Source organism: Vipera ursinii, assembly GCF_947247035.1.
Source record: "Vipera ursinii genome assembly, chromosome: 1".
Taxonomy (NCBI): domain Eukaryota; kingdom Metazoa; phylum Chordata; class Lepidosauria; order Squamata; family Viperidae; genus Vipera; species Vipera ursinii.
In genome coordinates, this window is record NC_139512.1 from 6,438,108 (window position 1) to 6,582,286 (window position 144,179).

Sequence of the window (144,179 nt, forward strand, 5' to 3'; positions counted from 1 at the left end):
CATCTGGAATCTAGTATGTATTAACGTGCAACTCATTGGAATCAACATTATCAAAATTTCTTCAATCTGTACTGTATTTCCCTAATTTGGGCACAGTCCCGTGAACTCCCTTTATTCTGTATGAATACTCTAAGCAATAGGTGACCATATTAACTTTTAAGCCATGCACCCTATCAGTATTCTATTCTCTGATTGGTAATATGTTCTATTCTCTGATTGGTAATATGTTCTTAAAATAACAGACTATTATAAAAGAAGCAGTCGTTAGAAAATCAGCTTTTTCTTTAAAATGCTTTTTACAAGATGTCAAGAAAACAAGTATTTTATTTTTTATTTTAATCTTCTCCGAAGACTCAGGGCGGCTTACAATTTAAGCACAAACCAATGTGCTTAGCAATAGCCTTCATTCTATGTATATGCCTGCTTATTAGGGCTTTCGCCCCCCCCCCCAGCGGCATTATTACAAAGTCAGCTTATTGCCCCCAACAATCTGGGTCCTCATTTTACCTACCTGGGAAGGATGGAAGGCTGAGTCAACCTTGAGCCTGGTGGGATGCAAACCTGCAATAATTGCAGGTAGCTGGTGTTACTTAAGGAGGCATTAGCCCACTGCTCCACCAAGGCTCCTTAACAAGTACTGTTTAAATACTATAATTATTAAAACTTGTCTCAAGTCCCTCCGGACTGAGGTGGGGATTGCATCAATAAAATTCCACCAATATTCATTTTTTCTTTCACAAGACTTTAACATCAAGCTGAATAGTTATTTCTCAACATATCAATTATAGTATACAACATAGTATACTTCTCTCTTTGAAGAGGTCAGGAAGTTTAGTTGCACACAGCATCTTTGTGCAACTAAAACCTCCCAACAGAAAATCCTAAAAAAAAAAAAGTACAAACCAGGCATGGTCAAACAAGCAGCAACTCAAGAAACCTCTGGCATCTTAACCGTAATTCTCCTCCAGCCACCACTGGTGATCAGGTAAGAATCACAGCACCTATCTGAAACAGATAGGTATTTAAGAAGGGGAAAAAAAAGTTTCAAGTCAAGCTTGACACTCTTGTTGACTTCACTGAGCCTCCATGTAGTTTTCTTGTCAACAATATGGAAGTAGTTCGGCACCGCCTTCCTTCTTCCACGACGGGTTTTTTTTTTTCCTTTTCAATTTTCCAAGCCAGCCCGAGCATTTCCTGATGCTCGCTCATCCAAGCACTAATTATGTCAACTCAGGGTTTGTTTTTTTTTTAGATCGGCCGAGGGTCAAATACGCGCCGGGCTTTAATTAGTGTCGTCACCGAAATGTTTTCCCCCTCACAAAAAGTATGTGTTTTTCCCCCCCACCCCCCCACCCCCAGGTCTCTTCCTCCCAGAGGGGACCGCCAACCCAGCCAATCACACAGCTTTCTTTCCCAGACGTGGGACGGGAGGGGGGAATCTCTCCCACCCGCGCCCTCCATCTTCTACACCAGCGTTTCCCAACCTTAGGAACTTGAAGATGCGTGGACTTCAACTCCCAGAATTCCCCAGCCAGCGTAGCTGGCTGGGGAATTCTGGGAGTTGAAGTCCACGCATCTTCAAGTTCCTAAGGTTGGGAAACGCTGTTCTACACACCCGAGGGAAGACTCTTCCCCCCCCTCTTGACGACATTAAGAAAAACAAACCCATTCTTCTCCCTACCCCCTCCCCACCGGCCCAATTCGGCGCTCCCCTTCTCCCGCACTACCTCAAGTCGTCGACGCCGCCACCTCCTTCTTCTTCTCCAACTCACAGGGCCGGGCCGGGCCTGGCTGGGGTGGGGGAGGAGAGAGCGGCTCCCTCAGGTGGCCACTGACAGGAGGAGGAGGAGGAGGAGGAGGAGGAGGAGGAGGACGACGCCGCGGACGACTACGGGGGATGCCTTGTAGGGGAGGGGTCACGAGTGGAGTACGCACGCGCGAAGCCAGGCCGCGAGAAGGGGAGCGTTCAAGACGGGAGGGAAAAGGCGGGCGAGCAACTTTTGTCTCGCGCCGAGCGACGCCCCGCCCCCCTTCGGCGATCTCCTCAGGCGCTTCTTCCCTTCGTTGACTGCCAACAACTGCGCACGCGCGGAGGCAGCGGACCGCCGGCACCTCTTTCTTCTTTTTCTTCTTCATCCTCCTCCTCGTCATCGTCTTCCGCGCTCCCATTTTGAAGCCACGCCTCCTCAGAGGCTCGCGGCCCTCTTTGGTGCCACGCCCCTTCCTCCGCTGTGAATTGTGCCAGACGCCTCTCCTCACGTCTCCCGAGGGCGCTCCGTCCGTCAAAACGCCTCGTTTCCTCCTAAACTCTCCTCCTACGTCAGCCTTCCGCCGACCAAGCCACGCCCCCTGTGTCAAGAGTTCTCCCTTTCCTGAGCCACGCCCGTCCTCTTTTCTCGCGACGCCTCCGCAACCGAGCGCCTCCATTTTCTCGCGCCTGGTACAAGCAACGCCCGCTTGAGTTGCCTTCACTTTGATTCGCCAACTTTGGTTGGCGACCAAAGTTATTCCACCAATGAAAAGTTCCGGACGGTGACGACAAACCAATGAAAGATAATAGGGGCGGGATATGAACGATCAGAGTCTCGCCACAGATTACTATGGTGTGGTAGGATGGGGGGGTTGTCACTGTGTGTTGGGGGGAAGGCTCAGCTAATCTCAATGTACACATGTTGTACTTTGACAATAAAGGTTTATTATAATCCGAAATCATACTTTATTCCATCTGCCCACCACCCTTTACCTTGTCATTCATTTCCATTAAAATTACTGTAGATGGTCCGAAATTATCTTCGACCTTAAATAATAACAAAAAGAACCCCAAATAAACTTTTCAAATGGGGAGGAATATGATTCCCTCAGGTATAATACTCTTAAACCGAAGTGTTAAAGTGACATTTTATTTTATTTTTTTTCACCAAAGAGCCTTGGTGGAGCAGTGGGCTAATGCCTCCTTAAGTAACACCAGCTGCCTGCAATTATTGCAGGTTTGCATCCCACCAGGCTCAAGGTTTATTTACTTATTTATTTTATTTCCATTTATATCCCGCCCTTCTCCGAAGACTCAGGGCGGCTTACAATCTAAGCACAAATCAGGTGTGCTTAGCAATAGCCTTCATTCTATGTATATGCCTGCTTGTTAGGGTTTTCATACACCCCCCAAGCGGCATTATTACAAAGTCAGCTTATTGCACCCAACAATCTGGGTCCTCATTTTACCTACCTCGGAAGGATGGAAGGCTGAGTCAACCTTCCGAGGTAGGTAAAATGAGGACCCAGATTGTTGGGGGCAATAAGCTGACTTTGTAATAATGCTGCTTGGGGGTGTGTGAAAGCCCTAATAAGCAGGCATATACATAGAATGAAGGCTATTGCTAAGCACACTTGATTTGTGCTTAGATTGTAAGCCGCCCTGAGTCTTCAGAGAAGGGCGGGATATAAATGGGATTTTAAAAAAAGTGACATATTGTTCTTGTTGTTAGTTGTGAAGTTGTGTCCGACCCATCGCGACACTACCCTATGGACAACGTTCCTCCAGGCCTTCCTGTCCTCTACCATCTTCTGGAGTCCATTTAAGCTCACGCCTACTGCTTCAGTGACTCCATCCAGCCACCTCATTCTCTGTCGTCCCATTCTTCTCTTGCCCTCAATCTTTCCCAGCATTAGGCTCTTCTCCAGTGAGTCCTTCCTTCTCATTAGGTGGCCAAAGGATTTGAGTTTCCGCTTCAGGATTTGGCCTTCTAAAGAGCAGTCAGGGTTGATCTCCTCTAGGACTGACCGGTTTGATCGCCTTGCAGTCCAAGGGACTTGCAGGAGTCTTCTCCAGCACCAGAGTTCAAAGGCTTCAATTCTTTGGCGCTCAGCCTTTCTTATGGTCCAACTTTCACTGCCATACATTGCAACTGGGAAGACCATAGCCTTGACTATACGCGCTTTTGTTGACAGGGTGATGTCTCTGCTTTTTAGTGTGCTGTCTAGATTTGCCATGACTTTCCTCCCAAGGAGCAAGCGTCTTTTAATTTCTTGGCTACAGTCCCCATCTGCAGTGATCTTGGAGCCCAGGAAAATAAAATCTGTCACTACCTCCATTTCTTCCCCATCTATTTGCCAGGAATTGAGAGGGCCGGATGCCATGATCTTGGTTTTCTTAATGTTTAGTTTCAACCCAAGTTTTGCACTCCTTCTTTACTCGCAACAAGAGGCTCTTTAGTTCTTCACTTTCTGCCATTAGAGTGGTATCATCTGCATATCTTAGGTTGTTGATGTTTCTTCCGGCAATCTTAATTCCAACTTTTGATTCATCTAGCCCTGCCTTTCTCATGATGTGCTCTGCATATAAGTTAAATAGGCAAGGCGACAGTATACAGCCTTGCCGGACTCCTTTCCCAATTTTGAACCAATCAGTGTTTCCGTGTCCAGTTCTCACTGTTGCTTCTTGGTCCGCATATAGGTTTCTCAAAAGACAAATAAGATGGTCTGGTACGCCCATCTCTTTAAGAACTTGCCACAGTTTGTTATGATCCACACAATCAAAGGCTTTAGCATAGTCAATGAAGCAGAAGTAGATGTTTTTCTGGAACTCTCTAGCTTTCTCCATGATCCAGCGTATGTTAGCAATTTGATCTCTAGTTCCTCTGCCTCTTCGAAATCCTGCCTGTACTTCTGCTAGTTCTCGATCCACATACTGCTGGAGTCTAGCTTGTAGGATTTTAAGCATAACTTTACTAGCGTGAGAAATGAGTGCAATGGTGCGATAGTTTGAACATTCTTTGGCACTGCCAAAGTGACATATTGGGGGGTTCTAAACTCATTTAATCATGCTGGGATTGTGAGATCTCTTGTGCTGAGCGTAGCTGGTTTACCAAGAAGCATGCAATACCAGCAGTGTGCAAAAATAATCATTACTAAAATCATCTTATATTCTCTCAAAATCCAAAGAAACTGATGAGAATTTGAAATAAAGGACTTTCCTGCTGAATTGTGGTAAGAGGTGTTTGGTCATAAAAAGGGATTAAACCACTATGGCTTTGTACCATGGTTACTACAAAATTGTGCTCTGATGAAAGTACCCAACTTCTCCATGCATTTCTGGAAAAAGAGCAGTCAGCTGGCCATAATTCTACAAAAAAAAATAATAATGAGTATCAACACTGCAGTGGTTGGTGAATTCTTGACAGAGAAGTCCAAAGTCACAAGTTCCCTGTGCATCTTGCATTCTTTAAGTTCCCAACTGAAAGTGGAAATAAGATTTTAAGGAAAATCCAAAGGTGCTTTTTCAAAAGGCAACTGGACTTTTGTTTTTGCTTGAAGACATTTTGCTTCTCATCAATGAGACAACCATGCTCTGGATGACTGAGAATCTCCATATACGGTACATTTTAAGGAAAACATAAACTTACTCAACTGAAAAGCTGCCGCTGTTCTCCATAAAAGATTGGATAACAAAAGCCAAAAATCCTATTATTGTATTCTCAGGCAATTTAAATTGACCTATAAAGGGAAATTATTTGAAGAAATAAAACTAGTCCTCCTTTCAGACATAGTAACCATTACAGGTGGGCCACACTTAATGACTGCTTGCTTAGTAACTGAAGTTATGACAGACCCCCAAAAAGGTACGTGACCTAGATTTGAATTTCTGAATTCTGCTCTCCACAGTTACATGATTGCTTTTGGGCATTTGGCAACCAAATCCACATTTACAGCTGCTTGCAGCATGCCAAAGTCACATGACTGCAATTTATGACTTTTTTTTTCCTGGAATCCAGTGTTTACTTTGTTTCCAGCAAAAAAACACCCATTGCAAACAATGGATTTCTTTAATGACTATGGCGTTCCCCTAATGACTGTAGTGTTCCCTTAACAACTACAGCACAAACATGTAAAATTGGGTCAGTTGTGCCAAGCAAGATTTGAAATTGTAATTGCAGGATAAATTGTGCTTATAAGTTGAGGACTACCTGTAGCCATGTAATGAAATCCATCATGTTAATAATAATTTAGAGGGCAAAAGAGTGAATTGGCTCCACTTGGACATGTGCTGGCATGAGATAATGGGAGTTGCACATCTGGAAGTACAAGGTTAGGTAAGCCCAATCAAAGTCATCTCCCACTGCAAGCTGTCACGTGATACAATACAGACTGTCCAAACAAGCATTACTTTTTCACACTTATTAAGATTTAGATCAGGGTTGTCCAACTTGGCAACTTTAAGACCCATGGACTTCCAACTCCATGAATTCCTCAGCTAAACAGTCATGCCGGCTGAGGAATTCTTACAGCTGAAGTCCACAAGTCTTAAACCCCAAACTTGATTTTTTCCCAATGATGGTACAGGTAGTCTTTGACTTACAACAGTTCACTTAGTGACCAAAGTTACAATGCACTGAAAAAAATGACTTATGACCATTTTTCACACTTAATGACCTTTGCAGCATTTCCACGGACACATGATCAAAATTCAGAAGCTTGGCAACTAACTCATATTTATGATTGTTGCATTGTCCCGGGGTCATATGATCACCTTTTGTGACCTTTTGACGAGCAACGTCAACGGAAAAGCCAGATTCACTTAACCATGTTATTAACTTTTGATTCGCTTAACACCTCTGGCAAGAAAGGTAATAAAAAGGGGCAAAACTCATTTAACAAATGTTTCACTTAGCAACAGAAATTTTGGGTTCAGCTGTGGCCATAAGTCGAGGACTACCTCTACTTGCTTCGGATTTTTTTTTAACTGCTGTCAAGTTCATATCATTAGATTCAAAGAAGTAATGATGGCATCTTGAGGCTATTTTATTTCCACCCTCCCCTACACAATTTGGCAATACTTTTTTTAACCACTAAAATATCACAAAAAGTATGTAAGCAAATCCTGATCAGGCCAAGTGATAGTGGGGGAAAAATCCAAAGCAAACTATGGGCACAAGATTAGCATTTTAGATCTATTCTAATTGGGAGTACATTTTTCTTTCTTTCTCCTCTTTTGCATACCTGTACAACCACATTGTAAAAATATTTTAAATATGAAGTTTTACATAGCTCTTGCCTTTCGTGGCTCATATACAATTCTGTGTAGAATTAAAGATATGCTTCCCACAGATATTTTCTCACCCGGGATGTACTTCCCCTGTACATTTTTATGTTTACATATTATTAAGAAAGATTAAACACTTTTTGGAAAAAAGGCTAAAAGACAAAACTGTACAAATTTACTAAAACACATTTTAAGTACATAAAAAGAACTGTTTCATAAAGAGTGTTAATGAACAGCTGCAGGTGTTTCAGAAGTGTGAACAGCAAGAACTCACACACGAGTTGGCAGACTCCACATTTCAACTGTGCAAAATCACAAGTTCAGTGATCTAATTGCCCACCCTCTATGAGCCAAAATGCAGATTTCTAAGATGATGGGACAGTGTATATCAAGGGGTATATATTCTTTGGGAAGGGGCTGAGAAAGAAATGAGATGTGTATTTGAACAAGGACAGCCTGCTAGCATCCTGAAAGCTAATCTATTGGGGCTATTTCAGATCAGGCCTCTTAGGTCTGTCCAGGTTAGTTTGTAAGGATGCGCGTCTTGCGTCTTTGTGGTAAGAAATATTTTTTTTTAATTTTTTTTGGTTTTATATAGGAAAGAAAGTCTTTTCTAAATATGAATCTTGATTGCGTATGCACTAGCAATTCTTTTCTGGAGGCTGAACACTGCTTAGGAAGAGGGGAAAAAGAATCTGTTAATTGGAAAATATATAGCTTTCTGTCCCTCAACTATACATGGAGAAGCAAGCCTAGGAATATGGACAACAGACATCCCTGAATTACGGACTGGAAAAATAAATCCATTTTCATCCAAAATCTGTCAAAAAAAATTAAGCTTCTAGCCTTCTGACTCAAGATTTATTTATATCTAGTTTAAAGATGCAGTGAGGAAATTGGGGGGAATTAACTCGTCCAAAAGGGTAAATAGTTGTACAGATCCAAATGCTTCTCGACACCTTCCCTACCAACCCCAACCCTACATTTTTGGCACTCCAGAGGTTTTTTTTTTTTTTAAAAAAATCCTAAATAGATTTTTTTTTAAAGATCCAAATCACACACAATGTATTTCTTCAGGAGTAAGTAAATGTTAAGTCTGTGCTGGTATGAAACAACAAGCATTTGTTGCTATTCTCTGAAGGAAAAGGAAAAAGAGGGGTGGGAAATGCCTTTTGCCAGGATCTGTTAAGGAATGCTATAAACAGACCTACATTCCAAATAATAGACAAAATTAAAAGTTTAAGAATACCAGCTCCTCCTCTTTTAGTTACTACTTATCCTGTACTTTCCTTCCCCTATTTCTCTCCCACTACATTACAAACAATGTTTCTTTTTACACATCAACCTATATCAGAAAGGAACTGGGTTGCATTGTTCTTGAAAGCAGCAAGAGCACATGATTAGGGGGATATTGGTTATAGCTTCTGGATGATAAATAGTGCTAAAAAAATCCATAAGAACTCACTGAGCTAGTAACAAGATAAACTATTTCATTTAAAAACTCACACACCACACTAGAAGCAGGGTTGTGTCCCTGCCTTAAAGTAAAATAATAAAAAAAAGTAGTTGGGAAAGCTGGATTCTAGTGTAACATGATTTATGCAGTCATTTGCATAATTGTTTTGCATAATCATTCCAAATTAGGTACTTTGCATAATTCATGATCATTTTGCTAGCCACGGGAAGGCTAAGGGCGCAGAATTTCTACCCCAATCATTGGAAAACTTCTAAGTTTCCCATTTTGAGTCCATGATGTTGGAAGTTATGTCCCATATCCTTTCAAGTGTATCTTTGCAGCTACTACGGCAGGGGTAGGCAACCTTGGCTCTTTTATGACTCGTGGACTTCAACTCCCAGAATTCCTGAGCCAGCTTGGCTCAGCTTGGAAACCTCTCCCTTTCCCCTCAGCATGGCTGGCTCAGGAATTCTGGGAGTTGAAGTCCACGAGTCATAAAACAGCCATGGTTGCTCACCCCAGTACTAAGGGGCTAAAAGCTTTCTCCTTAAAAGATTCACAAGCTGAATTCTGCACCTGATACAACTTTCTACATTCTAATTAAGAGCCTTGGAAGACCAGAATGTAGGCCTATCTCAAACAAATCACACAAATCCACATCAGGCCGGCTGTTTTTCCAAGCCGCCATTTGTCCTCATTTCCAAGACCTTCATGACCCAAGAGTTGAAGAGAGACGTGAAGTCGCCTTCCCAAAAGGTAAAATAATAATAATAATAATAATAAAATCATGATTTTACCCAGATAGACAATGTGTCTTGAGGAAAAACCAAAGGATTATCCTGGAGAAAAAAACATGCACCTTTTACGTGACTGAACAGGCACTTAAAACACTGACAGAGGCTGGTTAGCATAAGCTTTGCTCCAATATGAATTCTCATAATTCTGAAGAATGCAGGGCCCAAGTTCCCTAAAGTGACGTAAGGAAGGTAACACCTGAAAGTTTACTTAGCCAGTTTGCTGTGTTCTTTCCATATGGTAAGCAAATGGGGCAACGTTTGCCAATCTTAGTAATTTTATGATGTGTGGACTTCAATTCCCAGAATTCCCCGGCCAGCTATGCCAGGGCAATAGAGCCTTCGTAAAAATATAGGCACATGGCATTTTCAGGGGCAGTTTTAATTAGCAAGGAAGCAGGCCTGGCTTTCTCTCTTCCATCCCAACCTCCCTTGTTTTATCCATGTCATATAAATCCAAATTCTGAGAAATAGGAAGGGCTGCCTCTTAAATAACCCTGTGTGTTTACTTACATAGACATCCCTGCGGTCTAGGTGATACACACGCGCACACACACATACACACCCACACACCAACCTTAAAAAAGAGCTCAGAAAGGCCATGCCAAATTGTGGGTCTAAGAAAGGTAACCTCAATGCCATCTCCTAGAGGGCTTGGAGAAGTGTTCGCTGCCCATCCTTTTTTGTTAAAAAAAAGCTGAGTGTACAAAATGATTTCCATCTTCTTCCCAAGTGAAGACAGTAGGTTCACAATAGACTGGCCAGGCTGGTGGTAGGTCCATTTTGTGCCTGGAACTGTACTGGTGGGGGCCCATCTGTCCACTGCAGGCAGGGAAAAAAAACAAAGAAGTAGTTGGCATTTATTGACTGGTGTGTGGTGATTCAGCTGATAATGTGATGTTGCTTTTAAAACAAACAACAAGTTTTAAACAATTTATATTACAGAAATATTTGTGCACAGCTTTGAAGCAGCAAAGGGCAACATGAAAATTACTGCAATTTCCATGATTTCTTGTTATCGTTGTGCTTGCTAGGACTAACCATATAAGCAGAGATTAACACCCAGGTCAATAATCAAACAATAAACAATACCCCAATCAAGAAACCATCAGGAACACTCCCATCAACACTGAAAGGGCAAATCATTTGTATGTAAACAGAGAGCAAACCTCACTCCCTACTCACACTGATGATGTTTCCTAGTTGGATAATGTCTGCAAGCAAACAACTATGCTCAGAGAGCATAAAGTTCAGTTAAACCCTAAGCTACGAATACCTTCTACTGAACAAGGTTAGATTTACTTATTTACTTATTACATTTATATGTCATCCATCTCACTAACAAGCAACTCTGGACAGCTTACAAACAGCATAGATACCTAGGCGACCGTGCTGCCCGATCCTACTTTACTCTGCTACTACCCTACCCTACTCAGCTGCTTAATAAACCCTAAGGAAGTTAAGGTCTCTTATTTACTCAATTTGTGTACTACCTTTCAACTATAGGCAGAGATTTCAGTCAACACTCCTCAAAAAACAGGAACCAGAATTCCAAAATAATTCTGTGATTTTTAAGCTTTCTCCCAACTACTCCTAAAACTTTCACATTTTGTGAAGTTTAGAACTTTGCAACATTTTGCTGCTGTGAGCTATATATTAATTGACTCTGTTACAATTATTATAAAACTGGATCTCATTATAGTATTTACTCATTTTTTATATGGGTCTGCCCAGTTGAATAATTTTTGGAGGACAGCAGATAAATGTTGTTAAATAAGCCTGTAGTCAAGAGCTTTCAATTAATCACACTTTGGCTTTGGCTTGTTTTCTTAACAACAACAAAATCCCAGGAGACACTGATTTCCATCCAAAGACCAAAAATGTGCTGTTTTAATTATAGCCCACCCACTACTTTCTGTATTCTTTAAGCCTATTACTGTCCTAAAACAAGGCCAGTGGAAAAATTGGGAAAAGAATGCCCACAATGTCCCACCTTAATATTTATAGGATTAATATTTATATGTTACTTATAAGTAAGGGTGTAGGTCTATACATATGTTGTATATAGTATGTTTAAATGTGTGTTATGTATGTGTACACTTCGAGAGGAAGCAACTAAATTTCATTTTTAATGTGTGCTGTTGTGCCCACAGGAAAAATGACAATAAAGGCAATCTAATCTAATCTAATCTAATCTAATCTAATCTAATCTAATCTAATCTAATCTACAGATTTCAGAACACTTAGTCCTCGAGTTATGACTGTAATGGAGTCTGCCCATCACAGTCATAAGTTGTAGTGATCATCAAATGGGTCATCCATGTGACTGACTCAATTTTATGACCTTTTTCATGGCAGTTGTTAGTGACATAATGGTTTGCTATAATTCAATTTTGCTGAAAATCAGAAATAAATGCTGGATTTCAGCAAAAACGCTGTAAAACATGGTCATGTGACTATGAGATGCTATAAATGGATATCAATGAGGGTCAATTGTTGAGTGGCCGAAGTGCGGTCACTTAACTGTGGGTGAAGGGCAGCCCCTGGAACTTTGGAAACAGGCAGTAAGTACCCTCAGAGAAGTCTGTCATAACTCTGAACGATTGCTAAGCGGCCGGTCATAAGTCGAGAACAACCTACCACATTAAACTTGAGCAGCTAAGGAACAGAGGATCTTTCTCCTGGAATCTTTTGCTTTTCCCACCCCCTTCCCCATGGCACCCACTCAGGTTGGCATACAGCAGGGGTGAGGAACGATGACTCATGCTGGCTCAGGAATTCCGGGAGTTGAAGTCCACAAGTCATAAAAGGGCCATCATTCCTCGCCCGTGGCATACAGAAAGCAAGGGCCACAAAGAAAAAAAATATGTGGCTAACATACGGTGATAAGGTTGTGCTCTGGGAGGCTACAGGCCTCAATGTGGTCCTGGAGCAGCTGCTGGGAAAAGTTCTGATGCATTTGCGCTGCTTCATGGGCATCGATGGCGTTCCCACAGGCTTTGTTTAAGTCTTCATTGGAAATGAGGGAGAGAGAAACAGAGACACAGGATTGCAACTCCTTTGAGGAACCCATCCTCCCTCTTTATGGAGCAAATTACCCACAAACAGTACTCTGCATTAAATAATATTAAGGATAAATATTATTGTTGTTGTTATTGTTATTTTATTGGGGTTTTAAGATGTATTATTGTTTTTAGTATATGGGCATGTATTTAATTATTTTTTAACTTTTGTAATCCTGTATTTTTATTCTTGCCCTGTTCACCGCCCTGAGTCCTTCGGGAGAAGGGCGGTATAGAAATATTATTAAATTAAATTAAATTAAATTAAATTAAAATCATACCTTTTAAAAATGTAGCTCTTGGGTCAACTCAAGCATACCTAATGCTACCACCTCCTGTTTTCCCCTCAACAATAACCCTGGGAGTTTGGCTGGGCTGAGAGAGGGGAACTGGCCCAAGGTCACCCAGTTGGCTTTCATACAGCATGTGAGGAAAACTTAAGACCTCATTACTGGTTTCTAGGCCAGGTATATAACATCACTACACCAAACTGGCTCTAATAAGAAGTAAATGGGATTAAAATCATTCAGGAATTAGAAAACTCAATATATAACTTTTTTTTTAAAAGAAAGAAGTAGTACTTTAGGATCTAAATCCATTTTTATTTAACTAATTCTCTACACTTTCAATTTCCTCAGAAATGATTCATGGCTTTCTAAAATGTACGTGATAAAAAGAAGAGCAAGCATCACAATCAAAGACTTTCATACTAAGCTATTATCTCCTGGGTTACGTTGAGATGGCAGTGCAAGTTATGATTAATATTCTGAGTAGCCAAGTTGACGTGGGTGAGAAGGCTGAGTAAGTGCATGAAACAAAAATGATATTTAATGGAAAACAAACTACAGGTGCTCCTTGCTTAAAGACCACTTATTCAGTGACCACGGAAAGTTACAGTGGTGCTGAATGAGTGGTACTTACAACTGGCCTTCAGTGTTCCCGCAGTCATGTGATCATGATCTTGGGACTTGGCAACTGGCTCACAATTATGATGTCACACCACTGTGGTCATGTGATAAGCCATTTACAATCTTCACTGCCAGCTTCTGACAAGCAAAATCAGTGATCTTGCTTAATGTAAGACTACTTAGCCAATCTGGTTTGCAAACTATGGTTCATGTCTTAGCATGTTGTGCAACCCAAATCCCTGTGGTTTATTCAATAGCCCATCATTAAAGAAACAGTAGTTTATCACAGTGTGCAAATGCAGCCATTGAATTATGGTCCACTGCATTAACTGACCTCTCAGGAGGGCCGATGACCACAGCTGCACAGACATGTCAGGGATCTTGCTGGCCAGCTGCATGGCTGGGACTACCATGTTGTTACTCTCCTAGAGATAAAAGGGTCTTGATCAAACAAAGAAGGCAATCGGATGTGGTTATTTTTCCTTGAATTTACTGACTGGGACAACCACATACAAATCAAACATGGGTTTGCAAGACACCGTCCATCAGCATTCAGCCAAACCTCTTGGTAATCATATTATATACTTAGTAAATTTCCAAAAGGTCAGGCCCATGTAACTCCTTCATTACGTGAGCTGCACCGGCTTCCAGTTTCTTTCCAGGTGCAATTCAAGGTGTTGGTTATTACCTATAAAGCCCTGCTATATGGCACAGGGCCAGGTTAGAAATAGCAACAGCACTTAAGACTTATATACAGCTCTAAGCAGTTTACATTGTCCCCCCCACCCCACAACAATCTGGGTCCTCACTTTACCAACCTTTGAAGGATGGAAGGCTCCATCCATTGACCAACCTCGACCCTGTGAGAATCAAACTCCTGGCAGTGAGCAGTGAGTTAGCCTGCAATGCTGCACTCTAACCACTGTGCCACCACAGCTCATTTGTTTATCCGTGGGACCGCCTTTTCCCCAAGGCCATCTACTCATCCCGCCAGGTCAGCTAGGCTGGGCACGTTCCAAGTCCCTTCCCCTAAATATTGCCAAAGCAGAGTTGCCTTACAATGAGATGGGTAGCAAACAAATTTAATAAATAACTAAATAAATAAATAAATAAATTTAATAAATAACCATAATAATCTGATGGGAGCTAGGAAGCATGCTTTTTCTGTGGCAGCCCCTGCCCTACGAAACATTTTGACCCCTGACTCTACCTGCCTAGCCTTCCATAAAGGTTGGAAGACCTGGCTTCCCCCACCCCCAAGTCCTGAAATAATATTAGATTCCTGCACGTTAGAAGTTTGACTTGGCACGCGATTTTTGTTATTTGTAATGTTTTAATATATTTAGTTTTAAAGTGTATATGTTCTTTTAACTTTTGATTGGGAGAGGTCAAGAGTTGCTTATACGTTGAGTGACTATATAAATGTTTTAAATAAAATAAATTGACATACCTAGACAGTTGCCTTCATTTCCCTCCCCCTCACCCCCGCAAAAAAATGCATTTTTCCTTTCAATAAAGTTTTATCTAAATACACAAATGAGTTAAGAAACAGCCTCTTTCAGAAAAGTTTGCCTGGTGTGAATCAATCGAGTCTGTTTCAAACATTTGTCTACTATCTGAAAGAAAATCTGAAAGAAACAAGACGGACATGATGAATAATCTCTTATTGAGTTTTCAACTATGCATTAGTTCTTCCGTCACCATCACCGCATTCAAAGATGCAGCAAAAATCATTAGTCTTGCCGAAAGAGGCAAGGCTAACATCCCGAGTCCTACAGGCCAGGCATGGGGATAACAACCGCAACAAGACTTAAATTAATCTCATTACAGGTACTCCCTGCTTAACAACTGCACTGTTTAGGGACCATGTGAAGTCACAATGGTGCTGAAAAAGTAACTTCATTACTGCTCCTCAAACTTACAATGGCTGCAGCATCCCTGCAGTTTCGTTAAGTGCCATTTATTCATAGCTTACATCTAACAAGCAAAGTAAATGAAGGAGCTGGGAGCAACATCGCAAAATCACGCAATGTCCCACTTAACCACCATGGGTGATTTGCTTAATGAATAAAGGCAAATATAGGTGTCCCAGGATAATACTGCAGGATCCAGTCTGGGTTGGTCAGAGGCACCAGAGGTTTAGTCTTCGGCCCCTGAAGGTGGGCTCCAGCACGACTCTAAAAACTCTGGTGCCCACTGACCAACCCTGATTGGATTTGCTTAATGGCCACAGTGGAACTGACGTAAATTCGGTGCAATTATGTGATATTTCTCTTAGTGACTATGTCTGGCTTAGTAATGGGAGCTGCTGGTCTTAACTCTGGTCATTAAATGAGGATTACTTGTAATTTAATTTCTCACTGCAATTTTGCACTTCTTCCAGAACACCGATTTGACTATTTGCAATAAGTAGATAAATGGCAGTGTTTGTGGGATAATTTAGTGTACAGCAGAGAAATACAGAAATTATCAATCTTTCACATTTTATAAGGGGGGAAAAAGCAGGAAGATGTATAGCTACAAGTGTTTTCTCAGAAAGCTTTTGGGTTTTTGGCATGTATATGCATGTGATTGCCCCACATTGCTTCAAATCAATCACAATTTGAAGGTTCAATTACTACAGAGGCCACAAATTTCCCAGCAAACCATATGAATTTCCCCACCACCCTTCAGCCCAATGATATGCACATTAGCAAAACTTTGCATTAAAATTAATTTCACATTCTTATTTCATTGGCAAAAGAAAAAGTGAATTATCAACAACATCACTGGAAAAGATGCATGACTTACCCTGTGATTCCCTAACACATAGAAGATGTGACCCAGAAGAACAAGAGAGCATGCTGTTAATCGGTTTAGATCTTCTGCATTTGACATTTTTAGAGTCTCTCGTAAAAAACGTCTACCGAAACAAAAGATTAAAAGAAAAAAAACATTTTGGGCAATGTAAGAGGTTTAACTAAAAACTGGCCTCTTCCAGCAACTATCTCAGCACCTCATTTGCAATCTATAACTATATCTATAACTCTGCTTTTTAAAGAAGCTTTAAGTTGCTTGTAGTCCTGTAATTTTATTACAAGTCTTCAGACTCTGCACTAATAACGAAGTAGTGGCCTGGAGGCATTTTATCCATTCAATAATGAATATCTCAACAGAATTCAGACAGTTTTACTAATGTTTAATTTTTATACTTGTTCAGTTACATGCAATTAAGTGAGCTGTCTGCTAACTACAGCGATTACAGGTGGTCCTTGACTTACAACACTTCATTTAGTGACTGTTTGAAGTTACAACGGCACTCAAAAAAATGACTTTTCACCATTTTTCATGCATGTGACCATCACAGCATCCTCATGGTCAAAATTCAGACACCTGGCAACTGACTCATATTTATGACGGTTGCAGTGTCCCGGGCTCATGTGATCAGCTTTTGCCACCTTCTGATAAGCAAAGTCAGTGGGGAAGCCGGATTCACTTAACAACCGTGTTACTAACTTAACAACTGCAATGATTCACTTAACAACTGTGGCCAGAAAGGTCATAAAATGGGACAAAACACACTTAACAACTGTCTGGCTTAGCAACAGAAATTTTGGGCTCAGTTGTGATCGTAAGTCGAGGACTACCTGTACAGTAGTAGCCAAAATTGTAGAAACCTTTTGGGAAAAGTGTATTTTTGAGGTTTGATGGCTAATAACACCACTTTTTTTTTGGTGTAGCACCATAAAATTGTATATCAATGGGAAGATAATTTAATCAAGAATGTAATGTAACGTGGTTTGTTCAGTTACCTGTGCTGTATTCTATGAAAAGTTATAGCCAAATAACCAGAAAAAAGGAAGCACAACTTGCTTAGGTTGGTATCAGGTAGCTTTCCTTCATCTGATTGTAGCCAATGAGCATGAGTGTTTAGACAGCCAATCAGGTGTCATCTTGTTTTAGCAATGAGCCAATCAGATCACAGTAGGATTCACTTATTGGTGTCATGTACTGAAGCTGAGAAGGGACACGGTGGCTCAGTGGGTTAGGACGCTGAGCTTGTTGATCAGAAGGTCGGCAGTTTGGCGGGTCGAATCCCGAGTGCCGCGTAGCAGAGTGAGCGCCTGTTACTCATCCCAGCTTCTGCCAACCTAGCAGTTTGAAAGCACGTAAAAATGCAAGTAAAAATAGGGACCACTACGGTGGGAAGGTAACAGCGTTCCTTGCGCCTTTGGCATCTAGTCATGCTGGCCACATGACCACGGAGACGTCCTCGGACAAGCGCTGGCTCTTCGGCTTTGAAACGGAGATGAGCACCGGCCCCTAGAGTTGGAAACGACTAGCACGCATGTGCGGGGGAACCTTTACCTTTACCTTACTGAAGCTGAGAGGAGGACATTTGTCAGTGTGTCATGTGATCGCTATCAAGTTGGTTGGGGTTTTTTTGTGTTCTTTCATTGAGTGAGCTTGTAAAACGTAATAAAATTAAAGTAATGGTGCAAAGAGTTGACTGGTTGCCCAGAAAGTGATGTAAAATAGTATTATAAAGTGAACAAGGCTTCAGTTATAAAGAAATTAAAAAGAAAAAATGGTGGAAAGTTAACCAAAGGTGGCATTTCTACTGTATGCTTTTCCCAAAAGGTTTTCACAATTTTGGCCACTGCCGTATGCTGAGACTGCAGAAGCTCTCAAGATCAGGGCTTTTCAACCTTTTCACCAATTGTACCACTTTTAGGATATGGCAACATCCAAGTACCACGTCGCCTAGCGAGGTGCCAAAAAATTGATGACCAAAAAAAAAAAAGGAAAAAAGTGATGAAGTACAGGTAGTCCTTGACTTACAACAGTTTGCTTAGTGAATGTTCAAAGTTACAATGGCACTGTAAAAAGTGCCCCCCGAGCCACAGCCGAGCAAGACACCTGCCTGCCCGCCCGGTCGCGCTCTTCCTCCTGTCCGAGGTTTTCATTGTTGTGAGCATTTCTGTTGAGGATTGGCAGCAGGGGTGGGGTGGGGGGGTGTTTGGTTTTTATTTCCCCCCCCCCTTGCTGGGTGGTTGCAGCAGATTTTGTTCACTTCACATGACCCTGGGACACTGTGACTGTCAGAAATATGAATCAGTTGCCAAGCATCTGAATGTAAATCATAAAACCCTGGAGATGCTGCAACATTCTAGCTGATTGGCGCTTCTTCTGGGCTCTGAAGCGCCAGGATCAACGCCGAGCTCCAGCTGGAGCCTGGCATTGATCCTGGCGCTTCCGCTGAGCCCTGACAGCCCCGAAGAAGCGCTGATCCTGGTGCTTCCGCTGAGCCGACAGCCCTGCAGCTCCAGCCGTCTCTCGCTTAGGCTTGTGCGGTGCTGCCACCGGTTCAGCTCATTCCCCTCCCCCGCTACCACTTTTCTAGGATGGCCGCGTACCACCTGCCAGGTGCCAATCTACCACAGGTGGTACCCGTACCACTGGTTGAAAAGCCCTGCTCAAGATGACAGAGTAGGGAAAGGGGGGAACTTGCTGGCAACCATACACATAACCTGACACGGGGAGAGCGCTCATTCAGATGATTCAGTACAAAAAGGCAGCTTCCTGCTTAGGTAAAGCAGAGCCTTAACAGAGTATTTAGGTCTTATCAAATAGCAGCGCAACTGAGCAGAATCCCGCTTTTGACCTGTCTTTTCACTAAAAAGAGGAAATGCTTTGCGACTCACTTGGCTTCATTGTACCTTCCTTGAAAGAAGGAGAAGAGCCCTCGGATGTAGAAAGCGGCAGCTCGAAGGCAGTGCGAGCTGGAGACAGAGCAGACAACGAGGCAAGTAAGCAAGCGTCAACAGCCCAGGTGGGGAAATCACGCATTCCAACTGGCCAATTGTATGTTACCAATGAACCCCTATCAACTGATCTGTTATTCAAAATATTTAGACTTTACTTTCAAACATTATTGTCAAGACTTGCCCACAAGAGTTGTGCCATCATTCTACAAAATATCTATAAAGTGCTGGATTTAGGAATATGGATTCCTAGTCAATTGACACCTGTAAAGAGAAGGCCAGGCAAAAATTAGCCATATTTGTTGCTTCAATGAGATCATCTTTACTGAATCTCTCTTATCAACACATAGATTACCTATCACAACCTGCTATCAACATTACATCAAATCCTGCATGAAACTAAACTGGCTGAGTCTTCATACAGCATCAGCCTAGACAAGGCAGGCTGCGGCCCATTAGCAGCTGATGGCGCTAAAGGAAATGTCTCTAGAGCAGGGGTCCCCGACCTGTGCACCACGGCCCACTGCCGGGCCACGGCCTGCTGTCCAGCGGGCCGTGGAACAGGCTGGCCAGTGCGCACACAAATGTGCATGTGCTCACCCGCACTCGAGCTAGTGCCGCTGCCGCTATGCAAATGGGGCGTTGCAGGGTGAAAACGGGGTGCCGCGCGGCAAAAACAGGGCACTGCATGGTAAAAATGGGGTGCCATGTGGTGAAAATGGGGCACCGTGCGGCAAAAATGGGGAGGTGCTAGGGCTTGCGCGGCAAAAACAGGGCAGTGCTAGTGTCACGTGGACACTAGAACTGCCCCATTTGCGTTGCTCATGCTCGCAGCCCCGTTTGTGTATGCATGCGCATAAAATGCTTTCCCCCTCCCTGCCCCTTCAGTCCACCCACCGGAAAAGGCTGGACACCTCTGCTCTAGAGCAGACATGTCAAACACAAGGCCCGGGGGCTGGATCTGGCCTGCGAAGTGGTTTCATGCGGCCCGCGAAGCCATCCTGGAAACAGTGAGGGAACGGCCCCCACTGCCTTGGCCCTGGCCCAGAGACCCTGCTTCTGCCAGAGACCCTCAGATCTGTCCCACTCCTGCCCCCATAGGCACCCTTGATGCCAACGATGTAGAGCTGGCCACGCCCACCCAGGCCATACGCACTCTAGCCACGCCCACCCAGTAGGCCACGACCACCCTGGCCATACCCACCCGGCCCCCTGAGGGCAACCGCAATGCTGATGCAGCCCTCAATGAAATTGAGTTTGACACCCCTGCTCTAGAGTGTCCCTTGGCCTCACAGCCTATTTCTAAAAGAGGCAACTGGCCCACTCTTGCTCCTGTCATCTATTTCCCTTCCTAATGTCCACCGCTTCTTTGCCCCTTGTGCCACTGGCATTGCTCTTCTCAATCTGAATGGGAACAGTAGCTGAAACCCAATTTCTGTGCTTCTCTGCCTGTCCAGAGGCATTAGCCTCCACGTCTATATGCACATATGGAACAAATAGAATAAAACATTCTACGTGAAACCTTTCAATCTCCAAGCAAATAATTTCAAGGGATGTGCTGTGCTGGAAGCCGAAGGGTTTTTTTTTTAAAAAAAAAATATGTTTATTGTTTTATCATTTTACTAAATGCCTCCCACACTCATTTTTTTATGAGATGGACAGCAACAAAAATTGGAATATGTATGTATGTATGTATTAAGAGGAATAGTTGTAGCTCGGGATTGACATGAGTGGTCCTTGGTGCCCTCTGAGCTTGTTTGTCTTCTTGTAGATGTTTCTTTATCCAAACTAGGTAACACCATCAGTGCTGATGATCTTACCTAGTTTGGGTAATGAAACGTCTGCAAGACAAGCTCAGAGTGCACCAAGGTCCCCTTACATATGTGTATACATACATACGTACCACGTATGTTCTGGGGGCTGCTAAACTAGTTCAACCTTAAATAGAACTATCCAGCAAATTGGAACAGGCTTGTTTTGAGGCCAGAAAAGTTTTGAAAAACTTGGGATGGAGGCAAAAATTGGTGGGTTTCAAGCTCTGCAGCCTGACTGATGATGTATCATTTAACAGTCTGCCTCTATTACTTTTCTCTTTAAAGAGCAGAGGACGTGTAGAGAGATGAGAAAAATGAACTGCAATTGTCACACGACCTTCCTGTTAAATTACTCATCTCTCTTTCGCTTTAGCTTTAACCTGAGGTCAGTTTCAAAGGCCTAGTCAGAAAGTCTTCCACCAAGGAGAACAGTCTCTCAATTTTGACTATGAAGCACCATATTTGAACACCATCTTTCAGATTACGCGCTCCTTTTTCTTGTTTTCTTGTCTCAGGTTATTCAGGTTCCGGTTTTATTCTTTCCTTATTCATACCAGACTGTGTACGTCACTTCTGTTTTTTTAAAAAAACAGGATGTAAATGTAACTAATAAACTAAAAGGAAGGCACAGGGATGGAAGTGCAGACTGACAAGGCGTACTCTATTGTTTTAAATGTCCACTGGGGCCGCTGTCGGTTACTGTTGTTGGTGATCAAATTTCAGGCATATAAGAAATGTTGTCGTGAAATAAGAGAGTCCTACACCAGAGCCCTACAACAGTTAAAAGCACTGCTGATTTTTTATTTTTTTATTTTAATTCCATTTATATCCCGCCCTTCTCCGAAGACTCAGGGCAGCTTACAAGCTTAGCAGTAGCCTTCATTCTATGTATATGCCTGCTTATTAGGGCTTTCGGGGGGCCCCCAAGCGGCATTATTACAAAGTCAGCTTATTGCCCCCAACAATCTGGGTCCTCATTTTACCTACCTGGGAAGGATGGAAGGCTGAGTCAACCTTGAGCCTGGTGGGATGCGAACCTGCACTAATTGCAGGCAGCTGGTGTTACTTAAGGAGGCATTAGCCCACTGCTCCACCAAGGCTCTTTATATGCTGATGCCAAAGAATCATTTTAAGCCATCCAATATAATGGTTTTATATGGCTTATATAATATTATATTGTAATGGGAATTACTGATTCACTTACCTCACCGGAAAATTGTGGTCTGGGTTTATTCTTTCCAACAAGCTATAAAGCTGGAGAGGAGGAAAGACATCAGAAGGTTAGTTGGTTTTAAAAATCATGTTTACAGTTATACAGGACAAAAGGCAGTTTGGCCCAAGCAGTTTATCGTGTGAACGTTCTCCAAGGCTTCCTGGGCTTAGATGTTGTCTGAGGAAGCCAAAAAATTCTCTCTCTGATACAGTTCAGCATATTTTTACAAACTGAAAGGATTTCCACATTTACAAGCCACCCCGCCTGCCTGCCTGCCTGCCTGCGGGCTTCTGATGATTTCACACGATTCATATCCTGTTCAAAGAAAATAAAAACATTCTATTCACGACTAAATAATGTACTAAATTCTAAGCCGCACTAATGCAAATCTGGAAGTGTTCTATGAGCTGTAGTTTTAGAAGAAGGCAAAAGACGTAAGAACACCCAAGTGTAGAAAAAGACGTTTAAAGCATAAGGTGCTGTTTACAGGAAACCTTGAAATGACTACTTTTTAAAAACGACATGGATAAAGAAAAACCCTCTGTTGTGCTCTGTACGATGCAGCCAAATGTTCACATTTCACTTACAGCCCAATACTGCAGCCAGGACATTTACCTCTTGATGCCGGTTTCCTTCCCTGATGTAGACACTTGCCAGGTTTGTCACGATAAAAGCCCACAGTTCCTGATGGGTGGTGAGCTACAGCACAGAAAACACATATATAACAACAACAACAACAACAACAAAAAAGGGTTAAAGCACTTTCCCCTTCTTACAGGTAGTCCTCAACTTATGCCTGGTCGTTTAACCACCATTTGGAGTTACAACATCCCTGGGAAAGGTGATTTATAGCCTGTAAAACACCTCCAGCCATTGTAAAAGGTTGTGCTGCTCCCTTACGGTTACAAAAGGACATTTTAAGGACTTGGCAACCAGCTTGGCATTTATAACCAGTGGCAGCTTGCTTCCCAGGTCACGTGATTGAGATTGGCTATTTTCTCCCCCTCCCCATTTCTGGTAAACAATGCCCATTCGGAATGTATTTGCTTAACAATTGCAACCTTCAACTTACATCCATGTCATTCACTTAAATGCCATAAAAACAGCTGAGAAATCAGGTCCGATTACATGGATGCTTCCACTTAACAACCACTGTGACTTACAACCAAAATTCCAGTCTGAGTTATGGCTCTAAGCCAAGGACTGCCTGTATAGCTGACAGCAATATGAGCCTTCCGAGTTGCTTAATTAACTGTATTATTTGAAAAGGACACTTATACCCACAAGCACGAAACAAAAGAAGAAAGCCATACTGCACGGGTGTCAAACTCGATCACGTCATGTGACGCATTGCGACGTTTTGGGGGTTTTTTTTGCCTTAGCGGAGCTGGGGTGGGTGTGGCTTGCGCGTGACGCATCCGGTCCAGGGGCCACCAGTTTGACACCCCCGCCATACTGAATGCAATCTTACCCGAAGTGCTGTGGTAAACTGCGCTTCTGCGTTGTCCATGCAGTTCACAGAAATGCAGTACAGCCCCTTCAATGGAAAACAGCAGGGATATTTCAAGAAAACAGATTTTGGTAATTAAGAAAATGTGGGGGAAGGAGGGTGGAAAGTGTACATGGTGTGTAGATTTTTGTTCCCAGTATAGATGCACAGCAGGGGTCTTCAAACTTGGCCCTTTTATGACTTGTGGACTTCAACTCCCAGAATTCCTCAGCCAGGAGTTGAAGTCCACAAGTCATAAAAGGGCCAAGTCTGAAGACCCCTGATCTACAGTATATTCACAGTTCAGTACAGGTAATCCTCAACTTACCACAGTTCATTTACTGATTGTTCAATGTTACAACGGCAATGAAAAAAGCGAGTTATGACTGCTGTTCACGCTTAACAACCATTGCAGCACCCCCCCCATGGTCACATGATCAAAATTCATGTCAACTGACTCCTATTTATGACGGTTGCAGTGTCCCAGGATCCTGTGGTCACCTTTTGTGACTTTCTAATAGGCAAAGTCAATGGAGAAGTCAGATTCGCTTAACAATCAGGTTACTAACTTATCAGCTGCAGTGATTCGCTTAACAACTGTGGCAAGAAAGGTCGTAAAATGGGGCAAAACTCACTTAACAAATGTTTCACTTAAGAATAGACATTTTGGTCGTAAGTCGAGGACTACCTGTATGCTTTATCAGGTATGAATCTAACTTCTCTTCCCACCTGAGGATGCAGCAGAAATTCCAGAAGAGAAATAAACCCATTCCTTCTCCTTGTAACATGGCATTGAGCTTCAGAATGATATTGCCCTACTTTTTTCTCCACATAAATATTTCGTTTAAATCCTTCTGTTGTCGTTGTTGGTCTTCCAATAGAGTTCATTACAGCAATTCATATCTGTTTCTTCTTCTTTATGTAACTTCAATGAACATTCATGATATTAATCTGAATTTTCCCGGCCTTTTAACCTTATCCTCAACTTCATCTCAAGCTCATCCTCTTGACTTGAGGGGAAACTCAAGCATTTTCGAAGTAATCTCAGTAGAAATGTGGCTTCTGCGTGTACACACAGCACAGGTAGCCGGGGGAAATTGTCCACCTAAATCCCTGCTCACACGGATTAAGGAGGATTTATTGAAGGCCCTCTTCGTCTATAGTAGGAGTGGGGAACCATGCTGGCTCAGGAATTCTGGGAGTTGGAAGTCCACAAGTCATAAAAGAGCCATGGTTGCCCACCCGATCTATAAAAACAAAGAATTTCAACAAATTCACAGCAAGGACAAACCCTTAGCAAACTGGAGGAATAGTCAAGGAGCTCTTTCTCTCCTGTTTATGCTGGGACAACTGAATTGCTCAATGTAGGTACAGGTAGCCTTTGACTTACAAGCACTTGTTTAGTGACTGTTCGAAGTTACAATGGCACTGAAAAGACCTACAACCTGTCTTGCACTTACAATCGTTGTAGCACACACACGGTCACATGGTCAAAATTCAGGCGCTGGGCAACCAGCAAGTATTTACCATACTGTACCATCCCAGCCTCATGGGATTGCCATCTGGGACCTTCAGACAAGCCAAGCCAATGAGGAAAGCTGCATTTGCTTAAGGATGGCACCATTCACTTAATTGCAGTGATTTGGTTAACAACCGTGGCAAAAAAAAAAAAGTTCGTAAAATCGGGTGCGACTCACTTAACAGTTGCCTTTGGTTAGCAATAGAAATTCTGGTCCCAGTTGTGATCGTAAGTCAAGGGTCTTCAAACCTGGACCTTTTATGACTGGTGGACTTCAACTCCCAGAATTCCTCAGCCAGGCACACGTGCCTGGCTGAGGAATTCTGGGAATTGAAGTCCACCAGTCATAAAAGGGCCAGGCTTGAAGACTCCTGTCGTAAGTCAAGGACTGCCTGTACTTGTTTCTAAAGCCTTGTGGGGCTCCATTTGTTTGAAAACAGGCAGCTTTACAATGAAGGGAACTCCAGTTTCTCACACTGAATAAAATTCTACAGGTCCACGAAAACCTAGATTTACACGGGTCGTGGTATACTTCGGGAACTGGGAAGTTATACTCACCAGAAGAGCATGTAACTGAGCAGCATGATTAGAAAACAGCCTGGGAGATTGCTGACAGAGCTGGCATACCTGTGAAATCTTGGCGTAAACAGAAGAGAACATGACTTAATATCCTAGGTGATTCTCAAGGATGCTTCTGGCTTACCCAGCCGAGGAGGCTTCACTTGCTCTCTTTGCCTTCCTCTTTTCTGACACAACTGATGGCTCCAGCTGCACTTTGGGGATTGCTTAATTATTTGGTAAAATTGCTTTCATGATGCTGCAACATCCCTCCTCCTCCTCAAGCAGAAAACGTTATCGGGTAAAGTGTCACTGCGGGACTTTGGCCAGCTTTCATTTCATTTCATTTCACCATGCTTTTACAAAAGCTACTTATAATTTGCAATGATGAAAATGGCCAGAATAAGCCCATTCGCGACTCTTGGATGCTCTCAGAATAAGTGGGAAGTTGGAAGGGACCTTGGAGGTCTTCTAGTCGAACCCTCTGCTCAAGCAGGAGACCCTCTACCATTTCAGACAAATGGCTGTCCGATCTCTTCTTACAAATTGCCAGTCTTGAAGCACCCACAACTTCTGGAGGCAGCTTTTTCCACTGATTAATTGTTCTCACTGTCAGGAAATCTCTCCTTAATTCTAGGTTGCTACTCTCCTTGACTAGTTTCCATCCGTTGCTTCTTGTCCTGCCTTCAGGTGCTTTGTAGAGTAAGTTGGCCCTCTCTTCTTTGTGGCAGCCCCTTAGATATTGGAACACCACTATCATGTCAACCCTAGTCCTGATAGCAGTCTTCCAATATCTCGGGGGCTGCCCCAAAGAAGAGGGAGTCAAGCTATTCTCCAAAGCCGCCTGAAGGCAGGACAAGAAGCAACGGATGGAAACTAATCAAGGAGAGAAGCAACCTAGAACTAAGGAGAAATTGCCTGACAGGATAATTGTGGCAGTGGCAGTTCAAGGTCTTCCAAGACTATCTCCTTTTCAACAACCACAAAGAATGGTGATTTCAGCCGAGCCTCCATCCATGTTTCCCACCCCCACCCCCACCCCCCCCCGGTTCCAAAGGACACCAAATGCCCTAAAGCAGTGTTTCCCAACTATCGCTGGCTGGGGAATTCTGGGAGTTGAAGTCCACAGGCCTTAAAATGGCTAAGGTGTAGAAACCCTGCCCTAAAAGCAATGTAAGTCTTTACCTCTTGCAGGGCTGTAGCTTTGTGCCCTGTGACCAGCCGGCACATGATGATATGTTCCAACAAGATGACTTGGAAAGATGATAAGATGGGGCTGCAGTCGAGCACTGGAAGGAAACAAATGATGCAGTCCAGGGGGGGGAAAAGGAGAAAGGGAACAGCTCAACCAAGCTGAATGTTGTCGACTTAAAACCAGTTGCTTAGGGACTGTTCAAAGTTATGATGGACACCCCTCAAAAAGCTATTTACAACCTGGTTCGGAAGTTCTGACATCCAGTCTCCCCCTTCTCACACAATTATGTGACCAATTTTGGGTACTCAGCAACCGGCCTAAATCTGTGGCCATTCGCAGTGTCCCGTGGTTGCGTGACCGCAATTTACGACTTTTTTTAAACACCAAACCAGCCTTTACTTCTGGTGTTTGCTTGAGAAGCACCACACAAAGGGTTTGTGAAATCAGATCGGTGAATGTGATGACCCGCTTTATAACTGTTGTGACTTATGACCATAATGGGCAGGCTCTCCATTCCGGATGTAAGTCAAAAACTACCTTTGTTTTTCTGAAGCAGGCAGTAATATTTTAGCTTATAAAAGCAACTGCTCAAAAATCTTGGAAACATGCAGCATTTTGCTATAGCTCAGGCTGGCAAAAACATCCTCTGTCCTATTCTTCCCTCAGTGCAAGGTAGAAGAAATATGCCAAAAAGATCCTGCCACAAGAATCAGGTGATTCATTCTGGCATTGCTAAACTGAAAAGCAAAGTGACATTGGTTCCTTTCCTTAAGTTCAGAAAAGAACTTGGCTAACTATGCAACTCTGCATGAGCCAAAACCAAGAACAGTGTTTTGGAGGTGACCTATCACTGGTCCTGAAAAAGTACTCTGAAAAAGCAACAATAAATGTAAAAGGGAAAATAGAGAGAGAAATGGAACATGCAAGTCGGGGCATTCAAGAACAGAATCTCTGCGAAAACACACACCAAAGAAGTTTACTCTGCTCACTTTTGAGTTTTTCTAGCTGCATCAGGGCTTTGTCGGTGTATTTCTGGGCCTTCTCCAAGTATCCAGCCTGCATCGAATGCATCACAGTCACCTGGCAAAAAAAACACCACCACATTTGTTTTGCAGATCATTTTGCAATCCTGAAACAAATTGCTTCAATGTTCTCCCTGCTCTCTCTCTCCAAATTAACATTACTAGTTCTACATGAAAAACAAAGATAGGACAGAGTTCTAAATGATATAACATGCAACACCGTGAATGCCCATGCTGACACACCACCTGTGCAATTAAAACAGGCACATTCATCTTCCTTATAACAGGGCACATGGCACTGCCAAATGGTCCTCATTGAAAAAGCCTTTTTGCCAATGATACAATTAATGTACAAAAAACCAGAAAGCTATGCCTTTACTAATATTACAGGGTGATTTTTGTTAATAAAACAAAACTATCGAATTTCAAAAGAAGAGGAGGAGGAGGAGGAGGAGATGGTTTAAATCAGACATGTCAAACACAAGGCCCAGGGGCCAGATCTGGCCCGCAAAGTGGTTTCATGTGGCCCGCAAAGCCATCCTGGAAACAGTGAGGGAACGGTCCCTGCTGCCTTGGCCTTGGCCCAGGCCGGCCAGGAGCCAATGTACAATTTTTGTGGTGGTCATCTATGCTGAAATACATTCAGTCTTAGCTCAAGGCCATCTGGAAACAGGGACCAGCTACTGCCGTGTTGGCATTGCCCTCTGGGTGCACACTGGGGAGTTATCACCCTTTGTGAGAAATGAAGAAATGCACCATCGCCTGGAAGTGGCCAGCTCATGGCCCTGCCTACTTTGGGCAGGCTAGGCACCCTTGACGAGAACAATGTAGAGCTGACCATGCCCTCCCAGTAGGCCACACGCACTCCAGCCATGCCCAGCCAGTGGGCCACGCCCACCCTGGCCACACCCGCCTGCCCCCCCAAGGGCAACCACAATGCTGATGCGGCCCTCAATGAAATTGAGTTTGACACCCCTGGTTTAAATGGTTTAAAAAGAAAAAGGGGAAAGCAGGAAAAACAAAATTAGGTGGGGCAAAGAGAAAAGGACACAAGGTAACTTCCAACTTTCACAAGCGTGAAATGCAAGTAGACTAAACCATATCGCAAAATATTTCTGAAGTTAAAAACAGTTCTACTCATCAAATCCCAAGGTTACATTTTCATTTCTTTCCGTTTCAAGCTAAAGTCCGAAAACTTGTTTCCAAACCGCTATTTCAGAATTCCTGATATCTAAAGGTTACACCAGGGGTCCCCAACCCCCAGTCCATGGGCCAGTACCGGGCCGCGGCGTGCCAGCAACCGGGCCATACAAACAAGCAAAGCCCCATCTGTGGGATGCAGGCAGCACACGAAACCATGCCCCTTCCAGTCCACGGAAAAACCTCTCTCCACGTAACTGGTCCCTGGTGCCCAAAAGGTTGGGGATCTCTGGGCTAGACCACTAGACCATCTCTAGTCCAGGTGTATCCAACCTTGGCCACTTTAAGACTTACGAACTTCGACTTCCAGAATGGCCCAGCTAGCCATACTGGCTGGAGAATTGTGAGATTTGCAGTCCACAAGTCTTAAAAGTTGCCAGAGTTGGACATCCCCAATCTAGCCAATGCTGACAATACCTGATGATAACACCTCCCCAAAGTCTCCAAAAAAAACCCCCCACTGCTACTAGACATTCTGTTAGCTGAAAGTCCAGGGACTAAAACTGGGACATTTCTGCAAGGAAAGAAAGGACTCTAATCAATTAGTTATGATGCTCTTGGGAAACCTTGCCGTCTTGTGAGCCCCATTCAGCTCAGTATTGTCTATTAACATGAGTGGTGGCTTTCCCAAAGCCACACACTAGGGTCTTTCTCACCACATGCTGCCTAGAAATGTTGGTAATTAAAAAAGAAGGCATTAATTATTTGGAATAAGTTCTAAACAAAAACCAAAATCACCGAGAGGCAATTTAAAGGAAAGCCAGCAACGCGCCCCCACACTGCTAGCTACTGAAATTATAATTAGGATATTAGAGGAGCACTCTGGGTCCTGGGGTTAGGATGCTGGGTTGGAAGTTAGCAAGCCTGCGTCCGAGACCCGAGGGCTGACGTGGGACAGGGTGAGCTCCCGTCCTTTGCTCCAGCTCCTGCTGGGGACATGAACGAAGCCCCCAACAGGCAACGGTAATGCCGCCGGCTCATCCTTTCAACCCGGAAGCACCTCGGTGCTTCTGACATGAGCGCGATGCGATTGGGATATTGCCATGAGGAGGTTAAAAGGAGAAATAGTGCACTCCTTCTGTATGTGGAAAGGACTAGTTCCTCAGTCCGATCCTGAAAAGCCCCTACTGGATGGATCGGGGCATAAACTTATTATTTTGGCAAGATCAGAGGCAGCATCTCACCAGGTAAACCAGCACACACATGTGCTCCTTGGGTAGCCAGTGGAAGAGGTCTGCAGGGTTGCTGGGCAGGATCTCATCATCGTGAAGCGTTGAGATGGTCTGGATGCACTGCTGCAGCTGCTTTAGACACGGCTTGACACTCTTCACCTGCGGAAAGGAGACGCAGCCCCAACAAAGTCAAAACCAGACGTCACGCCCAAATCAAAGGCGCCATACTTCCTAGGGTCAACCACACATTTTGAGGGCTGTTGTCTTCTTTTCCATTCATCTTCTCTAATGATGGGACATTAAAGATCACTGAAGATTCCTGTCAAGCTTACATTCCTTTTTTATCATCTTCTCCCGCCCATTGTTCCTTCATAGATTTGCTCTGCAACTCTATTCTTGACTTAGTTGTCGTTTTACAACCGTTCGGCACTACAACGGCCTCATAGCAGGTGCTCTGTGGCCCATTAAAGTACCTCCAGCCATCGTAAAATGTGCCCCCGTAGCGATCAAGGGATGGCATTTTGAGTGCTTGGCAACCTGCTTACCTTGATGATCGGTTGCAGCATCCTGCGGCCGCATGGCACCAATTTCCAACGTTTTTGCTGGTTTCCGGCAAAAAAAACAACACCCACTAGGAATCATGGGTTCACTTAACAACCATACCTTTCATTTGTTTAACGGCTGCCATGAAAAATGTCAAAAACAGAAAAAAGGTCCAGACACACGGGTGCCTCGATTTGCAATTACAACAAGCTACCACCAGATTTTCCAGGCCAGATAAGTCATTTCCTTCACGACTACAGTGGCCACTTTACAACCGCCACACACACAAAAAAAGAAAGAGCGCATAAAATTGGACCGGTTACGTGGGTGATCCGCTTTACACCCACCGCAGACTTAGGGCTGTAAAGGGGAGGCTCCATTGCGACCGTAAGTCGAGGACTACCTGTTCTTAGGTTGTGAGCAAGAATCTTTTATCATGGAAGATCACCTGAACTGTTTCCACTGACCTGACCAGCATCCAGGTAATGCGTCACCTGCAGGACCAAGAAGAAGACCCGCAGTGACTCTTTCTGGATGGGATTCCCTTGCCAGTTCTCGACGATCTGCCCGCACAGCGTAAGCAGCGGATGCACCTCTTGCAGTTTCCTCTCCATGAGGAGCAGCTATAGAGGAGAAAGGAACGAGGAAAGAAATGACTTGGGAAGTTTCAGAAGACTTGGTAAGCGCGTCTTCTCCAGCTTCAGGCTTCCTTAAGTCTTGGATTTATCTTCTCAAATAAAGAAGAAAAACAAAAAGCACGGCTAGTCCTCGACATACAACCACAACTGAGCCCCAGATTTCTCTTGCTAAGCGAGAGTGCCGTTAAGTGAGTTTTGCCCCATTTTACAACAACGATAAAGTTGGAAGGGACCTTGGAGGTCATCTAGTCCAACCCCCTGCTCAAGCAGGAGAACCTATACCAGTGATGGCGAACCTTCCGAGTGCCCAAACTGCAACCCAAAACCCACTTATGTATCGTCAGGTGCCGGGTGGGCGTGGCTGCAGTGGTAACGGCAAACTGGATGGGACTAAAAAGTTCAATCAATCCCAACTTTGCGAGATCTTTTTTTCCCGCGAGAAGTTGAAACTGATTGACTGATTGAACCTTTTTTTCTTTTGCACACGGCGGCACAGGCCTAAAGCAAAAAGGTTTTATAAAACCCGACTGAAGGCCTAGGACTGGAGCAATGGCGCACGTGCCCACAGAGAGGGCTCTGTGTGCCACCTGTGGCACGTGTGCCATAAGTTCGCCACCACGGACATATACCATTTCAGACAAATGGCTGTCCAGTCTCTTCTTAAAAACTTCCAGTGTTGGAGCATTCACAGCTTTTGGAGGCAGGTTGTTCCGCTGGTTAACTATTCTAACTGTCAGGAAGTTTCTCCTTAGTTCTAGGTTGCTTCTCTCCTTCCTCGCCACAAACTTGTGAAGCAAATATTGGAGCTATTAGGTTAGTAACACAGGGTTGTTAATGGATCTGGCTTCCTTCCTCACCGATTCTGCTTGTCAGAAGGTCACAAATGGGGAATCGCATGAGCCTGGGACACTAGCAATTGTCATAAATATGAGCCAGATGCCTAGTGGTTGAATTTTGATCATGTGACCGTGGGGGATGCTGCCACAGTTGTCAGTGTGAGAAATGGTCATTGGTCACTTTTTTCAGTGCCGTTGTAACTCTGAATGGTCACTAAACGAATGGCTGTAAGTTGAGGACTACCTGTTTTACGTGTGGGAAGAAACGTTATTTCTAAGTCCTCAGTTCAGTGCTTAATTTTTCTTCTCATCATTTCAAGATAATCCCAGAAAACATACCAAAAATAACAACATCAAAAATAAGGTAGCCCAATTAGAACGGAAATAGGTAAAAAAATTCAAGTATAAGTTCAAAGATGGCTTTTTCTCAGCGGTTCTCTTGTATGAGCAACGCCAAACTTGGCATTACAATTTATACCTTCCATGCCAATCGCTTGCAACTGATTTATACACACTATACTAGGTATTATACTCATTTTAGAGTTTAAATGACACTTTCTAACACTGATTCAGTCCCTGGGGGTCCATCTCTGTTATTCTCAGGATCATCTAAGAAATGAGAAGACAATCTACACCAGGCATCTCCAAACTTGTCAACTTTCAGACTTGTGGACTTCAACTCCCAGAATTCCTCAACCAGCCAGGCTGGCTGAGGAATTCTGGGACTTGAAGTCCACAAGTCTGAAAGTTGACAAGTTTGGAGACCCGAGATCTACACATTGTTGTGGCTTCCAGGGACCTTTCTGTTTGCACTATTAAAAACTCACAGCACAGTTGTTCCAAACCAGCAGTGTGACTTCCTATCATTCTCAAGCAGAATGTATATGAGCTGTAACTTAAGTCTTCAAGTAGTCTAGAAAATTTTAAAGATGACCTAAAAAAAACCAAATGTCCAAAAAACCCCAAGAAAAATATTTTCAAAATTATATGCAAGGTAGAGTCCCATTTTATCCCATTACTCAACCTATAAGTCACCTGTTCTCTGAAGCAGTTAAATGCAGCCTCTAGCCATTCCAAAACTAGCCTCCCTTTAACAGATGCAAGCCTAATTAACCCACACAATATAAAATGTATTTGCTAAATTAATCTGAGATTTGCTTAGTCCAGCACTATGGGTAAAAATGGCAGCAACAAGCAGGAGTGTAATTATAACCTTCCCAAATCCTACTATCTTCATGGAATCTTAATTACTCCAAACCAACAAAGTTACTTTTTCATGTTTGCCTCTCTAAAACTCTCCATAGCATTTTAAAAGTTCTCAAGAAGTTTCCACATAGATATGAATTACACTAAATATAAAACATAGGTAGGGTAGTCACACGTTTGAAATGATGTGTGGGTTAACAAAATGTTGTTACTCATGTCAGCAGATGTCTATCAATGGTCTAGATCAGTAATTCTCAACCTTAGCAACTTGAAGATGTGTAGACTTCAACTCCCAGAATTCCCCAGCCAGCATGCCAACTAGAGGATTCTGGGAGTTGAAGTTGCCAAGTTTGAGAAATACTGGTCTGCGAGATCAGAATCTATTTATTATTCATTGCTTTTATAAGGAAAACAAACCAAGACTGCAGATTTTAAAGTAATATAAAGTAAAATATTCTTTTGTCTAAGCCCCAGAAAACTTACCATGCCTTTGCTTAGTAGAAACAGTGCTCTGAAAAAGAAAGGAAAGTTATTAAGATTCTAGCACTGTAGAGATCTCCCAGAAATACAATGTATTCTCATTTTGTCTCGAATTCTCATATCTAAAACTGCATCAAACATATTTCAGGGGGAAAAAACGAAACTGTAACTTTTCATGTTTACTTTGCTGTTATGATAGAAATGACTGTTACTAATTATATGAAACTAAAAAGTTGAGGCTGTAATTTGAATTTGCAATTACTGCACCAAAAAAGTGGAAGTCACTGCTTTTTTTTCTTTTCCCTTCCCTTCCCATCTTTTCCCCCTTCTTTTTCGCATTTTTCCTATTGTCTTTACTTTCGTTTGTATTTTACATTAAGATAAACTTTAATAAAATCTTTTAAAAAATATTTCAGTTTGCAAAAGACTACGGAACATATTTCCTTACTCTGTTCACTTTTTCCCTTTCCCTGTTTCCCCCTTTTCAAAAATCCACCCACCTTGTATATTCTGATCCTACCACGCGGGCGTATTCTGCTCCAACTCCCAAAAGGTCGCAGGCGGACACCAAATCTTTCTCAAGCGTGTGAAGTTGCTAATGGGGAATACACAGAGGGACACACATGAAGCTTGAAATGGCTCTGAAATGGTCCAGAGTCCAGACAGCCAAAAATTTTGATTTTGAGTTTGGTCTACTGGTGGTGAAGGCACCAGGCTAGAAGCCGGGAGACTGTGAGTTCAAATCCTGCCTTAGTCATGAAAGGCGGCTGGATAAACTTGGGCTAGGCCAGGGGTAGGCAACCTCGGCTCTTTTATGACTCGTGGACTTCAACTCCCAGAATTCCTGAGCCAGCTGGGCTAGTCACTCTCTCTCAATCTAGCTCACCTCGCAGGTGAGGAGGATGAAGGTGTGCTGCATATGTTGAACGCCTTTATTTTTAAAACCAATAAAGGTGGGATTCAAATAAATAAATTTTCAACAAGACTTTCCAATCTCAAAATGTTTCAAGGTTTTGCAAACCTCGAAGGCAGGGGTGTCAAACTGCCGGCCCGCGGGCCGGATGCGTCATGCCGAAACCGCGCCCACGCCGTTGCCGGCAATGGGGAAAAAGTCGCGATATGTCGCGGCACATCACGTGACGTTGCGAGTTTGACACTCCTGCTCTGTGGATGCTGATGGCCCAAACCCGTTTATTTTCCATTAAGCACTGGTACCCCAAAGCAAAAAGTTCCAGTCACAACACTGGAATAAAACTTCCTCCCCTTTTGTCTGTGTGCAGACACTATGTACCTGGACAAAGGGGTAGGGGTTGGGTTGCAATGCTGCAACCGCCATTTTGTTTATTTTGACCCACTACGAGGGTGCCGTTACTGCTTCGATACTTAGAACTGAGCTTATAAGCCACCACTCACTTGCTCACTTGATGAAACTTTACACCAAAGGACAAGGTATCCCAGTTACAGAACATTTTCCTAAGATCAATTCAGAAGGTCTCCATACTGCAATTCTTCCGGAAATTAAAAGACAACTTGGCTTCTTTCTAGGCATTTGTGGAATAACTACTTCAGAAGCAAGCTCTCTTTTAAATTCTCTGATACTGCTTTTCTTCCATTCTATTCATAGCCCCGCCACTGAATCTTGTTTCACTTTTTGTATCTACTATTTATTAACAGTGCTGGATTTTTTTGCACCTTTCCTGAAGGCTTTCTTTATTGCTGTCTCATAAACAGCTTTGGGCATCCCCTGTAAGGCTACAGATTTTTTTTTAAAGAAGTAGTAACACTAATTTACAGAGCTGAGCGCAGCCTTGCTTGCTTTATCTTCTGCTGTTCAATGGTCAGATACTCAGGCTTGTTTTGTCTCTTCCCCAAGGACACTCCGTCTCAATGGTAACTTCAACCTTGCAGCTTTTAACACCGTAGAATCTCTCTTACGTGTTTCCCTCTCGTATCTATAAATACTGCAGAATTCCCTCCCCCCGAAACTCTATGCTGTTTTTCATACAGGTAGTCCTCGCTTAACAACCCTGGGTTCAGCGACCAAGTTAGAACCGTACTGAACAAATGGTAGTTACATCCAGTCCTCAAGAGTTACAGCCGCGGCAGCGTCTGCATGGTCCTATCACCAAAGTTTGGATGCCTGGCAATCTGTCCACATTTACAACCACAGCACGCACAGCAGTTGCCTTGGCAGGGTGCATCTCGTCACCCATGGGAAGAGGAAGGCAGTAAGATCAGCTGAGGGCGGTGGAGGACAACAGGGGCAGAAGGCAGCGTAGAGCAGGGTGGATCAAAAGAGCAGCAATGAGGAAGGAGATAGGTGGGTGAGGGGAGTTGAAGCAGAGGCTAGCACAGCAGGGCAGAAGTGTGAGGTCCTCACCTGAAGCCTGCAATCGGGACTACCATTAATTGCTGTCGCTAAGCAGTGGAATCACACAATGTTTCACCTAATAAACTCTTCACTTAGTGATGGAAATTCCAGTCTTGTTAAGCGAGGACTAGCTATGATTTAAACCACTTGAGAAGAGTGAAATTGAGCTTACCGCAAGCTGAAAAAGAAGACGACAATGCCAGTAAGGAGTCTGTTGTGAAATTTGGATGGCTTTACGCAGCAGTGGCTTTGCTGTGTCAACAGAATTCTGAAAAGCATGGACAATAAAAATCAAATTATCACGCAGAGATGGGGGAGGAGGAGGAGGACTCAAACACAAAGTCAATTGGAAAAAGTCATGCCTTGTAAAGCAAATGGAACACCATTCTATTAATGGGAGGGTGCACAATTTTGCAGAAATGACACGCTTTTCCCCAAAACACATTCTAGCAAATACATGTCTGTAAAACCTGTGTGAAGAGGTTTAAAGATCGGGAGCAAAGCACTTATTAGTCAGCAAAGAGATTCAGTCCATGGTATCTACAATTAAATGCCTTCCAGACAGATGCACTGGGTGGACTGTTTTGCCTTTCTAGAGGACAGTCAGTACAGATGATGACTGGAAACTCTATGAGAGTTATTGTGCGTTCACACAAACTTACATCTGCTTCTGAACTCCTAACACTATTCTAGAAGCTCCTCAAAAGGGGCACCAAGATGTTAATTCTACTTGTTAGAAGTTAGGAGCTGTGGTGGCACAGTAGTTAGAATGCAGTATTGCAGGCTAACTCTGCCCACACTCAGGATTTTGATCCTGACGGCTCAAGGTTGACTCAGCCTTTCATCTTTCCAAGGTCGGTAAAATGAGGAGTTAGATTGTTGGGGGCAAGAGGCCGACATTGTAAACCACCCAGTGTGCGCTGTAAAAACACTGTAGGGCGATATATAAATTGCTATTGGTTGCATCAACTGAAATATCAAAATAATAAAACGCAAATCAAAGCTCAGTTCCTTTTAACGGAAGTGCTACTGACATGCAAATAAGTCAGGGAACAAAGATTGATAAAACGTCTTAGCTCTTACTTTGTATGGAAGAAAGTTTTGTATGTTCTTTGTGTATCAAACCCGTTCAATATTAGCATTTAAAGAAATGCATCAAAAAGATGCTCTTCTCACCTCTTGACAGTACAACTCAGACAGGAGGCTGGCAGCTTCAAATTTGACATCCTCAAACTGCGGAATCTGGTAGTGTCCATGTTAAGCTAATAACACTTTCTGTTAAAAGTTAAAACAGTAAGACATTTTTAATTGGAAAAGATCCAATGCTGTGTTTAATGTAGGATGTGCCAAGTACTGAAACTATACTCTCTCTAACTGCTCAGTGCTCCCGTCTGTAATGCCACCCACCCCGCTTTCCAGCCTGCTTGAGTAATTTCAGCAAACGTGGGCCCTAAAATGTTTAAATCCACGGGCCGTGGTATCTACCAGGTCTTGAGCCCTCTGGAACCAAGCCGCAGAAGTGGTCGGGAAGCGCGTGCATCCCCTTGCACGAGCAGTAGGCAAGCAGCAGGCCGAGTTGGTGTTAACTTTCCAAACAGGTTTAATTGATAATTGATCGTCCCAGTTTTCATGAGTCCAGAAAAAAAGGATACTTGTTGTGATATCAGCCACTGTAAAAAGAAGAGATAGAGAAATTAGCAATTCCTGAAATCCCCTTCCCACAGAATTTATAGCAATCTCTAAAGGGAAACAGTTAATAATGTATTTCTGAAATACAAGAAATGAACAAATAATTTTTATTCTGGTTTATGGCCAATCAAGACACAGCGAAGTGTCAGTGCTGCACTGTCCTTTCCCTTCCTGCCAAACTGAACTCTTCCCGCAGTCTCAAAACGTAGAAAAAAATCAATTCTTGTTTATCCGAACTTTACCCTCACAATACCTGTTCTTTTATTCCTTGAAATAATCATTTTTCATTTTTCCTATGCCTCCTGAAGTTCACTGTTAAAATGTTGTATCTGTTTAAGGGACTATAAGTTCAGCAGAAGCCTCAATATATTCAAATTCTGGAAACTCCCAAGCTGGGTGGACAGGCTCGATTCAGAAAAATCATTGCTCATCAGTGTAAACTATGAATGGGAAATTAGCAGGACACAATAAGGTGTCACTCCGCAGGCCAACACACACATATTCACCTGGATTTTCTCCTTTTTTCTCTTCCACCTGACTGCTGGAAAACAACTGAGAGAGTGGAAGGCAAGAATGCTGCCACAAACTGCTCTTGGAGGAGAGGCTATCAGCTTTCTCTGATGTTTCTGAGACTGTGAACACTGATTCTGCCCACTGCTGCCATATGCCACCTTGGGTGATTATCCAGGAGGAAATGCAGCCCTGAGGCTGAAATGGGATCCCTTTCCATTGTTACCTTACAATGCAAGATGGATGTCTGATTTCAGTACAGGCAGTCCTCGACCTATGACCATGATTGAGCCCAACATTTCTGCTGTTAAGTGAGACATTTGTTAAGTGAGTTTTGCCCCATTTTACGACCTAAGTGAATCACTACAGTTGATTAGTTGGGAACACGGTTGTTAAGTGAATCTGGTTTCCCCCATTGATGTTGCTTAGCAAAAGGTTGCAAAAGATGACCACTTGATCTTGGGACACAGCAACAGTCATAAATATGAACCAGTTGCCAAGCATTGGAATTCTGATCACACGATCATGGAGATGCTAGAAAAGTCATGTAAAAAATGGTCATAAGTCACTTTTTTCAGTGCCATCGTAACTTTGAAGGGTTACTAAATGAACTGTTGTAAGTTGAGGACTACCTGTACAAAGTTCCTGTGTTCCTACTTATTTTCCCTCTTTTATTCCTAGATCTAGACAGCACACTAAAAAGCAGAGACATCACCCTATCAACAAAAGTTTGTATAGTCAAGGCTATGGTCTTCCCAGTTGCAATGTATGGCAGTGAAAGTTGGACCATAAAAAAGGCCAAGGGCCAAAGAATTGAGGCCTTTGAACTATGGTGCTGGAGAAGACTCCTGCGAGTTCCTTGGACTGCAAGGCGACCAAACCGGTCAGTCCTAGAGGAGATCAACCCTGACTGCTCTTTAGAAGGCCAGATCCTGAAGCTAAAACTCAAATTCTTTGGCCACCTAATGAGAAGGAAGGACTCACTGGAGAAGAGCCTAATGCTGGGAAAGATCAGGGGCAATAGAAGAAGGGGACGACAGAGAATGACGTGGCTGGATGGAGTCACTGAAGCAGTAGGCATGAGCCTAAACGGACTCCAGAAGATGGTAGAGGACAGGAAGGCCTGGAGGAACGTTGTCCATGGGGTTGCGATGGGTCGGACACAAGTTCGCAGCTAACAACAACAACATTCCTAGAAAAGTTATTTTCTTTTCAACTCCATTCTTGTCTTATTTCAAATGTCTGAATTTAAGAGCTGTGCATTCTCCTCCACCAGACTTTTTGGAGAAGCTCCTGCCTTCTTTGGTAATACCTAGAAATAATTTTTTAGCTATAACCTCTTTGCTTACTGTACAGCTGCCTTAAAAATCTATCCAGTTATGCATACAGGCAAAAAAAAATGAAAAAAATGATATACCTCAAACTCATCTGTTTATAACAATGTAGCAATATGTGGCACAGTAGAGAAACTGTACAATCTTCCTTAGGCTTTTCTTTTTCTATGCAGCAATCAACACTAAGCCAGATTCATTCTGAACTGTCTTGCCCAACCTAATATCTTCCAGATGTGCTGCTCTACAATCAACATCACTCCCCAGTTAAAATAGGTCACTTTTGTTACTCGAATTCTCAAAGCCCCTTAAAAATAACTCAAATGCAGCAGGAGCAAAAGTTTAGTAGTAGTCCACAACAGTAACATGTTTGCCATTCAATGGAAAACCAGGAGAAAGGAATGCTAAATATAAAACCTTGCACTCCTGATCAAAAGGGGAGATAAAAAATCTAACGAGAAAAGAAATATTTTTAAAGTCAGGGACAGGAATGAAAAGAAAAACAGAATTAAAAACGTGAACAGAACTAATATCTTCACCTGCTGGGTGGAGGACCCAGGGGAAGAGGGTAAGAAATGCTATAACAGGCAGTCAATGAGCTTCAGGAGAAACTACTGCACACTCTGAGGCCACGACTGAGAAGGTCCAGCACATCTGGACAGCAGCAGTTTCAGCTCTGAGATGGCCTGCACAGAATAACAGAGTTGGAAGAGAGCTCACAGGAGACCCTATACCATTTCAGACAAATGGCTGTCCAGTCTCTTCTTAAAAGCCTCCAGTGATGGAGCACCCACAACTTCTGGAGGCAAGTTGTCCCGCTTGTTAAGTTTTCTCACCATCAGGAAATTGTACAAATCTGGCTATACAAATGCAGGTAGTCCTTGACTTACAACCATTCATTAGCGACTGTTCAAAGTTAGAACAGCATTGAAAAAAAGTGACTTATGACCAGGGCAGCATTCCCATGGCCACCTGATGCAAAATTCAGATGCTTGCCAACTGAATGAGAGCTTATGACGGCTGCGGCGTCCTGTGGTCACTCATCAACTTCTGCCACCTTCTGACAAGCCAAGTCAATGGGGGAACGCCAGATTCGCTTAACAACCGTGTCGCTAACTTAACAACTGAAGTGGTTCACTTAACAAACGTAGCAAAGAAAGCTGGTAAAATGGGGGCAGAGTTCACTTAAGAAATGTCTCACTCAGCAACAGGAATCTGGGGCTCACTCGGGGTCGTACGTCGAGGACTACCCGTGCTTCCCTCTCTGGGGCCGCATGCCTGCATGCACTCAAGACACGTGTAGACAAGAGCGGCAGCCCTCCCTCCCTCCCTCCGGCCACCCCGCTTCCCTTCCCAGTCCCCGGGACGCACCGCTTTCTCGAGGTGCCCGCGGGCCTGCTCTCCGTTGCGCGTGTGGTGGTAGAGGACGGAGCCGAGCTGGAGGTGGGTGCGGGCTTCGACCCGAGCGGGGGGCTTGCGGGGCAGCACGGCCTGGAGGCAGTGGACGCAGAGCCGCACCTTGGGCGGGCTAGAGGTGCGGAAGTGCTCGGCCAAGCCCAGCAGCGCCACGTACCACGACTCGGACGCCCCCGACGACACCGGAGCGCCGCCGGCCCCGGACGCGGAGGACGCCGACGACGAGGAAGCAGCGGAACCGCCGCCGCCGCCTCCTCCTCCTGCCGTGGCCTCAGCCCCGCCGGGCACCACCGCCTGTTGCGCCCCCCCCGAGCCGGGCCCGGCGCTTCCTCCCACCGCCGGCTGGGGTCCTGCTACGGACGAGGCGGCTGAAGCTGCCGCTGCCGCTGCTCCCCCGGCTGCGGAGGAGGACGAAGGAGCGGAGGAAGAGGCCGGAGCCGTCGTGGTGGTCGCAGCGGAGGCGGAGGATGATGCCTGCACTCCGCCCCCGTTGCCCGCCGTCGCCGTCGAGCCGCCCGACGTCCCGACGGCGGCCATCTTGCCTTGGCCTCCGTAAGGACCGGGAGGTCGCTGCGAGGCGGAATTGAGAGACTCGCTGCGCCTGCGCAGCCTTCGCAACGCTTGACGGGAAAGCGAGTCCTGGAAACAGTGGTGGCTTATTTCACCTCCACCCCCCCCATCCCCCCATCCCGTTTGGAGAGACCGAGTTGGGAGACAAAGAGACAAAGAATCCTTCTCTCCGGGGAAATCTTTATCCCCATTTCTCCTTCCCAGGTCAGGAAACAGATCCTCCCCTTTCTAGATCTCTGTTTTTCCGTTGGAAAAATAATGCGTATAAAACAAAAGTACACCTTGCACCCCCATGGGATTGCCTGTCCATTTCCATCCACTTCACCGGTACAAAAGCGTGTTGCAGATTTAAGGCTGTTAATAAAAAAAAAGTGCATAGCTTACTTTTACAACCTTAGCAAATAATGAAGAGAGCGTTCACTCATTCGCTTTATAATGCTTAAAGTCTTGGATCTTTGATTCTCATGGTTATGAAGAGTGATGTTTTTGATCGTAGAAGTCATTTCGAAAGCGGCCAGCTGAAGGGTGTGACATAGAAGTCATTACTGCTAAGCTTGTAAGCCGCCCTGAGTCTTCGGAGAAGGGCGGGATATAAATGTAATAAAAATAAAAAATAAAATAAATAAATTTAATAATAATGGCCTGTAACCCCTTTTGTATCATGAGAAATATAGTTCATCAAGCTCAGAACAGCCGAAGTGAAGTTTTGCGGCCGGTTATCAAGTCTCGTGAGAATTACTCGATTTTTTTCCCCTCTTGCCGGTGCCACAGAGCGCCTGACGGGTATTTGACAGAATAGAGCTGGCAGGGACCTGGGAGGTCTTCTAGTCCAGCCCCCAGCTCAAGCAGGGGACCCTGGCCAATACCAATTCAGACAAGTGGCTGTTCAGTATCTTCTTAAAAGCCTCCATTGATGGAGCGCCCACAACGTCTGAAGGCAAGCCACTGATTAATTGTCCTCACTGTTACCGGTGGGAAGCCTCTCCTCAATTCCAGGTTGCTTCCCTCTTTGATTAGTTTCCATCCATTCTTTCTTTTTCTTGCCCTCTGGTGCAGGATAGACACCTGGACAAGACAAAACTCGAAATTTGGATGTAACGGTAGCATTATATAGGAGCCTTGGTGGAGCAGTGGGCTAATGCCTCCTTAAGTAACACCAGCTGCCTGCAATTAGTGCAGGTTCGAGTCCCACCAGGCTCAAGGTTGACTCAGCCTTCCATCCTTCCCAGGTAGGTAAAATGAGGACCCAGATTGTTGGGGGCAATAAGCTGACTTTGTAATAATGCCGCTTGGGGGGCCCCCCAAAAGCCCTAATAAGCAGGCGCATATACATAGAATGAAGGCTATTGCTAAGCACATTGGTTTGTGCTTAAATTGTAAGCCGCCCTGAGTCTTCGGAGAAGGGCGGGATATAAATGGGATTAAAATTAAATTAAATTAATAGTCTCCCCAGAGACTCTCAAAAACTCCCCCCCCCCTCGGGAAATCGTTTTCCAGCCTCTGCAGGTCTACGAAACTACAATACCCGGCATGCTTTTTTCCTCGCGTGACTGTCGCGTGTCGACTCCTCCTCCTCCTCTCCCACAATGCAGCGCGCCGCCCTGCCTCTCGGCCCATCCGGGTGAGTGCCCGCCCGCAGTGCATTGTGGGAGAAGCGACAGGAGGGCCGCCTGCAGCCATGGAGAGCAGCAAGGATGCGCCAGGTGAGTTTCGCCCCTCAGGCGGAGCGCCGCTTCCCCTCCCCCCTCCCGTCGCCGGGAAGCGTTTCCGCTCCCCGCTCTTTCAAAATGCGTGCAGACGACGCCGGTTGTGGTTTCCCTGCTACGCTTTGTAGGCCTTTGGCCTGCTTAGGAACGGTTGCGAGGGAGCATCATCCCCGTCTGAATGCTTCCCAGGTGTGTGCCGGACTACAGTTCCCATCGGGCAGGCAGGCAGGCTCGCGATGACCGGTGGCGGGGTGTTCTCGTCTTCCTTTGTCCGTTTTCCGCCGTGTGCTCGTTTTCTGCCCTTCCGTTTTTGTGTGTGCTAATATGCTGGTTTCTCTCCCCCCCCTCCCCGCCCGGATATCATTGTCAGGTTGGAGGAGCTGCTGAAGAGAGCAAATGAAAAAGACCTAGGAATTGGAGCAGCTTCACTGTGGGAATTATTTATAGCGTTTTGGTTCGAGAGGGCAGGGGAGAAAGTCAGGGAGGAGGACATGATGGTTAATGTATCAGGTGGTCAATGTGGTGGGTAACCATGGCTATTGTATAGGGAACGGTTGCTGGAATTGGGTATGTGTAGTTTAATGAAGAGAAGGGTGAGGGGTGACATGATAGCAGTGTTCCAGTATCTCAGGGGCTGCCTCAAAGAAGAGGGAGTCAAGCTATTCTCCAAAGCACCTGAAAGCAGGACAAGAAGCAACGGATGGAAACTAGTCAAGGAGAGAAGCAACCTAGAACTAAGGAGAAACTTCCTGACAGTGAGAACAATTAACCAGTGGAACAACCTGCCTCCAGAGGTGGTGAATGCTCCAACACTGGAGGTTTTTAAGAAGAGACTGGACAGCCATTTGCCTGAAATGGTATAAGGTTTCCTGCCTGAGCAGGGGGTTGGACTAGATGACCTCCAAGGTCCCTTCCAACTACTACTTCTTCTTCTTCTTCTTCTTCTTCTTCTTCTTCTTCTTCTTCTTCTTCTTCTTCTTCTTATTATTATTATTATTATTATTATTATTATTATTATTATTGTATTCAAACAGTACAATTCCATAACAGCGTCTTGTTGGCCAGAGCTGGAACAGATCATTAATGAAATGATGCCAAAAAAAAAAGACTAGGAATTCCCCGGTGGAGAATGAATTAATTTAAAAAAATTTGATACATGCAGAGATGGATAGACTAACCTTGGAAATTAAAGACAAGGATGAAATAGAGTATTACGAAGTTTGGGATAAGATGTATTATTCGTTAGACTCGAGAAGAAAAACTCAGAACAAAGAAAGGTGGTCTAGAAGAGAGAAAGTGTAGATTTTCAACCCCAAAGTGAGTGTAAGATAGAGATCAGAAAGAATACGAAATGGAAATGGAAGTTATGTTGTATATAGATGTAAATATGTATGTAAATATATAAATAAACAGTATAAAATGCAATATGTAAATGGTATAAAAGATCAGTGACTAGGGAGATATATGGTATAGTATGTATGGCAAAATAACAGCCAGAAAAGTCACATTGTGTTCAACCTTTTTAATGAATAAACATTTAAAAACAGGTTTCAGGGGGGCCCCCACGCGGCATTATTACAAAGTCAGCTTATTGCCCCCAACAATCTGGGTCCTTATTTTACCTACCTCGGAAGGATGGAAGGCTGAGTCAACCTTGAGCCTGGTGGGATGCGAACCTGCACTAATTGCAGGCAGCTGGTGTTACTTAAGGAGGCATTAGCCCACTGCTCCACCAAGGCTCTTGATGAAAGAGGGGTATTAGTGGTACAAGCCACCTACTAAATAATTGTTCATATAGTTGCTGCAGCACAGTGCATGTGAATATAGAAAAGGAATATTCAAATCTTTAGTTGATGGAAAGCTCCTAGTTGACTTGTAACAAATCAAATGAATGCCCCATTTTTCAACAATTGTAAGAATAACATGGCATCTCTGTCATGTTCCACCTATGTTCATTATACTGCTAAGATAAAGTATGCAGGATCAAGAACAGTTTTTCCCCTGTGAAGAATAGGAAACTTGGTCATTTCTGGCACAAAATAAATTTCTGTCGAAATACTCTGATCAGATCTCAGTTTCTTAGATTTTTAAAAAGACATAAAATATATTTTATTTAGCCTGAAATCCAGTTATTCTTGATTTACCTAAGGGATTTTACATTGACTTTCAGGTTCAGTTGTTCTATAGCAATTTACAATATCGGTATATATGATTGGATGCAGTAAGATTAAAATGCTAATGTAATTGCTGCACAAAAATAACACAATCCAGTAAAAAGCAGCAGATAAAATAAGAACATTATTAGAACATTATTGGCAGATGCAACAACTTAAAGCAGGGAGGTGCTACATTCACACTACAGCACTTTTGGGAGACGGAATCCAAAGTGCTTATTAATCCTTAAATTTTGTGCTCATTACATTTGTAGAAGGTAAGGGAAACTTGTCATTTAGGATCTCTCTTCCTTTGCAGTTATATCTTAGCAAATCCTCAACTGCCAGCCTTGTCTTGCAAAGTGATTCTCTGCTCCCTTCTCTTGCTAACCAGGGAAAGCCAGCCGGTGGTTTGGAGTTGCAATGCCCAAATCGGTGAAGACCAACGTCAACATCCTCCATCAGGAGAAGCTGATTGCTCAGAAGAAGCGGGAAATCGAAGCCAAGTTGGAACGGCAAGCCAAACAGAACCACCTGCCAGCCCAGCAGGCTTCACAGGGGAGCGAGTATGTAGAATTGACTCTTAATTATCATTCTGATATAATTGTAATAGACAGGTGATGGTGCGGTCAGCGACAGAAAAGAATGTGAATTGGTGGAGTTAGGATTGGGATTGGAGTAGGCATGGGGTTGGGAACAACATTGGGGTTGTCCCCCAATTACATTTTCAAGCTTTAGCAAACAGATTATTGTCTGGGTGCATATCTTCAGTTAACGCTAATTAATATATTAGTAAACGGATGTAATGTATATGCTAAACGATAAACATAAACGGTATCAGTCGATCAATACATATCATTCTCCTTACTAATATATATTCAAAATAACATATCACATTCATTTCTTGCTAGTTTGTTTTCCTAGCCATTGGTAAAATTTATCCCATGTTTTAAAATAAATCTTTCTCTTTAATCTCTAATGTTAATCTATCCATTTCTGCACACGCTAAAATTTTCTTCATTAAAATCTCTCCAGTTGGTAGGTTTTCATTTTCCCAGTATTGGGTAAATGCTATTCTCGCTGCTATCAATACTTGCAATATTAGATATTATAACCTTATAAAATTCAATAAAAACTTTTATATATATATATATATATATATATATAAAGAATGTGAATTGGTGATGGAAGAGTTGTGTATTGGTAATTGCTTAGCCTTGGTAGGATTAGTAAAAGGGCCCGAGAGGATAAGGTGGTGAGAAAGAAACTTTTCTATAACATTGGAGAATTTTTATTGAAAAGTTTTAACATACAATTTTTTCTTTAAAAAATCCCCCCTCCCCCCTCCCTTCTCCCTCCCCCCCTACCTCTCCCCCCTCCCCCCCTCCCCCCCCCCCGACTTCCCAGAGCTAAATACAAGGTATATATAAAAAAAACAATCATAAACAACCATATACTAACAACCATAAACTCTAAAATCCAACACTCTCTAGCTTATATAGGATAAAACAAACCTTAGTAATATTAAATATATATAGAAAAACCAAAATAAAAAAAGAGAAAAAGAAAGAAGACTTATTCAAATGCTACATGAAATTTCTTAACCCTATACTTGTTCTGGATAAACTCGATCCATTTTCTCCATTTCATAATATAGCGTTCTTGCGAGTGATCTTTCAAATAGGCCGAAATCTTCGCCATCTCAGCCAGGTCGGAAACCTTTAAAGTCCATTCTTCTATGGTCGGCAGTTCATCTTTCTTCCAGTACTGACCTATCAAAAGTCTTGCTGCCGTAATTAAATTCAACATCAGCTTGGTATCCACAACTGTAGCATCTGTAATTATTCCCAACAAAAAAAGTTGCGGACAAAACTTTATCCTCTGTTTAAAAATCTTCTGCATGTTCCACCAGACTTTTATCCAAAAGGCTTTAACCTTTTTACAAGTCCACCATATGTGAAAATATGTTGCATCTTCGTCACCGCACCTCCAACATTTAGGCTGATAATTCGGATACATACTTGCAAGCTTTTTAGGATCTAAATGCCATCCATAAAACATTTTGTAAAAATTTTCTCTTAGATTTTGAGCTTGTGTAAATTTTACGTTCCTCACCCAAATCCTTTCCCACGTATCCATTGTAATAACTTCTTGGATATTTTGGGCCCATTTAATCATACAATCTTTAACAAGCTCTGTTTCTGAGTCAATTTCTATCAATGCAAGATATATCCGTTTGATATGTGCTGGTCCCTGATTTCTGATTTGCTTTATCAAATTTTCATCAGTCATTGTAAAACCATTTTTCTGGTCTTCTTTCCACCTGGCCCGTAACTGAGTATATTGAAACCAATTTTGAACAACCTTCTCTTCTCGCAAGAGGCTATATGATTTCAAACACCAAACATTTCTTTCCAAGCTTAGGATCTCCTTGTACGTAGTCACATCATGTTTGAATCCAGCATGTATATTTTCTATTGCGTGTTTTGGAATTGCCCACAGTGGTATCTTACAATCTAGCTTATGTCTATACTTCTTCCAAACTCTCAACAATGCCTGTCTTAAAATATGCACTCTAAACACGTTGTCTACCTTCTTGTCATACAACAAATATGCATGCCAGCCAAACAACAAGTCGTGGCCCTCAAGATTTAATAATCTCTCTTGTGTCAAATTAATCCAATCACTTATTCCTACTAACGCAGCAGCTTCATAATATAGTTTAAGATTGGGCATTTTAAGACCACCTCTCTCACGAGTATCCTGCATAATCTTAAGTTTAACTCGTGGCCTTTTCCCTGCCCAAACAAATTTATTGATACCTCGCTGCCATTCCTCCAAATTAGAATCTTTCTTAAGAATCGGTATCATTTGAAATAAAAATAAAAATTTAGGCAGGACATTCATTTTCACTGCTGCGATCCGTCCCAACAAAGACAATTGCAATTTTTCCCAACTCTCCAATTCTTTTTGAATTTTCCCCCATAATTTTTCATAATTATTTTTATATAACTTTGTATTAGAGGGCGACAAAAGCACCCCCAAATATTTAACCCTTTTAACAATCTCAAATCCAGTTAATCCTTCTAAGAGAGCCTTTTGCGAAACTGTCATATTTTTGGCCAAAATTTTGGTTTTCTGTATATTAACTTTAAATCCAGAAACCTTCCCGTATTGTGTTATTATCTCCATCAGGTCCACAACAGAGTTCTCTGGCTGGGTCACTGTAACAACCAGATCATCTGCAAATGCTCTCAATCTATAATCCTGATCTCTAATTTGTATCTCCTTAATTTTTTCCGAATTCCGTATTTTAACCAATAATATCTCTAATGTTAACACAAATAACAAGGGCGATAACGGACACCCTTGCCTTGTGCCCTTCTCAATATTACATGCTTCTGTCAGACTATTATTAACTATAATTCGGGCAGTTTGTTTTTGATATAATGCCCTAATCGGTTGTAAAAATTTTTCCCCAAAATCCATTTTGTCTAAAACTTTCATCAAGAATTGCCAATTCAATTGATCAAAAGCTTTTTCAGCATCTAGAAAAATTAGCGCCGCAGGGATCTGGTTGTTCCTTTCCAAAAACTCTAACACATCAACTATATGCCTCACATTATTTTTCATTTGCCTACCACTAATAAACCCCGTTTGGTCCCCATGAATCACCTGTTGCAGAACCCTCATTAGTCTATTAGCCAAAACCTTAGCAAATATCTTGTAATCTGTATTTAAAAGCGATATCGATCTATAATTTTTAACTTGAGTAGCATCTTGGTCTTCCTTCGGAATCAAAGAAATAAAAGCTGTTCTCCAAGACGGTGGCACCTTTCCCCCCCTCTGGATTGTCTGGAACAGTTCCTTTAACGGTTTCATCATCTCTAATTGTAGATTTTTATAGTAAGCCGCAGACAAACCATCCGTACCTGGTGCTTTATCCACCTTCAATTCCTTAATTGCTGTAAAAATTTCTTTTTTTTATTGAAAAGTTTTAACATACAATTTTCCTTTAAAACCCCCTCCCCCTCCCTTCTCCCCCCCCTACCTCTCCCCCCTCCCCCCCCGACTTCCCAGAGCTAAATACAAGGTGTATATATATAAAAAGCAATCATAAACAATCATATACTAACAACTATAAACTCTAAAATCCATCACTCTCTAGCTTATATAGAATAAAACAAGCCTTAGTAATATTAAATATATATAAAGAAACTAAAATAAAAAAAGAAGAAAAAGAAAGAAGACTTATTCAAATGCTACATAAAACTTCTTAACCCTATACTTGTTCTGGATAAACTCAATCCATTTTCTCCATTCCATAATATAGCGTTCTTGCGAGTGATCTTTCAAATAGGCCGAAATCTTCGCCATCTCAGCCAGGTCGGAAACCTTTAAAGTCCACTCTTCTATGGTCGGCAGTTCCTCTTTCTTCCAATACTGACCTATCAAAAGTCTTGCTGCCGTAATTAAATGCAACATCAGCTTGGTGTCCACAACTGTAGCATCTGTAATTATTCCCAACAAAAAAAGTTGCGGACAAAACTTTATCCTCTGTTTAAAGATCTTCTGCATGTTCCACCAGACTTTTATCCAAAAAGCCTTAACCTTTTTACATGTCCACCATATGTGAAAATATGTTGCATCTTCATCACCGCACCTCCAACATTTAGGCTGATAATTTGGATACATACTTGCAAGCTTTTTAGGATCTAAATGCCATCTGTAAAACATTTTGTAAAAATTCTCTCTTAGATTTTGAGCTTGTGTAAATTTTACGTTCCTCACCCAAATCTTTTCCCACGTATCCATTGTGATAACTTCCTGGATGTTTTGGGCCCATTTTATCATACAATCCTTAACAAGCTCTGTTTCTGAGTCAATCTCTATCAATGCAAGATATATCCGTTTGATATGTGCTGGACCCTGATTTCTAATTTGCTTTATCAAATTTTCATCAGTCATTGTAAAACCATTTTTCTGGTCTTCTTTCCACCTGGCCCGTAACTGAGTATATTGAAACCAGTTTTGAACAACCTTCTCTTCTCGCAAGAGGCTATATGATTTCAAACACCAGACATTTCTTTCCAAACTTAGGATCTCCTTGTACGTAGTCACATCATGTTTGAAACCAGCATGTATATTTTCTATTGCATGTTTTGGAATTGCCCACAGTGGTATCTTGCAATCTAACCTATGTCTATACTTCTTCCAAACTCTCAGCAATGCCTGTCTTAAAATATGCACTCTAAACACATTGTCTACCTTCTTATCATACAACAAATATGCATGCCAGCCAAACAACAAATCATGACCCTCAAGATTTAATAATCTCTCTTGTGTCAAATTAATCCAATCACTTATTCCTACTAATGCAGCAGCTTCATAATATAGTTTAAAATTAGGCATTTTAAGGCCACCTCTCCCACGAGTATCCTGCATAATCTTAAGTTTAACTCGTGGCTTTTTCCCTGCCCACACAAATTTATTGATACCTCGCTGCCATTCCTCCAAATTAGAGTCTTTCTTAAGAATAGGTATCATTTGAAATAAAAATAAAAATTTAGGCAGGACATTCATTTTCACTGCTGCAATCCGTCCCAACAAAGACAATTGCAATTTTTCCCAACTCTCCAGTTCTTTTTGAATTTCCCCCCATAGTTTTTCATAATTATTTTTATATAACTTTGTATTAGAGGGCGACAAAAGCACCCCCAAATATTTAACCCTTTTAACAATCTCAAATCCAGTTAATCCTTCTAAGAGAGCCTTTTGCAAAACTGTCATATTTCTAGCCAAAATTTTGGTTTTCTGTATATTAACTTTGAATCCAGAAACCTTCCCATATTGTGTTATTATCTCCATCAGGTCCACAACAGAGTTCTCTGGCTGGGTGACTGTAACAACCAGATCATCTGCGAATGCTCTCAATCTATAATCCTGATCTCTAATTTGTATCCCCTTAATTTTTTCCGAATTCCGTATTTTAACCAATAATATCTCTAATGTTAACACAAATAACAAGGGCGATAACGGACACCCTTGCCTTGTGCCCTTCTCGATATTACATGCCTCTGTCAGGCTATTATTAACTATAATTCGGGCAGTTTGTTTTTGATATAATGCCCTAATCGGTTGCAAAATTTTTTCCCCAAAATCCATTTTGTCTAAAACTTTCAACAAAAATTGCCAATTCAATTGATCAAAAGCTTTTTCAGCATCTAGAAAAATTAGCGCCGCAGAGATCTGGTTGTTCCTTTCCAAAAACTCTAACACATCAACTATATGCCTCACATTATTTTTCATTTGCCTACCACTAATAAACCCCGTTTGGTCCCCATGAATCACCTGTTGCAGAACCCTCATCAGTCTATTAGCCAAAACCTTAGCATATATCTTGTAATCTGTATTTAAAAGCGATATTGGTCTGTAATTTTTAACTTGAGTAGCATCTTGGTCTTCCTTCGGAATCAGGGAAATAAAAGCTGTTCTCCAAGACGGTGGCACCTTTCCCCCCCTCTGGATTGTCTGGAACAGTTCCTTTAACGGTTTTATCATCTCTAATTGCAAATTTTTATAATAGGCCGCAGTCAAACCATCCGTACCTGGTGCTTTATCCACCTTCAGTTCCTTAATTGCTGTAAAAATTTCTTCTTCTGTAATCAATTGGTAAAAATTTCTTCTTCTGTAATTAATTGATTAATCTCCTCTTTTTGTACTTGCGTAAGAACCGGGATGCTAGCATTCTCCAAATATATATCAATATCTTTTTCATTAATCTTCTCCTTAGCATATAATTTAGAATAAAAATCCACAAAAGCATCCTTAATAAGATCCTGTTGAAACACAACCCTTCCTTTATACTCAATTTTGTCTATATTAGAAGCCCTTTGTTTTTTCCTCAATCTATAAGCTAACCATCTACCTGGTTTGTTAGCATTGCAAAAAGTACTATGCCTAGCAAACCGCAAATTGGTTGCCACTTGGTCAGCCATTAATTTATCAAATTGTCCTCTTAACAGTTTAATAGCCTCCTTAGTCTTCACATCCTCTGAATTCAAAATCAAAGCCTTTTCTTTTTCCTTTATTTCATTCTCCAGTTCTTTCCTCCTAGCTTCCACAGCACGTCTATGTTTATTGTTCATATATATCAACACCCCTCTCATATAGGCCTTGCTAGCATCCCAAACCATGTCCATAGAGGTGCCCTTATTCATATTAATTTCAAAAAAATCCTTCATCCGCTGTTTGCATTCTTCCACATTTCTCTGATTTCTAAACAAATTCTCATTTACGCGCCACGAGCGCCTGTCTCTATTCTCCTTATCAATCTCTAGCCAAACTGGACTATGATCAGAAATAGTTCTTGCACAAATCTTCACCTTTTTAGTCCTTAAAAAAATCATTAGTCAACAAAATAAAATCGATCCTGGAGAAAGATTGATGTCTAGCGGAATAAAAAGTATAATCCTTTTCCTGCAAATGTCTCTCGCGCCAAATATCTTGCAATTCCAAGTCATCCTTCATTTCAAAAAAAGATTTAGGCAGTCTAGCATGACTTGGAATGCGCTTAAAAGCTCCAGCCTTGTCCATCTGTACATCCAAAACACCATTCCAGTCCCCCATAAAAATAAGAGATTTATAATCCAACTGGGCAAGCTTTGTATGAAGTAAACTAAAAAAGTCAGCTTGTTGTTGATTAGGAGCATATAATCCAACTAAAAGTGTCTTTTTACCTTCTAGCAACAACTCTATCAAAACGTATCTTCCATGCTTATCTGTTTCGATTAAGTTTGCTGTTAGAGCACTTTTAACATAAACAACCACTCCATTTTTCTTATTCATTGCAGAAGCAACAAATTGCGTACCCAACCTTGAGTTCGATAAATACTTTTGATCCACAACCCTAATATGCGTTTCTTGCAAACATATAACATCTATCTTGAATTGTTTTAAATATTGAAAAACTTTCTTCCTCTTCTGTGGTGAATTTAGTCCATTAACGTTCCAAGTTAAGAATTTAGTTGCCATGCATATCCTCCCAAAGCTCTTGGAGCACTGCTTTGATAGGACTATCTTTTTTAGGCCGTGCTCCTCCCACTGCTTGGCTGTAAGTACGTTGTGGAGTTTCCATAGACTTCTGCTGATCTTGTTCTTTTATCTTTTTTGATCGTTTTAAAGCAGCACGCGTCACCCTCTGCTCTCTAGGATCATCCAAGGAAGTTGTAGCTTGATCTCCTCCAGCACCATTCTCCTCTGCCTTTCCATCTTCAGCCTCTTGTTGTTCTCCTTCTCCAGATCCCTTTGCAGCTTCCAAAAGTGATAATGGGGTTGCTTTTAAAACATCATTGTAAAAATCACGCGCTTGCCTCACAGTAACCAGACGGTACCTTTTACCTTCATGCATCACCATCAACCCAACTGGGATCTCCCATCTGAACCTTATATCTCGTTGCTTGAGCTCTTGCACAAGAAATGTAAAATCCTTCCTTCTCCTTAAAATCTTTGGAGGAATTTCTTTTAGAACCAAAACTTCTTGATCAGCAATCACAACTTTAGTATCATAGGCAGCTTGTATAACTTCATCTCTAGTTTCCCTTTTTGCAAAATAAACCACCACATCTCTAGGCAGCTTTCTCTGTCTGGCAATCCATGAATTCACACGAAACACTTTGTCCAAGCCTCCTTTTATTTCAGATGCTGGCTGATTCAATACCACTTCGAGAGCCTCAGAGACCAGCTGCTTTAGATCTTCCTTAATATTCTCTTTCAAACCTCTGATTCTAACAGCAAACTGCATCTGGTAATATTGAGCAAGACTCAATTCTCTATCCATTTTGTCTCTTAAATCCTCATTCTCCAAAACTTTTGCTTCTAATATGGCATTCTTTTGAGTCAAATCTTCCACTTTTTCATCCAAATCTTCCACACATTCAGCCACTTTATGCACTGAAGACAAAATGTCTACCTTCATCACACTGAACTTCTGTTCCATCCTCTCTTCCATTCTCTCCTCCAATTTCTCCAATTTCTCCTCCATCTGTGCAAATTTATCACCCATTGATTCCAGAATTACCTGGGCATGTTTTTCAAGAGCATCTTGTAAATCCTTCGGTGTCAATACATCAGGAGGATGCAACGCCTGCAATGATGATTGTTGCACCGGAGAAGTTCCAGCACTCCGAAGAGTTTTAGGGGGAGGTTTAGCCGCCATCTTTTACTTTCAATTGTGACGCACTTTCACTTTAAGTTTAAAAAAGTTCATCAAGCTCGAGAGTAAAATAAAATAATCCTCTTCACCTTTTCCTCTTGTACCGCTCTGCCTGCTCCCTTTATTCCATAGTCCTTCCTTCAGGCAGGGGTGGTCGCAGACGCCTGGCTCTGCTCCAAGAAATCCGGAGCAGAGACGCTGACCATCTGGGAGCGACCCAGGATACGGGGGAGTTCAATCCTTCAACCGCCCAAGCTACAAGCTCAGGCGGCCCCGGAGAACTCGACCCCTACCTGGGGCCTCACCCCCTCCTCTTCTCCCGAGGAGGGGGCTTCAAATTCGCCCGAACAGCTGATCGGCGCTGTTTCGGGCGAAAATTACACAGCTGAGCCGCGGGCAGCCCGGGAAGGCTGTCTCCGGCGCCGCGCAGCCACCGGAAGTCCCTAACATTGGAGAATTTTTGCGAGGCAGAACAATAACTAGCCTATGCGGATGAGCCCTCAGATTATATAGAGACTGTCTCCTGTTTCCCATAGGCTGAGTTTGCACAACGTGCCAAATGGTGGTTTATTGATTTAACTCAATTGCAAGAGCCATAAACCAATCAGCCACATTTTGGCTTAGCATGTTATGCTAATCTAGTAACTAACAAGTCAGCCCTTTCCTCAGGTGAGAGTGACTGAACTATTAGCTGGGAAAGAAAAGATATCAGTGACACATTCCATCCATCCATCCATCCATCCATCCAAGAAACTGCCCATCTCCCTCACTGTGCAACTCTGAGCAGTGTGACAAAGATGTTTATAATATTAACAAGTTTATTTATTACATGTTTATGCCACCCATCTCCCCTGTAAGGTGACTCTGGGCAGCTTACAAGTTATCAAACAGGGAGATAAATAATTAAAACCTTAAGACATTAAAATTACACAGATTAAGATTTTAAAAACGATACTGGAAAAGTTAAAAGGTGTGGGGAGGGCCTGCAACACACTAACCAGCCCTATAGCTGCTTGCTGTTTGTCTGCCAACTCCCTGGGGAGAGAATGTTCCATAGGGTGGAGGAACAGCAGAGAAGGAGACTGGACAGCCATTTGCTGGAAATGGTGTAGGATTTCCTGCCTGAGCAGGGGGTTGGATTAGATGACCTCCAAGGTCCCTTCCAACATGATGATGATGACAGCCCCACCAGCCAAAATTCTTTAGCTGATGGGTCCCGCAACATATCTTCGATGGCTGTCCATGTAGGATAGGCTGAAGTCATGGGGTAAAGAGTTCCATAGGTAACCTATAGGAGCATGGTATCCTGAGCTCATGCCACATAGGCCTTTAAAAGTCATAACCAACACCTCCAACACTTTCCCAATACTGGAAGATGGAGTGGATGGGCTTATAGAGAAACATAAATAAATCTCAATACTGTGTTGCAACTTTTGATATCCTTTCTCACTTTCTCTTTAAGTGACGATAGCGGTGATGGCGAAAGTGGTGTTTCCAACAAATTTGCTAATGATGGCAGCTTCCTCCAGCAGTTCCTGAAGCTACAGAAGGAGAAACAAGGTAGTGGCAGGGGTTTTTCTTTTGTTCTGCCACACTAACACTTGTCGATCTAGAATCGGGGGTTTCCAAAGAGGTTCTTCACAACATGGAACCTTTAAAAAAAAACACGCCCTGATTATGAGGCAAGCAGTTATGATGGGCAACTAAACAAAAGTACACTGTTGAAGATGGGCTCCAGCACAAATCCGAAAGCTCGGAAGACTGAACTTTTGGTCCCAGTGACCGGCCCAGATTGGATCCGGTATCACTATCCTGGGACACGTATATTGACCTTCATTCGAAAAAGTAAACTTGTAAATGAAAAATTAATATTTCCAATTTTCTTTGGCATCCTTCAGTCTCGAGAGACTATGGCAGGGGTAGGCAACCTCAGCTCTTTTATGACTCATGGACTTCAACTCCCAGAATTCCTGAGCCAGCCAAGCTGGCTCAGGAATTCTGGGAGTTGAAGTCCATGAGTCATAAAAGCCGAGGTTGCCTACCCCTGGACTATGGTATCGTGCTGTGGAAAGAGGTCCTAAAGCATCATCTGTGTGTGTGGCTAAAAAGGCCAATTCGAGAGTGGCAGTCCCTTCCACATATTCCACATATTTCCAATATACCTAAAATAAAACTTAAGTTTCACACTTATTTGGGAAGTTAACCGTTGGGGAGATGGATATGCGTACTCATGACTGCTGTCTCCAGTGTGGAAAATGAAGAGGGAAAGATTTGCTGCTAATGCTTTCCTGCTGCTAAGCAAGTTGGAAGTAAGAGTGCAGGCAGAGAGGTAGGTGGGTATGTATTAAATTTCTACACTGCCCATCTCACCCAAGCGACTCTGGGCAGCTACCAAACTGTGATGGCATCGAATGAGGGGGATTTACAACTGGTCCTCAAAAGTTCCAGCTGTCGCAGCATCCCTTCAGTCAACGTTATTGTGATTTCCACTGTTCCCTGTTGGTTTCCCACCAGCAAAGTCAATGGGAAAGCCAGCAGGAAGTCAGAAATGGTGGTCACATGACATCCTTGCTCAAAGACCCACGCAGGCCTTGCACAACAGCAACCGGGATTGTAGGAACTGTGGTTGCTGAGCAGTGTGGTCACATGGCGCTGCACTTTACAAACGCATCCCTTCACAACAGCAATTCCAGTCCTGATCGCCATTGTACAATGCTGTTTTATGCCACCTTTTATTTATTCAGAGCCCTTTGTGTGTTTCTTTCAAGCAAAAAAAAGGAACAGATTGATACGGCCCTATCAGAGGTGATGATAACCACCAATCCATTTAGATTTAGAAGTGGATTGGACAAAGTAGCAGAGAAAGAGGATGAATCTTGTCCACATTGGTAAATTTGAGGAATACCTTTCGTTGAGCACTACTACATGACTCCAGATTTTGAGCTTGACAGGGTTTTTTGGGGGGGGCCTGATCCAGCAGGGTCATCTTGTTCTCTAAGGAATGCCCCAATCTTTCCATCTTGTAAATGTGTGGGATGGAAGGTGACTAAAATTACTTGGCTATGGCATCCTTGAGAGATCTGAGCAGGGATCTGAAGTAGCTTTTTCTCCTAATGCTGTACCACATCAATCTTTCCATCTCTTCTCCTTCCCTTCCCCCCCCCACCCCCGGGGCCAACCCTTCAATTGTACAGGTGCTTCTTCCAGTTCCACAGAAACATCCCGTCCTCCCCCTGCAAGTACAGTGAAGAAACCCACCTTGACTAGCAAGCGTCCCAATCTTAGCGTGAGCAGCATGTTGAATCAAGTCAAAAACTACACGCATTCCAAACAGACACCGGTAACGAATCGCCTGAGTGTTTTCCAGTCGCCAGATGACGAGGAAGAAGAGGATTATGAGCAATGGCTGGAAATCAAAAGTAAGTTTCTTGGTGGGATGTCATCCATTTCTCTGTGATGCCATCTGTGATCACGGAACCCCTAAACATGCGAGGCTTCTGCCCTGAATTACCTTAGCACTTTGTTTTTTTTTAAAAAAAAAAATGGATCGAAGAGAAGATGCTAAAAGAGATGCTAAAAAAAATGGATCGAAGAGAAGATGCTTACGTGTTTAAGAAAAAAAAAAGACCTGTGTTTTGTTTACGAGCTAAAAACATTTGCTCAAGTGCTGAGCAAGATGTATGCATTAGCATCCTGCTAGGGCAGTTTTGTGGGAAAGAGCAGAGTGAAATTTTAAAAAGTGGAATGATTTCACTGTGATTTGGTAACCAAGTCAAAAGACAGCTGTAGGCTAAAAGGTCCTATACTCAAATCACTGAATATATTTGCACAACATATTATTATTATTATTTATTGAATTTCTATACCGCCCTTCTCCCAAAGGACTCAGGGCGTGTACAGGGCAATAAAATACAATGTACAAAAGTTAAAAGTAAAATTAAATTAATTTAGCCCTAACAATAAATAGTTAAAAATAAACCCAAACCCTTAGTCCAGGCCGGCCTGTTCAAACAACCAGGTCTTCAGATCACGGCGGAAAGAGCGAAGGTCGGGAGCCATCCGGAGCTCAACAGGCAATTGATTCCAAAGGGCTGGCGCGCCCACAGAGAATGCTCTCCCCCTGGGGGCCGCCAGCCGACACTCTCTGACCGATGGCACCCCGAGGCCCTCTCTGTGGGAGCGCACAGGATGAAGGGAAGTTGACGCTAGCAGCAGGTGCTCCTGTAAGTAATCCGGACCCATGCCATTTAGGGCTTTATAGGTCATCACCAGCACCTTGAATCTCACCCGGAGGGCAACTGGAAGCCAATGCAGCTCACAGAGAAGAGGTGTTACATGGGAGTATCGGGAAACCCCCATCACAACTCGCGCAGCCGCATTCTGCACCAGTTGAAGCCTCCGAGTGGTCCTCAAGGGCAGCCCCATGTAGAGAGCATTGCAGTAGTCTATCCGAGAGGTCACGAGCGCATGGGTGACTGTACGCAGGGCATCCCGGTCCAGATAGGGCCGCAACTGGCGCACCAGGCGAACCTGGGCAAAAGCCCCCCTGGCCTCAGCTCCTACGTGGTCTTCCAGACTGAGCTGTGAGTCAAGGAGGATACCCATGTTGCGAGCCCTATCTGCGGGGGGTAACACCTCACCCCCCATAATTATAGATGGAATGAACTGAATTTCCCGAGATGCCGGTACATACAACCACTCAGTCTTAAGCCGCAGAATTGGTGCAGGACAAAATGACAAATCAGGGCCAGATCTTGTTTAGAATTTCAGTAACACTCTAGAATCTGGATCAATGTTTCTTAGCCTTGGACATTTTAAGAATTTAAGAATTCCCCAGCCAGTATGCATTTTGAGAATTGAAATCCACCCATTTTAAAGTTTGGCCAAGTTTGAGAAACACTGATCTAAATTACGGTATATGTTAGGTGGATAAATTTATTTCAGACCATATTTTCAAATCATGGTGAGGGTGCTCCTCCTTAAGTATAATTTAATCCATATCCCTGGTTCAGATATCACACTAGGCTCAACCTCATCGTGGTTAACATGGCATATAAATCAGGCCATTGGCAGGCATTGTGGCAACCTATAGGTTGTGTTTGCCTGCATAGTTACTCAAGGTAAATTCAACCATGGTTTACATTAAGCTAAAACATCTAGGTATGCTTGGCCTGTGCCACATGCTAAACTGACTAGCTTGTGGATACTGTTTTTTTTTTAAAAAATAGATTAATATGACAGCAGTAACAAACCACTTCCGTATCATTGCTAAGAAAGGATGATTTCTACCTGGTCACTGAGTGTCTAGCGATAGCAATAAGACTTTACAGCCCTCTCTAAGTGGTTTACAGAGTCAGCATATTGCCCCCCAAAAATCTGGCTCCTCATTTTACCGACCATGGAAGGATGAGTCAACTTTGAGCCAGTGAGGATCAAACTCCTGGCTGTGGGCAGAGGTAGCCTGTAATACTGCCTTCTAACCACTGCACCATCACAGCTCCTAGGGGAGCTCAGCTTGGAAACCTCTCCCTTTCACCTCAGCATGGCTGGCTCAGGAATTCTGGGAGTTGAAGTCCACGAGTCATAAAAGAGCCAAGGTTGCCTGCCCCTGGCTAGGACAAGTAAAGAGTTATTGTTATTTTTATGATGTACGAATCCAACCCTTTTTTGATTATTCAGCAGAACATACCGAAAAATTGTTTTCCCCCCCAGTTTTTCACTTTGTAATGCGTGACAGAACAGTCTGACATCATGGTGCAAGGGAATAGTGCATCTTGTGGCAGGCCAGGTTACTTTCAGAGCTATGACTTTCAGAGCAGCCTTCTCCCTGGTCCAAGACAATTGCAAAATCTTGCCAGATGGGTTCTTTGAACAGACAACCATGAGAGATATTCAGAATAGGAGTATAGCAGACAGCATTCAGATGTTACATTAAGGTACAGTTAGGTCCCTTCAAATCAGGAAATCTCATCTCCCTTGCATATAACCAGGAGTTTTTAACTGACCCCCTATTATCAGGTCAAGTTAAAATTAATCAGCGTTACTTTTAAACAAGCTTTATCTAATCTTGAAGCTGATAGATTTAAACTAATAGTAGTTTCCATCAACCCTAATTCCTGATTCAGATGACACAGGAAACTTCAGTACTTAAAAACAGAGGCTAATTTCTTCTAATTCCATTCTTCCACAACCAGGCAGGCACGTAGGGTTGAAGGCCAGCTCTAGCTGGACTTCTGCCAGGAAAAGTGAGCCAGTTTAGGCACTATCGAGGGGAGAAACGAGACTTCCCCATTTGACTTTTGTTCACTTCGCTAGAATCAAGGAAAGATTGCATTCTTCATTTAATCTGGGCGGCCATTCCTGGGTTTCAGAACAGGACTGTATAATCCGAAGAGCCATTACCTGAAATCGGAAGGTAGAGGGGGGACCTGTGGCTGAATTCCAGTAGCCTCAGCCAGCGTGTTCTGTTGTTGGGATGCTATGAGTTAATTATTTAGCAATAACTGGGCTTGCAGGTTTCTTCAGCCTTGCCTTAATGCAGATAGCAAAGCTTCTGTTTCCTTGGTAGCCTTATCTCTGGGACGCCTGAGAAATTAAAACTCCTTGCACAATTCTCACAGGTGTGCAAGGGTGATAATGCCAATAAAGGAGAATATTTTTAGCATGGGGTTGAAACTGGGGGGGGGTGTCCTTGGTGCTCTCCGAGTTTGGGTGTTTTCTAGCACCGATGATGACTAGCACTGAGGATGTTACTTAGTTTGGGTAATGAGATGCCTTCAAGAAAACAACCAAGCTCAGACAGCACCAAGGACTCCTCAAGGGGTGACGAATTTCAGCCTTCCTGCAAGTTTTGGGGCCCTGGGTTCTGAGGCCCTGTCCTTTCGCAAGCTCAGACCATAGATCTGATTTGGCATTGGGTTCTATTGTTGCAGAAGCTGCCTCGGGCCCTGGGTGAATCTAGTAGCTATTGCGCCAAACCTGAAGATGTATGAACCTCAGCCCTACCGCGTTCCTTTCCCACGTACCTTCCTTTTCTCCCTTCCCGGATTAAAAGCGTCAGGCTTACGTTGCTGTCCACCATGTCTCCATTTCCTCCTCTTCTCGTTCCCCACCCTGACTTCTCCCTGCCGACTCATGGCTCTTAGAGGTAATGTGCCTGTTGGGTGTGTGAGTAGAGAGCCCCCTGTACTGACAGCCTGCTTAAAGTTTGCCCCCCAGAGGACATCCGGACCCGCCGAATCGTTGAGAAGCTGGCCAAGGTGGTGGCCGAAGGGGGCCCAGAAATGGAGAAGGTCGCCCTGGAAGACTGCAAGGATAACCCAGTATTTACGTATGTTGCTTCCTGTTTCTCCTTGGGTGGGGTTCCCCCTGATAGGGATTGGGTCCATGCTCACCACCAAAAGCCCTAGGCTTCTGGTGTTTTGCCTCCCAGTGGTTCAATCCGTGGGACTTTCTCTCCCAGGGCATATCCAGGACCATCAGCCTTGGGGACCTGGAGATAACATTGGCCTGCAGCCGCCTGTTCCCATCCCAAAAGCAGCCTTAAATACATCGTTCGCCCTTCTTTCCTGCTTCCAGGTTCCTACAGGATAAGAACAGCCCAGAATTTCTCTACTACAGAAAGAAACTGGCTGAGATGTGGAAGAAAAGCCAAGCTCACGTAGAGGAGACCTCCCCTCCTCAGAAAGGTGAGACGAGGTTTCACAGCTTCATAAGTCATTTACTTCACTTACAGCAGGGTTTCCCCATCTCTCGGCAACTTTTACGACGTGTCGACTTCAACACCCAGAATTCCCCAGCCGGCATGGCTAGGCTAGCGGAGGAATTCTGGCAGTTGAAGTCCACACAGTCTTAAAAGTTGCCAAAATTGAGAGACCTCGGCTTACAGTGTTGTGATCAGGCAGTCCGCTTATATTGGGTAGCTAAAATGAATGTGATGAAAGCAGGGGTCTTCAAACCTGGCCCTTTTACGACTTCTGGACTTCAACTCCCGGAGTGCCTGGCTGAGGAATTCTGGGAGTTGGCTCGGCATGCCTGGCTGAGGAATTCTGGGAGTTGGCTCAGCGTGCCTGGCTGAGGAATTCTGGGAGTTGAAGTCCACAAGTCATAAAACAGCCAGGTTTGAAGATCCCTGTGATATAGCTAAGAAGATGGGATGCATTTCAATTCGTCCCCCAATTAATAGGTCCCCGCAGCCTCATTCTCCTTAACCTGCATTTCTTTTACACAAGGAGCGTGCCGTTGCATTACATTCAGTTAATGACTGCAGCGTTCACTTAACAACCACTGCAAAAAAAAAAGCTTGTCACATGATAACCCACTTAGTGACCAGCATAACTTTCAACTATAAATCTGGGCTCAGTTACAGTCGTAAATCAAGGACTACCTGTCCTTAAATTATACCAGTTGTATTTGAAAATTCAAAATAATGGGTTGTTTTTTTCTTATTGTTAGCTAAAGAACAATTGTGTTATGTTCAAGATGCATATCTTGCTTTGCTTGGTAGATTTACAATCAGAAAAATGGAAAATGGAAATCCAGACCAGAAGTGAGGAATCAGATCACACTTCAGATACCTCAGACATAGCTGCCTGTCTTATAGCTTTTTTAAAAAAAAAACAAAAACATTTCTAGGCTGGTTTCTAGGCAAAATAGTACCTTGCATATTAGCAATGTGGTTTGGGTATCAAAAGGGGAATATTTGTGCTTAAAATACAAAAGACTTGTAACTTACTACTTTACCACCCTGCATCCCTTAATATGTCCCAGGCAAAATTCAGACCATTAAAGTAGTAGCCATTGGAAGGGAAAGCGAGGGTCTAGATTGAATGAAATAAAATGTTTCCAAGCATTGCACCTTCAAAATGTTGAAAGCTTTTGTTTTATCAAATTAATTCAGGGGTGGGGGTGTTGGTAATTGTCGAATGTCCATTAAATTGGAAAGTACGTTGCCATAATGATTTGTGCTGTTTCTGTAATCCAGATGGCATTAATCAGGATAGACTGATCCATTGCACGGAGGTTTCATTAGAGCAGCCTTCATGTGGACTTCAACTCCCAGAATTCCCCAGCCAGCCATGCTGGCTAGGGAATTGTCGAAGTTAAAGTCCACGTATCTTAAAAATGCCAAGATTGAGAGACAATGTACTACAGCACAGGTAGGCAACCTCGGCTCTTTTATGACTCATGGACTTCAACTCCCAGAATTCCTGAGTCAGCATAGCTGACTCAGGAATTCTGGGAGTTGAAGTCCATGAGTCATAAAAAAGCCGAGCTTGCCTACCCTTGTACTAGAGTATCATTCTTAGCCTTTGCAGCTATTTAGGACCTGCTTGAGAAGCGTTTCCTTGGCTTAGCAATGCAGTGGAAAGCCTCCAGATCACTGCCACATTCCAGGCTAGCCTCCCAGTTTTTTTTCCCAGCAGCGTCATAGGCTAGTTCCATTTTTTTCCCCTAACTTGCATTTATAAAGAAAAAAAGGGGGAACAAAGCAACCATTTCAACCATCCTCTTCCCACTTATTCCAACCCTCTGGGATCCTTAAAGCCAGATTAATCTTGTGACTGTTGGGTGTGTGAGTTGGGGGCACCGTACTGACAGCCTGCTTAAAGTTTCACCCCCAGAGGATGAAGAGACCAAGGACTGTGCTGAGAAGCTGGCTCGGTTTGTGGCTGACGGCGGCCCTGTGGTGGAAATGGTTGCCCTGAAAAACCACCGAGACAATCAGTCATTCAGGTAAAGGGAGGCTGGTGAGAAGGGAGACCCTGGCAGAGATGCCAGCTTTTCCCCCAAATGATTTTAAAATGCTGAAAAATCTGTAAACGTTTGTGAGGGTCTTTCTTAGCGCTTCAGCTTTTTCCTTCGCTGATTTCAGGGGCGGGGGGTGGGGGGGTGGAGGCATGAAAAGGACCAGTTCCTCCCCCTCCAAAATATCAGGACATTGGACGAATCAGATCTTGGTTTCATTCAGGTTGAACATCCAAATGCATCCTTCTCTGCTTTCATGTGTACTTAGGTGGAGAAATGGTTTCAATTTGGATTCAAGCCTGAGCCTGATTTTGTATCCCAGTGGGCCATCTTAGTTTAAATCAAATTCTGATTTGATCAATGCTCTATAGCAGGGATCTTCAAACTCGGCCCTTTTATGACTCCTGGACTTCAACTCCCAGAATTCCTCAGCCAGGTACGCTGGCTGAGGAATTCTGGGAGTTGAAGTCCACGAGTCATAAAAGGGCCGAGTTTGAAGATCCCTGCTCTATAGAGAATACAAAAGTGAGCCCACAACTTGAAACCACAACCGAGCCCAACATTTTGCTCGCTAAGACGTTTGTTAAGGGAGTTTTGCCCCCATTTTATGATCTTTCCTGTCACGGTTGTTAAGTGAGTCCCTTTGGTTGGTAAGTGAGTTACCCTGTTGTTAAGTGGATCTGGCTTCCCCACTGACTTTGCTTGTCAGAAGCTCGCAAGAAGTGATCCCGTGACCTTGGGACACCGCAAGGGTCATACATAGGAGCCAGCTGACAAGCATCTGAATTTTGGATCACATGGTCCTGGGGATGCTGCAAAGGTTGTAACTGTGAAAAAGCGGCTGTCAGTCACTTTTTCCCAGCGCCGTTGTAACTTTGAGGGGATCACTAAAGAAATTGTAAGCCGAGGGCTGCCTGTGTGTAATTAGTTACTGAATAAAAAGCCAAGCCATGAATTTATTTTCTGTAGGAAGTGCATACTTCTATTGCAGTGGCATTCAACTTCTAAGATGCTCCAGATTTGAATTCGGAAAGAGTTGGGTTTTTTGGGTCTGTGTGTGTGTATCAAGGGACGCGGTGGCTCAGTGGGTTAGGACGCTGAGCTTGTCGATCGGAAGGTCAGCAGTTTGGCAGGTCGAATCCCGAGTGCCGCGTAACAGAGTGAGCGCCTGTTACTCGTCCCAGCTTCTGCCAACCTAGCAGTTCGAAAGCACGTAAAAATGCAAGTAGAAAAATAGGGACCACTACGGTGGGAAGGTAACAGCGTTCCGTGCGCCTTTGGCATCTAGTCATGCCAGCCACATGACCACGGAGACGTCCTCGGACAAGCGCTGGCTCTTCGGCTTTGAAACGGAGATGAGCACCGGCCCCTAGAGTTGGAAACGGTTAGCACGCATGTGCGGGGGAACCTTTACCTTTACCTGTGTGTGTATGTGTGTATTGCAGAGTTAGCGATTCCTGTTATGGAAATAGAAATACACTTATGGCTTCACTAGCAGCCTTTTTCAGCAGGGAAGGGAGATAGCCATGCCTTGCTGAAAATCCTGATAAGCTGTTGGATGTATTGTCTCTGTAAATGACAACTTGCCGGACTTATTGTCTCTTTGTCCGACCTGTCTCAGCTTGATCCTCTGAAACAGGGGTCCTCAACCTTGGCAACTTTAAGACTTGTGGACTTCAACTCCCAGAATCCCTCAGCCAGCTGGCTGAGGGATTCTGGGAGTTGAAGTCCACAAGTCTTAAAGTTGCCAAGGTTGAGGACCTCTGCTCTAAAACATCCTAAATTCCACTTGTTGAGAAAGGTACAGTTTACTAGAGGTCAAGTGAATTACAGCAGCTCATAGCCAGAATTGAAAATTGCATCCCCAGATCCCCAAGTCTAACTTTCCCCTCCCTCAGTTGCGCACCCCTCCCCCTCCCGTTGCCGGCCCACCACGTCCGGTCAAATTCAAAGAAGATGTTTTTAGAACGGTCCCTTTCAGGCGTATGTTTTGCCTGCAGCTCGATCCTCTACAAGAGCCTTGGTGGAGCAGTGGGCTAATGCCTCCTTAAATAACACCAGCTGCCTGCAATTAGTGCAGGTTCGCATCCCACCAGGCTCAAGGTTGACTCAGCCTTCCATCCTTCCGAGGTAGGTAAAATGAGGACCCAGATTGTTGGGGGCAATTAAGCTGACTTCGTAATAATGCCGCTTGGCGGGGGCCGAAAGCCCTAATAAGCAGGCATATGCATAGAATGAAGGCTACTGCTAAGCACATTGGTTTGTGCTTAAATTGTAAGCCGCCCTGAGTCTTTGGAGAAGGGCGGGATATAAATGGGATTAAAATAAAAATAAAATAAATAATTCAGAAGGATCCTTAACTCCCATTCGTTGGGAAAGTTACAGTTGACTAGAAGTCAAGTGAGTTAACGGTTAGTGCACAGCCAGAACTGAAAATTGTCTCCCATTACTGCCCCCACCCCCACCCCCCCCAATGTCCAATCAAATTCAGACGAGACCTTTTTGAGACGGGTCACTTCAGGGGTTGGTTTGGCATGCAGCTGCGTCCCCGTTCCCCAGCCGGTGAATTTCGAAGCCCACCTGGGAGAGAAAGAGTGAACTTTTCGTTTCCCTTGAAGCATTCCCTCCCCCCAATCCATCCCTCTCCCCCCCACTAAGGTTCATGGCAACTGATACTTTGGTTTTGTGTACGCTTGCAGGTTTTTGTACGAGCCCAATAGTTCTGGGTACAAGTATTACCGGCAGAAGCTGGAGGAATTCCGGAAAGCAAACACGAACATGGAGGGCGTGCCACCAGGATCAGAAGCCAACCTGAAGCGCAAGGCCTCTTCTGAGGGGGGGGCTTCCTCTTCCATTTCTTCCTCCTCCTCTTCCTCCTCCTCCTTCTCCTGCTCCTCTTCCTCCTCCTCCTCCTCCTCCTCAACAACAACACCTGCACCCCCGGTTCCTCTGCCGAAGCAGGTAGCCACATCCAGTGTGAAGAAAAAGCGGAAAAGCCGGTGGGGCCCAGAGGAGGAGAAAGTGGACTTGCCTCCTCCAGAGCTCGCTCAGCAGACCCAGGAACTGTCGCCAACACCCTTGTCGGGTTAGCTCTTGTTGTGTTTTAAAGCCAGTGCGGAGCTGGGGCTTCTGAGGGGCTCTTGCGGGGGTGGGGGGGGTGAGTCTTCTCCAGCCAGCCAGCCAGTTTTATTTGAAGCAGAGGGTAGTGCTAAAGAAGCAGCTTCGTTTCGTCGACACCCGTGCAGCCAATCCTTGACTTAACGACCGGTCGCTCACGACCGTTCAAACTTAGAACAGCTCTGCCTTGGGGCTACTAACAAACCCACATTTGAAGTTGCGATGGTTGGGGAGCCCTCCACCCGCATGATCATGTGACCGAACTGAGTCCTGGGCAGGGTGGATTACATTGCAGCCATTTGCAGAATCCTGTGGGCCCATGACCCCAGTTTACGGCAGCTTTGCAAAAAAAAAAAAAAGAGGCACTTCCACTTTTCAGCGAAATCACCCCCATAGCAAATCATAACATCTACTGCAAAAAAAAACAACCCAAACCTCATGACCAGCCTGTTTTTATGACATCACGACTTATGGCCCTAATGGGCAGGCTCTATTATGGTCATAAGTTGAGGACTGCCTGTAATGGGATCTTTGCATCTGCTCCAGTGATGTTATTTTTAAGCCCCGCCATTGTCTTGCCTCTGGCTGTTAAGAGTCTGAGCCTCAGAGCTATTAAGATTAATTCTCTTTATGGAGAGGACTAACCCTTATAAGGCAGTCAGAGACGAAATATGCTGCATGGCTGGAAAAAATACCTGAGAATTTACTTGATTCTCACGAACACACCTTGTCATGGTACCTTTCCACCACATTCAAGAACAACCAAAGAAGGAGCATCTTCTAGAACAGGGATAGGCAACCTTGGCTCTTTTATGACTCGTGGACTTCAACTCCCAGAATTCCTGAGCCAGCATGGCTCAGCTTGGAAAGCTCCCCCTTTCCCCTCAGCATGGCTGGCTCAGGAATTCTGGGAGTTGAAGTCCACGAGTCAAGAGAGCCAAGGTTGCCTACCCCTGTTCTAGAATGTTAAGAGTAAAATGCTGCTCGATGCACCTGGATGAGAGAGACTAGCCTACCATAGAGGATAGTAGGGTGCTTTTAAGCAACAGTAGTTGGGGAGAGGGTTGCAGTGGAGGGGCAAGTTAACTCTTCTAACCTTTGTGTCTTCTCCAGTCCAGGACCTCAAGGGACTTGGCTACGAGAAGGGGAAGCCAGTTGGATTGGTGGGTGTGACAGAGCTGTCAGATGCTCAGAAGAAGCAGCTGAAGGAGCAGCAAGAGGTATATTAAGGTCACATTCTGGTGGTAGCTTGTTGGGCCACTGCATATTTTAGTTTTTGTGTCTCCTGTTACTGCCATCCAGTTTTAGGGCAGGGGTCTTCAAACTTGGCCCTTTTATGACTTGTGGACTTCAACTCCTGGCTGAGGAATTCTGGGAGTTGAAGTCCACAAGTCATAAAAGGGCCAAGTTTGAAGACCCCTGATTTAAGGGTTAAGGCCAGGATTAGAAGCTAGGAGACTAAGTGCTAGTCCCACTTTAGGCATGAAAGCCGGCCAGGTGACTTTGGGTCAGTCACCAGGAGACTGTGAATTCTAGTCCTGCCTTAGCTATGAAAGTCAGCAGGGTGACCTTGGGCCAGTCACTCTCTTTCAGCCCAACTCACCTCATAAGATAGTTGTGGGAAAAATAACAGGGGGAAGGTGTGTTGGATATCTTCACTGCCTTGAGTTATTGTAAAAATAAAGTGGGATTAAGATAGAAGATGACCTTGAAGGACAGAAAGAGAATCCATTATCAATGCATCAATCAGATAAACTAGCCTTAAGCCCAGACCAAGGAAGTGGTGTATGGAAATGCCTCAGAGCGCTTCTCCCCATTAATATGAACATAAAAAAGGGAGGAAGGAAACACATTCAGACTTACAAGATCAGTGTCAGCCTTCTAAGGTAGACTAGACTAAGTAACAGAAACCTAGACCTAAAGCTGTTGTTAGCTGCGAAGTCATGTCCGACCCATCGCGACCCCATGGACAACGTTCCTCCAGGCCTTCCTGTCCTCTACCATCTTCTGGAGTCCATTTAAGCTCACGCCTACTGCTTCAGTGACTCCATCCAGCCACCTCATTCTCTGTCGTCCCCTTCTTCTCTTGCCCTCAATCTTTCCCAGCATTAGGCTCTTCTCCAGTGAGTCCTTCCTTCTCGTTAGGTGGCCAAAGGATTTGAGTTTTAGCTTCAGGATCTGGCCTTCTAAAGAGCAGTCAGGGTTGATCTCCTCTAGGACTGACCGGTTTGATCGCCTTGCAGTCCAAGGGACTCGCAGGAGTCTTCTCCAGCACCATAGCTCAAAGGCCTCCATTCTTTGGCGCTCAGCCTTTCTTATGGTCCAACTTTCAGAGCCATACATTGCAACTGGGAAGACCATAGCCTTGACTATACCCACTTTTGTTGACAGGGTGATGTCTCTGCTTTTTAGTGTGCTGTCTAGATTTGCCATGGCTTTCCTCCCCAGGAGCAAGCGTCTTTTAATTTCTTGGCTACAGTCCCCATCTGCAGTGATCTTGGAGCCCAGGAAAATAAAATCTGTCACTACCTCCATTTCTTCCCCATCTATTTGCCAGGAATTGAGAGGGCCGGATGCCATGATCTTGGTTTTCTTAATGTTTAGTTTCAAGACCTAAAGCTACAGTATCCTCCAAGCCAAAAAGACACAGAAGTTCTTTTTTTATTGAAAAGTTTTACAATTTTTAAATACAATGAACTCCCCCCTCCCCCTCCCCTCTCCCCAACCCTCCCCTCCCCTCCCCCCTCCCCGACTTCCCAGAGCTGAATACAGGGTATAATAATACAAACATAAACTAAAATATGCTAACAACAAAAATAAAACATTACGTTCTATCAGACTTTAACTCTCCAGAATCATAATATTAATAAAGTAACAAATAACTAATCATACATCATAAAAATCCACTACTTATTCAAATGCTAAATGAAACTTTTTAGTCCCATATTTATTCTGAATATATTCAATCCATCTTCTCCATTCTACAATATATCTCTGTTGCGACTGGTCTGTCAAATATGCCGAAATCTTTGCCATTTCCGCCAAGTTGGAAACTTTCAAAGTCCACTCTTCTATAGTCGGCAATTCCTCCTTCCAATATTGCGCAACTAAAAGTCTTGCCGCCGTAATTAGATGCAACATCAACTTAGTGTCTATAACAGTAGTATCTGTAATAATACCCAATAAAAACAATTGCGGAGAAAACTTTATCCTTTTCTTAAATACCTTTTGCATATTCCACCAAATTTTAATCCAAAAGGCTTTAACCTTTTTACAAGTCCACCATATATGAAAATATGTTGCATCCTCACAACCACACCTCCAACATTTGGGCTGGCAGTTCGGATACATGCTTGCTAATTTTTTAGGGTCTAAGAGACAGAAGTTCTCTGTTATGGCCATGTTAGCCAAATATGCCCCATTGTTTCCTAGAGTCTTGTAGAGTAGGTTTACACATGTTTTGCCTTAGCATATTATGCAAACCTAATATTTTTGATGTGTAATACCATGTTTGTGGCTTACTGTATTGTACAAAATTAAATAACTAATTTATTCAGCAAATACCATATTATATGAATGAGACTATGGCCTGTGTTTTGAAAGATTTAAGCAGCTGCTATCTGGCTTCTTCCTGGTTCTGCAAAGCAAAAATTGTGAAATAGGGGCTAATTGGGACATCTTCCTTCTAGTTGGGAAGGGTTTGAATGATGCGGAAGTAATTTTTTGTATTTCTGTTCTATTTCTGTTCTGTTCTGTTCTGTTCTGCTCTGCTCTGCTCTACTCTACAGATGCAGCAAATGTATGACATGATCATGAAGCACAAACAGGCCATGCAGGAGATGCAGATCATGTGGGAGAGGACAATCAAAGAGCACCAGTCCGGCTACGACAGCGATGAGGAAATTGACAATGAGCTGGGCACGTGGGAGCACCAGCTGAGGCGCATGGAGATGGACAAGACGCGTGGTTAGTGCTTGGAGGGGAGACGGGAAAGACTTTGTTTCCACCTTGATAACACAGATGGCCTTGACTTACAACCAGCCTGGAATTATGGTCTTACGTTGTGCTAGCAGTTAGCTGTGTCGCTATGTGACCATGCCCTCCATTATGAACGTTTCTGCGGCCATTGTTAAGCAAATCCGTTGTCTTCAATGGATGATTATTTTTTTTGCTAGAAACCAAAAATACACTAGACCGGGGGGGGGGGGGTCAAACTGCTGGCCTGCGGGCCGGATGCGTCATGCGGAAGCCGCGCCTACCCCATTGTCAGCAATGGCAAAACAGTCCCGATACGTTGTGTGACGTCGTGAGTTTGACATGTCTGGACTAGACAATTCTCATAATCGTTTCCAACCTTTACATTCAATGAATTTTCCCAACGCTTAACTCTTTATTACTCTTAACGCAACTCCCTATAAAGCTTCTGTCTACAGCAGGGGTCCCCAAGCCCTGGGCCTGGCCTCTTAGGAACTGGGTTGCACAGCTGGAGGTGAGCAGCAGGCAAGAGAAACTGCACATGCACAGGATCTACATTGCACACACCTCCTCCACGGCCTGTGGAAAAATTGTGTTCCACAAAACCGGTCCCTGGGCCAAAAAGGTTGGGAACCGGTGCTCTGCAGAATCTGGTGCAAGAGGAGTAAAATCTTTAACTCACCAGTTGTGACTTTCCCCTCCCCCATGCTGGCTGGGGAATTCTGGGAGTTGGAGTCGACCCATTTTCAAGTTGCCATGCTTTAGAACAGGGGTCTTCAAACTTGGCCCTTTTATGACTCGTGGACTTCAACTCCCAGATTTCCTCAGCCAGGCATGCTGGCTGAGGAATTCTGGGAATTGAAGTCCACGAGTCATAAAAGGGCCAAGTTTGAAGACCCCTGCTTTAGAACATGCTTCCTGCCCGTCCTTAATTATAAGCCAGGTGCCTGGAGTTATGAATGAATGAATGAATGAATGAACCTTTATTGTCAAAGTACAACCATGTATACATTGAGATTGGCTGAGCCTCCCTTCATGTCTCACCCCCCCCCCACAACTCACAGTGACAACAAACCCTCCATCTTATTACACCATGTGAGCTAATTGCACAACACACCGGCCTCGCAAGTCAATCATAGATAAAATTTATAAAATTATTTCCCGTTCAAGCGCCTGACAGCCCATGGATAGAAGCTGTTCTTCAGCCTGTTGGTACGGCTGGCTATACTCCTATATCTCCTACCGGACGGTAGGAGAGTAAAGATACCGTCCAGGGTGTGAGTCGTCCCTAAGAATCTTCCTCACTCTTCCAAGGCAGCGAGCCCTGGCGAGGTCATCCAGTGGTGTCAAGGAACAGCCCACTATATCTTGTGCTGTGCTCACCATCCTCTGTAATACTTTCCTATCCGTGGCTGTCAGACCAGCATACCAAACCACAATACCGTGCGAGAGGACACAATAGTAGACCGGTATAACATGGCTGTTGTAAAGAAATTCTCTAGGTCCAACATAAAGTTGCCGATCCCAGCAAATAGACTTACCGTATATACTTGAGTATAAGCCGAATTTTTCAGCCCACTTTTTGGGCTGAAAAATTCCACTTCGGCTTATACTCCAGTCAACAAAAAAAACTTATCGAGGACTTGTGCGCGGCCGAGGCTTTGGTGCTTCCGGGATTGCGCGCACCTCTCCCAAGCAGCCGCCGTCCGGAGACCTGCCGAAGTTTGGGGAGGTGCAGCCGGCGGCGGAGGCTTGCAGAACGGCGGATCGGCTTATACTCAAGTCACCAACTTTTTCCAGTTTTTGGGGGTGAAATTGGGGGTCTCGGCTTATACTCGAGTCGGCTTATACTCAAGTATATACGGTAGTGTGTATTGACTCTGTACATGTAGTCCTCGGCTTACAAGCACAATTGAGCCTAATTCTGTTGCTAAGTGAGACACTTGCTCCATTTTATGACCTTTCTTGCCACAGTTGTTCAGTGAATCACTGCAATTGTTAAGCTAGTAACACAGTCGTTAAATGAACCTGGCTTCCCCATTGACTTTGCTTTTTGGAAGATGACAAAAGGTAATCACAACCCCAGGACACAGCAGCCGTCATAAATATGAGCCAGTTGATAGGAGCCGATTATGAGAAAGATTGCAGAGATCTAATGCTACACATATTAACGGCAGCAAGAATTGCATTTGCCCAACTTTGGAAAAATGAAAACTTGCCAACTGAAGAGATATTCATTAGGAAAATTTTAAGAGTGTGCAGAAATGGATAGATTGACTTTACAGATTAAAGAGAAAGAAGACTCAGTGTATTTTAGAACATGGGATAATTTCTATCAATGGCTAGAAAAACGAGTCAGAGAGAAAGGAATGTGATACGTAATTTTGAATACATATTACCATTAACATATTGTTTATGATAATTATCTATTATTGCTAGTTAAATACATGTACCCAGACATTATGCTGTTTGCTAAATATTGAAAATGTTATTTGGAAAAACCCTATCCCCAACCCTAACGCAAATCCCAACCCTAATCCCGACCCCACCTTATCCCTAACCCTATAAAAACTAATAAAATATATATAATAAAAGTAAATAAATATGAGCCAGTTGCCAAGCGTCAGAATTTTGATCACGTAACCAGGGAGATGCTGTAAGCATGAAGACCGGTTGTGACTCACTTTTTTTTTGGTGCCGTTGTAACTTTGAACGGTCACTGAACAAGTGGTTGTAAGTCAAGGACTACTTGTATGTTCTCCAGACAACATCTTGCTGAGAAGTAATTCTGTTCTGCCTGGTCTTTTTCAGAATGGGCGGAGCAGTTGACTCAAATGGGCCGAGGAAAACATTTCATTGGCGATTTTCTGCCACCTGATGAGCTTGAGAAGTTTATGGAAACCTTCAAAGCTCTGAAGGTAAAACGCTTAATATCCTTCTCTTTAGGACATCTTATTCATATTCAGAGTGATTGAATGTTTTAGGAGGAGGTTTGGGAGGGGGGGAGGAAGAGGATCTGTCTTCCTGATTGAAAAAAAAATTGGACAATACGTTAGATCAGGTGTCTTCAAACTTGGCCCTTTTATGACTTGTGGACTTCACCTCCCAGAATTCCTCAGCCAGGCTGAGGAATTCTGGGAGTTGAAGTCCACAAGTCATAAAAGGGCCAAGTTTGAAGACCCCTGCCTTAATACATGCAACAGGCAAAACATTTCAAAGTGAAAAAAAGAGGTTTGCTCCAAACGGGTTGACATTCGACTTAAAAGAATACCAGTTGAAACGGAAAATATTGGCAGCGCAGTTGGAACAGCATTTAAACCTCCAAGTCGCCCCTTGAAACTTAGAATCGTTTCAGATCCAGAGTGTTTTCTACCTCGTGGTTGTGCGTGCTCACACCAGAATGCACTGCTGCAAAACTGGAAAAAGAGCAAAGAAAGATAACCAAAAGTAATCAGCGATACACATAGGCACCACCTCTCTAGAGAAACCCTAAACCGTTCAGAGCTTTGCGGTCTGGAAATAGCTATATAAAATTATTCCCTAGAGCAGGGTTCAGCAGCCTGAAACAGTGAAAGAGCCACTCGGAACCGGTTCCCTCACAAAAGGAAAAACTGGGAGCCGCAAAAAATGTGTGCGCATATGCGAACATGCACGCATGCGCATATGCGTACATGCGCGCATGCGCAGAACAGGGGTTGACTGAAGAGTGGAGCCAAGGCGAGATATGAACCTACCCTGCATATTTGAATTGATTGGTTGAACTTTTTTAGTCCCACTGTTGGTTTTTTTGGACTGCACATGGCAGAGGACTGGGAGCCACAGAAGACGGCTGAAAGCTGCATGCGGCTCCGGAGCTGCGGGTTGCAGACCTGTCCCCTAGAGAATACTCTTTTATACTCCTGCTTTAGTAGTACTTCCAACTGAAGGATTGTGCAAAAAAAAAACCCCAATATCTGGAAGACCCACTCAAGGAAGCATTACTCACACTGTTGTGAGACCCGCTGCCTTCAGACAGATGGCGTGGACCCTTGAGAGGGAACTGAGAAAGGTTGTGGAGGATACATCGCTTGTCAGCCACAGTGACAGCCTAGAACGGTGTTTCTCAACCTTGACAACTAGAAGAGGCGCGGACTTCAACTCCCAGAATTCTTTGCTGGCTGGAGAATTCTGGGAGTTGAAGTCCACCTCTTTTTAAGTTGTCACAGTTGAGAAACATGGTTTCGAAGCAGGTTGTCATGCACGATTTCTTTTTAAAACCCATTATTTTCTTCCTCCACAGGAAGGCCGTGAGCCTGATTACTCTGAATACAAAGAATTTAAACTGACCGTGGAAAACATAGGTTACCAGATGCTGATGAAAATGGGCTGGAAAGAAGGTGATGGCCTGGGATCTGATGGTCAGGGTATCAAAGCTCCTGTTAACAAGTAGGTGTCTGGTCCCTCCTTTTTTAATTTCTTGATTTGTTGGGGGGGAGAAAGTCCTTCCTTTTTCCTCTGCTCAGAAACACACAGAGCAGCGAACAAGTTAGAGAACTAACTTGGTATAGGGAGGTATAGAAATTAAATAAATCAATAAATAGACTTAAGATTATTTTTTTTAAAGTATTTAGAACATCAGCGTAGAAAGAAAACAGTTACAAAGTTGATGGAATAAAGTCTGCTTTTTATATAACGTCACCAGCATGTGCTTTCTAAATACGGGCATATTGGCTTAGCTGTTGGAAGGCCAGAGTCTGGCAGTTTTAGACTAGTTTGCTTTTTCAGATGTTTGCTTGTCGACAGCTGAGAATCAGGGAAGTTTCAGCAGATGGTCAAGGAGAGGAGAAGCTGCAGAGGGGAGACCAAAGCATCTTCTTCTTCTTCTTCTTCTTCTTCTTCTTCTTCTTCTTCTTCTTCTTCTTCTTCTTCTCCTCCTCCTCCTCCTCCTCCTCCTCCTCCTCCTCCTCCTCCTCCTCCTCCTCCTCCTCCTTCTTCTTCTTCTTCTTCTTCTTCCCTGTATTCATGTGGCCAGACTGAATTACATTGTCCCAGGGAGGAATGTTTGCTTCCTTCTGTGAATGGACAGGAAGGAGTCAAGAGGTGGCGTCACATGGGCCAGGTCCACAGTCATGAGTCGGCCTACCTCAGCAGTCATTCCGGATCAGGGGTGTCAAACTCAATTTCACTGAGGGCCGCATCAGCATTGCGGTTGCCCTCAGGGGGCCTGGTGGGTATGGCCAGGGTGGGTGTGGCCTACTGGGTGGGCGTGGCTAGAGTGCGTATGGCCTACTGGGTGGGCGTGGCCAGCTCTACCTCGTTCGCATCAAGGGTGCCTACGGGGGGCCTGGGCAGGAGTGGGACAGATCTGAGGGTCTCTGGCATAAGGAGGGTCTCTGGGCCAGGGCCAAGGCAGTGGGGGCCGTTCCCTCACTGTTTACAGGATGGCTTCGCGGGCCACATGAAACCACTTCGTGGGTCGGATCTGGCCCCCGGGCCTTGTGTTTGACATGTCTGTTCCAGATGATCTGCTTGGAAGAGATGATCGGTTAACCCCCTTTTCACACCAGAGTCACTATGAATGTTCTTTTTTTTTAAAAGGGATGAGGGGAGACTGGATCACGTTTGGGATGGCAGTCATAAGTTTCGGCTTGGTAGCGAGGTGTCCCAGCGTAGGAAGAAAAAAAAGTGTATTTGCAGCTAGTCCTTGACTTACGACCATAATTGAGCCCAGAATAATAGTCGTAAGTCGTGCCTGTCATCATGTGGGTCACCACATGTCCACGTCCAATTTTAGAACTTTTTTTTTGCAGTATTTCTTAGATACTGTTATTAATTAAGCACTGTAGTCATTAAGTGAATCTGGGTTTTTTGGCTGGAAACGGAAGTTTTTTCTGGCCAAAAAACTCATAGACTGTAGTTACGTGACATGGGGATGCTGCAAAACAGCCATAACTGTGGCTCACTTGCCGAGCACCCAAAATACAGCAGGGTCCAGCCATTGAAACATCAAGTGTGGGTTATAAGTAGCCCTGCAGAGTCTGTCATAACTTCAGATGATCGCTAAGAGACCGGTTGTAAGTCGAGGACTACAATAATAATAATGATGATGATGAAGAAGAAGAAGAAAGAAGAAGAAGAAGAAGAAGAAGAAGAAGAAGAAGAAGAAGAAGAAGAAGAAGAAGAAGAAGAAGAAGAAGAAGAAGAAGAAGAAGAAGTTGGAAGGGACCTTGGAGGTCTTCTAGTCCAACCCCTTGCTCAGGCAGGAAGCCCTATACCATTTCAGACAAATGGCTGTCCAGTCTCTTCTTAAAAACTTCCAGTATTGGAGCATCTACAGCTTCTGGAGGCAGGTTGTTCCACTGGTTAATTGTTCTAACTGTCAGGAAGTTTCTCCTTAGTTCTAGGTTGCTTCTCTCTTTGACTAGTTTCCATCCATTGCTTCATGCCCTGTCTTCAGGTGCTTTGGAGAATAGCTTGGCTCCCTTGGGTTTTTAGTTTTGTTGAATTTTTACCTCACGTTTCATAAAGTTTTCTAGGGTGGTGTCCATAGTTCCACCTTCTATTTTACCTCACAATAATCCTGTGAGATACTTGGCTAGTGAAACAAAGACTGGCCCAAAGTCGCCCAGTGAGCTTTCATGGCCAGTCCAGCACCTTCACCACCCCAGTATAGCCACTCCGGCGCTCATCCTTGCTTTTGAAGGTATGGGGCTCCTACTTCAGCTCCAAGGGCAAGTCGCCGAGTCCAGGTAGTCCTCAACTTACAACAGTTCATTTCGTGACCATTCAAAGTTTCCACAGCACTGAAGAAACTAACTGACGGCCATTGTTCACACTTACGACCGTAGCAACATCACCAGGGTCACATGATCAAAATTCAGGCACTTGGCAACTGATTCATATTTACGACGGTTGCAGCATCCCGGGGGGGGGGGGGGGTCAGGTGATCACCTTTTGCCATTTTTGCCACCTTCGCCAAGCAAAGTTAGGGGGGAAGCCAGATTCACTTTAACAATGGTGTTCTAACTGAACAGCTGCACTGATTCACTTAACAACTGTGGCAAGAAAAGTCGTAAACTGGGGGGAAACTTACTAAACAGCAGCCTTGCTTAGCAATGGAAATTTGGGGCTCAGTTCTCGTAAGTCAAGGACTGCCTGTAATAAGGTAATAAGCTTGGACTAGAAGACCTGCAAAGTTCCTTTCAGCCCTGTGAATCTATGATTTTAATCCACCCTGTCTTAAAAAAGTCTGGTCTAAGGCAGCTTCCTCATATCTCTGCCCAAGAAATAAACACAGCTTTTTCCCAACCAGGGGGGTGACAGCTGTGGATGGAGCAGGGTTTGGAATTGACCGTCCTGCTGATTTGACCAAGAATGATGATGAGTACGAGGCCTTTCGGAAGAGGATGATGTTGGCCTACAGATTCCGGCCCAACCCACTGGTGAGAAGCCCCAGCTCCTTGGGGCCCTTTTTTCCATGTCAGAAATGCAATTTATGCAATTGATTTGTATCTGAAGTGGGATCAGTTTGAACAGCCTTTTTTAGCAATAACAATAGCACTTAGACTTATATCATGCTCGATCGTGCTCTACAGCCCTCTGTGGGTAGTGTATAATGTCAGCATATTGCCCCCAACAATCTGGGTTCTCATTTTACCGACTTCTGATGGAGGGAAGGCTGAGTCAACTTTGAGCCGGTCAGAATCGAACTCCGGACTGTGGGCAGAGTTTGCCTGCAATACTGCATTTTAACCACTGTGCCACCAGAGCAGGCAAGGGACAGGCATGTACTTTTTTAATTTCTTGACACACACTGAAAATGCCAGGACTGTCTATTTTCATTGGAATTTCCTGGTCTGAGTTGCCTTGACTACAAAAAAAATTATTGAAGGTACTATTTGAAAAGGCTGCTTGCTTCACTGTAATTGTCTGACTATATTCTGTTTTTGCTTCAAAACACTTTGCAGCACTTTATCATAAGGAACATTTTACAATACACACAAGACAAGGTTAATCACTTAAAATACTGTATCCATTGACTCTGCACAAGGAGTTCATGTAAGAATATTTAGGAAGGGGATCCAGCTAGTGGACCTATACTGATCTGTTACAGAGAAGAGGGCTTCCCCTTATGGTGCCAGCCAGCTGGCCCAAGTTATCTTTTTTCCAGAGACTCCATTCTGTTCTCACACAATGTGTTGCTAGCCTATTTAAATCTCATTTGAGAAATCCTTCAAACACAAATCTTCAAAACTACACGCAGCAATTTTCTCTCTTTATAGCTCAGCCTCTATTTAATCTTGCATATATAACACAACGTTGAGTCCCTGTTAACTCTGTGGACGGTAAAAATAGCAGTTGAGAAAAGTATTACACAACATCCAAACCACAGCTACAAATGTAACACCAAAAAGTAGCAGATTTGTGCACCGGCTGCTGCTCTTCATTCTTGGCGTGCACCTCGACTCCAGGTACTCCCCGAATTACAACCATTTGTTTTTACGACCGAAGTTGCAGTGACACTGAAAAAAGTGTGGTCGCTTTGCACATGGCTATTGTAGCATCGTCGTGGTCGTAGGATCAAAATTCAGACGCCGGGCAACTGGCGTGTACTTATGACGGTTGCAGTGTCCCAGGGGCCATGTGATCACACTTGCGATCTTCTGACAAACAAAGGTCAACGGGGAAGCCAGAATCATTTAACAACCACATTACTGACTTAACGAAGTGATTCACTCGACAGTTCTGGCAAGAAAGGTTGTAAAAGCGGGACAGAACCCATTTTAACAACTGTCTTGCTTAGCAACATAAATCTTGGGCTGAATTGTAGTTGTAAGTCGAGACTACTTGCGCAGGTAGTCCTCAGCATTTTGACAGCTGGACCAGAATTTCCATTGCTAAGCAAGATGGCTGTTCATTAAGTTGTGCAACAAAGTTACGATCTTTTTTGCTGCGATTGCTAAGGGAGTCACTGCAGTTCTTAAGCGAATTGCGCGGTTATTAAGCAAACCCATGTTTCCCCACTGATTGCTTGTCAGAAGCCAGCTGGGGAGGTCGCAGAAGGTGATCCCCTAACCCTGGGTTGCTGCAGCCCACATAAATACACGCCGGTTGCCAAGGGCCTGAACATTGATCCTGTGACTCTGGGGAATGCTGCGATGGTCGTAAGTGCAAGGACTGGTCATAAGTCACTTTTTCCAGCTCTGTTGTAACTTCAGTCATTAAAACGAATGGTTGTAAGTCAAGGACTTAACACGCCTGTTGCTTGTTCTGTTACCTCTTCCCAGTGGGAAGTCAAGTAGATGAGACACACTGCCCTATCCAACATCAAGAAGGTGACCCTTCTTTCTCAGACGTCCGCCTCCAAGGTGAAATTCAACACCTTGTGTGCTCAGTCTAGCATAGAGGAATGGGATAGATAGATTGGGGTACTCCTTGGACTTTGGGGCACCTCTTCAGGGATATGGCGACGGGAGGAATGCCAGCAGAATTTAAGCGAGCCCGCATTCCCTCCTGGATTTGCTTTTAAGTTAGTTTGGCCACCAAGTGGTGATTTGCAGCATCACTGCACTTGTGGAAGGCACCCTGCAGTTTTGCAACCGAGAAGGCCTGTTTACTCATGGGAAGGGGGGTGGGTCAGTTTCCTTTGGAGGTAGAACGTCGTCCTACTCTGGTTTCGCTTCTCACTTTGAGTTCAAACTTAGGACGGCCGTATTCACACACGGCTGTTCTGTACCAGCCTGCTATCGGCCCTGCAGAAAAGGCAGGGACAACCCCTTTTACAAGAAGGCAAGAGGCTGGAATTAAGCCTGCCAAATTTATTGATACAAAAACAAACAGAACAAGACACGAACCAAGAAACAGGAGCTTTTCAAGCGGTTGCCTTCAGCAAACCAGCCCTCCCACGCATTCCCCTTTTATACAGTTCAGGGCGTGGCTTCTCTCTGCCTCCTTCTGAGGTGCCCCATTGCCTTCCTCTGTTTACTCCTGATTGCCTCCTGCGTCGGGCGTCCTTGAACAGGGCCAGCTGTGGGTCATCTTCATCCACGCTGTCAGGCTCACACAGCTGGGTCTCCGTTGTGACCAGGTGGGAGGGGCCTGGCTGAGGGCTCTCATTAGCAAGATCTTCAACCCCCTCAGCAAGCTCTTCAACACCCCCCTCCTCCTCCTCTGAGTCGTCGGACCCAACTGCCGAACCCACAGGCTGACCCTGAATCACAACAACGGCACTAGGGTGTAGGTTGTTTCGTCATGTGATGTCAAGCAATGTGATGGTCACTTCAAGGGAAGGCATTTGGGTTTGAGCCTCAGACTCTGCTGGCCTTCTGTTACCAGGATGACTTTGTTTTTCTCCTTTTCTCTTCCAGAACAACCCTCGGCGTCCTTATTATTGATGCAGCCGTGTTTTCTTCTCACCTCCCACCCACTCCCTGTTCCTCCAGTGACGGATTGTTTACTGTGATAAGTTTATTTTAACAAAAAACAAAAAAAAGAAATGCCCCTTTCTTTCAAGTTTAGAAGGACTGTGTTTCAGCTTTAGCCTCCCATCTGTTTACCCACCCACAGATGTTGGGCATTTTCAGTGTGGTTGCAGAGCTCACCCCCCTCTTTTGTTACGTTTTTTTTTTTAAAAAAAAATGTGATCCCATTAAAGAAAATGAAGGAGCAAGTCAGAACTGCGATGGTCAACAAATGCTCCCAAGTCATACATAGCCCAACCATTTGTGAGAAGGGAAAAAATGGCGTAAAAATGTTCGTTAAATGGTGTGTAATCTTCATTTTACTCAGTTTGGCCGGGGGGGGGGGGTTGAGGGTGGTGTTGAAGCCCTGTTTCTCTCCCCATGAACGTAGAAAGTCTGGATTGCTGTTCCCTGTTGACGGTGGGGCCTGCAGGGGAGAGTCACAGGATGGGACATAGCAGGCGAGCAGAATCACAGGCAGAAATAAGGAAGGTAGACCTCCTCAAACGTAGTAGGGGAGGGGGGGAGTCCCAGCTGCAGTTCAAAAGAGCAAGATTTGAATTGCAGCAACATAGAAAAGGGGGGGACAAATGTGGGGGGGGGACAAACCATCCCAGAGTATTGGGTCTCCTTGAGGGTGTCCCTTTTATCCCAGTTCTGAGGGAATCTTGTGAAAACGTGCATAGCCGGCGTGTATCGGCCAAACTTCTTGTTTTAAAGGACAATCAGCTCTCCTTTTTTCCCCCTCACTCTTTCCTTATTTCGAAGAGCGAGGAAGTTTGAATTGCTTCTTAGACCAGGTCAGAGGCCAAAACCAAACATATCTTTGGCGGGGTTTTCGTTAGTAGATTCTAATCATCTTTCCGGTTTGTCCCAAAGGAGAAAGGTTTAAGAGGAGGGGAAAACCCAAAACCTTTTTCTCTTGACCCAAAGACATGCCCTGTCCACCAAGGCAACCCTCTCTCTCCCTCTCCCATGACCTTCCAACATCAGAACGGCTGCGGTTCCTTCCGATAGGCTCTGAAACGATGCTTGTTTTCATTTTTGTTCAATCTAATGATGTAGAGTTGATACGTTGGGCTTTTGCCAAACATGTTAATAAAGCTAGAGAAATGTGGAGACGGTCGTTATTGTTTTTTTTTCCTCCTTTTTCTTTTGAATGTCCTGACAATGAGCTTAGTTTTTCAAAACTCCAAGAATGATTGATGGGTGTGTACATGGCCCTCGATAGAGAAGGAGCATCATTCTCTCCGTGTTGGGAAAATAATTGGCTTTCTTACCTGCCAAGGTTGGGAAGGGATGCACACAGGAAAACCTGGGTGCCAGATCCTGGACATTGGGACCACTACTTCCAGGTATGCCACAGTGCAAGTACAAATAGTCCTCGACTTACAACCAGAATTTCCATTGCTAAAGAAGACAGCTGTTAAGTGAGCCATGCCCAGTTTCACTACTATTTTTTTTTTGTCACGGTTGTTAAGTGTAGAACTGCAGTTGTTAAGGGAATCTCACGATTTGTTAAGGGAATCTGGCTTCCCTTATTGACTTGGCTTGTCAAAAGCCGGCTGGGAAAGTCGCAAATGGTGATCAGATGATCCCGGGATGCTGCACCCGTCATAAATGCCTGTTGTTTGCCAAGCATCCAAACTTTAATCCCCTCACTGTGAGGGTTATACGTGTGAGGTGTAGTCACAAGACACTTCTTTTTTCCCCCAAAGGCATTGTAAAGTTTAACGGTCATTAAATGAATGGTTGTAAGTCAAGGACGACCTGTACATTCTCCTGGCTTTTGTCACTTGGAAAACAGTTGGGTGGGACAGTTAATTTCTTCTTGGTTGCTGGGAGGATCCAGTGTGAAAACGGTGCCACCGCCTCACAGCGCAAAAATGGGATGCCGCCGTGCTTCAGTGTGCGAAAAGGGTCCGACGCCACACCTCGGGGCACAGAAACGGCACTGCGTGCAAGAACGGGGCAGGGCTAGCAAGTATCACACAAGCACTAGCCCTGGCCCATTTGCATCACACGCATCCTGGCGGCCCTGTTAGAGGTGGTACATGACCACTAAGAAAGATCATAAGGACATCAGCATTATCCTGCTGGTGTCGTCAGTCTCCGTATCCATTACTTGTTCATCTTTCAACGGTGCATATTGGACGTTATCTTCAGCTGTTTGTGCATTTACAGTATTAAACACATTTATATGGCTGCCTAGATCAGATTGACTTCAGGCCACTTACAACTTTTAAATTTCAAGATGTAAAAGTCCATAAACCCCTCCCGCCCCCTTGTTACCCTTATTCCCTCCTCAAGAAAAGAATTAACCTCTCTCTCAAAAAAATCCATTGTTTTGTCTTTGATTACTTGATGTTCCACAATCCCGTTATCAAAATGTGCCTATGCAGACACAAGCATCCTTCGGGGTTCAAATTGTATTTTTCTTCTCTCCTTGAGACTGCTATTCTTTATAGAAATTATCCAAAATCCTCAAGGGGAATTTAAGATAATTCTGCTCTTGACAAACGTCCCAATCGCTAACAAGAACAAAATTCTCTCTACCCTTGCAAGATGAAGACATTTTTTTTTAAAAAAAAATAACGATTACATTCATAATAATTCTTTAGACGCTGGAAAACTAGCTTCTTATAAGCACATAAGAATCCCCCCTGGATTTAATTTTCATCTCTTCTCATTTTTGGCAGCAGTTTTCACGTTTTCTGGGGCCGGCAAAAGCGAGACCATTGTATTTATGCTTTATATTTATTGGCGTAAAAAATTCTAAGCAGGACCAATGGTTGGTCTGAAAGCAGCTTTCTATACAGGTATTTCTTGGCTTAACAACATTTACTTAGTGACCATTTGAAGTTACAACGGCACTAAAAAAAAAAGTAACTTATAAGTTTCTCATACAACCATTACAAGCATCTCCAATGGTCACATGATCAAAATTCAGATGCTTGGCAATTGACTCATATTCCTGGGATCACGTGATCCACTTTTGCAACCTTATGACAAACAAAGTCAATGGGGGAAACCAAACTCACTTAACAATCATGCTACTGACTTAACAACTGCAGTGATTCGCCTAACTGGCAGGAAAGTTTTGTAAAGTGGGGCAAAACTCACTTAAACATCTCACTTAACAACGTAAATTTTGAGCTCAGTTGTGGTTGTAAGTGGAGGACTACCTGTATTATGTATATCTTGCACTAGGACTGCAGTCTGTCTTTTAAGATGACCCCCCCCTCCTCCTAAATGGAGGCGAAAAAAACCCACTGAACAATGCCCCTTTGCAAAACCTATTTCATGGATCGTTCAATTCATCACATTTTGCTAAGTTATAGAAGGCCTGTTGTGGATCCCGATTGCTCACCAGGTTCATGGATCAAGTGACAAGTTTCCTTGGTGACAATCCCCAATTTGTGGAAGGGCCTTCAGGTATTTTAAAAAATACAGCAGCAATTGTTCTATCAGGTACTTAGTCCTCCAATGAAATAAATGGCATCTTTGATAAATAATAATAATTTTATTTGTATACCGCCCTTCTCCCAAAGGACTCAGGGCGGTGAACAGGGCAATAAATAGTAAAATGCAAAGATACAAAAATTAAGAAAAGATCAAACATAGTGCCCAATACAAAACAACAATAAATACAGTACGTTAAAAGCAATAATAAAACCCAGACCCATCAGGCCAGGCCGGCTTGTTCAAACAAGTAGGTCTTTAGATCACGCCGGAAGGAGCGAAGGAGTGATGTACCCGGATATTTATTTATTAGAGTTATATTCTATCTTTGGGGAAGTTTTTTCTCCACAACAACATCCCTGCAAAGTAGGTCAGGCTGAGGGGGCAAGACTGGCTAGAAGACAACAAATAAGCTTTCTAGGAGAGACTGGAACCTGGATCTCCCCACTCCTAGTCCGGCCTATTCCCCACTACCTCTGATTGACTCTTACAACTGGGAGGGGGACTAGCCCAAATTCAGCCAATTAGCTTCTATTGATTGAGGAAGGACTAAAATCTGGGTCGCCCCACTCATAATTCAACATCTCCACTACTCTGCATGTCAATGAAAAATATTTACAGGTTTCTATTATGTCTATCTGTTTTTAATGAATTTTGCGAGGGAATTTGCTCAGAGTCCATCAAGTCTGGGGCAGGCTATAAATCAGGGGTCTTCAAACTTGGCAACTTTAAGACTTGTGGACTTCAACTCCCAGAATTCCTCAGCCAGCCACAAGTCTTAAAAGTTGCGAGGTTTGAAGAGCCCTGCTATAAATACAGTAAAATCAACAAACTGGTCCTCACATTTACAACCATTGTAGCATCCCCATGGTCACATGATAAAAATCCAAGCACTTGGCAACCAGCATGTGTTTCTTTGATTCCAGAGTCCTGGGGGACCTGTGATCACCATTTGTGACCTTCCCAGCTGGCTTCTGACGAGCAAAGTTAATGCGGGAAGTCAGATTTGTTTAATGACTGTGTGATTCACTTAATGGAATTACGCTTAATCACTGTGGCAAAAAAAAAGTCATAAAATCAGGTGCACCTTGCTTAGCAATGGAAATTGTCCCAATTGCGGTAGTAAGTCGAGGACTATTTGGAAACGTAAGTCAAAAAAGAGTTGTATTTTATTTTAATTCCATGCACTGCATTTGTAAGTCTGCCCAATTCAAAATGACTCTGCTCGTCATCATGCAACATAAAAAGAATTAACAGTTGATGAGGAAAATCAGCATTACTGATTTGGGAGGAGATAACAGATGCAAGGCCTTAAAATGTATTCTATAAAACACTCTTAAATTGTGGGAGCCAGTTATACCTTTTCCTCAAATAATATTATGCCCATTTTTTTTAAAAAAAGGCTAGTTTTACACAAGATTCTCAGCCCCAGCAATCCCAAAATGGATCCTCAACTCGCAAATAAGCAATTACAAATTGCTCCATTACCCCCAGGATGTGCCCAAATTTCTCCCTTGGGGAAAATTTCCCCCAGTTTAAGAATCCGCTGTTCTAAATTCAGAGTCAGAAAAGCATTATAGGATAATCTAAAGCTAATCTGCTTGTAACCATAAAGGTTTTCCTTTTTTAAAAAAAAAAACCTAATTTGGAACCCATCCTGTCTTCTGGCTCTTTTTTGTTTCTTTGTTTGCAATGCCTTTAAAAGCCATCTGCCAACACAACAAAGCTGAAACTGGGGAAGCTTGTCCTGGAAATGATGGATTAATAGGAAAAGTTCTGCCAGCTCCCCCTTTTTCAGTAAAGCATTGTTAACATTGGCCTGATTTACAGCTGCGATCCTATCAAGGATCCCTGCCAAGTAAGCAGAGCAGCAGAGGAAATATATACCTGGTGCTGACCCTGGAAAAGATGACAGGCTGTTCCTAAATATGGGTCTTCTACCAGAGATGCTGTAGCAAATCCAGCCGTGACCAGGGGGGTTGGACTGGATGACCTCTAGGGTTGTCTTGCCACTCTAAGGCTCTATGCCTCATTCTTCACTCCGGCTTGCAAGCCTGACTTGCTGAACGCTTGAATTCGAAACGTCTCAATGGCAGGCGGACAGTTGTGACCACGCGAAACCGCACAGGCCTGTTTGCTTTGGACTTTGCAGCTGATTGCGCAAATCTTAGGTCTGGGGAGCGGGAAGGCCCGCTGCTAGGGCTGCGTTATGCCAGCCAGCGGTTGGCAAAGCGCGTTTCTGTGGGTAATTGACCCTATTGGCAAGGCATCATTTGGAGCGTCTCCTACTGCTGGATCTGAGTCAACCCCGGGAGAAGCGTGAAATTGCTTGCTTCTTTCTTTCTTTCTTTCTTTCTTTCTTTCTTTCTTTCTTTCTTTCTTTCTTTCTTTCTTCCTTCCTTCTTTCGTCTGTCTCTCTTCTTTCTTTTTTCTGTCTCCTTTCTTCTTTCTTTCTTTTTCTTTCTTTCTTTCTTTCTTTCTTTCTTTCTTTCGTCTGTCTCTCTTCTTTCTTTCTTTCTTTCTTTCATCTGTCTTTCTTTCTTTCTTTTGTCTGTCTTTCTTTCTTTCTTTCATCTGTCTTTCTTTCTTTCTTTCGTGTCTCTTCTTTCTTTCTTTCGTCTGTCTTTCTTTCTTTCTTTCGTCTGCCTTTCTTTCTTTCTTTTGTCTGCCTTTCTTTCTTTCTTTTGTCTGTCTCTCTTCTTTCTTTCTTTCTTTCTTTCTTTCATCTTTCTTTCTTTCGTCTTTCTTTCTTTCTTTCTTTCTTTCTTTCTTTCTTTCTTTCTTTCTTTCTTTCTTTCTTTCTTCCTTCCTTCCTTCCTTCCTTCCTTCCTTCCTTCCTTCTTTCTTTCTTTCTTTCTTCCTTCCTTCCTTCCTTCCTTCCTTCCTTCCTTCCTTCCTTCCTTCCTTCCTTCCTTCCTTCCTTCCTTGAGAGTTCCCTGCGCTTTCCAAGCCGGTTTGCAGGAAGGCCAAATCCACGATGCTCCACGGGATGCTGGGGTGGCGGGGTGGGATGGGGGCGGAAGAACCAACAAAGGTGTGCCTTGCCCTTTTAAGAGGTGCGCCGCTCTCCTCGCGCTTTCCCTGGGATCGCTTGAGCAAGAAAGCTGCCAACAGTCACGACCTTTGGATAGGAAGAAAAAAAATCCCTCTCCTTTCCCCCCACCCCCCTTTCTTTTTGGGCGAGAGGAACGCATGAGCGGCGGGGAGCTTTGTGTTCCTACCGGGAAGCCGTCGCTTGGCCGATTGCCCCTTTCCTGCTGGAGCGATCGCCCCTGGTCGCCCATTCCCACGACCCTCGCCTTCCAGGTCTGCTCTCCGTGCCGCTGATCATGCGGCTGCACCCACTCTGGGCCGCCGTCGGCCTGTTCCTTTCCGCCTTCCCGCTAGTCTACCTCTTGAACGCCGTGGCCGCCTTGCAGAGGTACGTACCGTGTGAACGAGGCAAGAAGAACACGGATTTGACCCGGGATTATTATTTTTTTCTTTTTTCTCCCGACCCTTCCCCCCCCCCTTTCCTCACTCCACGACTTCTGGGGATCAGAAAGAAGGGCTTTAAAAGTTTGACACACCCGGGTGACTGTCACAAGTTGAGTTGTGGGAAGGGAACACAGGATAAAGAGCAAAAGAGAATTTGCAAAGGTGGAAACCATCAGGGGCCATCAGTGCCTTCAATAGTGCCCTGTCATGGCTATGTTAGAGTCAGGTTGTTGGCAAAGGCACACCCTCCCTGTAGGGGTGGACTGTTTTCTCAATCAGCCTGAAAAAGCTCCTGACTTTTGATCATTTGAGTAGCTTTCAACAGCTTTAATTCCAATTTTACCCTGATTTAAAACTGTTATTTTGTTTTAGTGTATTTCTGTGCTTTAAAATGTAGAGTGTTTAAAGGCAAGGAGTTTAAGGGTGTGTGTGTGTGTGTGTGTGTGTGTGTTAAATGAGATACTGGTAGTTTAAAATGTAATGCCATTAGGGAAAGATGTTTTGCATAAGAATAGTAACAACAATCATAATAATAGGCCCTGCTTGACATAGCTACAATTTTGACTGCCCATTTGTCCCAGTGACTTCTCTCCTTCTGGTATAAGTGATCTTGATGATCCTATTTAAAACAACCACACTGGGAGGGGGAACCCCTAAATTTTGAATTTTCAGCAGGCTGAGCCTCCTTTAAAATCTCCAGATTTGTGTCTCCCCCCAATGAGATAATGTTCTCCAACTGCATCTGCCTCTGCCTTGCTGTGACTCACAATCTGCCCATCAAAAAGTCATAGCACAAACGGAAAAGCTTTGGGTCAGGAAGAGGAGAGACCCATTTATTTCTTGAAAATTATGGTAGTTGTTAAAATGAGTTATTCAATGCGAAGAAGACAAATGAGATTGGGTTTTTTTTTGATCGGTCAGTGGATGAGGCAGCCTGGTTTGCAGGATTGGCCCTCATTTTCTGCTGCAATCCCAGTTTAGAGCAGGAGTCCAATTCAAGTCTAGGAATTATTATTATTAATTTATTTAGTGTATGATGAGAACATGACAGAAGAGAAATAAATATATACCGGTTAGCGGTTCATTTAGTGATCGTTTGAAGTTACAACATCACTGGAAAAAGAGACATGCTCATTTTTCACAGTTACGACCATTGCAGCATCCCCAACAGTCACAGGATCAAAATTCAGGCCCTTGGCCACTGATTCATACTTACGACGGTTGCACTGTCCTGGGATCCCCTTTTGCGACCTCCTGACTAGCAAAGTCACTGGGGAAGCCCGATTCACTTAACAACCGTGTCACTAATTTAACAAGTGCAGTGATTCACTTAACAGCTGTGGCTAGAAAGGTCGTGAAATTGGGTCAAAACTCACTTAACAAACGTCTGACGTAGCAACGGAAATGTTGGGCTCAATTGTGGTCATAAGTTGAGGACTACCGGTATACACAGTTGACGTAATTACAAATAAAACTTCTGGGGGGCTGGTGGTATGGCAGTAGCCTCATAACCGGATGCCCAATTCAGCTATCCAGGCCTCTGGCGTTGCTTCGTGCAGATCTAAGGAACCAGAGAATGCACGTCATGGGCAGTTTTGCATAATATGTTTAATAGTTTGCATATCAGCACCACAATCGCAACAAGGGCACTCTTTCCATCCCCACTGATGCAGGACAGAGGCGCTTCCTTCCAGTATCACACCTAACTGTGTTCAGTTTCGGCCAGACAGAGGGAGGCAGGTCAAAACCAGGTGTTTTGATAGAGGGATCACTAATGGTCAGGTCACAAAAAGGTACCTTGGACTGCTCCTCTTTCCAGGCACTCTCGGGGTTAAACTGGACAGATGTTAAACTGGACAGATGTTAAGTTTCTACGGGATTTCGGTCTTATGATGGGCTGCGCATTGCCCTGGTAAATAGGGAGGGCCTTGTAGTTCAGCATCCTTGACCGTAGAGCGAGCGTCCAGTTCAACTCCAGGGATCAACTCCAGGGATCAACTCCCAGGATTCAGTGGCAGGGTTTGAGTTGAAAGTTGAGCAATACGTAGTTATTAACAAAATGCCACCGTAGAGGAGGATGGTCCGTTTGATCTTTAGTTTCACTGCTTCTTTCCAAGCACGCTTGCCAGGGCTCCTGTCCTCTTGTCCCTTGGCAGGAAATAGGGGAATTGTCAATGATTGTGCCTAAAAATACATTCCGGCCAATCTATGCTGTGGCAAATTGCCCATTGCTGGTGTAAAGCAACTCCAAAGGAATGCAGGGCAGCGATAGCTCCAATTTTATATTATTATCTAGGGCTTGACACTGAGGGCATTTCAAAGGTTGAAAAGGCCGCGTGTCTCTTCCCAAAATGCTTTCATTTCTACCTACAGGATACGTTTGCATGGCACCCAGGCTGGGGATACAGAAATTAAAAAAATAAAAAATGCAGCCTAGGAATGACATCATACAACACAAATGCAACCCTTTCTTGCCCCCCTGGGCTGCCCCACAGTAGGCGTGGCCAAAAGGTTGCTGTGTTTTATGATGGTTTAATATTGGAGGCTTTCAGGAGCAAAATTAAGACCTAAAACTTTGGAGGTGATGAAGTCACTCACTGCAATCCTTAAAACGGGTGTCAAACTTGCAATGTCATGTGACGTGTCGCAAGTATTGCAACTTTTTTTCCCATTGCCAGCAATGGGGTGGGCCCGGTTTCGGCATGATGCATCTGGCCTGTGGCCCGGCAGTTTGACACCCCTGCCTTAAAAGATATGATGACCTCCCCTTCTTTAAAACAAAAAGAAAAAGAAAAAAAGAGCGCTTTTGAAGTGGCTGTATAAAAATGCTACCCCTGTATTAAATCCTACTCTGGATGGGTGCCTGAGCTTGCATTAATGCATTGTATCTCACCCTTAGCAACTTGAAGATGTGTAGACTTCAACTCCCAGAATTCCCCAGCCAGCATGCTTAAAAACAAATTTAATCCCACAGTCCTCTTCAACTTTCCATCCCCTTGAATTCCCCTTGAATTTTTCCCTAGAAGGAAACATTCTGGGAGGAAAGTCTTGGTAGTCCATGGTAGCTCATAAATCCAACACTCCAAGTTTCCAGTCCACAAGCTCGCTCAATCCATCAGCTCAGTGCTGATCAGCAAGGCTTTATTTTAGTTCCAGGGAGGAACTAAAATCCCTCCCCCTCTTCAAAGAAGGGATCAGCTGCCAGCCTATCCCAGCTTCTGTACACAAACAAATAATAATAATAATAATACGTTGGAAGGGACCTTGGAGGTCATCTAGTCCAACCCCTTGCTAAGGCAGGAAACCCTATACCATTTCAGACAAATGGCTGTCCAGTCTCTTCTTAAAAACTTCCAGTGTTGGAGCATTCACCACTTCTGGAGGCAGGTTGTTCCACTGGTTAGTTGTTCTAACTGTGGAGGAAACGCCATCTTAAATTTTGTTTTGGGTAGCTAAATATTTGGGGCTGACACTAGTAGCCTGTGTGACCACGAGTTGCCAATTTTTGAATGACCGGCTTAACTCAGCTGGATATTGCATAGATGGGTTGGAGTGGACAACTCAGCCGCCCTTTGGACCCTACCCTGTCTCTGACAGAACTTGCAAGCTGACACAGCGTCCTGCAACTTTATAGAGTCTGTTTTCTCCAGCCTGAGAATGGAGGTGATGATGACCTGTACAGAGGTATAGGCCTAATATTGTCCGTTTATAATATTACAGGTAATCCTCGACTTACAACAGTTTATTTAGTGCCCATTCAAAATTACAACCATTTTGCATACTTACCACCATTGCAGCATTCGTATGGTTACAAAATTCGGATGCTTGGCAACTGGTTCGTATTTATGACGGTTGCAGTGTCCCGGGGTCACGGGATCTCCTTCTGTGACCTTTTGACGAAGAAATTCAATGGGGAAGCCAGATTCACTTTACAACCATGTGGCCAACTTGTAACGATTCACTTAATAACTGGGACAAAAAAAGTAGTAAAATGGGGCAAAGCTCACTTAACACATGTCTCACTTAGCTACATAAATTTTGGGCTCAATTGTGGTCATAAGTCAGCCTTGGTGGAGCAGTGGGCTAATGCCTCCTTAAGTAACACCAGCTGCCTGCAATTATTGCAGGTTCGAGTCCCACCAGGCTCAAGGTTGACTCAGCCTTCCATCCTTCCCAGGTAGGTAAAATGAGGACCCAGATTGTTGGGGGCAATAAGCTGACTTTGTAATAATGCCGCTTGGGTGTGTGTGTGAAAGCCCTAATAAAGCAGGCATATACATAGAATGAAGGCTACTGCTAAGCTTGTAAGCCGCCCTGAGTCTTCGGAGAAGGGCGGGATATAAATGGAATTAAAATAAAAAATAAAAAATAAATAAGTCGAGGATTACCTATATTTTTATTTGTCCACACAGTGAAATATAAAAGAAAACCATCTACAGCAGGTGTGTCCATCCTGTGGCCCAAAGACAGCATGCTAGTAATGTGGTGGTCGCTAAGTGAAGCCACACCTGTGTTTATTTATTTATTAAATTTCTTCACTGCCCATCTCGCCTAAGTCACTTTTGGCAGTTTATAACAGCGGAATAAAACCAGATAAGTACATGAATAAAATGATAGATTAAACAGTTTTAACAGAGTTAAAAACAAGTTAAAACTTACAAGTAAAAACAAATCGAGTTAAAAATTCAAAGGTTATGAGGTTAACAAGTTATGATCTTACTTGAGCCTTGCTTTACAGACCTGTGAAGGCTGCATATGTGAGGGTTGGTCAAAAAGTCACTTTAGCATCATCACTGTAGCTGGGAACAGTTGCTAAATGAGACAATTGTTAAGCAAGAATTATTTTTTGTTCAGGAGGAATCAGGTATTAGCTTTTCCAACCAATATATTTTAGTAGAAAAACCAGAAGTTTTTGAGAGCTGCAGCTCGTGAAAGTTGATGCCTTTAAGAAAAGTTGTTAACTGGTAAAGGTGGTGCTCTCAGATTCTTGCTTATATATTTTGGCTATCATAAATAGCACAGCTCTCCTCCTCCTACGATATCTCCATTAAATAATGATTGTGCAATGAAGAAAAAAAAACCTAATTCTCCTACGATATCTCCATTAAATAATGATTGTGCAATGAAGAAAAAAAACCTAATTATGTTACAGTAATTAAAATGAACTAAGCATAACCCCAAATTAATTAACAGATGAAACATCCATAGGATAAATAACATCTGTTATAAAATTAATGCATTTATTAAGCTCTTCATTATATCTTAGGCCATAGAGCAATATACGCAGAATGTATTTCAGCAATATAGTGTGTCATCTTCTTATTTATATAGAACATAAAGGTAAAGGTTCTCCCGCACATGCATGCTAGTCGTTTCCAACTCTAGGGGCCGGTGCTCATCTCCGTTTCAAAGCCGAAGAGCCAGCGCTTGTCCGAGGACATCTCCGTGGTCATGTGGCTGGCATGACTAGACGCCAAAGGCGCACAGAACGCTGTGACCTTCCCACCGTAGTGGTCCCTGTTTTTCTACTTGCATTTTTTTTATGTGCTTTCGAACTGCTAGGTTAGCAGAAGCTGGGACGAGCAACAGGTGCTCACTCTGCTACGCGGCACTCGGGATTCGACCCACCAAACTGCCGATCTTCTGATCGACAAGCTCAGAAGGCAGCTAGCTCACTGTTTTGTATTAGACTCAGCAGTTGAAGAGAGGTCTGATTTCTTGCAGAGGGTTTTTGTCCCAAAGCTACAAGGCTGTAGCATAGCAAGGGGAGGGGCCCATCATTTTTTAAACCTGGTTACTGAGAGAGGGGGTCGGTGCAAATGACCCCAGCAGGGAGAAATTCCTCAAATGTTCGGCCTTTGACATCTAGTCAAAACAGCCTTTCCTTAACATTTTTTAATGCCTTTGACTCAGTATTGACTCCTGGCAATGGTCTGGGCTGGTCCTTGTAGTTTTCTTGGCAAGAGTTCAGAAATAATAATAATAATAATAATAATAATAATAATAATAATAATAATTATTATTATTATTATTATTATTATTAATAATAATAATAATAATAATATAATAATAATAATAATAATAATAATAATAATAATAATAATAATACAATAATGTTGGAAGGGACCTTGGAGGTCATCTAGTCCAACCCCTATACCATTTCAGACAAATGGCTGTCCAATCTCTTCTTAAAGGCTTCCAGTGTTGGAGCATTCACAGCCATTCACAATGGTTTGCCATTGCGTCCTTCCCAGGGATGAGAGAGAGGGACTGGCTGAAAATCAACCAGTTGGCTTTGTGCCTAAAGCCGGATCAGAACTCATGGTTTCCTGATTTCTAGCCTGGAGCCTTGACCGCTACACCAAACTGGTTCTCTTCCCTGACACAGATACATAGAATGTAAGGACTGGATGGGTCCCTTAGACAACATCTAGTCCAGTGCCTGAATCCATTACTACAATATCTCCAAGATGGCGATCCAGTGCAGGCGAATGCATTACCTCTTCCTGATCTCCCAGCTTCTTCTCTCTTTCTGCAATGACTCTGAACAATTCTGACTCAACTTCTACATCATTCTCTTCAAATATACAAAGATGGCTCTCAGGTCTTCCTCTGGTCATCTCTTCACTAAATACACCCACTGTAGTAGCAGTAGCAGTAGCAGTAGCAGTAGTAGTAGTAGTAGTAGTAATGATGATTTGAAAGGGACCTTGGAGGTCATCTAGTCCAGCCCCCTGCTTAGGCAGGGAACCCGATACCATTTCAGACAAATGGCTGTCCAGCCTCTTCTTAAAAACTTCCAGTGTTGGAGCATTCACAGTTTCTGGAGGCAGGTGGTTCCACTGGTTAATTGTTCTGACTGTCAGGAAATTTCTCCTTAGTTCTAGGTTGCTTCTCTCTGTGTATGGATCCAATCATTCCTTATCACTTTTCATTTGTAGTCCCTTATTACCTTGCTGGTTCTTCTTAGGAGATGCCCCAATTTGTCAGTGTGCAAGACCTGAATGTAATACATGTACAGGTAGTTCTCGACGTACGACCATAACTGAGCCCAAAATTTCCATTGCTAAGCAAGACAGTTGTTAAGGGAGTTTTGCCCCCTTTTACGACCTTCCTTACCACAGTTGTTAAGTGAATCACTGCAGTTCTTAAGTTAGTAACTCGGTTGTTAAATGAATCTGGCTTCCCCATTGACTTTGCTTGTCAGAAGGTCTCAAAAGGGGATCACGTGACACCCTCCCCTTCCCCGGGATATTGCAGCCGCCATAGCATCCGAATTTTGATTACATGACCATGGTCAGGGGCAGGCAACCTTGGCTCTTTTATGACTCGTGGACTTCGACTCCCAGAATTCCTGAGCCAGCCATGCTGAGGGGAAAGGGAGAGGTTTCCATGCGTAGCCATGTTGGCTCAGGAATTCTGGGAGTTGAAGTCCACGAATCATAAAAGGGCCAAGGTTGCCTATCCCTGACCATGGGGATGCTGCAACAGTCCTACTTGTGGAAAGTAGTCAAATAATTTTTTTCACTGCTGTGGTCAGTTTGAATGGTCACTAAACAAACACTACCAGCGTTCCTTGAGTGACGCTGAAAAAAAACACGAATGGTCCTTTCGCTAATGGCCACCACAGCATCTCCATGGTCACCTGATCAAAATTCAGGGGCTTGGCATGTATTTTATAATGCTTGCAGCATCCCTGGGTCCCCTGATCACCATCGGCGACCTTCCCAGCAAATCCCAGCAAGCAAAATCAATTGGGGGGGGAGAGCCAGATTTGCTTAACGACCGCCCGCTCTGCTTAACAGTGATTCTGCAGTGATTTACCTAATGACCGTGCTCTCCCCCAAAAAAGCTCATAAAATTGGACCCTGCTCACTTAACAACCGCCTTGCTTAGCAATGGAAACATTGGTCTCGGTTACGGCCGTAAGTAGAGGACTACATGTACTTAACTTGTATTGCAGAAAGAGAAAGGGGAAGAATGCAGCCAGCATAGCTTTGGGCCACGTTTAAGACACTACTTGCGAGAAGCTTTTTTTTTTTAAAGAAGCAAGTGAAAAATGCCTTTTTCCTAATGCTTGCAGTAAAGGACAGAAAAAAAACTCTGCAGGCAGAGAGAAAGCCGCCTCACGCTTAGCTAAATGCTTAGCTGGCTCGCTCTGCATTTGCCTGCTCAAAGGCATTTGAGCTTTGAGGCCATCTAGAAAAAAACGCTAGCATGGGGGTGGGGGGGTGGGGGGTCTCATATTCCCCCGTCATGCCCTCTTTTGCCTCTTCAGCTGACAACTATTGATCTGGAGACCCCCATGAAGCTCTGCGGATGCTTAGTGGCCTTTTCCCGATCCCACTAAACTGCCAGGCTCACTGCATGAGTCTCAGGCTGCATATCTGCATTGCAGTTTGACACCAGGCGCCAGCCTGTTTCCTGCAGCGCTACTACTCGGAGCTCGGTGCATTGGCTGCTGATGGTATAAACCGGCTGAGCCCCTCGGTTGGCATTCAGGATGATTCCTCTCTGGTTTGGGGCAGTCAGGATCTGTGTGTGGGGGTTGGGGGGGTGGAAGTACCAGGGGATGTGCTATATGCATAAGCCGTGGCAGCTTGAGTGTCTCGCAAAAAAATAAATAAATCAGAATTAGTTGGAAGCTGCAGTTTTGGAGTCCCACAAATGGGAAAATATGGAACCTTTATATCAGTCAAGTAAGAATAAATGCACAGAAATTTAGCACCCCCAATTCTACAAAGCCATTCAGCTGATCAGCAACGAACGAATGATTTTTTGGCAGGTTTCGCAAGATGGCTAACATCAGTGTTCCCTTCTGCACTCTCCCTTCATGGTAGGACCCATATTATGGGCAGTGGAATTATAGGTAGTCCTTGACTTGCAACAGCTCATTTAGTGACCGTTCAAAGTTACAACGGCACTGGAAAAAAAGTGACTTAGGACCATTTTTCGCTCTTACGACTGCTGCTGCAGCGCCCCCCCCCCAGTCGTGGTGATTTACATTCAGATGCTTGGCAATTGGTTAAACACTTATGATGGTCGCAGTGTCCCGGAGTCACGTGATCCCCCTTTTGCGACAAGCAAAATCAACGGGGAAGCCAGATTCACTTAACAACCGTGCTACTAATTTAAGAAACTGCAGTGATTCATTTAACAGAAGTGGTGAGAAAAGTCGGCAAAACTCACTGAACAAATTTCTCACTGAACAATTTTTTTTTTGTTTAGGCTCAATTGTGGTCGTAAGTTGAGGACTACCTGTACCCCCGTGCCTTATTACAAACTAGCAAAATTGTACTATATTGTAAGCTGCCCACAGTTGCTTTGGATCACAACATAGAAATTTAATAAATAAATAAATGCAATAAAACCTTGATTTAGAAGACCCCCTCTCTCCCCCCAGGCAAATCACTCCCTGTAAAAATTACACAGAAGCAATAACATTATAACAATAATAAGAGAGCCATTCTGGTGGTTTAAGGCACCAGGCTAGAGATCAGGAGACGGTGAGTTCTAGTCCCGCCTTAGGCATGAAAGTCGTTGTAGGACTTTGGGCCAATCACCAGAAGACGGTGAGTTCTAGTCCCACCTTAGGCATGAAAGTTGTTGGGGGACTTTGGGCCAATCACCAGAAGACGGTGAGTTCTAGTCCCACCTTAGGCATGAAAGTTGTTGGGGGACTTTGGGCCAATCACCAGAAGACGGTGAGTTCTAGTCCCACCTTAGGCATGAAAGTTGTTGGGGGACTTTGGGCCAATCACCAGAAGACGGTGAGTTCTAGTCCCACCTTAGGCATGAAAGTTGTTGGGGGACTTTGGGCCAATCACCAGAAGACGGTGAGTTCTAGTCCCACCTTAGGCATGAAAGTTGTTGGGGGACTTTGGGCCAATCACCAGAAGACGGTGAGTTCTAGTCCCACCTTAGGCATGAAAGTTGTTGGGGGACTTTGGGCCAATCACCAGAAGACGATGAGTTCTAGTCCCACCTTAGGCATGAAAGTCGTTGCGGGGCTTTGGGCCAATCACCAAGAGACTATGAATTATAGTCCTTCCTCAGGCCTGAAAGCCAGCTGGCTGACTTTGGGTTGCTCACTCTCTCTCAGCCCAACCCAGCTCACAGGGTTGTTGTGAGGAAAATAGGAGGAGAAAGAAATATTAGGTATGTTCACACCTTTTTTTTCATGTGTGTCTTGTAAAAGGGGTGGGGCTGTGAGCGCAGGGGGCAGCTTTCAATCCTGACTGAGTTGACCTCCCCCCCCCACCTCATGGACAGCCCTAAATGTAAGCCAAGTCCAGAAAACAGGGGTCTATGATGGGAACGAAGATCCTGGCGGTTGCCATCTTCACTTTGTTCACCCCTCTTCCTGTCAGTGTCTCTGTTTGTATTCTATCCCAGGGAATTCCAATGCACTTTAAATTTAGTTTAAAATTCCAATGTCTGAATCTTGTAGAGACTATGGAGAGCCCCAAATAATGTTCCCGGTGGTGGCTTTTTAATTAATGACTTTAGCATTTGAACTCTGTGCTTGTTCCTTCTTCCCTACAGCCCTTTAATGACTGCAGTTCTCGGCATTATTATTCTGTCGCCTTTGTTTGTTCTGATTTATCTCCCAAGCCGCTCCTACGAGGATCCTCTTTTATATGGTATGTTTATTTTATGTTTATTTTATGTATGTTTATTTTACTTGTCTGGTTTGTCATGCGTGACGCTTTTCTTCCTGCCTCTCACGCCCATCTTGGTTGATCCTTTGACCACGAGGGACAAGTGGAAATAATCGCCGACTTTTTGATTTACCTCTTTCTTCCTAATGACTAGATCAGCGTTGCTCAAGCTTGGCAGCTGGACATTGTGCGGACTTGCAGCTCCCAGAATCCCCCAGCTAAGTGTGCTGGCTGGGGGAATTCTGCGTGTTGAACTTCACACATTGTCAAGCTGTCCAGACGGAGACACACTGGATTAGATCACTGATTAGGACAGCGTGGTTGAAATATTTGTACATTAAACCTCATTGGTTTGGGAAGTTTTCGCTCGGTGCTTTTGCATAAATAAGGCTCCTGAAGGTAGCTGAACAGATTGTGATTACAGAAAGCAAATATGTACCTGGCAAATATCTGGAGATGATTGCCGATGGATAACCAAAAGGAGATTTTGGAATTGTGGCGACAGCTTTTTTCTACAGTCCTACCTTCCGCAGGTAGTTCTCAACTTACAACGATTTGTTTAGGGACCGTTCGAAGTTACAACGGCACTGAAAAAGTTATGTCTGATTGTTTTTGACACCTACAATCATCATGTGATCAAAGTTTGGGTGCTTGACAACTGGGTTATGTTGATGTTTGCAGTGTCCCAGGGTCACGTGATCACCTTTTGCAGCCTTGTGACAAGCAAAATCAGTGGAGAAGCCAGATTCACTTCAAAACCGTGTTACTAACTCAACGGCTGGGGCAAGAAAGTCGCAAAATGGGCCCAAACTCACTTAAAATCTGTCTTGCTTAGCAACAGAAACCTTGGACTCAATTGTAGTTGTAACTCAAGGATTGCCTGTACTGTAGTCACCCATCGGTGACATTGGCCTGCTAAACAGAGGCATGTTGGTCAGAGTTGAACAAGGAAAGGGAGCTGATTTTTTTTATTAGAAACAAAATGATGGGGGAAAGGATTATTCCATACAAAGCCACCCAGCTGGCTTCCCTCTTTAAGGGAAGACTAGAACCCACCAACTCCTGGTTTCTAGCATGGTATATTGGCCACTAGCCTCACTCTGCTCTCAGTAGATGGTGCTAAGGAACCAGTGGGAAATTTTGAGACAGGCTCCTTTTTTATATTTTTTAATTCCATTTATATCCCGCCCTTCTCCGAAGACTCAGGGCGGCTTACAAGCTTAGCAGTAGCCTTCATTCTATGTATATGCCTGCTTGTTAGGGCTTTCATACACCCCCCAAGCGGCATTATTACAAAGTCAGCTTAATTGCCCCCAACAATCTGGGTCCTCATTTTACCTACCTCAGAAGGATGGAAGGCTGAGTCAACCTTGAGCCTGGTGGGACTCGAACCTGCACTAATTGCAGGCAGCTGGTGTTACTTAAGGAGGCATTAGCCCACTGCTCCACCAAGACTTACATGATCTAAGCCTTTTATATGGTATGTTTATTTTCTATTTTACTTGTCTGGTTTGTCATGCGTGACACTTTTCTTCCTGCCTCTCACGCCCATCTTGGCTGATCCTTTGACCACGAGGGACAATGTTGCTGAACCTTGAAAACTTAAAGACGGGTGGACTTCAATTCCCAGAATTCCCCAGCCAGAATTCCCTGGACATGTTTTTGATTGCATCCTATCGCTTTAATTATAAGGACAGCACCTGTTCAAGCAATGTTTTTCAACCTTGGCAACATTAAGACGTGTGGACTTCAACTCCCAGAATTCCCCAGCCAGCCATGCTAAATGAACTAAATCGGGGGTGTCAAACTCGCAACGTCGTGTGACGTGTCGCAACGTATCGTGACTTTTTTCCCCATTGCTGGCAACGGGGTGGGCGCAGTTTCACCATGATGCATCCAGCCCGCAGGCCGGCAGTTTGACACCCCTGAACTAAATGAACAGCCCTATTTTTATAGAGCTAGTTCCCCTAAGGCAGGGATCCCCAACCCCTGGTCCATGGACCGGCACCGGTCCCCAGCATGCCAGCAATCGGTTCGCGCAAACAAGCGAAGCCTCATCTGTGGGATGCAGGCAGCAGACGAAACCATGCCCTCCTCCGGTCCTTGGAAAAACGTCTCTCCACGGAACCGGTCCCTGGTGCCCAAAAGGTTGGAGGAGCCACTGCCCTAAGGTTGTAGAGTTAGAAGAGCGGTTGAATATAAAATGCCAATTAATGAGCTTGTTTAGGAAATATAATGATCTCGCTTCAAGAGGTCAAAGCCTGTGCAAACGAACATACAAGCTCACCCACTTACTGACTCTTTCTGTTCCTCCAGTGTTCCTGGTCCTTTGCTTCATTGCTGGAACTGATGCTTTGATCGCTTTGGAGAAGGATGGCTACACCAGCCAGTTTGGAGAGTTCTACATCAGAGAGGTCGGTCTGCAGGCAGCCAGCCTGTGCTTTTGGAAGTAGGGGAAACCCACCATTAAATTCTGTGTCTGCAGCCTGCCTAGAGAAACGGCAATCAACTGAATTTCAGCCACCGTGCCTTCTTTCAGATATTTTTTAAATCTCCCAATCTACGACACAGCTCTGGAATTTCCTAAGGATCTCTTTCCCCTTTAGTTCCTGACCCTCGCTAACTTTTGGTGATTGTTTCTGCACTGTTGCCAAAGGACAAGAAACCCACCCCCATTGAAAGCAATCTACTGTATACCCTTATCCTAACCTTACTTCTTCTGCTCCTTGACTGCTAACTGGCTTGTTCTGGATGCCATTCAAAGTGGTGCAGATGAGCTGCTTTGCCCTTCCACATGGCACCAACTAGCTGATCTCAAAAAGCTAAGTAGGGCTAAAGGTGGTAAGTTTTTGGATGGAAATCCAAAACTGGGAATTAAAAAAAAAATCCCAGAGGGAAAAAACCCCAGTGTCAGACGATACGAATTGCATCCGTGATGTTTGTCAAAAGCTGAGCTCAGTGCAATGGAGACTTTCCCAAGGAAGATTCTAGAAGTCGCTTTCTCGTAGCTTCACCAGACACAGATCACTGCCTATTTTCACAGTTGGAGAAATTCAATAATGTGGAAAAAAATGAGGCATTTTAAATTTTTCTTGCCAGGTTTATCTTGGCAGATAAACGTAAGCATAAGCTAGTCCTTGACTTACGACCAGAATTCAGCCCAAAATTTATGTCGCTAAGTGAGACAGTGGTTAGATGAGTTTTGTCCCATTTTATGACCTTTCTTGCCACTGTTGTTAAGTGAATCACTGCAGTTGTTGAGTTAGTAACATGGTTAAGTGAATCTGGCTTCGCTTGACAGAAGGCTGCAAAAGGGCATCACATGACCCCACTGCAACCGTCATAAATATGAGTCAGTTGCCAAGCATCTGAATTTTGATCACATGACCCTGGGGGGGTGCTGCAATGGATGTAAGTGTGAAAAACGGTCATAAGTCCCTTTTTTCAGTGCTATTGTAACTTTGAATGGTCACTAAACAAACTGTTGTAAATCGAGCACTACTTGCATGTTGGCAGGAAGGAGAGAAAATTAACCAAATGCAAACAGTTGGAATTTTGGGAGCAGGTCACGGGCACATTCACAAAATGGCAGTTTGAAGGATACAGCCAATTACAGAACACTTCCCCATCTGCCCTTTTACTTTCAGATTTGCAAGATTCTGTTAATGTAGATTTACAATAAAGTAGAATTAGCTTATTCATCAAGATTCCTGTCTGGTCTGCCTGATAAAGCTGGCATCAATCTTGCAAATACAACTCAACTTATGACCAGTAGCTTAGCAACTGTTTGAAAGTTTGACGGGCCTCCCTAGGACTACCTGTGATCCAAATTCGAAGTTCCCATGGCCGCCTCCCCTCCCAGCAATCATGTGATCACATTTTGGGCAGTTGGCAACCCGCCTGCATTTATGGCTGTTTGCACGTGACTGTGTTTAGAACAGTTTTTGCCAGAAAACCAGCCATTTCCGGCAAAGAAATGCCCATTGGATACAATGGATCCACTTAATGACTGCCCCATTCACTTAATGACTTCCACAAAAAGCTTGTAAAATTGGATGAGGTCACATGGTGGCCCACTTACAACCAGCATAACTTAGGACCGTAATTCCGGTCATACTTCTCTATGAAATTATATCTAGTTTAACGAAGAGAAGGACGTTTTTCTCATGTCTTCTGCCAACCATTGCATAAGGTAGTCCTCAACTTACAACCATTCATTTAGTGACCACCCAAAGATAAAACAGATGGTCCTCATACTTACGTCTGTTGCAGCGCCCCTGCAGGGACATGGCCACAATCCAGGTGCTTGGCAACCAGTTCGCATTTATGACGGTTGCAGCATCCCATGACTAGCAGGGAAGGCCACAAGACACAGTCACAGGATGTTCCCCTTAACAATCACTTAAATATGAGCCAGCCGTGTGCTGCAGTTGCCAAAAAAGCCAACACAGTGCTAGGCTGCATTAATAGAGGGATAGACTCAAGATCACGTGAAGTGTTAATACCACTTTACAATGCCTTGGTAAGGCCACACTTGGAATACCACATCCAGTTTTGGACACCATGATGTAGAAAAGATGTTGAGACTCTAGAGAGTGTACAGAGAAGAGCAACAAAGATGATTAGGGGATTGGAGGCTAAAACATATAAGGAACTGTTGCTGGAATTGGGTATGTCCAGTTTAATGAAGAGAAGGACGAGGGGTGATATGATAGCAGTGTTCCAGTATATCAGGTGCTGCCACAAAGAAGAGGGAGTCAAGCTATTCTCCAAAGGGCCTGAAGGCAAGACAAGAAGCAATGGATGGAAACTAACCAAAGAGAGAAGCAACCTAGAACTAAGGAGAAACTTCCTGACAGTTAGAACAATTAACCAGTGGAACAACCTGCCTCCAGAAACTGTGAATGCTCCAACACTGGAAGTTTTTAAGAAGAGACTGGACAGCCATTTGTCTGAAATGGTATAGGGTTTCCTGCCTGAGCAGGGGGTTGGACTAGAAGACCTCCAAGGTCCCTTCCAAGTTTATGATTATGATCTCCCATCATGTCCCAGGAAACGAGGGAGGGTCCCTCCTGAACTTTCTGCTCTGCCCACCGCTTTCCAGAGGTGGGCTAGGCTCTCTCTTATCTGATCAACAGCATCTCTTCGCCCGGCTCCCAAGCTCTTTCCCACAAAGCATAACAGGCAGACCTCCACTTACAGCCATCCATTTAGCGACCGTTTGAAGTTATGAGGCCACTGAAAAATGTGACTTATGACCAGTTCTCACACTTACAACCATTGCAGCGTCGTCACAGGATCAAAATTCAGGTGCTTGGCAGCTGGCATGTATTTACCCTGGTTGCCTGGGTGTCCTGAGATCCTGGGATTGTCATTTGTAACCTATCTAAGGAGCTTCTGACAAGCAAAGTCAGTGGGGGGGGAAGTCAGATTCATTTAACCATTGCATGACTCACTTGCATGCAGTAATTTGCTTAACAACGGTAGGAAAAAAGGTCATAAAATGGGGCGCGACTCACTCAGTTGCCATGCTCAGTAACAAAAATGTGCAGCTCAGTTGCGATCATGAGTCAAGAACTATCTGTACGGCATCATTGTGAAAATTCACTTGCCGGGTTTCTAACTGGCATGGTGGATGTGTCGTGTGAGTTCCGATCGAGTAGAAAGGATGCTCAGAGATCCAAAATTCTGCTCAGGAATTTTGCAAGCTTTGGCTTTTTATCTCAGCTTTGCAACTTTCGGTGGAGGAGAGGCTGCTGTCTCCCGAGGAAGCTTGTCCTATTAGGAGCTTTCTCCTAAATTTTACAGGGGTAGGCAACCTTGGCTCTTTTATGACTCGTGGACTTCAACTCCCAGAATTCCTGAGCCGGCATGGCTCAGCTGGGAAACCTCTCCCTTTCCCCTCAGCATGGCTGGCTCAGGAATTCTGGGAGCTGAAGTCCACGACTCATCAAAGAGCCAAGGTTGCCTACCCCTGTCCTAAAATTTAGCTCAGCTGTGCTTTGATGCATTCCAGCCCTGCCTTTTGGTGCTACAGAGAACAAGCTTGCTGCGTTCGGCTGGTTGACTTGTTCTGAAGCCATCTGGGAGAGGAGCGAGTACAAGGTGATTTTTTTTTTAATGTTGTTCCTGTTTTCTCCTCTGGGTCGTAGGGTGAACCTTATCTGGGCACAGCATATGGCATTATGATCTCCTACTGGCACGCTGCGGTGAACTTCGCCATGTATCTCGTCATGATTGCAGCCATTGTTCAAAGGTGAGGCCAAGGCTCAGCCCTTTGAGACAGATCAGGTCAAGAAGTAGGCCACAAAAACTCCTGGGACTCTATTGTATTTTTATACGGTACGATAACTGTAGAGAGAAAGGGAGGTGATCTTGATTATAATATGCAAGAACTATAATCTGGGCAAAGGGGGATGAAACATATTTTAAGTCCCGAGAAACAAAGTAATATTGTGAGGTGCCTCAGGCCAACACTTCCTTGATCCACTGAAGTATAAAAGGATGGGGAGGTACAGAGAGTCCTCAACTTATGACCACAATTGAGCCCAACATTTCTGCTGCTAAGTGAGACAGTGATTAAGTGGGTTTTGCCTCATTTTATGACCTTTCTTGACACTCATTGTACTTGTTAACTTAGTAACATGGTTGCTAAGCGAATCTGGCTTCCCCAATGACTTTGCTAGTCAAAAGGTTGCAAAAGGAGATTACGACCACAAGGTCATAAAATTGGGTGTGATCATGTGGTGACCTGCTTAATGACCACCAGGACTTGAACAACCGTAATTCTGGGTTCAATTACGGTCATAAATTGAGGACTACCTGTAATGCTTTCCAGGATATCTGTTTGTTTTCTTAAAAGAGTTACCGGAACATTCTGCTTTCTAGAAAGAGTTATCGGACTGTTGGTCTCTATTGGACAGGATCCTTCACCATGACACTTGTGGTCTTCCTGCTGGGCAATGTGATTGGTGAGTCTTGGTTTTTTATTTTTGGACTTGACAAAATCTCTTTCCCATTTCAGTTATGTTTTAAAATAAAGAAGTCCATTCCTTAGAGTAAAAGATGTTGAGAGGGCGCTAAAAGAATAGAACGGACTGGCTATTATTGGAATTTCTGTTTTCAAAAATACCGATAGCAGAATCCGTTGTCAAAATTGTCATTAGTTTATCAGAATATAAAATACAAATAACAGAGTAACAGGGTTGGAAGGGACCTTGGAGATCTTCTAGTCTAACCCCTTGCTCAGGCAGGAAACCCTATACCATTTCAGACAAATGGTTGCCCAATCTCTTCTTAAAAACCTCCATTGTTGGAGCATTCTGGAGGCAGGTTGTTCCACTGATTAATTGTTCTAACTCTCAGGACATTTCTCCTTAGTTCTAAGTTGCTCTTCTCATTGATTAGTTTCCATCCGTTGCTTCTTGTCCTGCCTTCAGGCGCTTTGGAGAACAGGTGGACTCCCTTTGTGGCAGCCCCTCATATATTGGGATACTGCTATTAAGTCGCCCCTAGTCCATCTCTTTATTAAACTAGACATACCCAATTCCAGCAACCGTTCTTTATATATTTTAGCCTCCAGTCCCCTAAACATCTCTGTTGCTCCTCTCTGTACTCTTTCTAGAGTTTCAACATCTTTTTTATATTGTGGCGACAAAAACTGGATGCATTATTCCAAGTGTGGCCTTACCAAGACCTATAAAGTGGTATTAACACTTCATGTGATCTTGATTCTTTCATTCTGTTAATGCAGCCTAAGATTCCAAGATCCCTCTAGCAGTTAGTGTTATGGAGCCAGGAAATGAAAATGAAAATAATGGGAAATTAAGGGTGGGAAAAACAAAAAAAATAAAAAAGGGCATTGACATATGACTCTTTTTAGCACAGTAGAAGATAGTAACATTACAGCCTCAACTTTTTACTCTTACTCAATAATATATACTAGACCAGGGGTAGGCAACCTCGGCTCTTTTATGACTCATGGACTTCAACTCCCAGAATTCCTGAGTCAGCTATGCTGACTCAGGAATTCTGGGAGTTGAAGTCCATGAGTCATAAAAGAGCCGAGGTTGCCTACCCCTGTACTAGACCTTTCTGTAACAATGAACCTACCTAATCAGCAAAATCAAAGTCAAAGTTTCATTTTTCCATCATAAGGTCAAAATCCAGAAACAGTTTCCAAATGAAAACAAAATTAGACATATTCTTTTCTTTAAGTAAAGCAATCACTTTAACATTTCTACTTTTTTCTTATTATGGACAATAATATATATTTTTGCTCACTTATTAATCTTTATCATCATTTATATTAACAAAATTCACTATAACGTTTCATATTTTTTAACCTTAAATGGAAAAAACCCCTCTTTTTTAACCTCCATTTTAAAGCTTTAAACTTTTCTCTAAAAATATTTCAAAAATCAATAAATCCTGATTTTAACTTATAGGAAAATACAGTTCTGAGATCCGACCAACCTTTCTGCTCAACTTTCTTTATCTCATCATACCCATCTGGGCAGCCAAAAGATTCTTTGCCCAGCCCAAGACCTGCCCTTTGCCAACAGCTGATCAGGTATGAAAAATATATGTATAAAGGTAGTCTTGACTTAGAAATTATTTATTTAGTGACCGCTAGAAGGTACAGTGGCACTGAAAAAAGTGACAACTGGTCCTCTCACATCACACATCATTGCAGTATCCCCACAGGCAATCAAAATTTGGGCATTTAATAGAATTAGAGAATTGGAAGAGCTCTTGAAGGTCTTCTAGTCCAACCCCCTACTCAGGCAGGAAATCTTATACCATATAGACTAGACTAGACTAGACTAGACTAGACTAGACTAGACTAGACTAGACTAGACTAGACTAGACTAGACTGGAATAGAATAGAATAGAACAGAACTGGAAGGGACCTTGGAGGTCTTCTAGTCCAACCCCCTACTTAGGCAGGAAATCCTATACCATTTCAGACAAATGGTCATCCAACCTCTTCTTAAAAATTTCCGGTGTTGGAGCATTCACAACTTCTAGAGGCAAGTATTTCCACTGATTTCAGACAAATGGTTGTCCAATATCTTCTTAAAAGCCTCTAGTGATAGAGCTCCCACAACTTCTGGAGGCAAGTCATTCCATTAATTAATTGTTCTAATCATCAGGAAATGTCTCCTTAGTATTCTAGGTTGGTTCTCTCTCCTTGACTGGTTTCCATCCATTAGAAACAAAACAAAACAAAACAAAACTTTATTGTCACTTTAAATGAATACTAATCAGCATATGTTAAAATGAAATTTTGTTGTATTCAGCTCTCAAAATATACCATTATACATATGCCCACATACACACATATATATGACACAGAGAAACATCAGTCTAGTAACTAGTTCGAATGTACACATATTCATGGCGGGGGAAAAAAGAATCCTGCAAATTTACAAGACGGATGGCATAAGAAGCAAAGCTGTTGCAGAATCTAATAGTCCTGCTATAAATACTTCAAAACCTCCTCCCAGAGGGGAGCAACAGAAACAGACCGTGAAGGGTGTGTGTGAGGTCTCTAACAATACTTCAAGCTCTAAGCACATAGAGCTTATAAGCAGTGTCCTGAATAATGGGAAGCGAGCTTCCTATTATCTTCCCAGCTGTCCTTACCACTCTCTGTATGGGCCTTCTATCTGAGGCACTGCCAGCACCAAACCAAACAGTGATGCAGTTTGTTAAAACGCTCTCAATCGTACCTCTGTTAAAAGTGGCCAGGAGAGAAGGAGAAAGATGTGCTCTCCTCATCCGATGCAGGAAATGCAAATGCTGGTTTGCACACTTCACTAAGGATAAAGTATGAAGACACGAGGTCAGATTGTTAGTTATTTGCACCCTCAGGTACTTAATACTATTGACCACCTCCACCGCTGAAGCCTTGATACCAAGTGGAGTATGACTATGCTGGCTCTTTCTAAAATCAACAATGATCTCTTTTGTTTTATTAACATTCAAAACCAGGTTATTTTTATTGCACCAATCCGCCAAAGCCTTCACCTCCTCCCTATAAGAATTTTCGTTAACATCCTGGATAAGACCCACCATTGTTGTGTCATCCGCATACTTTGTTTCTTGTCCCGCCTTCAGGTGCCTTGGAGAATAGGCCCTCTTCTTTCTGGCAGCCCTTTAGATATTGGAACCAATATGTATTTAGCAACCAGTGTGTATTTAGATCACCCTGGCTGAGGAATTCCGGGAGTTGAAGTCCACAAGTCATAAAAGTGCCAAGTTTGAAGACCCCTGATTTAGACTGTTGCAGCATTGAGCAGGTCATATGATCTCCATTTGTGACCTTCCCAGCTGGCTTCCAACAAGCACAGTCAATGGGGGAAGCCAAATTTGCTTAACAACTGCAGAACTCATTTAGCAACTGCAGTATTTGTTTAACAACCATGGCAAAAAAGGTCTTAAAAATAGCCATGAGTCACTTAACAACCACGTTGCTTAGCAACAGAAATTCTGATCCCTATTGTGGTTCTAAGTTGAGAACTACCAGTAGTTCTATAGCTATCACTCCCTGTATACTGTGGTGCTTTTCATATAATAGGTTGTTGTTTTTTTAAGTGGTTTTCTTGGGGGTACCTTTGAGTCAATGTTGACGCATTGGAGTCCCCCGAGTTTTCTTGGCATGGTTTTTGGAAGTGGTTTGTTATTGCCTCATTCCTAGGGCTGAGAGAGAGAGTGACTGGTCCAAGGTCATCCAGCTGGCTTTCATGCCTAAGGCGGGATCAGAAGTCACAGTCTCCTGGTGTTTGGCCCAAAGTGACCCAACTGGCTTTCATGCTGAGGGCAGGCCTAGAGTTCACAGCCTCATGGTGATTGGCCAAAAGTCACCCCGCCGGCTTTTATGCCTAAGGTAGAACTAGAACTCATACCCTTCCAGTTTCTACCCTGGTGCTTAACCACTAGACCAAACTGTCTTTTCACCCCACCTCTATTCCCACTTCTAATAACTCAGAGTGGCAGTTACAATAAACATAATTCTGACCTCTAAGGTATTGGGTTTTTTTTAATCTGGCTACTGTGTTGGGCTGACCTGTATAATAGTGCTTTTTATTATTAAACCAAAATCATCATTCTTTCCATTGATTTGTCCCTGATTTTTCTTATCTACCTCTCAAGGAGTATTCAGTGCAGTTTTTAATTCATTCCTTCTATTTCCAATGCTCAGAGACAAGTATTCTTGCTTATGTAGCCAAAACAGCACAAAAGTGAGGGATCAGCATTTTTATTTTTTTTGCAGAAGTATAAAACTTCTTTGAGGAAAGAATCTTGGTGGAAGGGGAATAAAGGTATCTAATTATACAGTAGATGGTAAATGTCATATAGATACTTGACAGACCATCCAGAAAACAATTTATCAGACTAGACTAGTGATTCTTAACTTTGACAACTTTAAGGTGGGTGAACTTCAACTCTCAGAATCCCCAGCTAGCAACGCTGGCTAAGGAATTCTGGGAGTTGAAGTCCACACATCTGGAAGTTGCCAAGGTTGAGAAGCACTGACTTGGGTAGATGGGCAACTCTATCAGTTTGACTGATAGTCAATTAAACAGTAAATTAACACTTCCGTTAATGGCTAATGAATTCTGGGAGTTGAAGTCCACACATCTGGAAGTTGCCAAGGTTGAGAAGCACTGACTTGGGTAGATGGGCAACTCTATCAGTTTGACTGATAGTCAATTAAACAGTAAATTAACACTTCCGTTAATGGCTAATGAATTCTGGGAGTTGAAGTCCACACAGCATAAATTTGCCAAGGTTGAGAAACACTGGACTAGTCATTCACTTGTCGGCTGTCAGTTTACAGGCTGTTGTGCACCACAACTCTACAATCCTGTGGTGGCTGCATTGTCACCTCCTGTCTGCTCACAATCTTGTACGACTTTCAAAACAAGTTGATAGTGACAATCTTCTCTTCTTAGGCCCCAGTTTTAAATCAACCTCCAATCCCATTCTGAGAGCAAAATTCCTTAGTGTTACCTTCTACTTTTCTTTCTACTTTGGGAAAGGTTGCAGAAGAGCAAAAGAAGAATCTGCTCCAGCGCCGCATGGATTTGGGATTGGTAGGATTTCTCCTTTTGGCTGTGGTCTACACACTCTTCCGAGGATTGGTAAGGATAACTGTCTGTCTGTCTGTCTAGACCAGGGGTCTTCAAACTTGGCCCTTTTATGACTTGTGCACTTCAACTCCCAGAATTCCTCAGCCAGGGTGCTTGGCAGTGGAATTCTGGAAGTTGAAGTCCACAAGTCATAAAAGGGCCAAGTTTGAAGACCCCTGGTCTAGATCAGTGTTTTTCGACCTTGGCCACTTTAAGGGGTGTGGACTTCAACTCAACTTCAATGGCTGGCTGGGGAATTCTGGGAGTTGACGTCCATACCTCTTAAAGTGGCTGAAGTTTAGAAACACTGATCTAGAGAGACTTTTATTTCCTACTAGTGCACCAGAGGAGGTTCATGATCTGGTTGAACTCATGCAATTAATGGGGACTTTGGTGATTCCTGATTGAACGGCAGGTAATCCATCAATGCTGGACTGCAAGTACTGATCTCTCGTGGTGGTAAATTCTGCCAAGACTGCAGTGTGTCCAAAATGTTGAGATCAGCAGATTCATTTTCAGTCCCAATCTGCATTTTGTAAGCATCCTTAATGGAGGGGTCACGATCTCCTGGGGAAAAATGATGGATGAATTGCATGGTCAGGAGACTCTTGCCAACCCAGCTGATGCCCAGGGTCACCCCTATCTATTCATCTATCTTTTTTTTCCTTTAAAGGTACTGTTTTCTGCCTATAGAATGAGCCATCTTGCCCTTAAAACAGGCCTTGAACAATTTTTGCAGTTAGACCAGTATTTAAAACTTAGATGTTTTGCATACAGGTAGTCCTCAACTTATAACCATTCATTTAGTTACTTACCATTCAAAGTTACAACAACACAGAATAAAAGTAACTTATAACCGGTCCTCATACTTACGACCATCACAGCAGCCCTACATTCACATGATTAAAATTCGAGCCCTTGGCAACCAGCATGTATTTACAGTGGTTGCGGCATTCTGGGGTGATGTGATCACCATTTGCAAACTTCCAGCCAGCTTCTGACAAGCAAAGTTAATGGGGGAAGCTGAACTCGTTTCACAACCGTGTGATTCACTTAGCTGCAGTGATTCACTTAAGAACAAAGGGTCATAAAATCAGATGTGATTCACTAAACCATTTTACGTAGCAATGGAAATTTAGTCCTGGTTGTGATTGTAAGTCGAGGATTACCTGTACAAATGAGATGTTCAGCCACTAAAACTGGGGCCTCAGATTTGGGATCTATGGCCCACTTATGGTTCTCTGAGACATTTCATGCAGTCTGTGAGGGTATTTAGGAAAGTATACCGTATGGAGGGTACTTGAGGCAAAAGGTGGAAGCAATGCTCACTGCCTTTTCTATGGCTGTAACGCAGGAGTGGGGAACTATAGCCCTTTTGTGACTTGTGGACTTCAACTCCCAGAATTCCTGAGCCAGCATGGCTCAGCTTGGAAACCTTTTCCTTTCCCCTCAGCATGGCTGGCTCAGGAATTCTGGGAGTTGAAGTCCACAAGTCACAAAAGGGCTATAGTTCCCCACCTCTGGTGTAACAAGGGAGGCAACAGCAAACCAGAGAGATGGACTTACATAACCAGAACTTGAGGCCTCTGCCATTCTCTGCACAGCCTTTGGAGCCATACTGTAGTTTTAGTTTTCCTGAAGTTGAATGCTGGTTGAACGCACATCCAAACGTGTATTGGGCCTTGTGTTTTGGGGCCCCCATGTTTGGAAGAAAGATGGTTGTTCACACAAACCACATCTCTTTTCCTTCCCCTCCCCACAGAGAGTCCTCACTTATTATTATTACTTAGTGTATGATAAGAACTTGACAAAGAGAAGTAAACATATACACACAATCCATGTAATTATATACAGGTAATCCTTGACATGACCACAATTTGAGCCCAAAATTTCTGTTGCTAAATGAGATAGCTGAGACAGACATTTTACGGCTTTTCTTGTTACGTAAATCACTCCAGTAGTTAAGTTAGTAACATGGCTGTTGGGTGAATTTGGCTTTCCCCACTGATTTTGCTCGTCAGAAGGTCTCAAAAGGTGGTCACATGACACTGGGATATTGCAATTGTCACAAATGTGAATCAGTTGCCAAGCGTCTGAATTTAAATCCAATGACCGTGGTGTGGCTGCAGTGGTCGTAAATGTGAAAAACGGTCATAAGTCATTTTTTTCCAGTGCTGTTGTAATTCTGAATGGTCACTAAATGAACTGTTGTGAGTCAAGGACTACCTGCACAAAATGTCTACTGGGAGGTATGGCAGTGGCCTCATAACTAGATGTCCAATTCAGCTATTCAGTCCTCACGTAATGGCCAGAGCTGAGCCTGGACAGTCATTGTGGCTGTTAAGCGGATCACCACTTAACTCGACTCAATTTTGCAACTGTTTTACGATGGTTGCAAAGTGAACCACTATGATTATTAAGTGAATCATATAATTGTTAAGTGAATCCCTTCTGAAAGCGAGGGTTTGTGTTTTTTTGCCAGAATCATGGTCGTGACTGTGGGATGTTGCAACCAGTTATAAACGAGAGCTGGTTGCCAAGCGACTGAAATGCAACCACATGACTGGGTGTGTGTGCAACAGTTGTAACTATGAGGATGGGTAGTAAGTAACTTTGGGGCGATCCTTTGTAACTTCAGACAGTTGTCAAGTAGGTAGTCCTTGTTAAGCAACCACAACCGGGACCAGCAACTTGATTGATAAGCAAAGCGGGTGCTAAATGAAACCATGACTGAGCTTATAATTTTACCTCAGCTTTGCTTTGCAGACCTGCAAAGGTTGTAAATGTGAGGATTGGTCACAAAGTTACTTTTTCATCATCTTTGTAATTGCCAATGGTCATTAAATGAAGCAGTCACTAAATGAAGACTATCTGTACTTTAATCCAGAGGTCCCCAACCTTGTCCTCTTTATGACTTGTGGACTTCAATTCCCAGAATTGATTGGTAGGATTTCTCCTTTTGGCTGTGGTCTACACACTCTTCCGAGGATTGGTAAGGATAACTGTCTGTCTGTCTGTCTAGACCAGGGGTCTTCAAACTTGGCCCTTTTATGACTTGTGCACTTCAACTCCCAGAATTCCTCAGCCAGGGTGCTTGGCAGTGGAATTCTGGAAGTTGAAGTCCAGAAGTCATAAAAGGGCCAAGTTTGAAGACCCCTGGTCTAGATCAGTGTTTTTCGACCTTGGCCACTTTAAGGGGTGTGGACTTCAACTCAACTTCAATGGCTGGCTGTGGAATTCTGGGAGTTGAAGTCTACAAGTCATAAAGTGGACAAGGTTGGGGACCCCTGCTCTAATCCATGGCTCATTTGAATCTCTGTCCCTTAAAAGAAGTCAAGCTGTATGAAGCATTTTGCAAAGTGTTCTGATACAGAAGAAATATGGGGCCAAGAGTAGTAATCATCCCATTTTGGAAAAGTAAAATTTGGGGAGGGGCGAAGTAAATAGATTTACAAACAGTGTAAGTATGTTTGTCTCTCTCTGCAATTACAGGTTGTTCTGGACTGCCGAGCTGATTCCTGCTTTGATTACATTTATCAGCAAGAACCGTACCTGCGAGACCCAGTGGCCTATCCCAAAGTTCAGGTGCATTCAAATTGTCTGGGAGGAATTCCCTGCAGAATAACTCTGTAAACTCCTCCTAATCTGATGCCCTTCTGATTTGGGGGTCTGCAGCCTTTGACTGCTTCCTCTTCCTTTCATTACAATGACAGCATCTGTTAGAACTGTGTTTTTCATAACACATTCATAAAATCTGGATTGATGTGGTTGCCTCTGGATCCAGATTTCACTGCAGGAGGATTGTCATTCAAGTCGCAAAGGTGCTTTTCCAAAAGGCAACTGGACTTTCTTTTTTTTTCTTTTTTGCTTGAAAACATTTCGCCTCTCATCGAAGAAGCTTCTTCAGTTCAGCTGCCTTTTGGAAAAGCACTTTGGGGACACGCATGACCTGGATGATTGAGAATCTCCATAGACAATGTCATTCAAGAAATCTTCTATTGTTGATCTGTGCTGGAATCTAATGTTTCTCGCTATCCTTGTTTGTAGATGTTGGTGTATCTATTTTATGTCCTGCCATATTTCTGCATCTGCATCTATGGATTACTCGTTCCTGGATGCACATGGATGGGGGACTGGGCCTTGGTTTTTGCTGGTGCTATTGGACAGGTATGTAACAGAGCCTGCAGCATTCTGCCCAATTCCAGGCCAGGAGAGATCCTCATATTCAGAGCTGTCATACTCTTTGAATTGCAACATCAAAGAATAGCAATAGCAATAGGACTTAGACTTATCTACCGCTTCATATTGCTTTACAGCCCTCTCTAAGCAGTTTACAGAGTCAGCCTATTGCCCAACAATCTGGGTCCTCATTTAACCGACTTTGGAAGGATGGAAGGCTGAGTCAGCCTTGAGCTGGTCATAATCAAACTCCTGGCAGTGGACAGTGAATTAACCTACAATAGTGCATTCTAACCACGGCGCAGTGGTTAGAATAGTGCAGTAACTGGACAGTTTATAAATGTTTACAAAGGTCATATGGCAAAACTTCATTGGAAGGAAGCACTACAGGTGGTCCTTGACATATAAACACAATTGGGACCAGAATTTCCATTGCTAAGCATGACGGTTGAGATGTCCCATGGACATACAGACCCCATTTGTGACTCTTCCCAGCCGGCTTCCAACAAGCAAAGTCAATGGAGGAAGCTGAATTTGCTGAATTGCTGCATGTTTCACTTAACAACTGCAGTGATTTGCTTAACAACCTTTACAAAAAAAGTCATAAAATCAGGTCTGACTCACTTAGCAACCATCTTGTTTAGCAATGGGAATTCTCATCCCAGTTGCAGTTGTAAGTTGAGAACTACCTGTATTTTGGGGAGAAAATAAACTTTGTAGAGATTTTGGCAACAAGGCATTAGATTTCTTAAAATCTCAAGTGTTTCAGGCAAGGTCCAAGGGACCTTGGACTGTTGAAATTACAATAAGGTGATTTGTAGTTTGTTTTTTGGTCTATGAAAAGTTTGCCAGCCACTGAAATACACTTTTCCATGCAGGTTGGTACTTTCCAGATCAGTAATTTTGAAGAGGGTACCAAGAAGATATAGGAAAAATGCATCAGTTCCCCTGTGGCATTTCTTTCTTGCATTTGCATTTTGCTGTGTTCCACTCCTCTAACTTCAGTTTAGCCAGCAGAATTTCCAAATTTATTCCTGAAATTATTGAAGCATTTGCCAATTGGCACACATGCCTGAATGAGACTGCCCAAAATAAAGAGATTCATTTCTGATGTGACTCTGCACCTCTGCAATCTTAAGAAGTGTGGACTTCAACTCCCAGAATTCCGTAGCCAGCATGAAGTCCACCCTTCTTACGGTTGCTAAGGTTGAGAAACACTGCTCTACATAAAAGGATATTATGATTCCTTTTAGAAGAGACTGATGCATATTTGTGCTCCTAAGCATCAGTGTGTTTGAAGACACACAAAAAGTCATGTTTTATTGCCTATCTATGGAAGAGAAAAAGGCACAAATACAATCAGCAAAGCTGAAAATTAGAACACACCCACACCTGACCTACCACAAGACCTTCTGACCAGAATCAGAATATAACTGGGATGGACCTTGGAGGTCTTCTAGTCCAGCCCCCTGCTCAAGCAGGAGACCATTATACCATTTCAGACAAGTAGCTGTCCAGTCTCTTCTTTAAATCCTGTAATGACGAAGCATCCACAACGACTGAAGGCCAGCTGTCCCACTGGTTAATTGTCTTTACTGTTAGGAAGTTTCTCCTTAATTCCAGGTTGCTTCTCTGCTTGATTAGTTTCCATCCAGAGTAACACTGTAAGCTAGGAGGAATAGCCAACACCCCAGAATAACAGAGTTGGAAGAGATTTTGGAGGTCTTCTAGTCCAACCCCCTGCTCAAAATCTTTTCTGTCTGTTCCATTTTTCAGGCTCAGTTTTCCCACACTGCTGCTTCTATTCACCATCGCACTCCTTTTCCGTACCGCATCCCAGAAAGAGATTGGTGGTTTGTTGTCCTATGCAATGTAGCCTATGCGGTGGGCCCACAACTCATAGCTTACCGCTGTCTCTACAAACCTGCCTTTTTCTGTAGCCCGGTTTCCCAGTCCAAAGACAAGAAGAACCAGTGAAAAAAAAAAGGAAATATTGTGCTCAAATCCAACGGTGTTACACACAGGTGCTTCCTGGGGAGAAGCCCAGTTCTGACAGAGTTTTAAGTAACTTGGGGGTGGGTGGTCCAAACCATTCTGGGGTTCTTATACATCCTCAGCCAACCTTTTTTTTCTCATTTGCGTGATGCACTTGAAGCTGAGTTGAAACGGTGAAATCAAAAATGTTCATTTGTCTATAGCAGATCCTTTTGATGTGGCGAACAGAGTTAACACAAAGGCATGGTGGTTTTAGGTCTTTAAAAACTACGCTGAGATTTTGGGATGGGAGGTTCCTAGGAGATGTGAGAATATAGAAGAACCAGTGAGATTTGAAAGCCTTTGAGAATGTAATTCGAAGAAGCTGGCTATCCTGGTGTCCATTTTCTTATTTTTCATCTGGAAAGGATGGGTGCTAATTTGTGAACAAAAGGAACTTGTTCATAACACAGAAACAGGGACCTGGAACAGCACCAAGAAGTCACTGTTTACAGAGTCATAAAGAAAAGAAAAACACCAGATTAATATATGACTTTTAAAGAGCTTGCCTGTTGTGTCTTTTGTCTGCGCTTGGCCAAACTGACTGATGCTATCTAGATTCATACTGGCTAGGTCCACAAGATAACCTGGGAAGTTTGGTTGATTTGACTTAATGCATTGTGTGAATGCATTAAGGCAGGGGTGTCAAACTTGTAACACAACGTTTCCAATGCCGGCAATGGGGTGGGCGCAGTTTCGCCATGATGCATCTGGCCTGTGGACCGGCAGTTTGACACCCGTGCATTAAGGGGTATGAAAAGAATATTCTTAGCACAATATAAGTAATCCTCAAATTACAACTCTAATGAAGCCTGCCCATTGTGGTCATAACTCTTGGCAATCGTCAAGTGATCATGTGACCAACCTGATTTTATAAGCTTGTTTGTGGCATTTGTTAAGTGAGCATTGTAATTGTTAAGCAAATCCATGGTTTGCCATTGGATGGTTTTGCCAAAAAACTGGAAGCAAATGCCAGTTTTTGGCAAAACGGTGGTAAAAATCTGTTCCTATGACTGTGGGACTCTGCAAACAGCCATAAATGCGGCTTGGTTACCGAGCAACCAAAATGTGGTCATGTGACCATGGGGGGGCCCAACAGTTGGAACTTCAAGTCCAGGTCATACGTACCCACAGATAGGCTGTTGGAGTTTCAAATGGTTGCTAAGCGACCGGTCATAAAATGAGGACCACCTGAATGGAGACTCAACTTAGTTTAGTTGCCTCACAGTAGTCAAGCAAGCCACAGCTTTATACCATGTGGAAACCAATTCAGTGCCAATCGTTGATGGGAAGGTAACATTTGATCTAGTAATTAAAGCACCAGGCTAGAAACCAAAAGATGATGAGTTCTAGTCCCACCTTAGGCGTCAACCTCCCTCCGCCCTGTGCGTTCCCACAGAGAGGGACTCCTCAGGGTGCCACCGGTCAGAGAATGTAGATTGGTGGCCCCCAGGGGGAGATCTTTCTCTGTGGGCGCCCCGGAGCTATGGAACCAGTTACCGGTTGAGCTCCGGACAGCGCCCGATCTTCGCTCCTTTCGCCGCGATCTGAAAACATACCTGTTCGAACAAGCCGGCCTGGCCTGAGGGGGGATTGGTGGGGTTTTTACTATCATTTTATTGGGGTTTTTATTAATGTATCAACTGTTTTTATGGGCATGTATTTAATTACCTTTTAATTTTTGTAACTCTGTGTTTTATTCTTGCCCTGTACACCACCCTGAGTCCTTCGGGAGAAGGGTGGTATAGAAATATTAATAAATTAAATTAAATTAAATTAGGCATGAAAGCTGGCTGGTTGACTTTGGACCAGTCACCCAGGAGATTGTGAGTTCTAGTCCCACTTAGGCATGAAAGCTGGCTGGATGACTTTGGGCTAGTTCAGGGGTAGGCAACCTCGGCTCTTTTATGACTCATGGACTTCAACTCCCAGAATTCCTGAGCCAGCCATGCTGAAGGGAAAGGGAGAGGTTTCCAAGCTGAGCCATGCTGGCTCAGGAATTCTGGGAGTTGAAGTCCAGGAGTCATAAAAGAGCCGAGGTTGCCTACCCCTGGGCTAGTTCTTCCCACTCTCAGGCCAATCAACCTCACAAGGTTGTTGTGGGGAAAATAGGAGGACATAATATTATTTTTTAAAAAATAATGAAGGCAGGTTAAAAAAAATGTAAAATTTTAAAAAAATGACTTTTAACCTTCACAAAAACTTATCAAGTACAGAGCATTGTATGTTTTTGGCTCACCTTCTAGTGAGTGTCCTGTTTCTTCTAGCTGCCAAGCACCTGTTCTGGGAAACCTCCAAGCTGGGCAGAAAACCAACAATCCTCCCCTATTTTTTGCATCCCATATAGTTGGGTAATTGCCCCAACACATGCAGGTTTTTTTTAGCAATAGCAATAGCATTTAGACTTATACAGTATATCGCTTCACAGTGCTTTACAACCCTATCTAGGCTGTTTTACAGAGTCAGCATGTTGCCCCCAACAATCTGGGTCCTCATTTTGCCAACCTCAGAAGGATGGAAGGCTGAGTCAACCCTGAGCCAGTGAGAATTGAACTGCTGGCAATCGGCAGAATTAGCCTGCAATACTGCATTCTAACCACTGCGCCCCTGTGGCTCTTTTGTTCTTTTGCTACTAGAACAATAATATTAGACCTCTGCAAAGCCCAAAGATCAATCTCATCTAAAAATTCTGTTTTCCATTATGCAGTAGATGCTTCTGAAAAAGTGCAGGTAGTCCTCAATTTACAGCTGTAACGGAGCCTGCCTATTTATATTCATAGGTCATGAGTATCATAAAAGTGGGTCATGACAAGACCATCGACTTTTTTTTTTTTTACAGTGGTCGTTGAGCGAACGCCACAGTAATTAAGAAAATCTATTGTTCACCTGCGGCATTTTTGCCAATGGGAGAAGTAAATGCCAGTTTTGGAGAAAAACATCATAAATCATGGTCATTGCCAGTTGCTAAATGCTCAAAATATGGTCATGTGACTGTGGGGGAGGGGCAGCCATTGGAACTTTGGAACCGGGTTGTAAGTATTTTTGGGGGGACTCTGTGGCAGCTTTGAACTATTGCTTAGCAACCTGTCATAGGTTGAGGATTACTTGTACACTATTACAGCTTAGAGCGGGGGTGTCAAACTGCCAGCCTGCGGGCCGGACACGTCATCTGGAAGCTGCGCCCCACCCCATTACCGGCAATGGCAAAACCGTCCCAATACGTTGCGTGACGTCACGTGACGTCGTGAGTTTGACATATCTGGCTTAGAGATATTTGCATCCTTCACCCCTACCTGGTTATTCAATTCCAGGAAGTAATATTCACAGGTAGACTGCCTGGAGAGTTGGCTGTTCTGCTGAATTCTTATTGCTAAATGACCATGATAGAAAGATGCTCTTGGGATACTGACACTGGTTTAACATAACAGGCTAGTAGAATTTGCTAGTGTGCAGCTTTGCGTGTTATGTGAACCCATAGCTTGCCTTGTAAACCATGGTTTATGGTCAGAGTGCTGACTGAATGCCACCAATTATGGCTTATAGTGCCTGTGGGAATGGGTCAGAAAAATCAAAATGGTGGTGATCTATACCCCACACATTTTTGAGGTTGCTGGATGTCAGGGAGTCAGGCTGCATACTGTACAAATCTAATAAATTATTATTACTACTATTATTTTTGATATGCATCGTGGTTGGGACTACAATGCCCAGCATTCTTCACCACTGACATGCCTGGTAGGCTACAGTTCTTCAAGATCTGCAAGGCACAGAATGCAACAGTTATGAATTTCAAACCAGTTTATGACATAGCCTGATACATAAAGTCAGCTGGTTGCTTAGCAACAAACCATTATTCAACAAAGATAAGGCCTAATGTGCTGCATTAATTCATCCCCACCTGCTTTACGGGTAGTCCTTGACTTATAACAGTTTATTTAGTCACAGTTCAAAGTTACAATGGCCCTGAAAAATGTGACTTATGACCATTTTCCATAGTGACAACCTTTTTAGCCTCCCATGGTCATGTGGCCAAAATTCAGATGCTTGGCAACCAGCTCATATTTATGACAGTTGCGCTGTCCCAGGGCCACGTGATCACTTTTTGTGACCTTCTGACAAGCAAAGTTAATGGGGAAGTCAGATTCACCAAGCTGGTTATTAACTTATCAACTGCAGTGATTCACTTAACAACTGTGGCAAGAAAAGTCGTAAAATGGGGCAAAACTCACTTAAACGGCCTCCCTTAACAACAGAAATTTTGTGCTCAATTGTGGTCGTAAGTTGAGGACTACCTGTATTTTGCACTTTTGTTGATGCGACATCACCCCCCAATTGCGCTGCAGTCACTTGTGTGTGCGTGTGTGTCACCAGAAACTTGTATGCTGGAAGTGGATGTCCGTTGTATAATTTAAAAAAAAGGGGCCTCTTTTGGGCACCCCTATTTGGTCACACTCACACCCAAGCATAAGCTGCAATCCTACATTCTCCCATCCAGCAGCCTTGCCTAGAACATATGCCCCCCCCCCTTCTTAATACAGGTAGTCCTCGACTTACGACCAGCACTGGGACCTTGCTAAGCGAGGCAGTCTCTAAGTAAGTTGTGCAATCTTGCTACCTTTTTTGTTATGGTTATTAAGCAAATCACCACAGTTAAATGAATCACATGGCTGTTAAGCAAATCATGCTCCCCCCTTTGACTTTGTTGGAAGCTGGCTGGGAGGGCCAATCAAGCCTTGGAAGTACATGCAGGTTGCCAAGTGCCCAAATTTTGGATCACGTGACCTCAGGAATGCTGCAGTAGTCATCAGTGTGAAGACCAGTTGTGAGTCACATTCTTCAGCACCATCGTAACTTCAAACGGTCATTTAAACTTTTGAAGGAATGGTTGTAAATTGAGGGCTATCTGTACAGGTAATCCTCTATTTACAACTATTCGTTTAGTGACTGTTCATAGTGACAATGTACTGAAAAAGTGACTTGTGACGGTTTTTCACACTTACAACCCTTGCAGCATCCCCATGGTCCTGTGATCAAAATTCGGATTTGGGCAACTGGCTCATATTTATGACGGTTGCAGTGTCCCGGGGTCATTTCATCACCTTTTGTGCAAATATTCATTTAATAACCGCCTTACTAACTTAACAACTGCAGTGATTCGCTTTAACAAATATCGCCAGAAAGGTCGTAAAATGGGGCAAAATTCACTTAACAGCTGTCTCAGTTAGCAACAGAAATTTCAGGCTCTGTTGTGGTCGTAGGTTGAGGACTACCTGTAATGAGGCTGGAAAAGGCAAAATTAGCCTGGATTTTCCCACTCAGCAGCCTTGCGTAGAACGTAGGATGCCTCTTTCCGTACTGATGAGGATCCAAACTCCAAAACTGGAACCAGGATTTGGGGCCTGCCTCTGCCTAGCTTCCGACCTACTTTACAGCTGTCCAGGAATCCAGCCAAAGGATTTGCAGGTTCTCCTTCCACATCCCCCCACATTTTGGTGCCAAACCCTTCCTTCTGCTGGTCTGTGCAGGCTGCTCTAATGCAGTTATTGCTCTTCGGTCATTTCCGTACAACTTTGTGCTCATTTTTTTCCCCATTCCCAGGCAGCAGAGCTCTCTCTCTCTCTCCCCCCCTTCCCTGTTTCTTTCTTTCTCCCTCCCTCCCTCCCTCCCTCCCTCCTTCTTGGAGTTTGCTGATTAAGGCTCTGAAAAGAAGCTATCAGCATCATGCTGCTAAATTAAAAAAGAAAAGAAAAGAAAGGAAAGAAGAAAGAAAGAAAGAAAGAAAGAAAGAAAGAAAGAAAGAAAGAAAGAAAGAAAGAAAGAAAGAAGAAAGAAAGGAGTCTGCAAACCCTCCTCACATAAACTAAGACCGGCAAATTTCATTTCTGTTCTCTCTCCTCTCCCCTACTTCTGCCCTGTTCCTTCAGCATTGCCTCTTCTGCAGTCATCTCAACTTCAGTCACCGGCTGAGATTTTTGGCCCGGGACACCTCCTGTCCCCCCACCTCAAGGAGAAACGGTGAGTCTTCTTTGGTGCAAGGCAGAGTTACAGTGTTTGGTTTCACCTTGATAATGCAGTGTTGGCTGATCCGGAGTTGATGTAATAAGTCGGATGCCTAGAGAGCATCCTTTGACACTTTACTTGGGTACCACTTTTCTTGCTGGGCTAAGCAGAATAGAAGGAAAAGCCCCCCCCCCCCCGGTCTTCTGCAACTGTCAGTTGCAGTCGGTTTACCAAAAAGGGGGAGTTTTCTGCTTGGGAAAGATTCTAACAAGGATTCTGATTGATTTTGAATTCTCTGCATGAAATGTTAAGGGGGGGTGGGTGGGGGAATACGGGACAGTGAGTCTCATTTCAACATTCCTCTGAGTTCCTAATTCTGCAGCAGCCCTGAGGTTAGATGTCAAATCTGTGAAAATGAAAAAAAAGGGGGGGCAAAGATAGACCATTTATCTTTCAGTTGTGTAGGGCAGGGGGGAGCTTGAGACATCTGTAATCTCCAGAGAGCTGGAGAACTTTGCAAATCTCTTCTCTGCAAAAAGAAGTGCTTGGTTATTGTTTTTTTTAACTCCTTGTTGTCTGACTTGTAAAGAGGAAGTTCATTTCATGCCCTATTCATTCTAGCCCTGTTTTGCTTAACTCTGGCAGCAGTTTTCCACTTCTGTTTCCTTTGGGGGGTTGGGGGGGGGAGGAGGTTCAGCAATGATGCTGTGTTTCTACTCCTTAGAATAAAGCAAAATCCTAGTCCTCATGATTCTGAATAAAAGGCTGGTTGAAACCATTCATTTCTTTAGCACTAGCATGATATATTCTGACTTATAATGGCTTTCTGGGGGAGAAATGAGGACTTCCCCATCACTTGCTATCTGATTTTTTAAAATTATTTTTAGTGGTAAGGGCCCAGGATTGAACCTGTAATCTAATGCAGCAGTCCCCAACCTTTTGGGCACCAGGGACCAGTAACGTAGAGAGAGGTTTTTCCATGGACCGGATGAGGTGTGAGTTTGTGTGCTGCCTGCATCCTGTGGATGGGGCTTTGCTTTTTTGTGCGGACCGGTTGCTGGCATGCTGCGGCCTGGTACTGTTCCACGGACTGGGGGTTGGGGACCCCTGACCTAATGCATGTGCAATGCTACTGAACTAAATCCAGTAAAAGGTAGTGAATCTTCATGGTTCTCAGCTACTGTACGTTGACTTCCAATCAATGTTGTTTGCTCTAATAGGCAAGGATGCTTCATAATCTCAGGAGAGAAAATTCTTTACTTCTGAATAGAATGAAGTTAAGAGGCAAAGCTAGAGCTTGACCTTGAGAGCCTGAGCATGGCTCTACATACATATGCGATATACATAATCTGCCCAATTATAGCTTGGCCGCCACCCTCGTCTGTTGCAAAAGAAAGGTTATGGCTGTGATGAATGCTTCTCTGTCTGTAGACCTCAGGGCTGAAATGTCAAAGGAAATGAAAACACTGCTTCTTGCAAATCAGCGAACATCCCCAAATCAGAGCAGTTTAGATGGGATGGCAGAAACTGTTAGACATGAGTCTTGCAGGAATCTTACAAGGAAGATGGGCAACATAAAAAATTAATATTATAATATATTATGATATACTATAATATACTATATTATACTATACTATAATAATATACTATACTATAATACTATAGTATACTATAATTTTGTTGTTGTTAGTTGCGAAGTCGTGTCTGACCCATCGCGACCCTATGGACAATGTTCCTCCAGGCCTTCCTGTCCTCTACCATCTTCTGGAGTCCATTTAAGCTCACGCCTCCTGCTTCAGTGACTCCATCCAGCCACCTCATTCTCTGTCGTCCCCTTCTTCTATTGCCCTCGATCTTTCCCAGCATTAGACTCTTCTCCAGTGAGTCCTTCCTTCTCATTAGGTGGCCAAAGTATTTGAGTTTTAGCTTCAGGATCTGGCCTTCTAAAGAGCAGTCAGGGTTGATCTCCTCTAGGACTGACCGGTTTGATCGCCTTGCAGTCCAAGGAACTCGCAGGAGTCTTCTCCAGCACCATAGTTCAAAGGCCTCAATTCTTTGGCGCTCAGCCTTTCTTATGGTCCAACTTTCACTGCCATACATTGCAACTGGGAAGACCATAGCCTTGACTATACGCACTTTTGTTGACAGGGTGATGTCTCTGCTTTTTAGTGTGCTGTCTAGATTTGCCATGGCTTTCCTCCCAAGGAGCAAGCGTCTTTTAATTTCTTGACTACAGTCCCCATCTGCAGTGATCTTGGAGCCCAGGAAAATAAAATCTGTCACTACCTCCATTTCCTCCCCATCTATTTGCCAGGAATTGAGAGGGCCGTATGCCATGATCTTGGTTTTCTTAATGTTACGTTTCAAGCCAACTTTTGCACTCTCCTTCTTCACTCGCAACAAGAGACTCTTCAGTTCCTCTTCACTTTCTGCCATTAGAGTGGTATCATCTGCATATCTTAGGTTGTTGATATTTCTTCCAGCAATCTTAATTCCAACTTTTGATTCATCTGGCCCTGCCTTTCTCATGATGTGCTCTGCATATAAGTTAAATAGGCAAGGTGACCGTATACAGCCTTGCCAGACTCCTTTCCCAATTTTGAACCAATCAGTGGTTCCGTGTCCAGTTCTCACTGTTGCTTCTTGGCCCGCATATAGGTTTCTCAAGAGACAAATAAGATGTTCTGGTACTCCCATCTCTTTAAGGACTTGCCACAGTTTGTTATGATCCACACAATCAAAGGCTTTAGCATAGTCAATGAAGCAAAAGTAGATGTTTTTCTGGAACTCTCTAGCTTTCACCATGATCCAGCATATGTTGGCAATTTGATCTCTAGTTCCTCTGCCTCTTCAAAATCCTGCCTGTACTTCTGGTAGTTCTCGATCCACATACTGATGGAGTCAAGCTTGTAGAATTTTAAGCATAACTTTACTAGCATGAGAAATGAGTGCAATGGTGCGATAGTTTGAACATTCTTTGGCACTGCCTTTCTTTGGAATTGGAATGTAAACTGATCTTTTCCAATCCTGTGGCCACTGTTGAGTTTTCCAAATTTGCTGGCATATTGAGTGTAGCACTTTTACTGCATCGTCTTTTAAGATTTTGGATAGCTAAGCTGGAATACTGTCACCTCGGGGAATTGAAGTTGACAGGTCATAAAAGGGATCATAGTTGCCCGCCCCTAAGCTAAGCTGAATAAATGAATAAATAAATATTCAGCTGTCCCAGATTGAGAGACCTACCACTAGGAATAAAAGCATGTAGGTTCCATGTGGTGTGTTTGGCCACCATTTTGTTTTTTGTTTTTTTAAATTTGTTTTTATCTTGCATTTCTTTTTAAATTCAGATTGGTTGTTTCAATGGTTTTTACATATTTTTATTATTATTATTGTATAAGCTGTGCAGAGTCACAATGTGAAGTGGGCAGCTATGGAATTGGGTAAGCCTAGTTTAATGAAAAGAAAGAGTAAGGGTGATTTGATACCAGTTTTCCAATATCTTTAAATGTCCCTGTTTAGCCTATAGCTCTGATAGTCTTTCATTTGAGTACTAAACAAAACCAACCAGATTTAGATTTTTTCGAAATATAAGGCCATGGCAGCTAGATACTTCCAATTTAGCTGGTCATAATACAAAAGTGCCGCGTAACAGAGTGAGCGCCTGTTACTCGTCCCAGCTTCTGCCCACCTAGCAGTTCAAAAGCACGTAAAAATGCAAGTAGAAAAATAGGGACCACTACGGTGGGAAGGTAACAGCGTTCCGTGCGCCTTTGGCATCTAGTCATGCCGGCCACATGACCATGGAGACGTCCTTGGACAAGTGCTGGCTCTTCGGCTTTGAAACAGAGATGAGCACCGGCCCCTAGAGTCGGAAAGGACTAGCACGCATGTGCAGGGGAACCTTTACCTTTACCTTTAATACAAAAGAGAAACCTACATTTCATGGACATGCACACCTATTGTGGAAAGTCAGCCCCCCCCCCCGGGGAATGAAATATTACAGAGGCAGAAAAGCATGCCCAGTTTTCTAAATAGCCCCAAGTCTCCCACCCCCAAGCAGAAACCAGCTCTGTAGAAATGCAAATGTAAATAATCCAGGAAGGTTGGAGGCCCCCAGCTAGAAGATTAGGAAGTCAGAAACACCTAAAATCTACGTACCCCACCCAAACTCTAAGACAGGACATAATAGGATTAACCCACAGATGCTAAAGGGGCACACTCAGACTCAAGTCAAAGTTTGTGCCACAGGAAGAACTCCAAACCAAAGGCTCCAGAGGGTATAAAAACCCACGCCCTACATGTGCTCACTCCCTTTCTTCTAGAGCCATCTTTCTGTGTGGCTCTCCTCTTCAATCAACTGCAACCTTCTTCCTAAAGCAGTCGCCATGTTGTTTATTCCCGGCTTGGACTGAACCACGATGAAGACTTTTCCTTCAACACTATGTTACATCTTCTCTTCCTGTCTGTGGTGTTCTAGTTACCCTCTTTTTGTCTCTCTGCCAGATGCTTCCAGGACGATACTTGCTCTCCTGTCTTTTCCATCTCCTGATGCTTTCCCTTCAGTCTGCACTGGCCCAGAAAGAACGAAAGAAAGTGGTACATGTCTCCGGTATGTGAAAAGTCTCTTTGGCATCTCTTGAGGCCTGATCCAGGTGGGAATCTGACCAGTTTCACTGTCCATCGCTGTTCATATCTGTTAAATCCCAGATACAGGTAGTCCTCGAATTACAACCATTCATTTAATGACTGTTCAAAGTTACAACAGCACTGAAAAAAGGTATTTTAGGACTGTTTTTCACATTTACAACTGTTGCACCATCCCCATGGTCACATGATCAAAATTCAACCACTTGGCATCTGGCTCATATTTATGATGGTTGCAGTGTCCCGGGGTCATGTGATTACTTTTTGTCACCTTCTGACAAGCAAAGTCAATGGGGAAGCCAGATTTACTTAATAAGCATGTTACTAACTTAACAACTGCAGTGATTCACATAACAACTGTGGCAAGAAAGGTCGTAAAATGGGGCAAAATTCACTTAACAACTGTCTTGCTTAGCAACAGAAATTTAGGGCTAAATTGTGGTCGTAAGTGGAGGATTACCTGTAGCAGCTCAAAAACAAAAATGATAGATTCCCAGATCCATTCATTATTTGTGTATATCCCACCTTTATTCTTTTTGTAAAAAAGTCAAGGCAGTGAACATACTTAATACCTCCTTCTACTGTATTTTCCTCACAACAACCCTGTGAGGTGGGTTGGACTGAGAGAGAGAGAGAGAGAGAGAGAGAGAGAGAGAGAGAGAGAGAGAGAGAGAGAGAGAGAGAGAGAGAGAGAGAGAGAGAGAGACTGGTTCAAAGTCTCCCAGTTAGCTTTCATCACTAAAGCAGGACTAGAACTTATGTTGGCTTGATGATTGGCCCAAAATCATACAGCCAGCTTTCATGAGTAAGGTGGACTAGAACTCACAGTCTCCTGATTTCTAGCCTGGTGCCTTAACCACTGGACCAAACTGACTTTCTTATCAGATTTGTTGCAAGGAAAAGGGGTTTAGGAAGCAGTATTTCCCAGCCTTGGTGACTTCTTGGGATGTGAACCTCAGCTGAGGCAGGGATCCCCAAACCCCGGTCCATGGACCGGTACCGGGCCGTGGCATGCCATCAACCGGTCAGCACAAACAAAGCCCCTTCTGTGGGATGCAGGCAGAACTCACACTCTCCGGTCCGTGGAAAAATCTTTCTCTACGGAACCGGTCCCTGGTGCCCAAAAGGTTGGCGGACCTCTGGGCATCTGGCCATTACAGGCATCTGGTTCATCTGCAGCATCACTTGACTTCCCAAGCTTTCCCTGTTCTAGATTTGAAATGAAGTCCAAGGTCTCTGTTTTTCTCTGCAGAGGATGAGAGCGGTGCCGTTGTGGTTCAGACAGCACCGGGCAAGGTGGTCACCCACCGTGGAGGCACCATCATCTTGCCTTGCCGCTTCCACTACGATGTGTCGGCCCACGACCCCGATGAGATCCGCTTGAAGTGGACTAAGATGGCGGAGCCCATGTCCCTTGAGGACGTCTTTGTAGCCATGGGGAAGGAGCGCAGAGCCTTTGGGAGCTACCGTGGCCGAACAACCCTACAAGAGGATGGGCCCAGTGACGCCTCCCTCATCATCCGGAATGTCACTCTTCAGGATTATGGGCGCTACGAGTGTGAGGTGACCAACGAGCTGGAAGATGATGTTGGAATGGTGAAGCTGGACCTGGAAGGTTGGTGGAGGTGACTTGGGTGATGGGCATCGGGCAGGTCATCTCCAAGAGAAAGGACCTGGCAAATGAAGAGTACAGGTAGTCCTCGACTTACGAGTACAACTGGGCACAAAAATTTCTGTTGCTATGCGAGACAGTAAAGTGCCCCATTTCCACAACCTTTCTTGCCACATTTGTTAAGTGAATTACTGAAGTTGCTCAGTTAGTAACACGGTTCTTCAGTAAATCTGGCTTCCCCATTGACTTTGCTTGTCAAAAGGTTGTAAAAAGCTATCTCATGACCCTTGGACGTAAGTATGAGTCAGTTGCCAAGCATCTGAATTTGGATCACGTGACCACAGGGATGATGCTACAACGATTGTGAGTGTGAAAAGTCAGCCATAAGCCACTTTTTCCAGTGCCGTTGTAACCCTGAACGGTCACTGAATGAAATGCGATAAGCCAAGGGCTACCTGATGATCTATTGACAGTCAGATTGCTTTCAGTGAAAGCATCGCTACACCACATGAGTTTCATGGATGTCTGAAACTGACGAATTCTTCAGTAGTTTTCTTCTGAGAAAAAAAATAGATTAAAAATGCTATGCTTTTTAATTTTTCAGTTCTGTAGTGAATGTCAAAATGCAGTGTAGCAGATCATGCCTTTTTTATTTTTTATGAAGATGAATGGGAAACTTCCCCTAAGATGGCAACATTCCTTTATTTGTGAATGAATTTTATTTACTCTTTACATTTAAGTCTTTTAAATGGACTAAGTAGGCAACCTTGGCTCTTTTATGACTTGTGGACTTCAGCTCCCAGAATTCCTGAGCCAGCCACGCTGAGGGGAAAGGGAGAGGTTTCCAAGCTGAGCCATGCTGGCTCAGGAATTCTGGGAGTTGAAGTCCACAAGTCATAAAAGAGCCAAGGTTGCCTACCCCTGGACTAATCTAACCTTTCCTAACCAGATGCTGTCTAGCTGTGTTGACTTACAAAAAGTGACCTAGGACCCTTTTTCACACTTACAACCATTGCAGCATCCCCGTGGTCATGTGATCAAAATTTTGGATGCTTGTGGTCTCTCAGAGTCACGTGATCCCCTTTTGCAACCTTCTTACAAGCAAAATTAATGGGGAAAGCCAGAATCACTTAACAACCAGATTACTAACTTAAGAGCTGCAGTGATTCACTTAACAACTATGGCAAGGAAGGTCGTAGAATGGGGCAAAACTCACTTAACAAGCGTCTCACTTTGGCGCTCCATTGTGGCCATAAGTCAAGGAATACATGTACAACCTCTGGAATGCCCATATCTCAGCTGCAAACATCAGGATCACTGCAAGATGGCAGCAAGTGAGTATAGAAAACCTTTTGGACACCAGACCCAACAGACATGTGGATTTTGCAGCTCAGATGTAGCATCCCTATATTTCCTTTTGGTCATTCTGTCTGGGAATCCAAGGGTTGTAGCAGCAAACCAACTGAAGATGCTGGGTTAATTTAACAGTGTGCCGTGTTTCTTTGGTTATTTTCCTCTGGAAACAGAGGGTCCCCAGCTCACCAGGAACCAGATAACTGAAATGATAAATTTAAGTCAATCAGAGATGTGAGGCGAGGCTTAAATCAATATGGCAGAGATACATGAAAATATAAATGTGCGACTTGGAGGGGAAGGAAGGGATAAAACTCGGAGTTGCACAATGAAACCAATTTGTAAGAAAATGAGGATATTTAAAAAGAAAGGAATTCTTCACCAAGGAGGGAGATTATAATGGAGGCAGAAATATCCAGTAGAAGCCAGATGTCAACCAAGGGGACATGGATGGGTGGTCTGATCTTTAACAATTAGTTACTAAGGAGAAAGTAACTGGACTGCGGATATATATGTAGATAAGATTTGCTGTCGTACCTTTCACAACAAAGGTCAGTTTGAGAAGACAGCAATAAGAATATTTAAACCAAGACAATTGTCAAGCCTTAAAATAATATAAAAAAGCAATAAGTTAAATCAGTGAAACAAAAATTTACAACAGATATCAACGGTTAATTTAGAAAAGGGCCAGCTCATTATTTCCTGTAATAATAAATTGGACATTGTAATTTAAGTGACCTTTAAAACTCATTGAAAACCAAATGAAGGAGATATCCATAGCAAATGAGCAGCGCAGAGAAACAAGAATCTACTGCCGAATACTGCCTTTCTACCCGAGATACATGTATACAGCTAGTTCTCAACTTACAACCAGAATTGAACCCAAAATTTATGTTGCAAAGTGAGAAATTTGTTAAGTGAGTTTTCTCCCATTTCGCAACTTTTCTTGCCACATTTCTTTAGTGAATCGCTGCAGTTTTTAAACTAGTAACACAGTTGTTAAGTGAATCTGGCTTCCCCATTGACTTTGCGTATCAGAAGGTTGTGGAAGCTGATCACCCCAGGACACTGCAACTGTCATAAGCATGATCCAGTTGCCAAGCATCTGAATTTTCATCCTGTGACCTTCGGGGAAGCTGCAATGGTCGTAAGTGCGAAAAACGATCATACAATAGCACTTTTTTCAGTGCGATTGTAACTTTGAATGGTCACTAAATGAAATATTGTAGGGCGAGGACTACCTGTAGCAGTGACTACAGAGCATGTCCAAAAAGTCAAGATGGAAGACCTTTTGGTGCGCATATGTGATGCTCATGAAAAAGCAGGGGGAGCTTCAATTGAACTGTGGCCACCATCTTGCCTTGTTTGACCATTCCCTGTGGACACCACTGCTTTAAACCCATGGGCCACCGCGGTGGCCATAGTTCTCCAACTACCAGTTTTCTGCGTGGATGCAGACCTGAGCCTCCGAGGCCTAGAATGGACTTCCGGAAGTAGCATCCATGCACTTCTAGTGGGCCGTTCTAGGCCTGAAAGGCCTCCCAGGCCTAGAACGGTCTTCCGGAAGCAGTGTGCATTCAGCTGGTTCTACAAACTCAACAAAAATTTTGGTCACCACAATGTAAAAAAGATGTTGAGACTCTAGAAAGGGTGCAGAGAAGGGCAACAAAGATGATTAGGGGACTGGAGGCTAAAACATATAGGGAATGGTTGCTGGAATTGGGTATGTGTAGTTTAACGAAGAGAAGTACGAGGGGAGTCATGATAGCAGAGTTCCAAAATCTCAGGGGCTGCCCCAAAGAAGAGGAAGTCAAGCTATTCTCCAAAGCGCCTGAAAGCAGGACAAGAAGCAACAGATGGAAACTAATCAAGGAGAGAAGCAACCTAGAACTAAGGAGAAACTTCCTGACAGTTAGAACAATTAATCAGTGGAACAACCTGCCTCCAGAAGATGTGAATGCTCCAACACTGGAAGTTTTTAAGAGGAGACTGGTCAGCCATTTCTCTGAAATGGTATAGGGTTTCCTGCCTGAGCAGGGGGTTGGACTAGATGACCTCCAAGGTCCCTTCCAACTACTTCTTCTTCTTCTTCTTCTTCTTCTTCTTCTTCTTCTTCTTCTTCTTCTTCTTCTTCTTCTTCTTCTTCTTCTTCTTCTTATTATTATTATTATTATTATTATTATTATTATTATTATTATTATTATTATTATATCCCACCACTATCTTTGACTCACAAACACAAGTTGAAGTTCACGAGTCATAAAAGAGACAAGGTTGCCTACCCGATTATACTGTAACAAAGTATCGTCTCTTTATAATATGAGCATAAAGGGTTTATTTTAGAACACAGGTGTCAAACTCGCCGCGTCACATGACATGTCGCAATGTACCATGACTTTTTTCCCATTGTTGGAGCTGGGGTGGGTGCAGCCTCCGCATGATGCAACAGGCCTGCGGGCCAACAGTTTGACACCCCTGATTTAGAGAGGATCTCCATACTTGTGCCCCCAAGACAGCTTGGCCTGGAATAATGAATGAGTTGAATTCCAATACATCGAAAGAACATCATAAAACTGAAAGTTGACTTAGGACTTGAAAGATTAACAGTAAAATTAAAATCTCCCTTGAACAGAGCTCAACTCCCATTGACATCATAGAGGTCCCTGTAGCTTTCTTGGAGATCTTCTGGGATGGCTTTGGAATTTCCTGGTCTTTCCTGGTTGTCCTCTATTCAAGTGTCAACCTGCTTCTTCCCTGTCAAGCTTGCCAAGATGACTCAAGTTTGCTTGGTCTGCCACTGAGCTGGGATGAATCTAGAAGCAAATTAAGTGAGCGAGACAGGCAGCCACTAAGACAACATACACAAAATATTGGCCATTCACCATTCAGAAAGATGGCGTGATTCTTCTGATTTGAAGCCAAAGAAGTTGGACAAGTGTGCAGCGAAGTCTAAGAAGAAGAGCTGGTCAATGTCTCACTGAGGCTATAGAGTTGTATTCAGCCCATCCCATGGTTCAACAGTTCAACAGCAGCAGCAACCACAACATCTTATCCCAGTGATGGCGAACCTTTTAGAGAACGAGTGCCCAAACTGCAACCCCAAACCCACTTATATATCGTCGGGTGCCTGGTGGGTGTGGCCCATTGGGTGGGTGTGGCCCATTGGGTAGGCGTGGCCCATTGGGTGGGTGTGGCTGCGGTGGTAACGGCAGACTAGGTGGGACTAAAAAGTTTAATCAATCAATTCCAACTTTGCGAGATCTTTTTTTTCTCGCAAGAAGTTGAAATTGATTGATTGATTGAACCTTTTTTTTGCACACGGTGGTGAAGGCCTAAAGCAAAAAGGTTTTATAAAACCCAGCTGAAGGCCTAGGACTGGGGTGACATCGTGCCCACAGAGAGGGCTCTGCGTGCCACCTATGGCACACGTGCCATAGGTTCGCCACCACGGTCTTATCCCATTTCCCCATTCCTTCCACTTATCTATTTATTTCCATTTCCATTTAGAGCGGTATTGCAACTCTGCTCACATTGCCAGGAGTTTGACTCCCTCAGTCTTGACTGGGCTCAAGGTCGGCTCAGCCTTCCATCCTTCCGAGGTCGCTAAAATGAGGACCCAGATTGTTGGGGGCAATAATGCTGACTCTGTAAACTGCTCTGAGAGGGCTGCAAAGTACTGTGAAACGATTTATAAGTCTAAGGCAGGAGTGTTAAACTGACGGCCCGCGGGGCGGATGCGTCCTGGCGAAACCACGCCCACCCCATTGCCGGCAATGAAAAAAAAAGTCACGATACGCTGCGACACATCACGTGACGTTGCAGGTTTGACACCCCTGGTATAAGGGCTATTGCTACTGCTATTTATTTGTTTGTTTATTTGTTTGTTTGTTCGTTCATTCATTTGATTTTTACACCTGCCAATCTCAGCAAATGATTCTGGGCAGCTCATGATTCAAAACAAACATTACAATTAAAATCTTAAAAACGTTTTAAAACCATCAAAACAGTTAAAAAAAAAGACCCGTTAAAACAATGAAAACATCAAAACGTCTAATTCGAAGTAGCTGCAAAGCAAAATGTTTGGTCTGTTCACAATATAGCCAGGAGGCGGGGCCCTTGGCTCATGAAGTGCCCCAGGCTTGGGAAAATAGCCAGGTTTTTAAAGATTTACGGAAGGCTAATATGGTTGGGGCCATCCTAATCTGCAAAGGGAGGGTGTTCCACAGAGCAGGAGCTGCTGCAGAAAAAACTCACCTTCTAGTCCCCATCAGTTGATATTTTTTGGCTGATGGGATGTGCAGCATGGCCATCCTATTTGACCTACCAGTTGTTGGACAGACTATAGCAGGGGTCGGCAACCTGAAACAGTGAAAGAGCCACTCAGAACCGGTTCCCTCAAAAAAGGAAAAACTGGGAGCGACAAAAAATGTGCGCACATGCACGTGCATGCGCAGAACAAGAGGCTTGACAGAAGAGTGGAGCCTATAGGGAGGAGGAAAGGGAAGTTGAAAATGAAAGATGTGTATCCTCAAATGAGGCCATCAGATTTGGTGCTGTTGCTTTAGCAGGGATGCTACACACAGCCACTTTCCCCAGATTTTTCCTTCCGAGGTAGGTAAAATGAGGACCCAGATTGTTTGTTGGGGGCAATTAAGCTGACTTTGTAATAATGCCGCTTGGGGTGTGTGTGAAAGCCCTAATAAGCAGGCATATACATAGAATGAAGGCTACTGCTAAGCTTGTAAGCCGCCCTGAGTCTTCGGAGAAGGGCGGGATATAAATGGGATTAAAATAAATAAATAAAAATAAAAATATTTTATGGCAATTAACAATCAAGATGATAGCTATCAGATTGGACTGCAACCATCCAGATGTCCACTAGATGGGGGCAAAAGTGCAGGGGTCTCCAACCTTGGCAACTGTAAGACTTGTGGACTTCAACTCCCAGAATTCCTCAGCCAGCTTTGCTGGCTGAGGAATTCTGGAAGTTGAAGTCCACAAGTCTTAAAGTTGCCAAGGTTGAGGACCCCTGCTCTGGTGGTCAGCAAGAGTTTTTGGCAAGCCAAATCATGCAAATAATAAAGGCCAATATCTTCATTACCAGACAGCCCAGAGTAGTATAGCAGCTAAGCCAGCAGACTAGAAACTGGGAGATCATGAGTTCTAGTTCTGCCTTCTGTGTGAAGTCATCTAAGTAACCTTGGGCCAGTCCCTGTCTCTCAGCCCTAGAAAGGAGGCAATAACAAACTGCTTGCAAAAATGTTGCCATGAATCACCAAGGGTCAGGCCAGATTGAATGGGTCGTCATCATTACATCATCATCACCGACATTAGTTTATGGCCACAAAACCTTAGGAGTCTGGCAGCAACTTTGCTGGCTCATTTTATTAGAAGGCGTAAGCTTTCGTGACCTATGAAATGTTGCAGACCGAGCCAGTGCTTAGAGAATCCCTTCACCCTCCCACACTTTCTCTGACTTTTGCTGCTGCTGCGTTAAATCAATATCTCATTCCGCTGAAAATATATGTTCAGCTGAAGTCTGATGAGATTGAGTTAGGGTGAGATGATGGAGAAGAGCAGCTGACTGATGCAATCAAATAGAGTTCTGTTGGCAGTACTGACTTTGTTGGGGGAAAAAAAATGGCTCAGCTAAGGTAGAGTTCCCCAATCTTTCTGGCTTTGCGGACCGGTCAGAATGGAAGGCGGGGGGGTGGTGGTGGTGAGCGCTCGCACTTGCCTGCTACTCGTGCATGTGGGGATGCGTGCGTGCACTCGTCCACCACTTCCGCAGCCCAGTTTTGAAGGGCAGTGGGCCGTGGCCTGGGGTTTGGAGACCCCTGAGCTAAGGAAAGCACATCCACCAAGGAAAGGTGCCTATTTAGCATTGCAATCTCAAATTAATTCCCTCCCCTCAGTTCCCGCCTTCTGCTAGCGGTGCAGGTGCTTCTAAGATCTGGCTCCGCAGAGCCTAGTTGGATTGTTCAGTTCATTCAGATAAGATAACCCATCAGAGGGTTTCCATTGCTTCTCGGCGTCGGTTGCGGGCCTGGCCTAGCCTCACAACTGTAGCATTGCCCATCAATTTTGCTTGATGGATTTATATAGGAAGGATGCATGTATGTAATGGTGAAAATTAGATTTATACATGGGAAGGGAGGGAGGGAGGAAGGAAGGAAGGAAGGAAGGAAGGAAGGAAGGAAGGAAGGAAGGAAGGAAGGAAGGAAAGGAAGGAAGGAAGGAAGGAAGGAAGGAAGGAAAGGAAGGAAGGAAGGAAGGAAGGAAGGAAGGAAGGAAAGGAAGGAAGGAAGGAAGGAAGGAAGGAAAGGAAGGAAGGAAGGAAGGAAGGAAGGAAGGAAGGAAGGAAGGAAAGGAAGGAAGGAAGGAAGGAAGGAAGGAAGGAAAGGAAGGAAGGAAGGAAGGAAGGGAAGGAAGGAAGGAAGGAAGGAAGGAAGGAAGGAAGGAAGGAAGGAAAGGAAGGAAGGAAGGAAGGAAGGAAAGGAAGGAAGGAAGGAAGGAAGGAAGGAAAGGAAGGAAGGAAGGAAGGAAGGAAGGGAAGGAAGGAAGGAAGGAAGGAAGGAAGGAAGGAAAGGAAGGAAGGAAGGAAGGAAGGAAGGAAGGAAAGGAAGGAAGGAAAGGAAGGAAGGAAGGAAGGAAGGAAGGAAGGAAGGAAAGGAAGGAAGGAAGGAAGGAAGGAAAGGAAGGAAGGAAAGGAAGGAAGGAAAGGAAGGAAGGAAGGAAAGGAAGGAAGGAAAGGAAGGAAGGAAGGAAGGAAGGAAGGAAAGGAAGGAAAGGAAGGAAGGAAGGAAGGAAGGAAAGGAAGGAAGGAAGGAAGGAAAGGAAGGAAGGAAGGAAGGAAGAGGTGCTGTTGCTGAATATGATAAGACTATCTTGAAAGCCTAACAGAGTTTCTTTCTACCTCCTTTCATATCAAGGAGAATCAAGCCAGAGTTATTTTGGGTTTCTTCCTCATACCCTCCTGTTTCCCAGGATAGGGTATGGGGTCATCATTTTTTCCCCCTCTTTCAATGGCTCCTGGCCTGGTTCAAAGTTATCTCCATATTCCTGTACATGTTTTTATGGGATTGTTTTTCCTTCCTTCCTTTCCTTCCTTCCTTCCTTCCTTCCTTCCTTCCTTCCTTCCTTCCTTCCTTCCTTCCTTCCTTCCCTTCCTTCCCTTCCTTCCTTCCTTCCTTCCTTCCTTCCTTCCTTCCTTCCTTCCTTCCTTCCTTCCTTTATCCCTCCCTCCCTCCTTCCCTCCCTCCCTTATTTCCTTACTTCCTCATCTCGGAGATCTTACTACCTTTTATTTTGTTCCTTATTGGTTTTTTTTTTTAAAAAAATTGTACTTGTGAGTTGCCCAAAGGTATTGGGAGTCAGGCAGCATACAAATTTTGATGATGATGATGTGATGGTGATGATTGAAGGAAGAGGAGGAGGAGGAGGAGGAGGAGGAGGAGGAGGAGGAGGAGAAGAAGAAGAAGAAGAAGAAGAAGAAGAAGAAGAAGAAGAAGAAGAAGAAGAAGAAGAAGACAATGATTATGGTTGGGATTTGAGGACTCATGGTCCCTTAAAATCTAGGATTGACTGATGTTATTCACATCCTTTCAAATTTTCCAGAGTGGTTAAAATGGTGCAACCCTCAATTTCCACGTGGGCATCCCTCTGTAAGGCATTAGTTTTGTCCCAATAGAATATTTGTAGCTCGTGGTTGAAATGAGGGGTTCTTGGTGCTCTCTAAACATGGTTGTTTTCTTACCGACATCTCGTTATCCTATTAGGTAACATCTTCAGTGCATTTTGTCCTCTTGGAAATCCAACCCCTTGGGAAGGCATCAAGTATGGTAAGCCTCGTTAAGGTTGGCCTTTGACCTGAACTCCTGAGTTTCCTCTCCCTCTCTTTTAGGGGTGATCTTCCCCTACCACCCTCGCTTAGGGCGCTACACATTGAATTTCCATGAAGCACAGAAGGCCTGTCTAGAGCAGGATGGCATCCTGGCGTCCTACGACCAGTTGCATGAAGCCTGGCTGGATGGACTGGATTGGTGCAACGCTGGGTGGCTGGAAGATGGCTCTGTCCAGTATCCCATCTCCAAGGCCCGGGATGAATGTGGACGAAAGGACACCCCAGTTGGAGTGAGGAACTACGGCTACCGGCACAAAGACCGTGAGCGTTACGATGCCTTCTGTTTTACCTCGAATCTGAACGGTAAGGCCAGATTTTATGCCCTGTATGTGCCTTGTGTAAACATGCTTTTTCTTGCTTGCATTCTCTCTCAGGGGAGAGACATTTTGGTGGATATCATAGAGTCATAGGGCTGGAAGGGACTTTGGAGGTCTTCCAGTCCCACCCCCTGTCGAAGGCAGGAGTCCTTATACCTGGGGTCCCCAACCTTGGCAACTTTAAGACTGGTGGACTTCAAGCCCCAGAATTCCTCAGCCAGCTTGCTGGCTGAGGAATTCTGGGAGTTGAAGTCCACCAGTCTTAAAGTTGCCAAGGTTGAGGACCCCTGCTTTATACCATCCTGGGCAAATGGTTATCCAATCTTTTCTTTAAAGTCTTCAGCGATGGAACACCCACAACTCCGAGAAGCAAGCTGTTCCATTGATCCATCATTCTCCCTGTCAGGAAATTCCTCCTTACAGATAGTCCTCAACTTACGACCACAACTGAGCCCAAAATTTCTGTTGCCAAGTGAGACAGTTTTGCCCCATTTTATAGTCTTTCTTGCCAGAGTTGTTAAGTGAATCACTGCAGTAGTCAAGTTAGTAACATGGTGGTAAAGCGAATCTGGCTTCCACATTGACTTTAATTTTTTTTTTTAAAAATTTTAATCCCATTTATATCCCGCCCTTCTCCGAAGACTCAGGGCGGCTTACAATCTAAGCACAAATTAAATGTGCTTAGCAATAGCCTTCATCCTATGTATATGCCTGCTTATTAGGGCTTTCGCCCCTCCCCCCAAGCAGCATTATTACAAAGTCAGCTTATTGCCCCCAACAATCTGGGTCCTCATTTTACCTACCTGGGAAGGATGGAAGGCTGAGTCAACCTTGAGCCTGGTGGGACTCGAACCTGCACTAATTGCAGGCAGCTGGTGTTACTTAAGGAGGCATTAGCCCACTGCTCCACCAAGGCTCCTTTGCTTGTGGGAAGGTAATAATAATAATGATGATGATGATGATGATGATGATGATGATGATGATGAAGATGTTGGAAGGGTCCTTGGAGGTCATCTAGTCCAACCCCCTGCTCAGGCAGGAAACCCTATAGTACTGTTTCAGACAAATGGCTGTCCAGTCTCTTCTTAAAAACTTCCAGTGTTGGAGCATTCACCGCTTCTGGAGGCAAGTTGTTCCACTGGTTAATTGTTCTAACTGTCAGGAAGTTTCTCCTTAGTTCCAGGTTGTTTCTCTCCATGACTAGTTTCCATCCATTGCTTCTTGTCCTGCTTTCAGGTGCTTTGGAGAATAGCTTGACTCCCTCTTCTTTGTGGCAGCGCTTGAGATATTGGAACACTGCTATCATGTCCCCCCTCGTCCTTCTCTTCACTAAACTAGACATACCCAATTCCAGCAGCCGTTCCTTATATGTTTTAGCCTCCAGTCCCCTGATCATCTTTGTTGCTCTTCTCTGGGCTCTTTCTAGTGTCTCAACAAAAGTAACAAAAGATGATCACAGGACCCTGGGATACTGCAACGGTCATCAATCTGAGCCAGTTGCCTAGCATTGGAATTATTATCATGTGACCGTTGGGATGCTACAATAGGTCATAAGTGTGAAATACAGTATAAGTCACTTTTTCAGTGCTGTTGTAACTTTGAACAGTCACTAAATGAAATACCTGTATTTCCTGGTTGAATCTCCCTCTTCTTGTGAATTTTTGTTTTTAAAGAAAAACCAAGAGGCACACAAAAAATGTGGATGGATAATTTGCCCAGCCAACGTAGGTTGGGCTTTAAAGCTTCAGCAGATTGTGACTCACATAATTAGGAGAAGCGTTAAGAGGAAAAGCTGCCAAAAAAACAAAAATCATAATAATGTTATGCAAGGGAAGATTGTACGCTGTGCTCCCTTTGCATAATTGATACAGGTCACGAAACCCCTCTTGGCTTGCCAAATGGATCATGAGGAGATGCGTCTGGCTTCGGTCATAGAGCAAAACCGCTTTGCCACATGGATAAATGCTTTCACCCTTCTGGTTTGGATGTTTATTGCTCCCTGCCGTGATCCCTGAACTGTACCGTGGGAATCTTGGATCATTTGTGGGCAGCTGTTCTCGCCCGTGGAACCATAAGGCTGGTCCGATTTTTAGAGCAAGCAGTAGCCGAGCAGCAGTGAATCAAGCTGTCTGAGCCATAAAAACTGTAATTAGAGGGGAAAAGAGGGCGAGGGAATGAGTTCTTGATCTTAGCGATGGAAAACCAGCGAGCCACAGCTTGTCTGCGCAAGTTCATCAGAAAATGGGATGTGGTCTCTGTATGCAGATAATCTATAATAGCCGGGGCTGTTTTAATGATGTTTTGGTGTTAGGAGAAAGTATTTCTGTTCCTTTAAGGCAGTTTTTCTCACACTTGGCAACTTGAAGATGTCTGGACTTCAACAGCAACTTCATATGCTGGCTGCGGAATTCTGGGAGTTGAAGTCCAGGCATTTTCAAGTTGCCAAGCTTGAGAAACACTGTTCTAAAGTGGATCATCATCTTTTTGCAGCCAGGTTCTCCTACTTACATAGGAGCTACCAAAGGCAGGTAGACCCTCTGAAAAACGTGGGAAATTTATTTATTTATTTCATTAAACTTATTAAAGCCACCCTCTCCAGCAGACTTCCAAAGAGATTAGGGATTAAAGTATAGTAGGTAGAACAGTGGTGGCGAACCTATGGCACGCGTGCCAGAGGCGGCACTCAGAGCCCTCTTTGTGGGCACACGTGCTATGCCCCGGAGATGGCAACCATCCCTCTTCAACCAGCCGCCCGAGGTCCCACGTCACCGGATGCATCCCAGCACAGCTGGTTTCCCTCCCCCCCCCAGGTCCCATCCCTCCTGGCCTTGCATGCTCTCCTTTTCCCAGGCATGACCCACTGCATCGCCTCCTCAGCTTTCATACAGCTGTCCAGCTGAGAGGCAGCTTCTCTGAACTGCTGGCGGCGGGCTGCAGAGCCCCAGAGTGCGCTGGTTGAGGAGTCGGCAGGCTGTGGCTGCTGATGGACACCGTCGGCCCCCCTGCGCTCGCTGACCTCTGTGTGCGGGGGCCGATGGTGTCAGGCAGCAGCTGTCCCGGCCCCTGCCTCACCTTTCCCTGTGGCAATGGCACCCCCATCCTGCCTCACCTCACCTCACCCCACAGAACAAGCCTCCTGCCCACCGCCCCACCTGCCAGAGACCCCCTGGATCTCCCCCAACCCTGCCTGGCCCCCACAGGCATCCCTCCCCACGAGCAACATCGAGGTGACCACGCTCACTTTGGCCACACCCACCCAGTCTGCCATGACCACCACATTCACGCCCACCCAGTGGGCCACGTTCCACCTGGCACCTGGCAATAAATGAGTTTGGGCACTTGGTCTCTAAAAGGTTCGCCATCACTGAGGTAGAACAAGGGTCCAGATGAGGTTGCTGCTCTTTTGAGTTCCATTCTAATCATTTCTTTCTGGGGTATACTGGTAAAATGTTGCAACGAAGCACTTTTTTTTCCTCTCTGATGATGTTATGACTCTTTCTGGTTTCCTGTTTTACCAGTGCTCTATCAAACACAGCACACGTGAGCTGCAAAAAATATTGTGTGAGATGATAGACAGATAGATATGATAGATGATAGATAGATATGATAGACGAAGATGATAGATAAATAGATAGATAGATATAAACAGAAGATAGATAGATAGATAGATAGATAGATAGATAGATAGATAGATAGATAGATAGATAGATAGATAGATAGATAGATGGATGGATGGATGGATGGATGGATGGATGGATGGATGGATGGATGGATGGATGGATGGATAGATAGATAGATAGATAGATAGATAGATAGATAGATAGATAGATAGATAGATAGATAGATATTTCTTTGGCCTGTACTAGATCACTAATTAGCACACATGCACTAAAATAATGCAAAAAAGGGAGCTCAGGATATATTGTTGCATCAAGATTTTGCTGTAGTGTTTTGCTGATATCCCAAAGCATACGGGCACCCTAATAAAACAGTGCACAGAAAGAATCTTAGTATAAACTGAAGATATTCTCTCACTCTGTGTGTTTGGGTTTGTGTGTGTGTGAGAGAAAGAACAGATGGTAATGTTGAACCCCACCCCCAGCTCAGATCCTGCCCTAACACTGGGAAGGCTGGAAGGAAAGAGAAGAAGAGGACAATTGCAGTAAAGTGGGTGGACTCAGTTACAGCAGGGATGGCTGCCCCCACTCTTAGAACAGCTGAAGACTGTTAGGGACAGATCATCATGGAGAGAATCTATCTACAGTATTGTGGTTCTC

At 43.9% G+C, this 144,179-nt stretch overlaps 4 protein-coding genes across 5 annotated transcripts in view; 3 read left to right on the plus strand and 1 right to left on the minus strand.

Annotated features, from left to right (window-relative positions):
- Positions 1–4,736: 4,736 nt before the first annotated feature.
- MAU2 (MAU2 sister chromatid cohesion factor) lies at positions 4,737–41,741 on the minus strand. 2 transcript variants are annotated; one of them, XR_014492621.1, is made up of 20 exons: positions 41,158–41,741; positions 37,909–37,926; positions 37,433–37,498; positions 36,429–36,524; positions 34,386–34,480; positions 33,889–33,916; positions 31,193–31,348; positions 30,195–30,341; positions 27,778–27,868; positions 26,779–26,882; positions 25,594–25,671; positions 23,499–23,564; positions 22,643–22,726; positions 22,019–22,068; positions 18,941–19,018; positions 16,047–16,158; positions 13,591–13,681; positions 12,168–12,295; positions 9,918–10,108; positions 4,737–5,119 (listed from the first exon to the last, which is right to left on the minus strand). XR_014492621.1 is itself a non-coding variant. In XM_083363503.1 (19 exons), exons 1-19 carry the CDS (start codon positions 41,737–41,739, stop codon positions 10,034–10,036), a joined length of 2,145 nt encoding a protein of 714 aa, XP_083219629.1. In that variant the 5' UTR covers positions 41,740–41,741; the 3' UTR covers positions 6,780–10,033. The 2 variants fall into 2 exon arrangements, 1 of the variants encoding a protein (XP_083219629.1); XM_083363503.1 differs by lacking the exon at positions 4,737–5,119 and having other exon boundaries at positions 6,780–10,108.
- A 1,676-nt stretch (positions 41,742–43,417) lies between these two features.
- Positions 43,418–83,242, plus strand: SUGP1 (SURP and G-patch domain containing 1). The gene is given in 16 exon segments (XM_083363658.1): positions 43,418–43,475; positions 46,026–46,197; positions 56,308–56,405; positions 58,040–58,264; positions 62,052–62,175; positions 62,424–62,533; positions 64,457–64,580; positions 67,292–67,435; positions 67,437–67,506; positions 67,509–67,677; positions 68,823–68,929; positions 71,498–71,675; positions 74,496–74,602; positions 75,964–76,109; positions 78,976–79,105; positions 82,031–83,242. Coding segments are annotated over 16 exon segments (1,956 nt in total). The 5' UTR covers positions 43,418–43,450; the 3' UTR covers positions 82,058–83,242.
- Positions 83,243–88,914: 5,672 nt separating this feature from the next.
- On the plus strand, positions 88,915–118,548 carry TM6SF2 (transmembrane 6 superfamily member 2; the record flags this gene model as incomplete). Its single annotated transcript, XM_083350327.1, has 9 exons — positions 88,915–89,026; positions 105,740–105,828; positions 105,876–105,979; positions 106,612–106,694; positions 108,171–108,295; positions 111,771–111,872; positions 115,353–115,445; positions 115,908–116,027; positions 117,816–118,548. The coding sequence occupies 9 exons, from the start codon at positions 88,915–88,917 to the stop codon at positions 118,014–118,016; spliced, it is 1,029 nt and encodes a 342-aa protein (XP_083206453.1). The 3' UTR covers positions 118,017–118,548.
- An 8,955-nt stretch (positions 118,549–127,503) lies between these two features.
- Positions 127,504–144,179, plus strand: part of HAPLN4 (hyaluronan and proteoglycan link protein 4) — a gene marked incomplete at both ends in the record, with an annotated part of 22,113 nt that continues 5,437 nt past the window's right edge. The window contains 4 exons of the mRNA XM_083350328.1: positions 127,504–127,513; positions 128,551–128,682; positions 129,970–130,332; positions 139,586–139,888. Of these exons, the coding sequence (XP_083206454.1) occupies positions 127,504–127,513; positions 128,551–128,682; positions 129,970–130,332; positions 139,586–139,888 (808 nt within the window). The remainder of the gene's footprint in view (positions 127,514–128,550; positions 128,683–129,969; positions 130,333–139,585; positions 139,889–144,179) is intronic.

Bases quoted from the DNA above. Each gene is read 5' to 3' on its own strand.
- MAU2 (XM_083363503.1), bottom strand. From the start codon at position 41,739: ATGGCCGCCGTCGGGACGTCGGGCGGCTCGACGGCGACGGCGGGCAAC. The intron at 22,727-23,498 runs GTAAGATTGCAT...TCTGTGCTGTAG, and splicing joins AGTTTACCACAGCACTTCGG to CTCACCACCCATCAGGAACT. The intron at 12,296-13,590 runs GTCAGTTAATGC...TTTCCAATGAAG, and splicing joins GTCATCGGCCCTCCTGAGAG to ACTTAAACAAAGCCTGTGGG.